Below are 144,179 nucleotides of genomic sequence, written 5' to 3' on the forward strand. Positions count from 1 at the left end.
TACTGTGGGTTCGCGAGCAGTAGTTGGACTCTTTCGACCAATGGGTCCGACTTCTGGGTCCGCACATGTTTGCAAAGGAGGACGGGTCCAGGAGCTGCCAGCCATGTTGGGAGCAAGACCCCGGAGGTGGATTTCCTGGGGAAGGCAAAGAGACGTTCATGGGGGGTTTCATTAGTTGCAGTGCAGAGGAGCGCTTCGGGGAGGACATCCTGCCAGTGGGAGACCAGGAGATTCTTAGACCGTAGGGCCAGCAGGACGACCTTCCAGACCGTCCCGTTCTCCCTCTCCACCTGCCCGCTTCCCCGGGGGTTGTAGCTGGTCGTCCTGCTCGAGGAAATGCCCTTGCTGTGCAGGAACTGACGCAGTTCATCGCTCATAAAGGAGGATCCCTGGTCGCTGTGGACGTAAGCTGGGAAACCGAACGGTGCGAAGATGCTGTTGAGCGCTTTAATGACCGTGGCAGAAGTCATATCGGGGCATGGGATGGCGAAGGGGAACCGGGAGTACTCATCAACCACGTTCAGGAAGTACGTGTTTTGGAGGGGAGGGGCCCTTTGAAGTCCATGCTGAGGCGCTCAAAGGGGCGGGAGGCCTTCACCAGGTGCGCTCGGTCTGGCCGGTAGAAGTGCGGTTTGCACTCCACGCAGACCTGGCAGTCTCGGTGATAGTCCTGACCTCCTCAATGGAGTAGGGCAGGTTGCGGGCCTTTATGAAGTGGAAGAACCGGGTGACGCCCGAGTGACAGAGACCATCGTGTAGAGCCCGGAGTCGGTCCACTTGTGCACTGGCATATGTACCACAGGATAGGGCATCAGGGGGCTCGATGAGCTTCCCGGGGCGATACAAAATCTCATAATTATAGGTGGAGAGCCCGATCCTCCACTTCAAGATCTTATCGTTTTTGCTCTTGCCCAGCTGTGTATTATTGAACATGAAGGCAACCGACCGTTGGTCAGTGAGGAGAGTGAATCTCTTGCTGGCCAGGTAATGCCTCCAATGCCGCACAGCTTCCACAATGGCTTGGGCCTTTTCGATAGAGGAGTGCCAAATTTCGGAGGCATGGAAGGTGCGGGAAAAGAATGCTACGGGCCTGCCTGCCTGGTTGAGGGTGGCAGTCAGAGCTACGTCCGATGCATCGCTCTCGACCTGAAAAGGGAGTGACTCGTCGACCGCGTGCAATGTGGCCTTGGCGATGTCTGCCTTGATGCGGTTAAAGGCCTGGCGGGCCTCAACCGCCAGGGGGAAAACTGTGGACTGAATGAGTGGGCGGGCCTTGTCCGCATAGTTAGGGACCCAATGGACATAATAGGAGAAGAACCCCAGACATCGTTTCAGGGCCTTGGGGCAGTGGGGGAGGGGGGGCGCATGCGATCAGAGTCGGGCCCTAGAACTCCATTTTCCACAACATAGCCGAGGATGGCTAAGCGGTTGGTGCGGAACACGCACTTCTCCTTATTGTACGTGAGATTAAGAAGTTTGGCGGTGTGGAGAAATTTGCGAAGGTTAGCGTTGTGGTCCTGCGGATCGTGGCTGCAGATGGTGACGTTGTCTAGATACGGGAAGGTGGCCCGCAGTCCGTACCGGTCAACCATTCGGTCTATCTCACGTTGGTGACGCCGAAGGGAACGCTAAGGAAGTGATGGAGGCGGCCATCTGCTTTGAACGCAGTGTATTGGCGGTCCTCCTTGATGATGGGGAGCTGGTGGTAGGCAGACTTCAGGTCCACTGTGGAAAAGACCCGGTACTGTGCAATCTGATTCAAGCTGCATGTACTGATTGATGGTCTGACTGTAGTCAATGACTATCCTGTGTTTCTCCCCAGTCTTTACTACTACCACTTGGGCTCTCCAGGGGCTGTTGCTGGCCTCAATGATGCCTTCCCGCAGAAGCCGCCGGACTAATGACCTGATGAAGGTCCTGTCCTGGGCACTGTGCCGTCTGCTCCTGGTGGTGATGGTTTGCAATCCAGGGTGAGGTTTGCAAACAAGGAAGGTGGATCGGCCTTAAGGGTCGTGAGGCCGCATACGGTGAGGGGAGGTAGGGGTCCGCCAAATTTTAAAGTTAAGCTTTGGAGCTGGCACTGGAAGTCCAGGCCGAGTAACAGGGCAGCGCAGAGGTTGGGGAGGACGTAGAGCCGGAAGTTGCTAAACTCTACGCCCTGGACGGTGAGGGTCACGATGCAGTACCCCCGGATTTCCACGGAATGGGATCCGGAGGCCAGGGAGATTTTCTGGGTAATGGGGTGTACCATGAGGGAGCAGCTCCTTACCGTAGTGGGGTGGATGAAGCTTTCCGTGCTTCCGGAGTCAAAAAGGCAGGAAGTCTTGTGCCCATCTGTTGTTTTCACTGTTGTTGTTGCGGTTGCGAGGTTGTGGGGCCGTGACTGGTCGAGGGTGATCGAGGCAAGCTGCAGCTGATGCTGGGAGGCCCCGGGCTGGTCAGCGATGGTGACAGGCAATGAGCGGCCAGACGAGCTTCCTGACGAGCAGGGGTCCTGAGGCGGCGTCCAAAATGGCGCCGAAGATTGCGGCGCCCACGGGCCGCACATGGCCTGCGGAGAAGAAGATGGCGGCACCCACAGGCCGCATGTGCATGGTGTAGGAACGCTGAGCCTAGAAACAGCGGAGACCGACCAGGCCTGGCACACAGCAGCAAAATGTCCCTTCTTACCGCAGCCGTTGCAGGTTGCGCTCCGCGCTGGGCAGCGCTGCCGGGGGTGTTTGTCTGCCCACAGAAGTAGCATTTGGGCCCCCCCGGGGTTGGCTGGCTGCCGCGCAGCGCAGGCTTGCGGTGGGCTGGGGTCGGTAGCTGGTGGGGCCCACGATGCCCATGAGGGTGCCGTGCGGTCGGGGGCGTACGACTGGATGTTACGGGAGGCCACTGTTAACGAGTTCGCGAGCTGCCTGGTTCCCGCAAGATCAAGCGTACCCCTTTCCAATAGGCGCGGGCGGATGTACGCCGATCCCGTGCCCGTAAGAAAAGCGTCTCTGATTAAATGTTCTGTATGCTTGACTGCCGAAACTGCCTGGCAGTCACAGTTCTTCGCCAGGATGTGCAGGGCATGCCAGAAGTCGACTAAGGACTCACCGGGGAGTTGCTGTCTCGTGGACAGGAGGTGCCTGGCGTATAGTTTGTTGACCGGCCAAACGTAATGTCCAGGGGCTGGTTTAGCTCACTGGGCTAAATCACTGGCTTTTAAAGCAGACCAAGGCAGGCCAGCAGCACGGTTCAATTCCCATACCAGCCTCCCCGAACAGGCGCCGGAATGTGGCGACTAGGGGCTTTTCACAGTAACTTCATTGAAGCCGACTTGTGACAATAAGCGATTTTCATTTCATTTTTCATTTCATTCAGGAGCTCCATTACTTCAGAGTAAGTGGGCGCATCCCGGATGAGAGGGAAAATGTCAGGGCTCACCCGTGAGTAAAGGACCTGGAGCTTCTGTGCGTCCGAGGGTTCTTCAGCGGATGTTTGTAGGTAGCTTTCGAAGCAGGCTAGCCAAGTCAAAAGTGGGCGTAGCGCTGGCTGCTTGAGGGCTCAGCTGCAGGCGATCAGGCTTGATGTGAAGTTCCATCATTTTAAAATCATTGCTCAATAAATTGATGCACTATCAATTACTACAAAGACGAGAGTAGTGAATAATCGAGGCTTTATTGAGCAAAGATATGTGGCCTCCTGTAGCTGCTACCAGAATGGGAGCACACACATTTATACGCCGCCTACTGGGCGGAGCCAGCAGGCAGGGATTTACCCATGTTCCTCTAGTACAGGAGCCTTACCGTACTACATCTAATATACATCTAATACAGTTAGTGGTGACTACCACAAGTCCCACCCCCAGACTTGATGGCCACGGAAGGTGCATTCATAACATAGTCAAACAGGTTGAGCACATCAACTTCCAAACCCTTCCAACAAGCCACTGGCTGGCGGTAAGGGCAGGAGAGACTCCTGGTCTACCAGGCTTGGTGTAGAATGGCACCCCTCAAACTTTAAGCCCCTGGTGACAGAGGAGCGACCTGTTCCGGGAATTATTGGCTATGGAAACAGACAAAAGTCTGCCTCAGTGCAGCACTAGTTGAGGGAAGAGAATTGGAATGTTACTCAGAAGTATTCATTCTGCCCAACAAAGGACGGTCAATACAAGTCCACACTGATCATTAAATAATTATTATTGATCACTGGGGGCTTTCATTGGCTACATTTCCAGTTTAGAGATGGTGCAGAGAAACGGCCAAATTCCCTCAGGATTTCCAGTATTCTATCGAAACTTCCCACCGGGTCCAAAATATATAACAGAAGATCATCTGCATGCAACTAAAACCTGTGCTCAACTCCTCCTGGCCCAATCTCTCTCCAACCCTTGGATGCTCTTAGTGCCATTGCCAACGGCCCTATCGCCAGAACAAAAAGCAGTGAGGAGAGCAGGCACCCCTGCCTAGTATCCCAGTTCAAAACAAAGTGTTTCGAGCTCGGCCGGACACTAGCTATCAGCGTCCCAATCCACGAACTCTGCCGCAACCCAAACTGGCCCAGCACCTCCGACAAATATGCCCATTCGACCCGATCAAAAGCCTTCTCCGCATCCATTGCCACCATCACTTCTACCTCCTGCCCCTCCGAGGGCATCATAATAACATTGAGCAACCTGTGCACATTTGTCGACAGCTGCTGCCCCTTCACAAACCCTGTCTGGTCCTCTCCTATCACACCCGGCACATGGTCCTCTATCCATGACGCTAACAACTTTGCATCCACATTTAGCAGCGAATTTGGGCAGTACGTCCCATACTGCTCTTCTTTAAAATCAATTAAATGGGCGCCTGTGACAATGTGGGGGTGGGGGAGTACTCCCCCCTGCCTTACCTGTGACTAATTGGACATCCCCATTAGAACAGGCCTCAAAATCCCATCCACTAGCCTCGTTCTCTCCTCACATTCCATCCTCTCACAGTGTACCCGAATCGATTGGATTGGATTTGTTTCATTGTCATGTGTACCAAGTACAGTTACAGTCCAGACAGATCATATCATACATGCAAAATAAACATAGGTCATACATAAATACACAAAGTAAATACACAGGCACAGACATTGGGTGAAGCATACAGGAGTGCAGTACTACTCCTAGAACATAGAACAGTACAGCACAGTACAGGCTCTTCGGCCCACAGTGTTGTGCCGACCATTTATCCTCATCTAAGATCAGCCTAGTCTACACCCCTTCAATTTACTGCTGTTCATGTGCCTGTCCAAAGTCTCTTAAATGTCTTTAATGAATCTGACTCCACCACTCCCACGGGCAGTGCATTCCACGCACTGATGCACTATCAATTACGAGTGAATAATCGAGGCTTTATTGAGCAAAGATGTGTGGCCTCCTGTAGTTGCTACCAGAATGGGAGCACACACATTTATACACCGCCTACTGCGCGGAGCCAGCAGGCAGGGATTTACCCATGTTCCTCTAGTACAGGAGACTTACCGTACTACATCTAATATACAGGTACTACACCTAATGTACAGTTAGTGGAGACTACCACACTCACCCCCTGTTAAAAAGCAGTTCGGCGGGGTTGATGGAAAAATTTACAGTTCAGGCTAAATTTACTAGTTCAGGCAAAATTTACAGGTTCAGTCTGTGATCACCTCGGTCCCGGTGGTGATGCAGGCACCGACTTGGTCACCTGTGACTCCGGGAGCGCGTTGTCCTCGTCTTTATCGCCTCCGAGTGGAACAGGTTGGAGGACGGATCGTCCTGAGGCAGGGGCTGTAGTGAGGTGCGCTGGGGGGAGGGTGAGTGGCGCCGGGGCAATCGGGTGGGGGGGGGTGGCGGCGGGTGGTGGGCCATGGGTGTGGATCCAGCTGGTGCCAGGTCCCGGAGGGAGACTGTGTCCTGGCACCCGTCGGGGTGTGCCACGTAGGCGTACTGCGGGTTTGTGTGCAGTAGTTGTACCCTTTTGACCAACGGGTCCGCCTTGTGGGTCCGCACGTGTTTGCGGAGGAGGGTGGGTTCAGGAGCTGCCAGCCATGTTGGGAGCGAAACTCCGGAGGTGGACTTCTGTAGTGCGGTGGATGAAGCTTTCCGTGCTCCCGGAGTCAAGAAGGCAGGAAGTCTTGTGCCCATTGATTTTCACCGTTGTCGTTGCGGTTGCGAGGTTGTGGGGCCGGGACAGGTCGAGGGTGATCGAGGCGAGCTGCATCTGATGCTGGTAGGCCCCGGGCTGGTCAGCGGTGGTGGCAGGCAATGAGCGGCCAGACGAGCTTCACGACGAGCAGGGGTCCTGAGGCGCCGTCCAGAATGGCGCCGAAGATGGCGGTGCCCACGGGGCGCACATGGCGGGTGGCGTTAAAGATGGCAGCGCCCCGTGGCCGCACGTGGCCTGCGGGGAAGAAGATAGCAGTGCCCACGGGCCACATGTGGAAGGAGGGGCGAAAATGGCGGCGCCCACGGGTTGCACATGGGGGGTGTTGGATCGCTGGGCCAAGAAATAGCAGCAATCGACCGGGCCTGGCACACAACAGCAAAATGTCCCTTCTTTCTGCAGGCCTTGCAGGATGCGCTCCACGTCGGGCAGCGTTGCTGGGGGTTTTTGGTCTAGCCGCAGAAGTAGCATTTGGGCCCCTGGGGTTGGCTGACTGCCGCGCGGCGCAGGCTTGCGGTGGACTGGGGTCGGTAGCTGGTGGGGCCACAATTTCCACGAGGGTGTCGTGCGGTCGGGGGCGTACGACTGGACGTTACCGGAGGCCATTGTTAGCGAATTTGCGAGCTGCCTGGTTCCTGCAAGGTCAGGTGTACCCACCTCCAATAGGCGCTGGCGGACGTACGCCGACCCCATGCCCGTAACAAAAGCGTCTCTAATTAAAAGTTCTGTATGCTCGGCTGCCGAAACTGCCTGGCAGTCACAGTTCCTCGCCAGGATGTGCAGGGCACACCAGAAATCGTCTAGCGACTCACTGGGGAGTTGCTATCTCGTGGACAGGAGGTGCCTGGCGTAGTGTTTGTTAACCGGCCAAACGTAATGTCCTTTCAGGAGCTCCATTGCTTCATTCAGAGTAAGTGGGCGCATCCCGGATGAGAGGAAAAAATGTCAGGGCTCACCCATGAATAAAGGACCTGGAGCTTCTGTGCGTCCGTGGGTTGTTCAGCCGATGTTCGGAGGTAGCTTTCGAAGCAGGCTAGCCAGTGGTCAAAGGCAGACGTGGCATTGGCTGCTTGAGGGCTCAGCTGTAGGCGATCAGGCTTGATGTGAAGTTCCATCGTTGTAAAATCTTTGCTCAATAGATTGATGCACTATCAATTACTACAAAGACGAGAGTAGTGAATAATCGAACATTTATTGAGCATAGATGTGTGGCCTCCTGTAGCTGCTGCCAGAATGGGAGCGGTTCCGGTGAGAACACACATTTTTATGCAGCCTACTGGGCGGAGCCAGCAGGCAGGGGTTTACCCATGTACCTCTAGTACAGGAGCCTTACCGTACTACAGCTAATATACAGGTACTACATCTAATATACAGTTAGTGGTGACGACCACACGCACCCGCCACTCTTTGTGTGAAGAACCTACCTCTGACATCTCCCCTATACCTTCCTCCAATCACCTTAAAATTATGTCCCCTCGTGGCAACCATTTCCGCCCTGGGGAAAAGTAGAGAAAATGTGTGGAGAGATTTTTCAGTAGAGAAGATGCGTGGAGAGATCAGATCAGTCCATACGAGAGTCATTCAGGAGTCTGGTAACAATGGGGAAGAAGCTGTTTTTGAATCTGTTAGTGCGTGTACTCAGACTTTTGTATTTCCTGCCCGATGGAAGAAGTTGGAGGTTGAATACCCCAGGTGGGAGGGGTCTTTGATTATGCTGCCTGCTTTCCCAAGGCAGCGGGAGGTGTAGACAGAGTCAATGGATGGGAGGCGGGTTCATGTGATGGACTGGGATGTGTTCACGACTCTCTGAAGTTTCCTATGGTCTTGGGCCGAGCAGTTGCCAGACCAGGTTGTGATACAGCCCGATAGGATACTTTCCATGGTGCATCTGTAAAAATTAATAAGAGTCAATGGGATTAATTCTCCCCTTACTACGGTCTTTATGCCACCACAGCATGGAGGCTGTGTCCTCCCCTCTGTTGTTATAAGACCATAAGACATAGAAGCAGAATTAGGCCACTCGGCCCATCGATTCTGCTCCGCCATTCAATCATGGCTGCTATTTTTCTCATCCCCATTCTGCTGCCTTCTTCCCATAACCTCTGATCCCTTTATTAATCAAGACCCTATCTATCTTTGTCTTAGACACTCAGTGATTTGGCCTCCATAGCCTTCTGCGGCAAAGAGTTCCACAGATTCACCACCCTCTGGCTGAAGAAATTCCTCCTCAACTCTGTTTTAAAGGATCGTCCCTTTAGTCTGAGATGGTGTCCTCTGGTTCTAGTTTTTCCTACAAGTGGAAACATCCTCTCCACGTCCACTCTATCCAGGCCTCGCAGTATCCTGTAAGTTTCAATAAGATCCCCCCTCATCCTTCTAAACTCCCAACAACTACAGACCCAGAGCCCTCAACCGTTCCTCATACGACAAGTTCTTCATTCCAGGGATCATTCTTGTGAACCTCCTCTGGACCCTTTCCAAGGCCAGCACATCTTTCCTTAGATACTGGGCCCAAAACTGCTCACAATACTCCAAATGGGGTCTGACCCGAGCCTTATACAGCCTCAGAAGTACAACCCTGCTGCTGCATTCTAGCCCTCTTGACATGAATGCTCACATTGCATTTGCCTTCCTAACTGCCGACTGAACCTGCACCTGCATGTACCGCTCCACACAGCTTTGCATGGCCTCCCTCACCCTCTCACACACACCCTTATCCGCCAACAATCCCACATCCAGCCTCCCCGTGCCACCCGCAAATTATCCCAGTGCGGTGCATGGTCAGAAACCATGATCGCCGAAAACTCCGAATTGGCTACCCCACTAACAGTGCTTTATCCATTGCAAAAATGTCAATTCAGGAACACAACCGGCGCACATGCCTTGGCTTCCCAAACCAAGGCCCGCCCCCCCATAGGGTCCATGAACTCCTTCAACTCTTTCGCCATAGCCAAAACCTTCAAAGACTTGGGACACAGCCAGTCCAGCCTCGGATCCAAAACCATGTTAAAATACCCCCCATTATCAGCCATTGCATGTCCAGGTCCAGAATCTTCCCTAATACCTGCCTCAAAAAATCCACATCGTCCCAATTTGGGGCATAAACGTTCACCAGAACCGTGGGCATCTCCTCCAGCTTCCCACAAACCATCACATATCTGCCCCTGGGGTCAGTTACAATGTTGCCAACTGTCATGTGAGAATACCTTTAAGACATGGATGTTTAAGCAATGTACCTTTAAGAAAACAGTGATGTCAGAGAGTGGGTGGAGCTGGGCTTTAGGTCAGCCATTTTGCAGGTTTTTAGTTTCAGTTTTGAAAAGAGCTGGGTGTGTGTCTGTGTTTTGCAGTGAACTGGATATCTGCCATGAAAGACTATCTCTGGATATTTTGGGTGATGTAAACTTATAATAGTGAAGCCTTTAACCTGATGTGATTTTGTTTAAAGGTGTTAAGTCTCTTGGAAGTTTGAAGGAACATTTTAAGGAGTTATTTACTGTTGCAATATTTTCTGAGTTATCTTTGAAGTAAGGGGTGTTAACTGATCCAATGTCTAACATCTTATCCAAGATTAACATCTTAAATAACGTAACGTTGAGTTCATGGAATAAACAGTGTTTTGTGTTTAAAAACCTACGTGTCCATAATTGTAATCCCACACCGAGGGAAAAAGCCATGTGCTCGGAAAAGCAACAAAAACATTAAAGGGAGAGGTAGGTTGAACTCCATGATACTTTTTGGGGTTCTGAAAATGCCTCACCCATAACACAACCTTGAAGGCCACTTTCTTGTTGACCAGCATCGCCTTCCTCGTCTTCATGTCCAACTTCAAGTGAAACACCTGCCCCACCCATTTCTTCCTCAGCCTCGTCTGATCTCCCAGCTTCAGGTGTGTCTCCTGGTGAATCATGACGTCTGCCTTCAAACTCCTCAAGCGTGCGAAAACACGCAAACATTTAACCAGCCCATTCAATCCCCGCATGCTCCATGTAATCAACCAGGTGGGGGCTCCCCACCCCCTTCCCTGCCGGTCAACCACATCCCTTCTTTAGCCAGCAGCTTCCCACCCCGGTTCCCGTCTCACATTCCTCTGGACCCACCCCAAGATGTCCGCTGCCACCCCTCCCTAACCAACGGCACCACACCAACCACACCCATGTCAGCATCCCTCCCCCCCCCACCCCCTCCCCAAAACCAAACAAAAAACCAACCCATTCCTCCCTCCCCCATGCCTTCCTCCTGACAACCCTCCACTTCACTCCCATTAACTAGCCCGACCAGCAAGCAGGGTGGCTCCCGCCCGGGACCTCTAGCTACCTCTCATCCCCCCCCCAATTCGCCCTCCAACCCCCATCCCTCCAAACAATAAATATACAAGAAAAAACAAAAGGCACACTCCTCCTCTCCACTCCCATCGCCATAACCTTCGCCAATCCATCCACCGTGTGTGCCCACATTGCACATAGAACAACTCCAAAGTTCAATGTCCTCACACTCATCCCAGTCCATGGTCTCTCATGGCAAGTCAAAATAGAACTTTTGGTTCTGGTGCGTGATCCACCGCCGAGCAGGATACAGAACCCCAAACTTCACTCCTTTCTTGTTGAGGGCAGCCTTGATCCAATTGTAACCGGCCCTCCGCTCGGCCAGCTCTGCTCGCAGGTCCTGATAAATAGCAACTCGTTCTCTCCCAAGTGCACTTCTTTGTTTACCTCGCCCACCTCATAATCTTCTCTTTGTCGAGAAAATTATGCAGCCTCACCGCATCGTCCTCACACAGTCCCCCCGCTTGCAGCCTTCTCCTCAGCGCCCTGTGCGCTATATCCTCCATCCACCTCGAGAGGATGGTCAAGGACCTCCTCCCCTATCAGCATCTCCAACATGATCACCACATACTTGGCAGCCTGCATTCCTTCAATACCCTCAGGCATGCCCACAATCAGGAGATTGTGCCTCCTTGAGCGGTTTTCAAGATCCTCCAAGTTCCCCCTCAATATTTTTCGGCTGGACTTCCGGTTGCGGCTATGCAAAGTTAAGTCGTACGTTCGGCAGCTCCTGCTTGGAACGGATTTTGGGCTCTTTTCAGGGCCCCCAACGGCATTTTTTCGACATTTCCCAGTGTGGGAAGTAGACTGCAACATTCCCCCGACAGTGTATGGCTTGGACCAGGAGCGGGCCTACTAAAAAAGTGGTGGTGAAGCCAAAGAAAGTGCGAGGGAAGAAGAACAAGATGGCAGCGGGTGGGGACCAGGCAGTGTGGATGCAGTGGGTGCAGGAGCAGCAGGAGGTTATCCAGCTCTGCTTTAGGGAGCTCAAAGCGGACCTGCTGGAGCCGATGAAGGCTTCTATTGATAAGCTGCTGGAGACCCAGACGGCCCAGGGGGTGGCGATCCGCGAGGTCCGACAAAAGATCTCAGATAACGAGGACGAGATCTTGGGCCTGGCGGTAAAGGTGGAGGCGCACGAGGCGCTCCACAAGAAACGGCAGGAACGGTTCGAGGAGATGGAGAATGGGTCGAGGCGGAAGAATCTGCGGATCCTGGGCTTCCCAGAGGGGGGCTGGAGAGGTCGGACGTGGGGGCCTATGTGGTCACCATGTTAAACTTGCTGATGGGAGGGGGGTCCGTCCAGGGGCCCCTGGAGCTGGAAGGGTCCCATAGAATGCTGGCGAGGAGGCCCAAGGCTAACGAGCCGCCGCGGGCGGTGCTGGTGTGGATTCATCGGTTCGCTGATCGGGAGTGCGTACTCAGGTGGGCCAAGAAAGAGAGGAGCAGCAGGTGGGAGAATGCGGTGGTTCGAGTATATCAGGACTGGAGCGCGGAGGTGGCGAAGAAGAGATCTGGGTACAACCGGGAGTAGGCGGTGCTGCACAGGAAGGGGGTGAAGTTTGGCATGCTGCAGCCGGCGCGTCTGTGGGTCACCTACAAGGACCGGCACCATTATTTTGAGTCCCCGGAGGAGGCGTGGGCCTTTGTTCAGGCCGAGAAGCTGGACACAAACTGAGGGTCGGGATGTGGGGGTCGGACGTGGGGATGGTCGGGGATTGTTGTTGTGTTACATTTTGCGGGGGGCGTTCTTTGTTCTTGTTTAGTTTTGGTTCGGTGTGGGTGGTTAGGGTGGGTTGGGCACTGTTTTGGTTGGGTCTGTCGGGTGGGCTCTTGGAGGGGGGCAAGTAAACGGAGTAGGGGGTGGATGGCCGGTAGGGGGGATGGGGCCCCGCGGGGGAGGGTGAGGCCCGAGTCGGGGCTGAGGGGACTGGGCCTCTAAAAGGAGCTGCGCCAGAGGAGGTGGGGCCGGAGCGGGGAAGCGCGGGATTTTCCCCACGCTTGGGATGGAAGGGGGAGGCGGAGAGCCTGCTGGTGGGTAATGGAGGGGGAGGGGAAGTCCCACAATGGGAGAAGTCGTAGGAGAGGCGGGAGCTGCCAGGGTCAGCAGGAGTCAGCTGACTTGCGGGAGTGCAATGGGGGAAGCAATGCAGCTAGGAGGGTCCTAGCTGGGGGGTGGGGGGACCGGGTTGCTGCTGGTATTGTCAAGGAGGAGCTGGAGCGAGTAGAGGGGGTTGAGACGGGGGTCTGTCGCCGTGGGGAATGGGCCGGGTGTGGGGCGCAGGCGCGTGGCTGGCCGAGGAGAGGTTATGGCTAGTCGGCAGGGGAGGGGGGCGGTTAGCTCCCTGATCCGGCTGATAACCTGGAACGTAAGGGGGCTGAACGGGCCGGTTAAGCGGGCCCGCGTGTTCGCTCACCTGAAGGGGCTGTAGGCGGATGTGGTCATGCTCCAGGAGACACACCTGAAGGTGGCAGACCAGGTAAGATTGAGGAAGATTTGGGGGCAGCACGGTAGCCTTGTGGATAGCACAATTGCTTCACAGCTCCAGGGTCCCAGGTTCGATTCTGGCTTGGGTCACTGTCTGTGCGGAGTCTGCACATCCTCCCCGTGTGTGCGTGGGTTTCCTCCGGGTGCTCCGGTTTCCTCCCACAATCCAAAGATGTGCGGGTTAGGTGGATTGGCCATGATAAATTGCCCTTAGTGTCCAAAATTGCCCTTAGTGTTGGGTGGGGTTACTGGGTCATGGGGATAGGGTGGCGGTGTTGACCTTGGGTAGGGTGCTGTTTCCAAGAGCCGGTGCAGACTCGATGGGCTGAATGGCCTCCTTCTGCACTGTAAATTCTATGAAGGGGTGGGTAGGCCAGGTGTTTCATTCGGGGCTGGATGCCAAAATTTGGGGGGTGGCGATCTTTGTGGGAAAGAGGGTGTCGTTCGAGGCGTCGAGCATTGTGACAGACAATGGCGGCAGGTACGTAATGGTAAGTGGTAAGCTGCAAGGGGAGAGGGTGGTACTGGTCAATGTGTATGCCCCCAACTGGGACGATGCGGGTTTTATGCGGCGCATGTTGGGTCGGACCCCGGACTTGGAAGTGGGGGCCTGATAATGGGGGAGGGACTTTAACACGGTGTTGGATCCAGCACTGGATCGCTCCAGGTCTAGGACGGGTAGGAGGCCGGTAGCGACTAAAGTGCTGAGGGGGTTTATGGACCAGATGTGAGGGGTGGACCCTTGGAGATTTGCAAGGCCGGAGGCTAGGAAATTTTCATTCTTCTCGCACGTTCATAAGGCCTATTCCCGGATCGACTTTTTTGTTATGAGCAGGGCGCTGATTGCGAGAGTAGAGGATACCGAATACTCGGCAATAGCGATTTCGGATCACACCTCGCATTGGGTAGACCCAGAGCTGGGGGAGGAGAGGGACCAGTGCCCGTTGTGGTGCTTGGAGGTGGGGCTGTTGGCGGATGATTAGGTGAGCGAGCGGGTCCGAAGAAGCATAGAGAGATACCTGGAGGCCAACGATAATGGGGAGGTCCGAATAAGGATGGTCTGGGAGGCGCTGAAGGCGGTGGTTAGGAGAGAGCTGATCTCCATTAGGGCCCACAAGGAGAGGAGAGAGCAGAGGGAGAGGGAGAGGCTGGTGGGGGAGATGGTGAGGGTAGACAGGAGGTATGCGGAGGTGCCGGAGGAGGGTCTGTTGAGGGAGAGGTGTAGCCTCCAGGCCGAATTCAACCTGTTGACCACCAGGAAGGCGGAAGCGCAGAGGAGGAAGGCCCAGGGGGCGATTTATGAATATGGGGAAAAGGCAAGTCGGATGCTGGCACATCAGCTTCGGAAACGGGATGCAGCTAGGGAGATCGGGGGAGTTAAGGATAGGGGGGTAGTGTAGTGCGGAGTGGGGTCTTCAGGGACTTTTATGAGGAACTGTATCGGTCCGAGGTCCCACTGGAGGAGGGAGGGACGGGCCGCTTTCTGGACCAACTGAAGTTCCCGAAGGTGGAGGAGGGACTGGTGGCGGGATTAGGGGCCCCGATTGGGTTGGAGGAGCTGGACAAAGGGATAGGGAGCATGCAGGCAGGGAAGGCACCGGGCCCGGATGGTTCCCGGTCGAATTGTACAAAAAAATATGTGGACCTGTTGGGCCCGTTGCTGGTTAGGACCTTCAATGAGGCAAGGGAGAGGGGGGAGGGGGGTTGCCCCCGACGATGTCCCGGGCACTGAGCTCCTTGATCCTGAAGCGGGACAAGGATCCCCTGCCCTGTGGGTCTTACAGGCCGATTTCATTGTTAAATGTAGATGCCAAGGTGCTGGCGAAGGTCTTAGCCACGGAAATTGAGGATTGTGTGCCACAGGTCAGCCACGAAGACCAGACGGGGTTCGTGAAGGGGAGGCAGTTGAACGGGAATGTGCGGAGGCTCCTGAACGTTATTATGATGCCGGCGAGGGAGGGGGAGGCGGAGATAGTGGCGGCGATGGACACTGAGAAGGCCTTCGATAGGGTAGAGTGGGGGTACTTGTGGGAGGTGCTGAAGAGGTTCGGGTTTGGGGAGGGGTTTGTCAGGTGGGTTAGGCTGTTGTATGAGGTCCCGATGGCGAGTGTGGCCACGAACAAGAGGAGGTCTGAGTACTTTCGGTTGCATCGAGGGACGAGGCAGGGGTGTCCCCTGTCCCCCCTGCTCTTCACGCTGGCGATTGAACCCCGGGCAATGGCACTGAGGGAGTAGAGGAACTGGAGGGGGTTGGTGCGGGGTGGGGAGGAGCATAGGGTGTCGCTCTATGCGGACGACCTGCTGCTGTATGTGGCGGACCCGGTGGGAGGAATGCCAGAGGTAATGAGGATCCTTAGGGAATTTGGGGACTTTTCAGGCTACAAGCTCTCAATATGGGGGAAGAGCGAGCTGTTCGTAGTTCAGCTAGGGGACCAGGAGAGGGGGATTGGCGAGCTCCCACTAAAAAGGGCGGAGAGGATCTTCAGGTATTTGGGGGTCCAGGTGCCCAGGAGCTGGGGGGCCCTGCAAAGACTTAATTTCACGAGGCTGGTGGAGCAAACGGAGGAGGAGTTTAAGAGGCGGGATGCGTTGCCGCTGTCCCTGGCGGGTAGGGTGCAGTCAGTCAAGATGACTGTACTCCCAAGGATTTTGTTCCTGTTCCAGTGCCTCCCCATTCTTATCCCGAAGGCCTTCTTTAGGTGGGTCAACAGGAACATAACGGGATTTGTGTGGGCGCGAGGGACTCCAAGGGTGAGAAGGGTGTTCCTGGAGCGGAGTAGAGATTGGGGGGGGGGGGGGGGGGGGGCTGGCGCTGCCCAACCTCTGTGGCCGCCAATGCGACAATGGTGCGCAAGTGGGTGGTGGAGGGGGAGGGGGCTGCATGGAAGAGGCTGGAGACGGCGTCTTGTGAGGGTATGAGTCTGGAGACACTGGCAACGGCGCCGCTGCCATTCCCTCCAATGAGGTATACCACGAGCTCGGTGGTGGCGGCTGCCCTCAAAATTTGGGGGCAATGGAGACGGCACAGGGGGGAAGAGGAGGCCTCGGTGTGGACCCTGATACGGGAGACCCACCGGTTTGTCCCAGGGAGAATAGATGGAGGGTTTTCGGGGTGGCACAGGGCAGGGATAAGAAGGTTGGGGGACCTGTTTGTGGACAGGAGGTTCGCGAGCCTGGGTGAGCTGGAGGAGAAGTACGGGCTCCCCCCCGGGAAACGCCTTTAGGTATCTACAGGTAAGGGCGTTCGCCAGGTGGCAAGTGGTGGAATTCCCGCTGCTGCTGCCACGCACGGTACAGGACTGGGTGCTCTCGGGGGGGTGGGTTGGAGAGGGGAAGATCTCAGCAACATACCAGGTGATACAGGAGGAGGAGGAGGCCTCGGTGGAGGTGCTCAAAGGTAAGTGGGAGGAGGAGTTGGGGGAGGAGATCGAGGAGGGGATGTGGGCAGATGCCCTAGGGAGGGTGAACTCTTCCCCTTCGTGCGCGAGGCTCAGCCTCATACAGCTTAAGGTGTTGCACAGGGCACACATGACCGGGACGAGGATGAGCCGGTTTTTTGTGGGTGAGGACAGGTGTGTTAGGTGCTCAGGGAGCCCAGCAAACTTCACCCATATGTTTGGGCATGCCCAGTGCTGGAGGAATTTTGGAAGGATGTAGCGAGGACGGTGTCGAGGGTGGTAGGATCCAGGGTCAAACCGGGCTGGGGGCTCGCAATATTTGGGGTTGCAGAGGAGCCAGGAGTGCAGGAGGCGAAAGAGGCCGGTATTCTGGCCTTTGCGTCCCTGGTAGCCCGGCGAAGGATTCTTCTTCAGTGGAAAGATGCGAGGCCCCCAAGCGTGGAATCCTGGAACAACGATATGGCGGGGTTTATTAAATTGGAGAGGGTAACATTTGCCTTAAGGGGATCGGTGCAAGGGTTCTTCAGGCGGTGGCAACCATTCTTGGACTTCCTGGCAGAATGGCAGACAATGGTCAGCAACAACCCAGGGGAGGAGGGTGGGGGGTTCTCTTTTATTTTTGTTCGTTTACACTGGGGGATCTGAGGGGGTGTATATATTTGCTATGTTTGCTATGTGTTTCTACGGGTGTTAATATATTATTTATGTATAGTGGGGAGGGGGGCACTTGGTTGTTTTGTTTTGTATTTAATTTTATTGGGTTCCTTTACATTTTGTTCTTGATATTTTGTGAAAACTTTAATAAAAATTATATATTTTTTTTAAAGTATTTTTCGGCTGCTCGTCTCATCCCCATCTCTGCCTCCAGCGAGGTCAATCGATCCTTGTGCTCTCTCATCGACTCCTCCACCTTTTAGATTGGCAGGCCCTGTGCTTACTGCCTCTGCTCCACCTACTCAATAACTATCTAAGCGGCTCCAATACCTTAGCCAGGTCCTCTGAGGCCTCCTTCCTTTGCTGCTGGGACTTGTTATCGAGAAAGTTCAACAGCTGCTCCATAGACCACTGGGCTGCAACACTGCCCCACTCCTCTCCACAAACTATTCCTGTATCCCACCTCTATTAATCTCTCAGTCAAGCTGCTGCCTCTTGTTCGTTACACTCTTCGCCTGGTAGGCCACAAACCAGTCCCACCAGAAAAATATTACATTCCCTCAGTATTCATGCACCTTTTGCCATCAAACACTGTCAGATCGGTTGGGAAAGGACAAAAAAAAAACCATCTCGAATGGGAGCCACCAGATATGAGACCGCTCACTCCATGGTCACCACCGGAAGTCCTCTAAATCATTGATATATATCAGGAAGAGTAAGGATTCTAACTGTTTATTCTCTGTTTCACATCACTCAGTCAATTTAATATCATATTGCTACTTTCCTTTTCATTTCATTTGCTCTAACTTTGCTGACAAGTCAGTTGTGCAGCACTTTATCACATGCCTTTTGGATGTCCATGTGCACCACATCAGCAGCATCACCTTCATCAATCCTCTGTTGTTATCAAAAGATTCATACAAATTAGTTGAACACGATTTGCACTGAACAAATCCCTGCTAACTTTCCTTCATTAACCCACTATTCCCCAAGTGACTTTTAATATGGTCCATAGTCATAATAATAATCTTTTTTGTCACAAGTAGGCTTACACTAACACTGCAATGAAGTTACTGTGAAAAGCTCCTAGTCGCCACATTCTGGCGCCTGTTTGGGTACACAGAGGGAGAATTCAGAATATCCAATTCTGAATATTCTAACAGCACCTAACAGCACGTTTTTCAGGACTTCTGGGAGGAAGCCGGAGCACCCGGAAGAAACCCACGCAGACATGGGGAGAACGTGCAGACTCCGCACAGACAGTGACCCAAGCCGGGAATCGAACCTGTGACCCTGGAGCTGTGAAGCAACAGTGCTACCCACTCTGCTACCATGCCACCCACGTTATCATTTCTTTAAGCTTCACCACCACTGCAGTTAAACTGACTGACCTATAGTTGCTGGGCTTAACTTTACATCATTTTTTGAACAAAGGTACAACATCTGCACCACCCCTGAGTTTAAAGAAAATTGGAACATTTTGGCCTCTGCAATTTCCAGTCTTATTTCCTGCACAATCCTTGGATTTGGATCATCTGGTGCTGGTGCCTTATCAACATTAAGCAGAGACAGCCCATCCAAAAACTTCTATTTATCAATTTTAAACCCTTCAAGACAATGCAAAATATTAATTTAATATATCAGCCACACCCCTGGCCTCCATGCATAAATCCCTTTTAGGTCCCTAATTGACCCCACTCCTCTTTTTACCACCATTTTACTTAAATGTTGCCCTGGGCTTTTCCCCAGGGTAGATGGGTCAATTACTAGGGGGCATAGGTTTAAGGTGAGAGGGGCAAGGTTTAGAGTAGATGTACGAGGCAAGTTTTTTACGCAGAGGGTAGTGGGTGCCTGGAACTCACTACCGGAGGAGGTAGTGGAAGCAGGGACAATAGGGACATTTAAGGGGCATCTTGACAAATATATGAATAGGATGGGAATAGAAGGATACGGACCCAGGAAGTGTAGAAGATTGTAGTTTAGTCGGGCAGTATGGTAGGCACGGGCTAAGAGGGCCGAAGGGCCTGTTCCTGTGCTGTACATTTCTTCGTTCTTTGTTCTTTGTTGTTGGAAAATGTGGCCAGATGGTCAACAGCCTGAGGAACTAGGCCCAACAGAGAATTGGACACTAAATTAAACAATAGCCAACAGTTCACAGCCAGGCCTGGTGGGAACAGCCAGGGCGAGACATGCCAAGGCAAGTCTGGATTTGTCCTGAAAGCTGTCATCGGAGATAATCAACCATATCCAAATAAGGACGATTATTGCGTATTCCCCAGTTCCAGCCAGACTCTCCGGCACCTCCGATTCCCGCCGTTACCTTACATGGAACAGGGTTACATGCAGTCAATGCACCTGAAAATGGGTCCTTGGGGGTTCTTGACATCCTACAGATTTGGAATCGGAAACTTCATTTGTGTTGCGACCTCTACCCAGTGACCTCATTGGCTAAAGGTCAGAGAATCTTCTGGTAGGGCATGGGGCTGGGGGGGGAGGTGATAAGAATCATAGAATCATAGAATTTACAGTGCAGAAGGAGGCCATTCGGCCCATCGAGTCTGCACCGGCTCTTGGAAAGAGCACCCTACCCAAGGTCCACACCTCCACCCTATCCCCATAACCCAGTAACCCCACCCACCACTAAGGGCAATCTTGGACACTATGGGCAATTTAGCATGGCCAATCCACCTAACCTGCACATCTTTGGACTGGAGTGCCTTAAGACCGTACCCAGTGAAGACGTGACATGACCCCTGTCACAATGGAAGATGACGTGTGAGATCAACCTGCGAGAAAAAGACCCAGAGCTCAAGAGCCGGAGTAGCTCAGTGATTTGGACCCGGTGGCTCGATCAAATTCATTGACACGGGTAGTATTTGTAGTCTCAGACAGATAGCCATTCAGAGTTGTTACTTTTTAAGAGTTCTATCGAGAGTTATGTTTTGAGAAGATTAGGAGTTTTTCTATTGAGAGGTAAGAGTTGCTTTATAAAAAGAGTTAAGAGTTTTATACAAGAGAATTGAGAGTTATTTGTGAATGAAATTGGGTTAAACCGCTTCTGTCCTTTCATCTTCTCATAAGTAAGGGCGCATGGGTAAACATTTTAATAATCAGCTGGTCGACGTGTCTGATAATTCACCACACAAGACTTCCGGTGGCGGCCATGGAGGAGTAGGTCGCACATTTGATAGCTCCCGCCTGTAACGGACTTTTGGACCTTTTTCCCCCGGTTTTTCCGGATTTTATGGGATAAATCGGTGAAGAGTGAGACAGTAAGGAGAAATCCCCTCTGGTGTATGGAGAATTGGACCAAAAGTGGCCGTGTGAGAAGACAAAGTCCTATAAGCGAGATGCAAGCAGAGCTGGTAACATGGGACAGCATAGCGGGGCAGCAGGGCCGCGGGGAGACGACACAGTGGTCGACGGAGCAGCTAGTGAAGTTATTCGAGGATTGCTTCGCCAAGCTGAAGAAGGACACGCTGGACCCGATTAAGGCTTCGATTGATCAAGTGGTTCCGAATCAGGAAACCCACGGGAGAGCAATCCAGGAGGTGGAACAAAAGTTGTCCGAACATGAGGAATACACAACTGTGCTGAAAAACAAGGTGGGGATGATGAACGACCGCAAGAAAAGAATGCAGGAGAAGCTGGACGACCTGGAGAACAGGTCCAGGAGGCAGAATCTCAGAATTGTCGGCCTCCCTGAAGGCAGTGAGGGATTAGATGCGAGGGCCAATGTGACGGACATGTTGGAGAAGTTGATGGGGGCTGGGGCATTCCCTCGTCCCCTGGAATTGGACAGAGCGCACAGAGTCCTTGCGAGGAAGCCCCGAGCGAACGAGCCGCCGAGGGCCATGGTGGTACATTTTCACCATTTCATGGACAAGGAACACGTTTTGCGGTGGGCCAAGAAAGAACGGGGCAGCAAGTGGGAGAACTGTGAGTTGCGCATCTATCAGGACCTTGGCGCGGATTTGGCCAAGAGGCGAGCTGGGTTCAATTGGGCAAAAACGACCCTCTTTAAGAAGGGGGTGAAGTTCGGGATGCTGTACCCAGCCCGTCTGTGGGTCACACATGAGGAACGGGACTTCTACTTTGAAACGCCAGACGAAGTATGGACCTTTATTAACGAAATGAAGCTGGAGGTGAATTAAAAGACACTTAAGCCTTGGAGAAGTACTGTGGCAGCCATTTGTGGTGCTGGATTGTATAAATTTAAGTAGCTCTATGTAAAATAATGGGCTGTGTGGATGGTTAAAGGTTGCTTTGTCTTGCAGGGACCTTGTTAGAGGGGGGACGGGCTTTGAATTTGGTTCTGCTTTTTGGCCGACTATTTTTCTAAAGTGATTGTTTCTTCACTATTTTTTCTGATATTTGTTTACTGGGGAATGTGATGCTTTTAAAATGTTTATTCATGTGGGGGGAGAGAGGAGAAAACAAGAGGGAGACAGACTGCTTGGTGCCAGGGGCGGGAGCTACCGAGTCAGCATGGGTCAGCTGACTCTCGGAAGCACAGTGGAGGGTGGACATGTGTAAAGCTGGAGCTTGACTTGGGGGATTGTGTTTCTAATGTTGTTGCTAGGAGGTAGGGAGGTGGGGGGGAGTTGCTTTGCTGACAGGGGAGGAACTGTTACTAGGGGACAAATGGGAGTTCGGGAACGGTGGCAGCCCGAGTGGGGACTCGAGGTAGTGGAGGGAGAGAGCTGGAAGCTGGCCTAAAAAGGGTGGGGGGGGTGGTTGGAAGCCCCCCGTCCAGGCTGATCGCATGGAACGTGAGAGGGCTGGTCAAGAGGGCTCGCGTGTTCGCCTATTTCTGTTTGTCTTTCAGTGCCTCCCCACCTTCATCCCTAAGGCCTTTTTCAAGCGGGTGAATAAGGTTATTTCGGGCTTTGTGTGGGCGGGTAAAACCCCGCGAGTGAAGAAAATGTTGCTGGAGCACAGTCGGGGGAGGGTGGGTTGGCACTGCCGAACTTCTGCAATTACTACTGGGCGGCTAATGTGGCCATGATTAGGAAGTGGATAGTGGGGGAGGGGTCGGCATGGGTGCGGTGCGGATGGAGGCGGCGTCATGTAACTTCACCAGTTTGGGAGCACTGGTAACGGCATCTCTGCCGTTCTCGCCGGCCCGATACTCCACAAGTCTGGTGGTGGTGGCGGCTCGGAGACTCTGGGGGCAACAGAGGAGATATAAGAGAGGGGAGGATTTGAACCCCGATTTATAATAACCGCAGGTTTGTACCGGGTAGACTAGATGGTGGGTTCCAGAGTTGGCAGAGGGCAGGAATTAGAAGGATAGGGGATCTATTTATAGATGGGAGCTTTCCCAGCTTGAAAGCTTTAGAGGTTAAATTTAAATTGCCACCAGGGAATGGGTTTAGGTATTTGCAGGTGCGAGACTTCCTGCAAAACAGGTGCCGGCCTTCCCGCTGCCGCCGCCACGGGGGATACAGGGTAGAGTAGTTTCCAGTACCTGCGTGGGAGATGGCAAGGTATCGAATATTTACCAGGAGCTTTTGAAGGCGGAGGAAACTCCGGTGGAGGAGCTTAAGGGCAAGTGGGAGGATGAGCTAGGAGGAGAGATAGAGGCAGAGCTATGGGCGGATGCCCTAAGCAGGGTTAATACCTCCTCATCATGCGCCAGGCTTAGTCTGATACAATTTAAGGTAGTCCACCGGGCACACATGACAGCGGCTAGGATGAGTAAGTTCTTCGGGGTTGAGGATAGGTGTGCGATGTGCACGGGAAGCCCAGCGAATCATGTCCACATGTTTTGGGCATGCCCGAAGCTTACAGAGTTTTGGCAGGATTTTGCTAAGGCAATGTCCACGGTACTAAAAACACGGATGGTGCCGAGTCCGGAGGTAGCGATCTTTGGAGTGTCGGGAGTTCAGGGGCGAAAGAGGCCGATGTCTTGGCCTTTGCCTCCCTGGTAGCCCGGAGGCGGATCTTGTTAATGTGGAGGGACTCGAAGCCCCTGAGTGTAGAGACCTGGGTTAGTGACATGGCTGGGTTTCTCAGTCTCGAGAAAATAAAGTTCGCCTTAAGAGGGTCAATGTTAGGGTTCTCCCGGAGGTGGCAGCCGTTCGTCGACTTTCTCGGGGAAAATTAAAATGTCAGCAGATGTAGTATTCAGGGGGGGAGAGGGAGCGGATTGCTGTTGTATGGATGAGGTGTGGGAAGATTGGGCTGGGGCGGGGAAATGTTTATTTTACCTGGTGATGTCATTGTTTATGTTACTGTTGTAAAAATTTTCAAATACGACAATAAAATATTATTTTTTTTAAAAATTCACCACACAACAAATACTTTTGTATTCTCTTCTATGTTGGCTGCCAGTCTCTTCTCCGTCTCTCTCTTTGCTTCTCTTGTTTTCTTTTCCAAATCCCCTCTCAACCTTCTGTATTCATTTTGCTTCTCAATTGCTTTATCCACTTGACATCTGTCATACGCACTCTTCCTGCTTTATCTTCCAGCATCCAGGGAGCTTTGGATTTGTTTGCTCTATCTGTCCCTTTCCTGGACCTTATACCTTGAGTATATTTGAGCTATCTCTTCTTTAAGGAAGCCCATTGTTCATTTACAGTTTTGCCTGCTGATATTTGATACCAATTTATCTGAGCCAAATCTATTCTTACCCTGTCGAAGTTGGCTTTCTCCCACTTGATTATTCTTACTCTGGATTGCTTCTTATCCTTTTCCATAGCCAACCTAAACCGTATGGTACAATGATCAATATCCTGAATGTTTCCTTACTTATACTTGGTCCACCTCATTCCCAAGAACCAGGTCCAGCAGTGTCTCCTTTCTCATTGGACTGGAAACTTATTGCTGGTGAAAATTCTCCTGAACACATTCTAGGAACTCTTTCGCCTCTTTGCCCTTTACACCAATTATCTGAATATAGATTGGTATAGCAGTAAAGCCCTCCATTATAACTACTCTATAATTCTTGCACTTCTCTATAATTTCCTTGCTTATTTGTCTCTCGAACACTTTCTCACTAGGGTGGCCTATAGACTACATTGAGCAATGTAACTACACCTGTTTTTTCTTTAGCTCTAGCCAAATAGATTTTGTCCTTGACTCCTCCAGCACAGCACTGTTCTCCTTAATCAATGCCGCCACCCCTCCCCTTTTTTTCTGTTCCATGGAAACTTCCAGGAATATTTATACCTGTTCTTGCCCTTCTTTGTTGTCACAACGTCATATTTCCATATGGTTCTCTGTGCCTTCAACTCACCAACCGTATTTACTACACTCTGCATTTGCATAGATGCACAGTAACCCTAATTGAGACTTTATTACTTTCCCTCTTATGCCAAACTCACCCAATACCTTCCTATTTCCTATTCTAGCACTACCTATATCTCCAAATATTCTTTGCACCTTGGTACCCCTCTCCAGTATGATCTCATGTTTCCCACATCACTGCCAAATTAGTTAAAATCTCCCCAATAGCACTGTCATATTTCCCTGCAAGGGAATTGGTCCTGGCTCCTTTGGATCCAAAATGCCCAGCCTGTGCAGGTCCCATCTTCCCCGGCATTCATCCCAAAGTCCAAAGAATCGAAAGCCCTCCCTCCTGCACCATCTCTCCAGCCATGCATTCACCTCCTCTATCCTTTTATTTCTCTACTCACTTGCACAGAGGTAATCTGAAGGTTAAAAGAATTGAAACGATCCAGATCCTTTATTTTTATTAAATGCGTTTAAAGCATTATAAAATATTAAATAATTCATACTGTATTTATTCTCTAGATTGATAAATTTTGCTTCAATCTGGTTTCTGTCTTTTAATGATAACAGATGAATACTTTGCAGTCTGATTTTCCAACAAGTCCAGAGAGATCAGGATTTTCATTCTGTGGTTTCCTGACTTCTTAGCACCATGTCAGGAAGAGATGCATGACACAATTTTAAAAGAAAAGGCCACTAATTGCCTGAGGACAAGATCGCAAACCAATCAAGTGGGATTTACACAGAGTGGGCCCAATTTAAAGGGTATACAGCAACCACCATAGTGCTGATCCTCACATCCATAGGTGGAAGACAGAACTGATTTAGTTCCTGGTCAGTTTTGGGTCATATCTCCTTATAGTGATGGAGAGAAACATTCTTTTTCCAGAGCGATTCTCTCTCTTCAAGGTCCTCGCCTCTCTGGAGGGCCATGTTATGGATAGCGCTGCAAATCACCACAATGTGTGAATGGGTGTACATGAACTCCAACCAACTGGTCAAGACACCAATTCAGCATCTTCAAAAGTCCTGAATGCATGGTCTTCTGGATGGTGGTCCTTGTGATCAGATTGCAGAGCAACACTAAGGTATCAAAAGTCATCTCTTCAATATTCCCTAGCAGCCAGCCCTGGATTCTCACTGCCGTCATGAGGATGAAGGCATCATGGAAGCTTCCAGAATAGCACCTTCAGAAAGTACTTGTTGCAGACCAGCTGAATGTTTAAAGAGTGGAAGCCCTTCCGATCCACATAGATCTTCACCTGATGCCTTAATGTTTACATGGGTGAAATCAAAACCCCCTGCACCTGAGAGAATCCAGTGATGGAGACAGATCCCACTGCCCTCTGTACTTGCAATGTCCTATGCTGCAAATTCTATGCATCCCTTTGTTTAGAGTAATGTCTTTATCACCTGCCTTCTCCTCGTTTCTCCCCTCTGTGCTCTTTATGCTCTAGGCTCTATATCTGCAGATGCTGCTCCTTACCTCTATTCATCTAACTCTCAGAGTAGTTCATTCTCTATTGTCAGGCTGTTTGCCATTAGCTCAACTGTCACACGTTTCCTGGACCTCTCCCCTCTGGTTCACTATCCACCCAATTGTCCCAGAGCTCGCAGTCCAAATGCTCAGGGAACCTGACTCATGCGATGACAAATATGTGCAATTGCCTTTTTTGAATGGGGTATCTGTGACCTACCTAATACAATTAAGTTCTACTGCCTGAGAAATGCCACCAAGGTCCACTGCTGATCACTGGAAAGAGCCAAAGGTGAAGACATTCAGAGCCATAGTTGTGATATGGTACAAATTAAGTAATGGCATGTTGGGAAAACTGGTCAATGGGAAGACTGGTCAAAAGGTTTGATACAATACCAGATAGACTGAAACTACTCATTCCAGCTCCCCAGGCCCAGGTAAAGAATGCTGCCCTAACCATTTTCAGAGCTGTATGGCCATAGGCCAACTCTGCATAACTTGAAGTCTGAAAAGATCAGCGAAGGTCGAGCCATTCCAAAACACCGGACCTCGGCAACTCCTGATAAAACTAACTCGTCATAATCCAGGGCCGTAGGAATTTAAAACAAAGATAAGTTCAGGAAGAAACAAGTCTATTCTGACCTTTCAATGTTCCCTCCGAGGACAAAATAATGGTATGAGTGATACGACCAAACATGGTCTGGTCTTTGCTTCTGTTTGTATTTCCGATCAAACTCTTGACCATACTGTTGTCACATAATCTTGATAAAGATAATGTATAAATATTGATCTAATTCTCCGTGAAAAGTGCGGAACTTGTGAAAGACTGAGCAGTTTTGTTGACTGCTCTCTTACTTCAAGTTTCAGCCATTACTGCAAGCAGTTGTTTTCGAAAATAAAGCTTGTTATTCTGTCTTAACGAGTGTGTTGAATTTTTCTACCACAGAAGCGGGAAAATATTGACTTTGACATAGTGACTTTGATAATTGGCAGACCCTCTGAGCCTTTTCCTCCTTTATGTGCCATCTCCCACTTGTTGCTTCCTCTTAGTGGATGAGTTTGAGAAACCTCCTATTCCCTCTACCTCTCTTCCAAAACAACAAACTGGCCCTCAACTAGCTTGTTTGCATTCTCAATTGCTTGTCCACCCCATTTCAGGCGGATTGCTTGAAAAACATTGGTATCAAAATTTCCACGGACGGCACTGCATCAGGCAGCCAGTATCCCACTAGGCCACATGAAATTGTGGGCGTGCCCACCTTTGTTCCTACCCCTTCATGTAATGAAAATTCAGTCTCAGGAATGTACAATGGTATCATGTACTATTTCCATTGTATATCGAGAGGTCTACTCTCCGAAGTATCTTTGGTTCAAAGGAAATATATGCTTGGATTCTGATTATTATTGAATAGTCCCTCAGGTATAAATATCCAATCTATTTGTGCTATATTTATTATGCATTCAATTAAAAAGGGGCAGCTCAGCTCAGCTTCTAAATTGATGCTACATTAGTTACAGGATATATGACCTACTCAGTTGTGATAGGAACATTTGAAGCAGAATCAAAAATCATTTCTACAGGTATGTCCACATCATTACCCTTGCTGAAGAGGAGGTTTTTATCTTGAAAGGGCAATCTTGAGGCTGAGTCTTTAACATTCTTGGTTGTTATTGTGATTTTTCTATTCACCTTTAATCTGTGCTACAATTTTCAGGTTTTAATTGTTATATTCTCTTGGGTTTAGTGTCACCAGTAACTCCTGTAAGAGGATTTCAATTCCCCTTAGATCTGCATTGCTTCTTCTTTGGCGATCACTAAAGGCAAGAAAATGGTAAAACACATGCATGTATATTCATGCTTTCAGAAAGTAAGTTTAAACATTTACCATCAGCAGTTTTAAGAGTAACATTTCTCTTGGTGGATAGCTAATATACACTACAAATAATAGAGTGAAGTCTCGTTCAATGTCCGCTGGTTAATATTGAATAAAGAAATGTTGTATATGCGATCATGAGAAAAATGATCAATTGACAATTCTGTTCAGGCAATAATGAAAAAGTTCAAAATGTTTAGGAATTCACAAGTCAATTGAACCATAACGTTGCTTCCTGTACTCTTAACAACAGACATGAGGGTCCATTCATTATGATTGGCCATTTAGTACCCCTGGTAGACTTTCAATGATAGTTAGTAAACGGCAGTACTTAAGACTTTTGATGCCACACTGAAAAATCTCATTTGCTTTGGCACCTGACACAAATGTTTCAGTGATGGATGCTCATTGTCAATTTAGACAACTGCAGGGTAGACTTCCATGGGTTGACTGACAGTGAGAATGCTGAGTTAAATCTCGCAAACAATTTGCGCTGGACTCCAAGGTAAATGCTGATGTTTTTCAGGATGACATTGAAATTCTTTCGTACTGCCTCTTTCACCCAAGTCTGACTAAAAGGTTACTTAGGATGCTACAGGACAAACCATGGCAAGCCGAATGGTTCAGCTTGTTCGTGATCTGCTAATGACCTTTTTTGTGTCAATTGTTATCATGGCGGCACAGCAGCACAGTGGTTAGCACTGTTGCTTCACAGCACCAGGGTACCAGGTTCGATTCCCGGCTTGGGTCTCTGTCTGTGCGGAGTCTACACGTTCCCCCTGTGTCTGCGTGGGTTTCCTCTGGGTGCCCCGGTTTCCTCCCACAAGTCCCGAAAGATGTGCTGTTAGGTAATTTAGACATTTTGAATTCTCCCTCCGTGTACCCAAAAAGTGCCAGAATGTGGCAACTAGGGGCTTTTCACAATAACTTCATTGCAGTGTTAATGTAAGCCTACTTCTGGCAATAAAGATTATTATTATGGCAGGAAAATGACAGCTGAGTAAACTTTTCCTCAATTCTTTTTAGGCAACCAATGCACATTCCCGTGATTACATTAGGATCACAGAAAGGAGATAGAACAGATTGCTCTGCCTCAATAGTGCAACAGGTATAGCATTCTGGTGGATACTGAAATATCAGCAAGAAATCAGGCACCTGCACATGAAGTTACATGCAGAAATCAAAGAGTTGTTGTCAGAGTTCTCCCTGCTCCTTAAGTTTCACTGTATCGTTACCTCACTAAGAAACGCAGCATTCAAAAATATAATGTGAAATTGTGCTACTTGCCCACTAGATGCCCATGAAACATGACAGAAAAAGCTAGTGCTTGTCAATTCAAGTGAATCTTTAATAACTTGATAGGTGTGTGGGGGGTTGGGGGGGGGGGGGGGGGGGGGTGGTCACGAGATGTGAGCACGGGAGCGGCTACATTCTCATGATCTCTGGCTCTGCTCGTCTTTTAATCGTTTTTTTTATCCTACTGCACATTTATAATTGTCTTTTTTGGAGGATATATGTCTTTCACTATGTTCCTGCATGATCCTGATTGGTGTTTTGCAATGAGGAACCAAGTTTAATTGTAGCGAAGCCTTGTGTGACTGTGGCGGTCAGGGTGGCTGGGGTGGGGCCCAGCTTGCAGTGGAGTTGTTGCTGGTGAGCTGACCTTCGTCCGGAGGTGCTGTGCGCATGAGGCTGATAGTCACCATTGAGAAAGTTGTTCTAAAAGAGGATCTTGACCCTGTGGTGCAGGTCTTTGGATCTCACTTTGAAGAACTGTAAGGTATCCTTGGGAGAATGGTGGAGGCGCACAATAGATTCCTTGTATTCGGTAGAGCACTTTCCCTGGTAAGGTCCCGTCTTTGATTTGTTGAGATCCTGCAGAAAAGTGTGTCATCTATCTTGACGGGTTTGGGAGGTAGGGGCCAGGCAACGAGTGTCCATGAGCCCTGTCCCTGGTAAGAAGGAGGAGGCGAGTTCCCGAATTGAGTTTGAGAATTGGTTGCTATGCTTTCGTAATCCTGATCCAGAGGCTGGGTGGATCAGGTTTGATGGGGCACAGTGTAGCCAGTCTTCGACTTGGGGCCCTTGACTACTGGCCCTATATTATCCTGTTTTCAATGCTCATCGAGAGGGGTTGGGGGCAGCCAATTCTGTTGAGTCGTCCTCCTCGCTGTGGTTGGGTTTTCCATATGGAAGCAGTGTTTGTGTCTCTATTCAAGCAGGGCTGTCGTTTCCCTTAGTATCCTTCTTGTAATAGTGTGCCGTGTGGGACGGTGGCTAATATTCATTAGTCAGCTCGGGGATTCTTCTCTTTGGTTTTTTTTTTCTTCTTATCTTCTGGGTGAGCAGTGTGTTGTTAAAAATCCTGGTCCTGTCTGGTAGTCGTGCCCCCCCCCCCCCCCCCACCTCCTGGGGCACCCAATTATTGGGTGTCTTGACAGTTCTTCTTCTCTTCGGTGAGGAGGTCTCCCCATTGGGGCTGCCATGATCTTTTTGTTAGTGTAAATGAGGGTGGTGCGCTGCCTGGGGTGTGGTTGGTGAGGTGCAGGGTCGGCTGGTGTGTAGATTTTGGGATGTGCTGGACGTCATCAGGATGCTGATTCCTGTATATCAGTATGTGCTGCACTAGGCCAAGTCCACTGCTGTGGTTAGTATCCTAATCACAGTGGACCTGGAGGAACCTGGAGCTAAGGTTGTCTCCACTCGAAGGCACTTGTTAGGGACATCCTGAGAGGCTGGCTTTTGCTTCTTCTGTGCCCCGGGGGGGGACGGGGGGGACTGGCATTGAGCCAAGTCCTGTACTATGGTTGATATCCTGTTGCCCCCCCCCCCCCTAATGGTCGTTTGAATGAGCAGCTTGTTCTCCTCTTCATTAATGGATGGTGGGCATGCGTCAGGGGACTCTTTTGTTTCCTGTGATCTGTTACTGGTTGTTCTAATTCTTCTTCCTTTTTGTTTTTTTGGGTACAAGTTACAGGCCCCTATTTTAAGTGTTGGTGGCCTGTGTGTGTGTTCCATGGATCCAGAGCACCCAACACATCATGATACCAGGAGTTGAGGGATATTAGAACTTCTTAGACCTACCTGGAAATGATCTGCCTTCCACCAGCATACAGCCATCCTGCAAAATGGACAGCGTCTGCCCGCCGCCGCCGCTCCGCATCACCGGTAACCTAGGGGCCAACTGGAAGATATTCAAACAACGCTTCCAACTCTACCTTGAAGCCACAGACTGGGAGGATGCTTCGGACACCAAGAAGATCGCTCTCTTCCTATCCACGGCCGGGCACCATGCCATCCACATTTTCAATTCTCTCACCTTTGCGGATGATGAAGATAAAACGAAGTTCAAGACGGTCCTCCTCAAGTTTGACACTCACTGCAGCATAGAGGTGAATGAAAGTTTCGAGCGCTATGTATTTCAACAGCATTTGCAGGGAAAGGATGAACCTTTCTAGTCCTTTCTCACCTACCTCCGCATCCTTGCGCAGTCCAGTAGCAACAGGCCCACCTCCGACTCCATAATACGCGACCAGATCGTTTTCGGTGTTCAGTCGGACCCCCTACGCCAGCAGCTCCTCAAGGTAAAGCAGCTCACCCTAACGACCGCCATCGAGACCTGGGTGCTACACGAAAACGCCACGAGTCGGTATTCCCACATCCAAGCGGCTGAAACGGCACGGCAAGTTCCCCACGAGGCGGAACGGGTCCAAGCAATTGAGCAACTCCAGGGCCTCAGCCTGGATGAGAGCAGCCATTTTGCGCGCTTTTCGCGGACTCCTGCGCTTGTGCGCACCAAACGAGGGGACGGCGACGTCAACGAACGTAATGCGCAGGTGCGCACCACGTACGACTGCACCGCGCATGCGCGGTGGCGCAGCGAACGTACTGACGCTCCGACGTGCAGCAACTGTGGCTCCGCCCATTTAAAGCGGCAATGCCCTGCCAAATCCCGACAATGCCCGAGATGTGGCAAACTTGGACACTATGCTGCCTTATGCAGAGCAGCTCAGCCTGCCAACTCACATCGCTTCAGCCAGCCTCGCAGGAATATCCGGGCCATTCAACCCACGGTCACCGAGTCCGATGCGGACCTACTATCCAACATTGACACCGAGGACCCGAAGGCGCCTTTTCGAGTCAGTATCATTACAAAAAACAGGGTGTCCCTGAAGCAAAGAATCCAGTCTCTATCTGTATACAGCATCGATCCAGACGATGAGTGGTGTGCCACCCTGACGGTCAACCGGTCCCAAATACGATTCCGCCTGGACACTGGTGCCTCCGCCAATCTCATTGTGCGGTCTGACCTCCAAAGCCTTCATGTCAATCAGCCATCCTTCCATCAGCCTGCCAGCTATTGGATTACAATGGCAATGCCATTGATGGCAGCGGCTCGTGCCAACTTGAAGTGACGCACAGGTCACGCAAAGCCATACTTCCTTTTGAAATCGTGGGCTCTTCGAAAGCCTCCCTGCTTGGCGGCAGGCATGCAAGCTGTTGAACCTAGTTCAGAGAGTTCACTTTCTCTCCTGATGACACGTCTGCCTTTCAGGACACCGACTTCAGGGCGCAACTGGACGCCATCATCAACCAGCACCACAACGTCTTCGAAAACATGGGCACGCTCCCATACACCTACAAGATCTTATTGAAACAGAATGCCACGCCTGTGATGCACGCACCTCGCAGGGTCCCAGCACCCCTCAAGGATCGCCTCAAGCAGCGGCTGCAGGACCTCCAGGACCAAGGAGTGATTTCCAAAGTCACGGAACCGACCGACTGGGTCAGTTCCATGGTATGTGTAAAAAAGCCTTCCGGCGAATTGAGAATTTGCATTGATCCCAAGGATCTAAATCGCAATATCATGAGGGAGCATTATCCAATTCCCAAGCGTGAAGAGCTCACATGTGAGATGGCTCGCGCCAAGCTCTTCACCAAACTCGAAGCCTCAAAAGGATTCTGGCAAATCCAGCTCGACAAATCCAGCAGGAAACTTTGCACATTTAATACCCCCTTTGGCAGATATTGTTACAACAGGATGCCGTTTGGGATCATATCTGCTTCAGAAGTGTTCCATAGGATTATGGAACAAATGATGGAAGGCATTGAAGGTTGGTCCACCACCCCGCAGGAGCATGTTAGTCGCCTTCAGCGCGTATTCAAACGTATACGTGAGCATGGCCTCCGCCTCAACAGGGCCAAATGCTCTTTTGGTCAGACGGAACTCAAGTTCCTCGGGGACCACATCTCCCAGTTGGGTGTGCGGCCGGATGCGGACAAGGTGGATGCTATCACAGCTATGAAAGCATCAGAGGACAAGAAGGCAGTCCTTCGATTTCTGGGCATGGTCAATTTTTTAGGGAAGTTCATCCCTAACCTCTCCTCTCATACCACGACTCTCAGGAACCTGGTCAGGAAGACGACAGAATTCCAATGGCTCCCTGCCCACGAGCGAGAATGGAGAGAACTCAAAACAAAACTCACGACGTCTTAGCTTGCTTTGATCCAGCAAAAGAGACCAAAATTTTGACCGATGCCAGCCAATCCGGCATTGGGGCAGTGCTCCTTCAACGTGATGAGGCCTCATCATGGGCCCCCGGTGCATATGCGTCACGCGCCATGACCCCCACGGAGCAGCGCCACGCGCAGATAGAAAAGGAGTGCTTGGGCCTTCTGACCGGTGTGGTTAAGTTTCACGATTATGTCTATGGACTTCCTCAATTCACCGTCGAGACCGACCATCGCCCGCTGGTCAATATAATACAGAAAGACTTGAACGACATGACGCCTCACCTCCAGTGTATTTTTCTCAAGCTCCGGCGATATGACTTCCAGCTGGTATACACCCCAGGCAAAGACCTCATCATTGCTGACGCTCTCTCCAGGGCAGTCAACACTCCATGTGACCCAGCAGGATTTGTCTGCCAGGTTGATGCCCATGCGCCACCTAACAGACGGGTGGCTCAAGGGCCAATGCCCTCAGTTCTATAATGTCAGAGATGATCTGGCGGTAGTAGACGGGGTTCTTCTAAAACTGGACCGCATTGTCATCCCGCATAGCATGCGCCAGCTCGTCCTGGAACAAATACACGAGGGCCATTTTGGTGTGGAAAAGTGCCGCCGACGGGCCCGAGAGGCAGTGTACTGGCCCGGCATTAATGAAGACATAGCCAACACAGTGCTCAACTGCCCCACTTGTCAGCGCTTCCAGCCGGCCCAACCACGTGAGACCCTGCAGCCCCATGAGTTGGTCACGTCACCATGGACCAAGGTGGGCATCGACCTGTTCCCACGCTGGGTAGAGACTATGTCCTGATCGTGGACTACTTTTCGAATAACCCGGAGGTGATACGGTTGCACGACATCGCCTCATCTGCCGTCATTCGTGCCTGTAAGGAAACCTTTGCTCGACACGGCATTCCGCTCATGGTTATGTCGGACAATGGCCCCTGCTTCGCCAGCCAGGAATGGTCCAACTTTGCCAGGCGGTACAATTTTGCCCATGTGACATCCAGTCCCCTGTACCCCCAATCCAACGGCAAAGCGGAGAAGGGAGTATAGTCAAATGGCTCCTCTGCAAGGCTGCCGATGCTGGTCCGATTTCTACCTTGCCTTGCTGGCCTATCGCTCCGCCCCGCTGTCCACAAGCCTGTCGCCAGCCCAGTTGCTCATGGGTCGTACCCTGAGGACGACGGTGCCGTCCATTCATGTCCCAGACCTCGACCACGTTCCAGTCCTTCACCGGATGCAGCTGCCTCGTGCACAGCACAAGGCGGCTCATGACTCCCGTGCAGCTGATCTCCCTGCTCTGGCTCCAGATGACAATGTCCGCATCCATCTTCTGGATGGTGGCTGGTCTGCGACCGCTGTTGTCCTTCGGCAGGTGGCCCCCCGCTCGTTCCTAATTTGTCTACCAGATGGCTCCATTCTGCGCCGCAATCGACGCGCCCTTCGTCTCGTTCCACACTCGCTTTGTGATCCTCCTCTGTCGCCTTGCCCTCCTGCTGACCCTCCCACGGACTATGCCGAAGTCCCTGTCACTCTGCATCCCCCTGACTCTGATGCAGTCCAGCCCGCTCCAGAACCGGCGGCTCTCGACCCACCCTTGAGGCGGTCAACCAGAATTTGTTGTGCACCTTAACATGGCCAATCCCCCTAACCTGCACACCTTTGGGTTGTGGGGGCGAAACCCATGCAGACATGGGGAGAATGTACAAACTCCACACAGTGAACCAGAGCCGGAATTCGAACCGGGGTCCTCAGTGCTGCAGTCCCAGAGTTAAACCATTGTGCCGCGTACCGCCTCAAATCTCGATCATTCTGAAGAAACTGAAGGCTTTTAATTTCCTATACCTATTTATTTTTTAATCCCTTACTAGTTTTAAAGATGTGGCTGCGCGGTAGCACAGTGGGTAGTTCTGTTGCTTCACAGCTCCAGGGTCCCAGGTTGCATCACAATCTGTGTGGAGTCTGCATATGCTCCTCGTGTCTGCATGGGTGCTCCGGTTTCCTCCCACAAGTCCCGAAAGACATGCTGTTAGGTACTTTGGACATTCTGAATTCGCCCTCAGTATACCCGAACAGGTGCCGGAATGTGGCGACTAGGGGATTTTCACAGAAACTTCATTGCAGTGTTAATGTAAGCCTACTTGTGACAATAAAGATTATTCGTAAAAAGATGTGAGCATGCAGTAAGATGGTACAAGATGTATCAGAGTTCAGTGTCCAATATTTATTAATACTGGGAAGTAGAAATGGAGTTCGACTGCACTGAAAACGGTTCTATACTTTGGAAGCACCAAGTGTGTTCCTGGGTTCTGAAAACATTGGTGGGCTGTTGGAGTTTAGCTGTTTGTGTGTGTGTGTGTGTGTGTGTGTGTGTGTGTGGTGGTGGTGGTGGTGGTGGTGGTGGTGGGAGGGGGGTGTTGTGGAGGGAATACATTTATGTCTGACATCACTGTAAAAGGGGAATATGAGTTTTGTAAAACTGGAAGTTCTCATATACTCTGCTACTCAGTAGAAACAATCTACATGCATCTTGCCCGCTCAACTACACGTTCTGAAGTTTATATATAATATTTATACATCAAACTTGAGCTGCAATCAGTATAATGAGTGATTTTTTTTCTATTCCTACAATCAACATAATCAGTAGTTTGATTTTTCATCATATTATATAAAGAGCATCTTTAAAATAAATAAAATTTACTTGGATAAAGCTTTTGAAAGTTTCTCCTCCAGCTTTTTCTCACCAATTATTTTGAAAACCAAACTGGTTGAGAGAAGCATTCTATCATAAATGTCATTGATGAGGGTGGTATGGTTAGCACGGCTGCCTCACAATGCCAGGGACCCAGAGTTCGATTCCAACCTCGGGTTACTGTGTAGAGTTTGCACATTCTTCCCCTGTCTGCGTGAGTTTCCTCCAGGTGCACCGCTTTCCTCCTGCAGTCCAAAGATGTGCAGGTTAGGTGGATTGGCCAAGCTAAATTGCCCCTTAGTGTCCAAAGGTTAGGTGGGGTTACAAGGGCGGGGGATTGGGCCCAGGTAGGGTGCTCTTTTGGAGGATTGGTACAGACTCAATGGGCCGAATGGCCTTCTTCTGCACTGTAGGGATTCTATGGACCCTAACCCCAAGCTGTACAGTCTACACCCATCCTTCAGCTAATAGATTTTTACCTAGCGTGGTGACACTTTCAAGAATAAGGCAAAGATTTTGGGAGAGGCCTTTGAGTAATGAAGGTTTTAAAAATACAATTTATAAATAAAAGTGGATAAATCCAACCATATTATTGAGATATGATTAGCTTTGAATTTGGCTTTAAACCTTACTTTGAACATTAGAAATTTCAATTGAGGACTTCCGGTGGCGACTATGAGGGAGTAAGACGCACATTTGGTGGCTCCTGTTTCGGTCGGACTTTTGGACCTTTTCCCCTGACTTTTTTGCGCTTTTGAGCGCAGAACTGGAAAGCAATAGTACTCAGGCACTGAACCCATACAGAGTTGTATGGCCTTAAGAAGCCGGACGGGCCATAAACAGCAGAAGAAGTGGTCAAACAAGGGTACGGTGGAGGCTGTGAGAGAGACCAATATGGCCGGTGTCCAGGGCAAGGCGCCGACAGCCCAACCTACAATGGAGCAGCTGCTACAGGCCATGCAGGAGGGTTTTTTAGCTCTGAAGCGCGATAATTTGGAGCCGCTCCAGAAGTCGATGGAGCGATTGGAAAAAAGGCTGGATGATCAGGCTGAGAAGCGACGAGCAGGCAGACTTTCAAACGGTGGCGGACGAGGAGGTTCGGAGACTGAGGGATCAGCAAAATATGCTCCTGGAAAGGCTGGAGGACCTGGACAACAGATCTCGCCGGCAGAATGTAAGAATTGTTGGCCTCCCAGAGGGGGCTGAGGGGCTGGATGTCGCCGCGTATGTGGAGGGTATGTTACAGAAGCTGCTGGGGAACGAGGTGTTCCCTCGCCCGCCGGTGGTGGACAAGGCACACAGAGTGCAGGTGAGGCAGCCGCGACGAGGGGGTCCCGCACGAGCGATGGTGGTCCGGTTCCATAGGTACCTGGACAAGGAGCGGGTTCTGCAATGGGTCAAGAGCACATGAAGCTGTACATGGGACAATAGCACCCTGCGTGTTTACCAAGACCTGAGCACTGAGGTGGCCAGGAGGGGAGGCTACAGGCAGGTGAAGGAGATTTTGTACAAGAACAAGGTGAAATTTGGGCTGCTTTTTCCAGCGCGACTGTGGGTTACGTATGAGAGCCAGCACGACTATTTTGAGGAACCTGAGGAGGCGATCGACTTTGTTAAGAAGCAAGGGCTGGCTCTGAGCTGAGGACTCTTGGACTCATGGTAGAGCTTTTTAAGTCTATTTTGTTTCTCTCTCGCTTTGAGAGATGCCTGCATGCTTGGATCCGTTCTGTTCGTATTTTCGACCTTTTTAGGTTGTTGTATTTTGGTTGCGATGTGTTTTTCTTGTTCTTTTTCGTGGTTTCCATAAATGTTTCCTTTTTGGGGTCTCTTGTTGGGTTGGAGGTTTGGTAGGGGGAAAATAAAAAAGAAAATAGCTAAAAAGGTGTGGTTATGATGGGGGTTTCTGGGGAATTTTTTGCATCTTTTTCTGTGTGTGGAGGGGAAGGGCTGAGAGTGCCTGGTACTTCTCATCTCTTGATCTAAATTGCACTATTGTAGGGGATGTGTTTGACTTGTACAGAGTACGTGTTTAAGCAGGGCTGGTTTGGGGAAGTGGTATGGATGGGCTGGGGGGAGGGGAGCCAGGGAACAATGGGTGAGAGACGCGCTGGCGCCGAAGCGGGAGCCACCAGGCTAGCTGGGTGGGCTAGTCAACGGAAGCCAGGTGGGGGGGATTCATGCAGTTAAGACTAGAGCAGGGGTTGGGTGGTAGGATGGTGTTACTGGGGGGGGGGGGGAGTTGATCTGCTAACGAAGATGGAAACTGGACATGGCAACAGTGGGGAGGTCATGGGTGGAGCCGGCCAGGAGACGGGCCAGAGGAAGTGCGACACATGGCTGGGGGCTGGCCAAGGAAAGGGGTTGGCTGATCGGTAAAGGGGGGGGGGGGGGCAAAGTGCCCCCCAACCAGGCTGATCACCTGGAATGTTAGAGGGCTCAATGGGCCAGTGAAGAGGGCGTGTGTGTTCGCGCATTTGCGGGTTCTGAAGGTGGACGTAGTCATGCTGCAGGAGATGCACCTGAAAGTGGCAGACCAGGTTAGGTTGAGGAAGAGCTGGGTTAGTCAGGTCTTTCATTCGGGGCTCGACACTAAGACTAGGGAGGGGTCGCGATCCTGATTAATAAAAGAGTTCAATTTGAGGCGGAGGGTACAGTTGCGGATGGGGGCGGCGGATTCGTTATGGTTTGGGGTAAGCTCGAAGGGGTGAGAGTAGTTTTGGTTAGTGTGTATGCCCCTAATTGGGACGATGTTGATTTTATCAGGAGGTTTTTAGGGAAGATCCCTGACTTGGACTCACGCAAACTGATCATGGGTGGGGACTTTAAAACAGTCCTGGACCCGAGCCTGGATCGGTCGTCTTCAAGAACGGGCAGGTTGCCAGCAATGGCAAAGGAACTGAGGATTCATGGAGCAAATGGGGGGAGCTGATCCATGGAGATTTAGCCGGCCGTCGGCGAGGGAGTTTTCGTACTACTCCCACGTCCATAAGGTGTATTCCCGAATTGATTTCTTTGTCATGAGTAGGGACTTGCTGTCCGGGATGGTGGGGGTAGAATATTTGACAATTACCATATCGGACCATGTAAGGATAGTTTCCAGCGCCCACAATGGAGGCTAGAAGTTGGATTGCTAGCGGACGAGGCGGTGTGTGAGAGACTCAGCAGATGCATGCAGAATTACCTGCAGGTAAATGATACCAGAGAAGTCTCAGCAGCAGTGCTCTGGGAGGCGCTGAAGGCAGTGGTGAGAGTGGAGCTGATCTCAATCCGGGCCCATTGGGACAGGACAGGGCAGAAACGGACCGACTGGTTCAGGAAATTTTATGGACGGACAGGAGCTACGCGGAGTCCATGAGGCCAGAGTTACTCAGGAAACGACAGAGGCTGCAGGCCGAGTTCGGGGTGCTGACGACAGGCAAGGCTGTAGAGCAGCTTAGAAAGGCAAAAGGCACGATATATGAGCATGGAGAGGCGGCCAGCAGAATGCTCGCACAACAACTAAGGAAGAGAGAAGCGGCTGGGGAGATAGGAAAGATATCGGATGGGGAGAGGAATCTGGTGGGGGACCCGGCAGGGCTGAACAAGGTGTTTAGGGACTTTTATAGTAAGCTATACACTTCTGAACCCCCCCAGGGGACAGGAGGGGATGAGAGATTCCTGGACGGACTGACCTTCCCAAGAGTGGGTAGGGGATTGGTAGACGGACTGGGGGCCCTGGTTGGGATCAAAGAGGTACTGGGGGGCCTGAAGGTCATGCAGTCGGGTAAAGTCCCGGGGCCGGATGGGTATCCGCTGGAGTTTTACAAAAAGTTTGCCGAGATAGTGGGGCCGGTGCTGGTCAGGGTTTTTAACGAGGCAAGAGACAGAGGGGTCCTGCCCCCGACGATGTCGCAGGCCAGTATTTCGCTTATTCTGAAACGGGATAAAGACCCGGAAGCCTGTGGGTCTTATAGGCCGATCTCTTTGAACAACGCAGACGCTAAGTTACTGGCCAAGATCTTGGCGACTAGAATTGAGGACTGTGTACCGGACGTAATTCCGGAGGACCAAACTGGGTTCATAAAGGGTAGGCAACTGGCGGCCAATCTAAGAAGGCTGCTGAATGTGATCATGATGCCCCCGGAGAGCAGGGAGGCAGAGGTAGTGGTAGCTATGGAAGCGGAAAAGGCTTTCGACCGAGTCGAGTGGGACTATCTGTGGGAGGGGTTCATTGACTGGGTTAGGCTGTTATACCAGGCCCCAGAGGCTAGTGTCAGGACGAACAGGACAACATCAGATTACTTCAGACTACTCCGCGGGACAAGACAGGGTTGCCTCCTCTCCCCACTGCTGTTCGCGCTGGCCATAGAGCCGTTGGCAATTGCTCTGAGAGCTTCAAAGGACTGGAAAGGGCTGGTCTGGGGGAGTGGAACATAAAGTCTCGTTATACACGGATGACCTGTTGTTATACGTAGCGGACCAATGGCGGGGATGGACGGCATCATGGAAATCCTGAGGGAATTTAGCCGGTTTTCAGGATATAAATTGAACATGGCTAAGAGTGAGCTGTTCGTAATTCAGACGAGGGGGCAGGACAGTAGGCTGAGGGGATTGCCGTTCGGGCTGGTAGGGGAAAGCTTTAGATACTTGGGGATACAGGTGGCACGGGACTGGGGCAGGTTGCAGAAGCTCAACCTGTCCCGATTGGTGGAACGAGTGAGGGAGGAGGTTCGGAGTTGGGATGCGCTCCCGCTGTCACTAGCGGGGAGGGTGCAGACTGTCAAGATGACGATTCTCCCAAGATTCTTGTTCATATTTCAGTGTCTCCCCATTTTCATCCCGAGGTCCTTCTTCAAGAGGCTGAATAAAATTATCCTGGGATTTGTCTGGGCGGGGATTTCCCCATGGGTGATGAAGGTGATGCTCAAAAGGAACAGAGGGGAGGGGGGCTGGCGCTCCAAACTTTAGCAACTACTACTGGGCGGCCAACATAGCGATGATAAGGAAATGGATGGTGGGCACGGGGTCGGTCAGGGAGCGGATGGAGGCTGCTTCGTGTGGGGGCACCAGTTTGGTGGCCCTGGTTACTGCGCCTCTGCCACTCCCGCTGGCGCGGTACTCCACCAGCCCTATAGTGGTGGCGGCTTTGCGGATCTGGGGCCAGTCGAGGAGGCATATAGGGGAAGTGAGAGCATCAGTGTGGACCCCAATCTGCGGCAATCACCGATTTGCCCCGGGGAACATGGACGGTGGGTGTCGACTATGGCGGAGTGCGGGGATTGTGAGGGTGGGTGATCCGTTCCTGGAAGGGAGCTTTTCCGAGCACGAGGGCGTTGGAGGTGAAGTTTAGGCTGGCGGGAGGGAATGACTTTAGATACTGACAGGTGCGGGATTTTGTGCACAGACTGGTGCCGTCCTTCCCATGCCTCCCGCCAAAGGGGAGGCAGAACAGGGTAGTTTCTAGGGGAGAGGTGAGGGTAGAGTCTCAGATATTTACAAAGAATTATTTGGAGCAGAGAATACACAGACTGATGACCTGAAGCTTAAGTGGGAGGAGGAGCTCGGGGGGGGGGGGGGGGGGGAGATGGAGGACGGTATTTGGGCAGAAGCTTTGGGCAGAGTAAACACGACCGCAACGTGTGCCACGCTCAGTCTGATCCAGTTTAAGATCAGGCACCGGGCCCACGTGACGGTGGCCCGGATGAGTAAATTTTTCGGCCAGATGCGCCGGTGGGCCGGCTAATCACGTGCACATGTTCTGGTCGTGCCCTAGACTCGGGGTGCACTGGCAGGGATCCGCGGACATCATGTCACAGGTTTTGAAAACTGCGGTGGTAATGAGTCCTGAGGTGGCAATCTTTGGGGTGTCGGAGGACCCGGGAGTCCAGGAGGGGAAGGAGGCCGATGTCTTGGCCTTTGCTTCCCTGGTAGCCCGGCGACGAATACTGTTGGCATGGAGGGACTCAAAGCCCCCGAAGACCGAAGCATGACTATCGGACATGGCGAGCTTTCTCGGTCTAGAAAAGGTTAAGTTCGCTTTGAGAGGTTCACTATCGGGGTTCGCTCGGAGGTGGCAGCCATTCATTGACTTCTTCGCAGAGAATTAATCATCAGCAAAGGGGGACGGGGGACGGAATGGAGCTGGGTTGTGTAGAGTAGGGGGTGGTTTAGGCAGGTCCTTGCGCGAATGGAGTCGTGGTTTGCACTATGTGTTACTTGCTTTTCCTTTTGTACGGTACAATACAATGTCATTGTTTTATATGTCAAAAATACCTCAATAAAATTGTTTATTAAAAAAAAAGAAATTTCAATTGATGAAAAAAGGCAATTTACCTCTACAAAAACATACTAAATGATTTAATTGGTTCATTAAAAACCTTAGTGGTTAAATGTTTATTGTAAACGTTCATTATAAAATTGATACATAGATGTTTATTTACAGAATCCCACTAATGGCTATATAGTAAGGTTCCCGTATAATTATCTAGATTTAATTTCTATCTGCACGAACTCTGTCTTAGTACCCTGTTTTAGTATATATTCATTTGGTAATATTTATTACAAAAACTTGTTAGATTATAATTAAATTCCAGTCCCCTCCCAACACCCACTCAATGAAGGCACTACAGCATCACCACTGGTGAAAGGGTGTAATTACAGCATGATAAGTTTACATTATAAATATAGATATTAAAGACATAAAAATATACAGAATGCATGGTGTTAAAATGGTGACATCTGGTCCAATTATCATACAGTCCGAAAGAGATTAGAGAAAGGCCACATTTGATTAAGTGTGCATTGCCAAACAAAATCAACTTGTAACACATGAAAAGCCTTGATATTTTTTCTTCCTAAATTCTAATGTTTACATTTTTATAAGCATTTTCAATATAAATGTCACTGTCTCTAATGAACCAACCCATCTCCCCCACAGGCGAGGCATTACAGCGGGTAGGAGGGTGTAATTGCAGGACACGTTTTGATTAATTCTTCTATTATAAATGTACATGTAAGGTTTTATGATGGAAATTGGTGAAATAATTATATGACTTTAAAATGGGAACTGAATTATGGCTGCATGCTTTAGCCTAATTAGCTCCCGTCTTGTAACACTACTTCACCTAAAGACTCTTGGTCTTAACCCCCAATGACAGAGATCAACTAGTTCATAATAAGTGTTAGAACAGATAGGATTTGTGGACAGCAAATGCAAAGTATATATCTGTTTTTTAAAAGATATATATTACATGTTAAGTGCCCCGCTGCAAGCAACACCATATGAGATCTGTTAATATATCCTAAAGCAATTATAGATTTAAGAAATTATGCATGCGGCTGACATCGATTGCAATTCCAGATTGATCATCCCTCTGAATATGAAGCCTCAGAGATCTTCCCAACATATACGTCTTAGTCCCACAAAAAGTCATTTGTCACTAATTAAGTTATTTTTGACAAGTGCACAAAAATGTAAAAGTAATGTTGATGCTCAGAGGTGTGTAAAGAAGGGGTTAAACAAAACAAGTTACGAATATGTACTTCAAGAATAGTTTGTATAATTACCACAACAGGTTAAACATAAAATTCAAGCAGTCTTTAGGCCTGTAAATTATCTTTTTTATTTCTGTAAGACAAAAACATAATTAAACAACAGGCCATCTCAATTAACCCTTTAAATACACCTAAAAATCAGTATCAAAAGTGCAATTTATAATTTAGAGTAATTTTTCAATATATATACATACAATATTAAGCTATCAAAGAACATACTTTTATCTGTAGAAATTTCTGACCCAATATACAAAATATTCAGCTGCTGTGTCCCAAAGAGCTTCTCGACAAAGACATAAATCAGTTGCATTATTTACTGGTTACTTTTTCCCCCAATCGCCCTGATTTCTGATGGCTAAAATGCAATTTTCTAGTATTTAAAATATCCAAAATCAAATTCTGCACCATTTGACAGCTGCACAATAGTCGATAATGAACCAATTCCTAATGTTCGTTAACATCCACAACCAAAAACATTTCTCTATTTTCTTTTTACAAATCCCAAGCATAATACAGGAACAAATGCAGAATGCTGCAATAGTCTAACAAATCTCAATTAATCACTGATTTATTTTATTTTTTAATATGATTGAAGTATTCTTTTTTGAAACTATATGTAGCAACCGTTAAGCATATAATCTTCCAAACACGAAAATGGGGAGGTGGAGAGGAAGGGAAAAAATTCAACTGAATGCACATGGCTTCTTTATTCTTGAATCCTAAAGTGAGCTTTAATGCAGAAAATACAAGGGAATTGATTAAAGCACTATAAAGAATGCCTAACAGGCTTCAATTAAAAAATACAATTTTGGAAAAAATATTTTGGGCATTTCAGCTATCCATTTAGAAATAATCATCTGAATGCCTGCCCCCACAAGTTTACATCTTGCCCTAATAACATGATACTATTCTCCTTTTCAAAAATACCTAAAGGTAAATGCTAAGGGTTAAATGGCATCAAATGTTAAGACCACAGCATTTCCTGAGCCAACAGGTCAAAAAAGCATTATTCTAAAAGCTACAGAATGTTCTCTGATGAATTAAAGTTCAGTTTAGCAGCAGATAGACATTCTTCACAGGATTTCAAAGTTTTGATATTAAGTACTGTACAAGAGAAAGGTGGTAAATTTCTCCACCTGATATATTTAGAACAGTGATTCTGGTCTTAAATCCTACTTTAACGTTTATACAGGCCACTTTAAAATTAATTTTGTCAGTCTTCAATATTCATCTATGTCATCAGCCAGAATGAGTGCTCAGATTCTATAAAATTTGAACTGCAATTAATCTACCTCCATTTACACATCATTCCTGCCTTAAATCAGTACAATTAGTCAGACTGTCAAACCAACTGTCAGAGGCATGGGCTGGTGTGCACCACAGGAGGAGCGAAGAAAGAATTCATAAAATTACATCGGTTTGGTTCAAATTCATGACCAGATTTTAAATTAATATGGGAGGTAGGATTTTTAACATAAAATTTACAAATGTATAGGTACCATACGAACAGTGTACTCTGATTCCCATAAAGAAATGCAAAACAGATCTGAATGTACACATGGTGTCTAAACAGGGCCTTGAGATATTACATTCATCTGTGACTGTGAGTTCAATTAAGTGCTTGGGAACACAGACCATATTTTTCAGGCAAACAAATTGATTACTTCAATTGCTACATTGAAGTGTGCTTGATCAGGTTAGCAATGCAAACAACTAATGCAGGAGAAATTATAAGATGTTACAATGAAGAATAATTATACTGTACATAATAGTAAATAATCAAAGATTTATAGAAACTGAAATGATTTATAAAGAAACTAATGGATCTTAAACATGTAATCACATTATCTACATACTATATACAACAGAATATAATTAGTGCACACTCCAATATGGCAGAACAGAAGGGTGTTTCACTTCAGGTGAGACATTTAAAATAGGGTCTATTTACTTTTTCGTGATGTTATATGCATTGAGTCAAAAAGCAAATTGGAATTACTTTTATAACACTGTCACTTTACAGTTTCTCTGGGATAACAAAAATACTTTACAAAACGCATTTAATTATTTGACACTAACAAATTATTTCACTGCAGTATTTACAAGGCTCTACAACTCTTTGCCTGCCATTGCCTCTGCCCTGCATCTACTCATAGTTAATGCTTCTTGTGCATTAGATCACTATCCAGCAATCAGCCCCAGATTATGTTGTGAATAGTGTCAAGGTGTGAACAGGTGGTAAAACAAAAGAAATAATTGAATTTAACGCAAGTTGACACCAAGTCTGCAGATATATTATGTATTTACCTTGTGTAAATTGAAAGTAGATACAATTGCAAGGCTAGATGTCAGTCAAATATGTTTAAGAGATGTAAACACCTTACATAATCCACAATATCATATTCATCTTTGGTGGGAAATTTTGCCCAAATTTGTTAATATCAACTGTCATTGTTTTTGGTAATTTATTTTAAAAGGGAAAAAAATCTAATCTCAGTAGTTCCCAAATTTAAGAATGTAAAAATTATATAAATTAAAAAGCCAACAGGATGAAGCCAGAGAGAGATCAATCTGATAGAACATCAGTTCACTTTGGTTTCATACGTATGCATTTAGCATGCATTGCTTTCTCTAATGTCGATTTGAGCTCTGGAACTGGCATCACAGCATCAGTTCAGTGTCACTTATACAGCGTTCCTTATACACAGCTGCTAATGCTTTATTTCAATGTGCTTTCACAATGAGTAAAACTGTTTTGTTTACATGGATATTTTTGCTTTACCATCACAATCAGTATTACTCCAGTGTGACCCAAGCTTTGCAAACAAGACTCAAAAGTTCTCTCATCCTCTTTCATTTGCATGGTCTCAATGCCTCGTTTCTGCAAGGGTGAGCATTGGTAAGTGAATGAGGTGGAACTGTTCTCCTGCACTCGGCATCCATTTAATCCCTGGACTGGTAGAAAAGGATATAACCAGACTCCGAGTTCTTTGAGATATCGGATGTCAACCCATAGAACTCTTCGATGGCTTGTGCATCTATTTTCTGTGCAGTAGACAACATAAGCATTGTTAACAATTTTTAAAAAGAGCTACAGAGTTTAATTCAATTATAATAGCTGCCTAACAAACAAATTTAGTGCAATTATGTTCCCAAATATCTCACAGGAAAGTTAGGGCTTTTGCCCAAGTAGTAAACATACTACACATGAAATAGAGAATAAAGATTAATAAATAAAGACTACCTGTGTACCTGTCTCGCTTACTGTCAAAAGCCCTTACTTACTCCAGCTGAATAATAACCTTCACTGTCAGCTGGGGCAACCCTCTACTTGACAAGTCAACAGGGATGAAATTTGTCTTCAGCGGCAATGTAAAAAGGTGATAGCAAATCAGAAGCCTGTTTTACATTGATTGGACAGCATAATAGGTCACCTGTTTTGCCTTATTATCCAAGGAGAATTTTACTGCCAATGTTTGGCTATGTTTACATTGACCACAATGTTATTGTCATCCTATTTCTAATTCTTGCACTGCTGGATAAACTTTTCAATGTTAGCAAGTCATCTGTTGTGCTTAGTGCTTCATGAGTTCATTCACCAATGTTTAACAGCTAAGCCACTTCTTTAGAGTTCTAAAGACATCCCACCAAATTGTTGGCAAGAGAATGGCAGAACCACAATGGAAACTTGGGGTCAAATATTCTGAAAGAAGTAAAAGCAATATGCATTGAATAAAAAGGATTATTTTAATTGATGGAATCATCACTTAAGTGTAGTTGCAAATAATGTGCACAATGCAGATTATTGGGAATAACAGAGTTACTGGATGGGCCATTCAGCCCCTTGTGCCTATTGCGTTATTCAATTAGATAATGTCTGATCAACATTTCAACACTATTTAACCAACTCAGACTTCTATTCTTTGATATCCTTGACTTAAGCAAATCACTCCTAGTGATTTACAACAAAGATAGATGCAATACTTGAACAAGGCCTCCATCTCAAAATCAGCAGTGATCTTCAAAGGTAATTGATTAATAGTAATTTTAAGCAACAGAATTGCAAGAGGAGTACGGTGTACAGAAATGAAATGCACCATTGCTCCAAAATGTTGTTTGAAAAGGTAAAGTTACCCTTTCTTTTGTGCCGTAATCTTGCTTTGATGCAATGCTGTATGTTACTGAATCGCTGACGAGAAGCAATTTAGGATCAGAACTTCCTCACCATTTGACATCATGAAACTCCACTGGGTATTCTGCCTCTACCCAGTTCTAAAGCATAACAATGGCCAGAGTAAGAAGGGACAATTAAGATACCAGTCAAGATAAGTTTAACATTTAATTATGAAGTAGTTCAGCAGAGTATTTCAAAACAGCCACCTACATTTTTTTCTTCATCTCTCACTTTAGAATTTAAAAAAAGATTCTAACACAAAGGATCACTTCCAAATGTACTATGTATGGATTTCTGCCAGAGATGGGAAATTCTGTCTGTTTACTGTCCAAATTTAACCTTGAAGTGCGGTTAGAACTATGCTTTGAAGGTTTGCCAAACAAAAGAAAAACCACTCCTTCAGTTGAGCTGCTTATCTCAGCACAGTTAATATCACAAAAAGGTGTGTCTTAGATCTGCAGAGGCACAGTGATTCATGTAGGAAACCATTCAGCCCTTCATGCCTGCCCTGGCACTCTGAAAGAGCTATTAATTAGGCCCACTTCCTGGTTCTTTGCCGTAGCTCTGCAAATCCTTCCTTTTTGTGTATACATCCAACTTTCTTTGGAAGGTTATTAATTAATCTACTTCCACCACCTTGTTTAATATTTTAAAGTCTTAATTTAAACAATGATGTCCTGAAGGGTAAGATAACAAAGTTTATAAATTTTTCAGTTGCAATGCAATTACATTTCCCCCCCCCCCCAGAATATTCGAGCCTAACATGCCCGAACACAAGATCTAAGGAAGGAGCTATGTTGAGTATTTCACAGTATATATATTTATATATATTTACATATATTTTTTGAAACTAAACATTGATAATCTTGAAATCCAGAATTCTCACCCCCAAAAGGCGGTAGTTGTTGGGAGAATTAGCACTTTCAAAACTGAGATTGTTATTTTTGATAGATATGGGTATCAACGGATATGAAGCTAATGAGGATAACTGGAGTGCAGGTACAGGTCAGCCACGATCTCATTGAATGTAGAGAGTGGTGAATGGAGAGAGTCGACTCACTGAGCCGAACAGCTAATAATAATAATCTTTATTGTCACAAGAAGGCTTACATTGCAATGAAGTTACTTTGAAGTTGCCACATTCCAGCACCTCTTCGGGTACAGAGGGAGAATTCAGAATGCCCAAATTACCTAACAGCACATCTTTTGGGACTTGTGGGAGGAAACCGGAACACCCGGAGGAAACCCACACAGGCATGGGGAGAACGTGTAGACTCTGCACAGTCAGTGACCCAGCCGGGACTCGAACTTGGGACCTGGAGCTGTGAAGCCACAGTGCTGACCACTGTGCTACCGTGCTGCCCAACAGAGTGTTCTTAAGAGAATATCGCTAAGTGGTCAGGGTCTATGTTCCGAAAGGTTAAAATAGTACTGGCGTTTGAGATAAGACTGATGAATATCGAAAATAAAAGAAATAACTGAATAAAATAGTTAATTAAAGCTCATAAGCATGGCAGGACAGGTAATGCGTCAAGACTGCAGCATATGGGAGCTCATGGATGCCACAGTGATCCAGGACAAGCATGTCTGCAGTAAGTGTCTGCAGCTTGAGGAACTTTGGCCCAGTCACACAGAAACATACATAGAAAATAGAAGCAGGAGAAGGCCATTGGTCCTTCGAGCCTGCACCACCATTCATTATGACCATGGCTGATCATTGAATTGCAGGTTGAGCTTTGGACACTGTGGCACATCAGGAGGGGTGAGAGTTATCTGGACTCATTGTTTCAGGAGGAGATCACATCTCTTAACGTAGAATCTTCTGGTTTGGAAAGTGGTCAGGGACAGAAGGGGTGTGGCTGCAGCTGAGGCAGGAAAGGGGACCCTAGGGCAGGAGTGTCATCCTCTGCATTATCCAACAGGCTTGGAGGTTCTTTCAGCTGGTTTAGATGAGACTGGGGCATGTGGTACAGAAAGTCATTCAAGTGAGGGGGACATATACGAATGTAGTGGTAGATGGGACAGCATAGTGAGGGGGAATGACACTGTTCTCTGTAGCAAGGAACGAGAGCCCAGGCAGCCGTGTTGCCTGCATGGTGCCAGTATTTGGGACACCTGCTCTGGGCTGGTGAGGAATCTGCAGTGGAAGGGGATAATTCATTTACGTACTCCATTTAGGTACCAGTGACATAGGGAGAACGAGGAAAGAGACTCTGCACAGAGAATGTGAGGAGCTAAACACTAAATTAGACAACGCAAACCCCCAGGGTTATAATCTTTGGATTAGTACCCGAGCCATGTATAAACTTCCATAGGGTATATAAAATTAGAGAGATGAATACGTTGCTCAAAGAGTGGGCTTTGGTTCGTGGGGCATTGGCATCCGCACTGAGGATGACTGCTGTACCATTGGGATGTTCTACATCTGAACCTTGCTGGGACCAGTGTTCTTGCACATCGCATGAGAGGGCTTTAAACTAACTATAGGGGGGGGGGGGAAGTTCTGGAGAAGCGATACAAAGCAAAAGGATATGGCAGCATTGTATGGCATCTAATCAGGTAACGATACCCACAAATGTGACAGGAGGAACACCAACAATGTGATAGGAGGGACAGAGTGCACAAACATAGAAAAAAGTCTGGAGTGATTCTCCAGTTTTAAGAGGGACAGCAGGGCCCCGGCGTGCGCCGTGCAGCTCCTGCTTCCGATACGGGGCCCTGCACTTCCAGCCGCAGGTCCAAGCATGCGCCAGTGGCCGTATTCGCGCAGCCCCTGCGCAACATTGCGGAGCCACACACCGGGCCAGCGCGGAAGAAGATGGCCCCCCCCCCCCGGATCGCGCGCACCCGCCGATAGGTAGCCCCCGAACGTGGACCTGTCCATCGTGGAGGCCCCCCCCCCCCCCAAGAGTCTGATCCCCCCGCCCCCCCACAAGGACAGCCAGTGCGACCGCGAGTCCGAGCTCCCGCTGGGTGGAACCAGGTTGGAACCACGGCGGCGGAACTCGGCCGGTCGATTGCAGAGAATCGCTGCAGGGGCTTCTTTCAACTGCCCCCGACCGGCGCCGCGTCGACCACGAGGCTTGAGGCTCCACAGAGAATCACACCCCTGCGCCGCGGGTCTGAGACCCCCATTCTCCGCCCCCGCGCCGAGCGCGGTTTTGGCACGGTGGCTCAGAGAAACCCGGCCATAGAATCCATACAGGTGGACTTCAGAAAAAATAAGGGAAAAAGACACTGGTGGGAGTAATTTATAGGCCCTCTAACAGTAGCTAGAAGGTAGAACGAAAAATATAAAAGGCAGCACATTAATCATGGGTGACTTCAATCTTCATGTGGATTGAGAAAATGAAATTGGTAGAGGTAGCCAAGAGGAAGAATTAATAGAGTATATTTGGGACTATTTCTTAGAACAATATGTTGTGGATCCAACCTGAGATCATGCTATTTTGGATCTCGTAATGTAAAATGAGGCAGGATTAATAAATAATTTCAGAGTAAAAGATCCCCTAGGAAGCAGTGACCATAACATGGTAGAATTTAGCATTCAGTTTGAGAGTGAGCAACTTGTGTCAGAAACAACTGTGCTAAACTTAAATAGGGTAATTACAAAGGAATGAGGGCAGAGTTGGCAGGAGTGGACTGAGAAAGGAGTTGGGCAGAAAAGATGGTTGATCAGCAATGGCAGACGTTTATGAAAATAGTTCACAACTCACAACAAAATTATATCCCAGTGAGGAAGGAGGATTTTAGGAAGGGGATAAACCTAGGAAGTGAAGGATAGTATTAAACTGAAAGAAAAAAACATATGTGGCAATGTGGTAAACCATAGGATTGGGGAAGTTTTAAAAACCAACAAAAGATGACCAAAAATAATAAAGAGGGAGAAGATAAACTATGAGGACAAACTAGCAAGTAATATAAAAATGGGAGAGGCCAAAATGAACATAGGCCCCTTAGTGAATGAGACTGGGGAAATAATAATGGGGAACCAAGAAATGGCAGAGGAGTTAGACAAATACCACAGTAGAAGACACTAATAGCATTCCATAAAACTCCCTTATTCAAAAAGGGAGACATAAAACAAGTAACTATTGGGCAGTTAGCTTAACATCTGACATTTGGGAAAATGTTACGAGTCATTATAAAGGATGTAATAGCAGAGCATTTAGAAATGCATAATATAATCAAGCAGAGTCAGCATGACTTCATGAAGAGGAAATCATTCCCGACAAGTTTATTAGAATTCTTTGGGGTAGTACCGAGCAGGATAGATAAAGGGAAACCAGTAGATGTAATATACTTGGGATTTCCAAAAAGCATTCAATAAAGGTACCACACGAAAGGCTACTTAATAAAAGCCCATGATTTTGAGGATAGTATATTGACATGGATAGAAGATTGGCTAACTAATAGAAGAGTTGGGATGAAAAGGGTATTTTCAGGTTGGCAACCAATAACTAATGGAGTGCCACAAAGATCAGTGCTGGGGCAATGACTTGGTGAGGGAAGTGAATGTACTACTGTCAAGTTTACAGATGTCACCAACATAAGTGGGAAGGCAGTGGTGAGGATGACACAGATAGTATGCAGAGGGATATAGACAGGTTAGGTGAGTCGGCAAAAATTTGGCAGATGGAATATAATGAAGGAAAATGTGACGTTTTGCACTTTGGTAGGAAGAACTTTGGCACAGTGGCTAGCACTGCTGCCTCACAGTGCCAGGGACCAAGGTTCAATTCCAGCATTGAGTGACTGTGTGGAGTTTGCACCTCTCCCCGTGTCTGCATGGATTTCCTCCGAGTGCTCAAGATTCCTCCCACAGTCCAAAGATGTGTAGGTTAGGTGGATTGGCCATGCTAAATTGTCCCTTAGTGTCCAAGGATGTGTATGTTGGATGGAGTTATGGGGTTGCAGGGATAGGGCTCCAGGGTGCTCTTTCAGAGAGTCGGTGCAGACTCTATGGGCTGAATGGCCTCCTTCTGCACTGTAGGGATTCCATGAATAAAGACGCTGAATATTATTTCAAAGAAAGATGCAGCACAGAGGCGATTTGGGGGTCCTCATGCATAAATCACAAAAAGTGAGTATGCAAGTTCAGCAGGTAATGGGGAATGTTAGCCTTTATTTTAAAGGGTGTGTAAAATAGGGAAGTACTATACTTATAGTATAGTAAAAATAGGAAATACTAGGCACTAGTTAGACCATACTTGGAATACTGTTAACGGTTTTGGTTCCCTTATCTAAGGAAACATACACTGGCATTGGAGGCAGTCCGGAAAAGGTTCACGAAGTTGATCCCTGGTTAGGAGGGATTTTGTTATAAGAGGCTGAGTTTGTTTCTTACTCATTGGAGTTAAGAAGATTGAGAGGCAACCTTATTAAGACATATAGGATTCTCAGGGAACTTGGACAGGGTGACAAGGTAGATGCTGATAGGTTGTTCACCTTATGGGAGAGTCGAGGACCAGAGACATAATCTCAGTAAGACAGAGATAGAACATAGAACAATACAGCGCAGTACAGGCCCTTCGGCCCACGATGTTGCACCGAAACAAAAGCCATCTAACCTACACTATGCCATTATCATCCATATGTTTATCCAATAAACTTTTAAATGCCCTCAATGTTGGCGAGTTCACTACTGTAGCAGGTAGGGCATTCCACGGCCTCACTACTCTTTGCGTAAAGAACCTACCTCTGACCTCTGTCCTATATCTATTACCCCTCAGTTTAAAGTTATGTCCCCTCGTGCCAGCCATTTCCATCCGCGGGAGAAGGCTCTCACTGTCCACCCTATCCAACCCCCTGATCATTTTGTATGTCTCTATTAAGTCTCCTCTTAACCTTCTTCTCTCCAACGAAAACAACCTCAAGTCCATCAGCCTTTCCTCATAAGATTTTCCCTCCATACCAGGCAACATCCTGGTAAATCTCCTCTGCACCCGCTCCAAAGCCTCCACGTCCTTCCTATAATGCGGTGACCAGAACTGTACGCAATACTCCAAATGCGGCCGTACCAGAGTTCTGTACAGCTGCAACATGACCTCCCGACTCCGGAACTCAATCCCTCTACCAATAAAGGCCAACACTCCATAGGCCTTCTTCACAACCCTATCAACCTGGGTGGCAACTTTCAGGGATCTATGTACATGGACACCTAGATCCCTCTGCTCATCCACACTTTCAAGAACTTTACCATTAGCCAAATATTCCGCATTCCTGTTATTCCTTCCAAAGTGAATCACCTCACACTTCTCTACATTAAACTCCATTTGCCACCTCTCAGCCCAGCTCTGCAGCTTATCTATATCCCTCTGTAACCTGCTACATCCTTCCACACTATCGACAACACCACCGACTTTAGTATCGTCTGCAAATTTACTCACCCACCCTTCTGCGCCTTCCTCTAGGTCATTGATAAAAATGACAAACAGCAACGGCCCCAGAACAGATCCTTGTGGTACTCCACTTGTGACTGTACTCCATTCTGAACATTTCCCATCAACCACCACCCTCTGTCTTCTTTCAGCTAGCCAATTTCTGATCCACATCTCTAAATCACCCTCAATCCCCAGCCTCCGTATTTTCTGCAATAGCCTACCGTGGGGAACCTTATCAAACGCTTTGCTGAAATCCATATACACCACATCAACTGCTCTACCCTCATCTACCTGTTCAGTCACCTTCTCAAAGAACTCAATAAGGTTTGTGAGGCATGACCTACCCTTCACAAAGCCATGCTGACTATCCCTGATCATATTATTCCTATCTAGATGATTATAAATCTTGTCTCTTATAATCCCCTCCAAGACTTTACCCACTACAGACGTGAGGCTCACCAGTCTATAGTTGCCGGGGTTGTCTCTGCTCCCCTTTTTGAACAAAGGGACCACATTTGCTGTCCTCTGGCATTATTCCTGTAGCCAATGATGACATAAAAATCAAAGCCAAAGGTCCAGCAATCTCTTCCCTGGCCTCCCAGAGAATCCTAGGATAAATCCCATCAGGTCCCGGGGACTTATCTATTTTAAGCCTGTCCAGAATTGCCAACACCTCTTCCCTACGTACCTCAATGCCATCTATTCTATTAGCCTGGGGCTCAGCGTTCTCCTCCACAACATTATCTTTTTTCTGAGTGAATACTGACGAAAAATATTCATTTAGTATCTCGCCTATCTCTTCAGACTCCACACACAATTTCCCATCCCTGTCCTTGACTGGTCCCACTCTTTCCCTAGTCATTCGCTTATTCCTGACATACCTATAGAAAGCTTTTGGGTTTTCCTTGATCCTTCCTGCCAAATACTTTCATGTCCCCTCCTTGCTCGTCTTAGCTCTCTCTTTAGATCCTTCCTCGCTACCTTGTAACTATCCATCGCCCCAACTGAAACTTCACACCTCATCTTCACATAGGCCTCCTTCTTCCTCTTAACAAGAGATTCCACTTCCTTGGTAAGCCACGGTTCCCTCGCTCGACACCTTTCTCCCTGCCTGACCAGTACATACTTATCAAGAACACGCAGCAGCTGATCCTTGAACAAGCCCCACTTATCCAGTGTGCCCAACACTTGCAGCCTACTTCTCCACCTTATGCCCCCCAAGTCACATCTAATGGCATCATAATTGCCCTTCCCCCAGCTATAACTCTTGCCCTGCGGTGTATACTTATCCCTTTCCATCATTAACGTAAACGTCACCGAATTATGGTCACTGTCCCCAAAGTGCTCTCCTACCTCCAAATCCAACACCTGGCCTGGTTCATTACCCAAAACCAAATCCAACGTGGCCTCGCCTCTTGTTGGCCTGTCAACATATTGTTTCAGGAAACCCTCCTGCACACACTGTACAAAAAACGACCCATCTATTGTACTCAAACTATATCTTTTCCAGTCAATATTTGGAAAGTTAAAGTCTCCCATAATAACTACCCTGTTACTTTCGCTCTTATCCAGAATCATCTTCGCCATCCTTTCCTCTACATCCCTAGAACTATTAGGAGGCCTATAAAAAACTCCCAACAGGGTGACCTCTCCTTTCCTGTTTCTAACTTCAGCCCATACTACCTCGGAAGAAGAGTGCCCATCTAGCATCCTCTCCGCCACCGTAATACTGCTCTTGACTAGCAGCGCCGCACCTCCCCCTCTTTTGCCTCCTTCTCTGAGCTTACTAAAACACCTAAACCCCGGAACCTGCAACATCCATTCCTGTCCCTGCTCTATCCATGTCTCCGAAATGGCCACAACATCGAAGTCCCAAGTACCAACCCATGCTGCCAGTTCCCCTACCTGGCATTGAAGTAGACACACTTCAAACCACCTACCTGAACACTGGCCCCCTCCTGCGACGTCAAATCTGTGCTCCTGACCTCTATACTCTCATTCTCCCTTACCCTAAAACTACAATCCAGGTTCCCATGCCCCTGCTGCATTAGTTTAAACCCCCCTATGAGGAGGAATTTCCTCTTTCAGAGGGTAGTGAATATGTGGAATTTTTTTACCACAGAAGGCCGTAGAGGCTGGGTTAAGTATGCTCAAGGCTGAAACAGACATATTTTTAATCAGTAAGGGAATCAAGGGTTATGGGGTTAAGACAGGAAAGTGGAGTTGAGGATTATCACATCAATTCAGTCATAGAATCCCTACAGTGCAGAAGGAGACCATTAGGCCATTCCAGCCTACACCGACCCTCTGAAAGAGCACCCAATCTCCCGCCCTATCCACGTAACTCCACACAACCTTTAGACACTAAGAGGCAATTTAGAATGGCCAATCCAGCTAAACTGCACATATTTAGACTGTGGGAGTAAAGCGGAGGACACAGAGAAACCCACTCAGACACAGGGAGAATGTGCAAAGTCCACAAAGTCACCCGTGTCGGAATCAAAACTGGGTCCCTGGAGCTGTGAGCAGAAGTGCTAATCGCTGTACCACCGTGCCGCCCAGTCATGATTCCATTAAATAGCAAAGCAGACGTGTCAGGCCAAACAGCCTATTTCTGTTCGTACTTCTTATGGCTTTATGGAATATTAAGATTTCATCATTCAAGAGTAATCTGGAGAACCTTCAGTTTTAAAAATGAACCATATTTTTGTAAAATTGGAACATAAACTGTGAATTGGGAGGGTATATAACTCGGTTTTTCAGATTATTTTTTCTTTTCAGTTTGTTAGGAAAACAAAGGTAGTTTTAAGGGATTTATATTTGTATTGATAAACATTAGAAATACGGTTTGTTTTGAGTGGATTTAAATTAATATTTCTGAGTCAGGAAGGGTAAAACCTATGGGTAGATTCTTGCTGGACAAGGTGTTTGTATGTGTGGGTGTTGGTTAATTCCCAACTGTGTTTCTATTATGCTTAGAGAGGGCTACAGCGTGAAAAACAAATAGTAGCAGCAGGGATCGCTTAGCGACTGGAGACCCTTGTAAGGATAGAAATGCTTTTAAGTTTTAGCTGTGTATATATTGCAGTTGGAGACAGGACACTGGGGAGTGAACATCTCTCAACTTTGCCAGGAGATGCTGGACAGGACAAGGGAGTTACAGAGCTGCAGATTTGCCAAGGAACAAGTGGCAGTCCTGGGAATTGGGACAGAAAGAATGATTAAGATAACTGGAGTTAAGGGAAAAGAGACCAGGGTATTGTTCAGAAGAATTCAAGGAAAGTAATCAAAGTGTTCTGAGTTAAATAGACAATTGTAGTACCAGATTTAAAGTGGGACAGCAGGCCCCAGAGGTTACTCAAACATTTGAGTAATAAAAGTCAGGGAATCGACAGTTAAAGCATTTGTCAACAGTTCGCACAGCATTCAAGACAAAGAAATCCTAAAGGGAGGGTTGAAAATCTTGGACTGGATTCGCTGTTAAAAGTGGAGCGGAAGCTTCGTTTAAAAGAGTAATTTGTAAAACCTGGACTAGTTTTCGGAATGAAAATCGATAAGGGAAAGGATTATTATGAGAGAAGATTTTAAAGTGTGTTTTTGGGAGTGGAGCTTTGAAACTCTCATGTGACAATCATTTGGGGTTTCGGAGAAGAAATCCACAGACACTAACTTGGGTTCAGAGCGGAGTGTATTTGACCACAGCCAATCTGTGTGCTTAAAAAGGAGTGTGTGTTAATGGGACCATTGTAGTTTAAGATGTACACTGTAATTCGTATTAATCTTAACATCAGTGTAATCGTGAAACCAACGGGGGGGTAAAAGAATATTGTGTCATAATCTAATATTTTCATGTTTAATAAATGTTTTCTTATTGTTGTTCAAACTAATTAGTGGCCCCATGACTCTTCCTCTGTGTTTTATTAAAAAAGTTAATGTTACAGTCTTTTGAGCCAGAGCTCCATTCTGGGATCCTCCTGCCCAGTTTTAATACCAACTGGGATCATAACACCATTTTTCAGGTTTCTGTAGATTAGACAACAATAGTTGGGAAAAATTCACCAGATCTGCTATCAGCCTAACATTGTTAAGGTCCCAGATATATTAGTTAATAACTACATCAATATGGTTTAACACAGTTGTAGACATGGTAATAGAGCCATACAAACTTCCATGTTCCTTTTAAATTCAAGTTTCAAGTATATAATAAAATTTTCTTAAATAGCTGCAATATTTGACATCGCACAGCATAATCAAATCATACTTAATGCAAGTCAAAACATAAAAGGTGCTTTTCAAAATTGTATGCTAATTATACTAAATATTTAAAATTCAGTATTAACTTTAAATAAACATACCTCTACTATATCATCATCAAACAGCAACCAAAAGTCATGGCTCTTTACTATTGCAATGTAGTGACCTCGATTAGGACCACTAAAGAAAAGAAACAACTAGCATTAGTACAAAATCTCTTTTTAATGTTTTCGTAGCATCAGATAAATTTTATACTAACAAGAGTTGAAAACAAGAGTTGCAGTAAAATTCTAGCCGTTAAAGATGAAATTGCCTATCCATCATTTTCTCCTCTCTGCTCATATTAGACTTTACCAGAAAATCTGGCAAGGAGCCAGGGTATAATGATTAATTTACATTTTACAAGTTTAATCAGCTTTGCACAAAAAAAAGGCTACAAGGGATATTTTTAAGTCTCAAAGGTTGCTGCTGGCCATTTAATATACGGACAACCTGCATTGTAGTTAACAAAATATTAGATACAGACTGTCATAAAGGATGGCTCCAATAGGTTTTGATCCAGTCCTCAGATAATTTACAGTATTGCTGCAAAGCTCATTTTGTAAACTAGTACCAATATACTATAAGGGCAAGATTCTTAAAAGCAGTTTCAAAATGCTTTGTAATATTTTTAACTCATCAGCTAAACGTGCTCAAACCTCTATCAGCTTCAATCACCTGTGTGTTACATTGCTGAAAATGTTCCCTTTAGACACAACAAACGCTAATAAAGATATTACCTACAACTACTATTGGCTGCTTTTCAAACTTAGAATGAATATAGTGCAAACGTTTCTCATCCAGCATTACACTTTACAGATGTATCGGCAGGGTGCAGTGGGGCAGATAACACAGGGACTGGTTTAGCACAGGGCTAAATAGCTAGCTTTTAAAGCAGATCAAGGCAGGCCAGCAGCACGGTTCAATTCCCGTACCAGCCTCCCTGTACAGGCGCCGGAATGTGGCGACTAGGGGCTTTTCACAGTAACTTCATTTGAAGCCTACATGTGACAATAGGCGATTTTCATTTCATATCATCTACAGTACTCCCACAGGAAAACATCACAAATTTCATATACCCAACATTGCATTATATTGAAAAGTGCAATTTCTAAACACACTTTCTCCATACACTAATTTGAAAAGATTTAAAACAAAAAAAAATGGTTCACTAGACTGCTCCATACCATAATAGTTCATTTCAATTAAGAAAACACCTCAGCATTTTTCCCCCAACAACAATGGACCATAACTTACGACTAGCGTTGGAAAGAGATGTCCCACAGGAATTAGAAGAATTGAATGCACACTAACCTGGTCTTGAAAATTGCGCTGATACTTCTGGTGGCCAGAGCTTGGGGCCTGCATCAAAACACTCCCCACAGGCCCTAGCGGATTTGAGGTAGGCAATGTCTCCTTTTTTACAGCACTAACTGCAGTAAAGCAGGCAAGTTTGAAGGGCCCAGTGAAATTGGCAGGTCAGGGAGAAGGGCAGTGTCTACAGTAAGTGGATAAAATTGGGGTGGCCTGAGGATGGGGTGGGTCCCGTGGATGTTGGTCTGAGTGTTTACAGTAGTTATCCTGAATTTAGAAAGGTTTTAATTCTTTTAACTTCTGGGTAAGCATTGGTGCAACCCTGGTGGAATCATTTGAAGTTAGTGATTTAAATTGAATTTTCGGATGGTTCCTTGCGCAGGGCAATTGTCTAGAAGAATTGCCACTTCTGGGCAATTGTCGTGCAAACCCTTACCGTTAAAGTTCCGAGAAGAATTCCCCAGTACTTCTTGGGGTACCCCCATATCTAATGCTGGGGAGTTTGGAAGTTACAGCCCTTAAAGCAAATTGCAAACAAGTGACACAGATTTTATTGAATTTTCTTTTGAAAAACCTTCCAAAACTACAAGATAACATACTTTCAATTACTTTAGACTACGTTAGACCTGATCGAGAAGGTTCTGGACCATCTACACTGGTTCACAATTTTGCCAGGGAAATCCTGAATCCACTGCTCATTTGTCCTGTCTGCTTCCACAGGTGATCTAAAAACTTCATGAATGACTTGCAACAGATCAATAGTATTTATTACAATTACTTGTATGTATGAGTTTACAAACATGTTCCTTAAAATAAATGCATCAAAAAATTATTTGTATACTGCATTAATTGTAAAAATCATACTTTATTGATGCACTTTATCCAAATGCCCTCTCTTGCTCAAAACGCATATTTGCAAACTCATATTTATGCACAAAAGTATGGATCTCATACTTGTATATACTGCCTGGGAACTTCTTGCCATTTTAAATTGCTCTGTTTGATTTTGTGATAGAAATGTCTCTGTAAACGTTCCACTCTGTAATTGCATCCGCCTCCACTGCAACGAGATGCTGCATCAAGACTGCAGCACGGTGGCACAGTGGTTAGCACTGCTGCTTCATGGCGCGGGGACCCAGGTTCGATCTCTGCCCCGGGTCACTGTCAGTGTGGAATATACACATTCTCCCTTGTCTGGGTGGGTCTCACCCCCACAACCCAAAAAGATGTGCCGGTTAGGTGAACTGGCCATGCTAAATTGCCCTTAATTATGGGCAGCACAGTGGTTAGCAGTGCTTCCTAACAGCTCCAGGGACCCAGGTTCAATTCCGGTCTCGGGCGACTGTGTTTGGAGTTTTTACTTTCTCCCTGTGTCTGCGTGGGTTTCCTCCGGGAGCTCCATTTTCCTCCCACAGTCCAAAGATGTGAGGTCAGGTGGATTGCTCCTGACCACATAATGACTAAATTAACCCAGAAAAGTGCGAGGTGATGCACTTTGGAAGGAAAAACAAGACAAGGGAGTACTCAATGAATGGCAGGACACTAGGAAGCTCAGAGGAACAGAGGGATCTTGGGGCTCTTGTCCACAGATCCATGAAGGTGGCAGGATAGGTTAATAGGGTAGTTAAGGCGGCAGACAGGACACTTGCCATTGGCAGTTGTGGCACAGATTCTAAGAGTAGAGAGGTTATGTTGGAGCTATACAGGACTTTGTTTAGGCCACAGCTAGAGTACGGTGTGCAGCTCTGGTTACCTCACTAATAATAATAATAATCTTTATTGTCACAAGTAGGCCTACATTAACACTGCAATGAAGTTACTGTGAAAGTTACTATAGGAAGAACGTGATTACACTGGAAAAGGTGCAGAGGAAATTCACAAGGCTGGTGCCTGGGATAGAGCATTTCAGCTATGAAGAGAGGCTGGTTAGGCTCTGGTTGTTTTCTTTAGAGTAGAGAAAGCCAAGGGGGGACCGGATTGAGGTGTATAAAACTATGAGGGGTATGGACAGGGTGGATAGGAAACAGCTGTTCCCCTTAGTTGAAGGGTCAATAACTAAGGGTCAATGAGGAGGAGGCATAATTTTAAGGTGTAGGGTAAGTGTAAAGGGGATTTGAGGAAAAACCTGCTCACCTAGAGGGTGGTGGCAGTCTGGAATGCACTGCCTGGGAGGGTACTAGAGTCGAGAAACCTCGCAACCTTTAAAAATAGATGAGCACTTGAAATGCCATAACATTTTAGGCTATGGGCCAAATGCTGAAAAGTGGGACTAGCGTAGATTTAATGTCGTTTTGATCGGTGCAGGCTTAATGGACTGAAGGGCCTCTTATATACTATATGACTCCAGAGCCAACACTAAACAACCTAATTCCCTCACTGTAATATCACCTGTTCTCCCCGCCTTAGCTCATCTGCTACTGAAACCCTCGTTTACGCCTCTGTTATCTCCAGACTTGATTAACCTGACGCAGTCCTGGCTGGCCTCCGATGTTCTACCTTCTATTAGTCCAAGGTCATCCAAAACTCTGATACCCATGTTCTTACTCACACCAAGTCCTGTTCACCAATCATCCTTGTGCTTACTGACTTACATTGGCTCCCAGTCAAGCAAAACCTCAATTTTAAAATTCTCATCTTTATTTTCATAGTCTTTTCTTCTCCCCATCTAGCCCCGAGCTTCTGGAACGCTCTTACTAAATCTCCCCAAAGCAAATTAGACTTATCCTTCTTCCATTAACGTACTTCTCAAAACCTATACCGTTGACCAAGCTTTTGGTCATCTAAATATTTCCTTGTGGTCGAACATTACTTTTTAATGGTCCTCTTGAATACCTTTTGCCATTTTATTACATTAAATGGCACTAGAAATTGCTGTTACTGCAGTATTCATTATGCATCAGTCACAATATTTTTTGTATCTTGGGCCAGAAGAAAATTCATTAATACTGAAGACTACAACGAATCAATCCATTAATCCCTCTCTCTCTCTTGCATTTCATCAGCTTCTATCATTCTATGTCCCAATCTCTTCCTATTATTCTATCCTACTGCACCGTAAATTCCTCTCTTCCCAGCCCTTTCCCCCCCGCATCCTTGCCATTCCATTACTATCTCCCCTCCCATCCTACTGCCCTGCTCTTCTCCCTCTCTGCTAGTCTTTTCTCTCTCCTTATTCCTTTGTTCTATTCTCTTCACCTCGCACTTTCCAGCTCTGCTCTTTTCTACAGTCCAACTCCACTGCTGTATTAACATCCTGTGCTGGGTTGCTGCTATTCAGGCATTTCCTCTGAACTCCAAACCCACTTTGGCAGCTTTCATTTCATAGAACATAACAGCACAGTACAGGCCCTTCGGTCCACGATGTTGCGCCGAACTAGTCTGAAACTAAGATCAAATTAACCTATTCCCAATCATTCTAGTGCACTCCATATGCCTATCCAATAACCGCTTGAAAGTTCCGAAAGTGTCCGACTCCACTACCATAGCTGGGAGTACATTCCACACCCCAAGCACTCTCGGAGTAAATAACCTACCTCTGACATCCCTCCTATATCTTCCACCATGAACCTTATAGTTATGCCCCCCTTGTAATAGCTACATCCACCCGAGGAAAAAGGTGCTGAACGTCCACTCTATCTATCCCTCTCATCATCTTATACACCTCAATTAAGTCACCTCTCATCCCCCTCCTTCGCTCCAATGAGAAAAGCACTAGCTCCCTCAACCTTTCCTCATAAGACCTACCCTCCAATCCAGGCAGCATCCTGGTAAATCTACTTTGCACCCTTTCCAATGCTTCCACATCCTTCCTATGTGACCAGAATTGCACACAATACTCCAAATGTGGTCTAACCAAGGTCTTGTACAGTTGTAGCATAACCACACGGCTCTTAAACTCAATCCCCCTGTTAATAAATGCTAACACACTATTGGCTTTCTTCACGGCTCTATCCACTTGGGTGGCAACTTTCAGAGATCTATGGACATGGACTCCAAGATCGCTCTGCTCCTCCACATTCTTCAGAACCCTGCCGTTAACCCTGTAATCCGCATTCAAATTTGTCCTACCAAAATGAATCACCTCACACTTATCAGGGTTAAACTCCATCTGCCACTTTTCAGCCCAGCTCTGCATCCTATCAATGTCTCTTTGCAGCCTACAACAGCTCTCCACATTATCCACTACTCCACCAATCTTGGTGTCATCAGCAAATTTACTAACCCAACCTTCAACTCCACCATCCAAGTGATTGATAAAAATCACAAATAGCAGAGGACCCAGCGCTGATCCCCGTGGTACACTGCTGGTGACTGGGCTCCAGGATGAAAATTTACCATCTACCACCACCCTCTGTCTTCTATGTGATAGCCAGTTACTGCTCCAATCGGCCAAATTTCCCTCTATGCCATGCCTCCTTACTTTCTACATGAGCCGACCATGGGGCACCTTATCAAATGCCTTACTAAAATCCATATATACAACATCAACTGCTCTACCTTCATCTATTTACTTAGTTACCTCCACAAAGAACACAATCAAACTTGTGAGGCAAGATTTACCCCTCACAAATCAGTGCTGACTATACTGGATTAAGCTGTATCTTTCCAAATGATCATAAATCCTATCCCTCAGGACCCTTTCCAATAATTTACCTATGACCGAAGTGAGACTAACCAGCCTATAATTCCCAGGGTTATACCTATTCCCTTTCGTGAACAAGGGGACAACATTCGCCTCTCTCCAGTCTTCTGGCACTATTCCTGTAGACAGTGAGGACATAAAGATCAAAGCCAGAGGCTCTGCAATCTCATCCCTCGTCTCCCAAAGAATCATAGGATATATCCCATCAGACCCAGGAGACTTATCTATTCCCAGGCTTCTCAAAATTTCTAACACATCTTCCTTCCGAATATCTACCTCCTCCAGCCTACCAGCCTGTACAACAACATACGGCCTCGCCTTTGTGAATCACTAAAGAAAAGTATTCATTTAGGGCCTCTCCTATATCTTCAGACTTCAGGCACACGTTCCCACTACTGTCCTTGAACGGCCCTAACTTTACCTTGGCCATTCTTTTATTCCTCACATAAGTGTAAAAAGCCTTGGGATTTTCCTTGATCCTACCTGCCAAGGACTTCTCAGGCCCCCTCCTAGCTCTCCTAAGCCCTTTCTTGAGCTCCTTCCTAGCTATCTTGTATCCCTCAACTGCCCTAACTGAACCTTGTATTCTCATCCTTACATAAGTCCCATTCTTCCTCTTGATATGACATTCAACCTCTTTTGTAAACCATGGTTCCTCACTCGACCATTTCCTCCCTGCCTGACAGGGACATACATACCCACTTCCAAGATTCTAACTCCCCTCTGGCTTCATACCATGATTTACCTTCCTCTTCTCTTAACTTTTAACCCTAGCCTACGTTTTAAGGCCCCCTCCTTCTAATTCTCATCTGACCACTACACTATCCCCAAATATAACCCTGTGTTACGCTGCACCTTATCCTCTTCTGTTCTTGCTCTTCCTTCCCCTCAAGCTTCCAGCACTAGTTTTTTCATAGCCCTGGTCTAATTTTTCTATGCCCACTAACTCAATTTGACCTGAAAATTCCACTTGCTCTTGATCTTCCATGTGCAACCTGATGGGAGATATGCTGTGAGTGCGCACCTCCTCACTGTTCAGAATTACTGATCATAAATTATTTTACTGAAGAACAATACACATACAATGCAGTGCAATTAGCAAACCATATTAACATTTTTTTCTTCATTCTCACACTGAAGGGCAACACATCGGTATACTCATATAATCCTAAATACATGGTTTGATTTTTATCTCAACTATCTTATAAAATGTAGAAAGGAAAATTGAGCAGAGCGGAATACACACTTATTAATGGAACCTGCTTAAGTTTTCTTCAATTCATTTAAATGAAAGAAAATGAGAGAGTGTTTTCAGCCACCAGGCCGCATTCCTCCCTGCATTTCCCAACTGGTAGGACGAACAAGGAGAGGCAATATAAATTAGAAGGATTCAATTCTAATGGGGAGCTGGAACAGAGGGATCTGGGGTATACGTGTACAAATCGCTGACGTTGGCAGGGAAGTTTAGAAAGTGATTAATACGGTACACAGGATCCAAGGCATAAATAGGGACATAGCGTATAAAAGCAAGGAGGTTATGATGAACTTTTATGAAACATTGGTTTGGCCACAGCTGAGTATTGTATCCAATTCACGGGAATACATTTTAGGAAGGATGTAGAACCAAAACGAGGGTGTAGAAAAGATTTACTAGAATGCTTCTCGGGTTGAGGGACTTCAGTTATTTAGATAGATTGAAGAAACTGCAGCTATTCTCTTTGGAGAAGAGAGGTTGGGAAGAGATTTGATGGTGGGTTCAAAATTTGAGTGATTTAGCAGAGTACATAGGGGGAAGCTGTTTCATTGGCAGAAAAGTCAAGAAGCAACAGACACAAACTTAAGGTGACTGGAAAAAGAAGCAATGGGGACATGATGAAAATCTTTTACACAGTGAACGTTTAGGATAGGTAACGCACTTTCTGAAGAGTGTAATGGAGGCAGATTCAATCATGCCTTTCAAAGGGGAACTGGCTAATTACCTCAAGCAAAAGGATTTACAGGACTATGGGGAAAGGCGGGGGAGTGAACTAGCAGAGTTGCGCTTACAGAGACCTGGTATGGACATGACAAACTACAGTCACTTTCTGTGGTGTAACCATTCTATGATTCAATCTAGCCATTACTTTATGCCCAGATGAGACAGACAAAAGTCTAGCCCTTGTAGTTTGGCAGTGACAATAATGCTGTGGTACAATTCCACCATAGCAAATTGCCTTCACACTAAAGCTTAACTATTGAGATACTGCAGAAGCTGTGCCTATCATATTCTTATCTTACATTTATGAATGTGCATTTTCCAGCAGAGGTTGGTGAATGGTGGATTGTGATAAGAAACAAAAGGGTGGGGGGGGGGGTACATTTCTGGCCCTTGAGGAGAGTCCAAGATATAACTGAGTATATGTGCCCAAAAAGGAATGCTTTTGAAGGGTTTTTCTTGTTCTATGCTTTTTTTGTATTCTTAAATGCAAAGAAGATTTAGTGCTTACCTTCCACAGTGCACCACCACAGCAACCAGGTCATACATTCTGTCTGGATTGGTGGCATCACCTGATGTGTTGAATAGTCGGAGTTCTAGAGGAAAGACTACTCTGTAGGATAACTTTGTGTATCGATGCAATTGATCCATATATTTGAATCTCTTCAGGTGAAGGGCTAAAATCATAGGCAGTTTTTTAACTTTCATCCTGCAAAATGACATCAAAGGTCATGTGACAAATGTTATAATAAAGTTTTATTTTGATAATATATCTAAAAAGTGCTATAGTTTAGAGCTAGCAGATTAGAATTGAGCTTTTTTAATTTGCATGTTATTTATAGAGCTACATTTTCCATCTATTGATTAAATTAGGATTATTTTGTTTACTCTTCTACGGTCCCTGCCTTCTTCCTCTCCAAATCTTAATTCATCCAAGTAATATCTGTTATTATGATGTGATGTGGTTGTTCAAGTGTGTTTGCTACCAGCCTATATCTGTGGTTTAATGATTTCTTTTGGACAGATGAAACATAGACTCATATACTTCTTTCTACTGTCTACCAGATAAACATTGTCCTGAAGTTTAATTGGTTCCAATAAAGCTACGTCCCACTCAAAAGCTATTTAGTACATTGGACGTTTAAGTAAATGATTCCTCACCTATCATACAACGAGCAGGATGGCATGTTTTTATGTGCTTAGCAACTACTTACACATCTTGATACAAAGTATGCTGCAGCATAAAATCTGTTAGATAAAAAAATTTAATTTTGATATTTATGATAATAGTCAGCTTAGAAATACTTGCACATTTCAGGAAAACAATTAAATTTGTACTGGGCAGACTAAGACCAAATCAATTTGTCTGAGTTCATTGCTTTAAGAGCACCACAGAACTGAGAAAATTATACTTGATCCTTCACTCGAGTCCCTGATCTTATCTGTGCAGCTGTACTCAACTGTCTCTCTTGCAAAGAGGAGGGGGGAGATCAGAGAAAACACTGTGACGTCCCTAAAATCTCAGTATTTGTAACATATGCCCTTGGCTGATTAGTTTCTTTAGTGTGTGCAGCTAGCTGAAAGAATCTCTGCCTTTGAGATTAGGTAAACTCCTGCATCTATCCTCCCAAACTCCTATCCTCCTCAGGAGAATAGCTGATCAAGAGCATAATCTTAAACAAATGTAATCTAAATTTGAAAAAAAATTCAACCTGTTTAACTACTAAGCTGCACTAATTGTTCACATTTTCATTTATATAGAAGTCCATTGTGCACCATTCAGGTGATATTAGATCCCTGACAACACAAACAAGACAAGCCATTTGATCAAATACTTCTGTATTTGGAAACTTGGAAATCACTAGGTATTGGGATAGCCATCATGTTAAAGGCTTAGATGGAGTAGAGTTCTTAAAATGAATGCAGGAGAACCTTTTAGCTCAATTTGTAGAGGATCCAACAAGGCATGGTGCAATCCTGGACCGAGTTCTGGGGAATTTGTTATGGACAAACAAATAGACAAATTGCAAAAAATAGGTTTTGGATTGGGGGAAGAGTAGATTTTAACAAAATAAGGCAGGATCTGGGTAGACTGGAAGGAGTTACTTGTGATGAAATCTACAGAAGAACATTGGGGAATTCTCAAAATTGAAACGGAGAGGGTATAGGCCCAATATATCCCGTCTGATAATAATAATCTTTATTAGTGTCACAAGTAGGCTTACAATAGCACTGCAAGGAAGTTACTGTGAAAATCCGCTAGTTGCCACACTCCGGCGCCTGTTCAGGTACACTGAGGGAGAATTCAGAATGCTCAATTCACCTCGGGTAATAGGAAGTGTAACAAACCCAGCAGAGAACCATGGATGACCAGAGACATTCAGGATATGATGAGAAGGAAAAGAGAGGCTTTTTAGCAAGTATAAGGGGAGCAAGACTGCAGAGTCATTAGTGGAGCACTGAAAGTGCAGGATGGAGCTTAAGAAATCAATTACGAGAGCAAAGAGTGGATATGAGAAAGTTCTGGCTGGTAAAAGTAGGGGAAAATCTCAAGATATTCTATGAGTATATCAATGGGAAGAGGATAACCAGGAAAAGCATAGGGCCCATTAAGGACCAACGGGGAGATCTGTGGGTGGGACATGTTTTATTAAAATAAATTTGGAGTGCTCAATTCTTTTTTTTCCAATTAAGGGACAATTCACCTACCCTGCACATTGTTTTGGGCTGCGGGGGTGACACCCATGCAGACATGGGGAGTGTGTGCAAACTCCACATGAACAGTGACCTGGGGCTCGAATTGAACCCAGGTCCTCGACGCTGTGAGGCAGCAGTGATAACCACTACGAAATCATGCTGCCCAGCCAGAGGACATTGATAGGGTGTTCACCCATCTGTCTTCACCCAAGAGACTGAGGAAGTAGTTAGAGACCTCGGGAAGAGATATTGTGAGGGTCTTGAGCAATTTTTTGTAGGGAGTGACAACGTACTGGAGGTATTGGCCGGCTTAAAAGTGGACACATTTTCTGGTCCGGATGAACTGTGTCCTAGGCTGCAGTGGGAGGCGAGGGAGGAGATGGCCGGGGCTCTGACACAAATTTTTAATTCCTCTCTGGCCACAAGGGATATGCCAGAGGACTGGAGAGCAGCTAATGTGGTCCCACTATTTAAGAAAGATTGTAGAGACAAGCCAGGGAACTACAGACCAGTGAACCTCACGTCAGTGGTTGGGAAACCACTGGAGAAGATTCTGAAGGATATAATCTATCTTCACTTGGAGAGGCAAGGTTTGATCAGGGATAGTCAGCATGGCTTTGTCAGAGGGAGGTCATGCCTAACAAACTTGGTTGAATTTTTTGAGCATGTCACCGAGTGTGTAGATGAGGTGAGTGCAGTTGATGTCGTTTACATGGATTTCAGCAAAGCCTTTGACAAGGTATTAAGAAGGCAAATACACATGGGATACAGGGTGATTTGATACGGTGGATTCATAATTGGTATAGTGGTGGGAGACAGAGGGTGATGATAGATGACTGCTTTAGTGTCTGGCAGCCAGTGACCAGTGGCATACCACAGGGATCCGTGCTGGGTACCCTATTGTTTGTCATTTACATAAATGACATAGATGACAATGTGGGGAGTAGGATCAGTAAGTTTGTGGATGACACAAAGATTGGCCGGGTGGTTAACAGTGATTGAGTGTCTTGGTTTACAGGAAGATATAGTCGGGATGGTCAAATGGTCAGATAAGTGGCAGATAGAAATTAACCCTGAAACGTGTGAGGTGATACACTTTGGAAGGAGTAATTTGACAAGGAAATATACTATGAAAGGTCTGACACTGGGAAGTTCCGAAGAATAAAGGGACCTTGGCGTGTTTGTCCACAGATCTCTGAAGGTTAGCAGGTTAATAGGGTGGTGAAAATGGCATATGGGACACTAGTTCTTATCAATCGGGGCATAGATTACAAATGCAGGGAGATCATGATGGAGCGGTATATAACTTTGGTGAGGCCACAGCTGGAGTACTGTGTGCAATTCTGGTCGCCACATTATAGGAAGGATGTAATTGCACAAGAGAAGGTGCAGAGAAGATTCACCAGAATGTTGCTTGGGATGGAACATTTAAGTTATAAAGAGGATTGGAATGGCATGGTGGCGCAGTGGTTAGCACTGCTGCATCACGGCGCTTAAGGGCCCAGGTTCGATCCTGGCCCCGGGTCACTGTCCATGTGGAGTTTGCACATTCTCCCAGTGTTTGCGTGGGTCTCACCCCCACAACCCAAAGATGTGCAGGCTAGGTAAATTAGCCAAGCTAAATTGCCCCTTAATTGGAAAAAAAAAGTATTAGGTACTCTAAATTATTTTTTTAGTTATAAAGAGAGGTTGGATAGGCATGGTTTGTTTTCTCTGGAGCAGAGAAGACTGATGGGTGATATGATTGAGATGCATAAGATTGAGGGGCATGGACAGGCTGGATAGGGAGCAGCTGTTCTCCTTAGTTGAAGAATCAGGTGCGAGAGAACACAAGTTCAAAGTGAGGGGTGGGAGGTTTAGGGGATATTTGAGGAAAACCATTTTTACCCAGACAGTGGTGACGGTCTGGAATGTACTGTCTGGGAGGGTGGTAGAGGCGGGATGTCTCACATCCTTTAATACTTGGCACGCCATAACATTCAAAACTATAGGCCAAGTGCTGGCAAGTGGGATTAGGTGGGCACGTCAGAGCCTTTCAAGCATCAGTGCAGACCTGATGGGCCGAAGGACCTCTTCTGCACTGTAGTACTCTGAAAAGGTCTCACAGGGATTGATTTTTTTTTTTAAGAGCTAGTTTTCAGTCAGTCAATGTTTGCCTCAGGTGAGTTTTCAAAGACAAAAGTAGATGGAGAGAAAATGGAGAACAAGGGGAAAAGGGAACGGTGTGGTGAGCTAAACTAACTAAAAATGTTTATTTACTTGCATGTGGTTAATACTACAGTAAGGATTAATAATCAAAACAGCAAGCCTAAAAAGGTTGGAATGTCCCACAGCTTAATGTTGCAGAATCAGGTGGTTTATTCCTGATAATTCAGCTATATTTTTGCATTAAGAATTGAATTATCCAATAATTGGAGTTAAGCAATGTAAATACCCGAACAGGCGCCAGAGTGTGGCAACTAGAAGATTTTCGCAGTAACTTCATTGCAGTGTAATGTAAGCTTACTTGTGACACTAATAAAGATTATAAAAGTATAGTGGGAATTTAATGCTTAAAATTACATTATGAGATCATTTGAATTAAACCACTTTGTATTAAGATAAGAACGTACAATACGTTTTTCAGTATCTTCGGTAATAACAATTGATCCTTAAGACAACTCAAAATGATTGAAATTGCAACCACAGTAATCACTTTCTCGACAGGATTTCTAGGAAAATCTTGCAAAGGAACTAAGTTGTGACATCTGAAGTAAGTAATGAATATTTAACACAGTATGGTTTTGTTAGTCACAGTGTATCTGTTCCTCATTAGCAATGTTTGATGACAAAAGGTCAAATAGTCTGCAGCAAGCAATGGTGCAGAACTTTCTTGGTTGAATGGAGTGAAAATTCTTCCCAGCAATTGCACAAAACTAAAACATTGGGAATTAATGGGATGAACATTTAGCATTGCACCAATTCATGAGCAGCCACAATTCCTTACTATCATTTACAGATTTGTTAATCTCAGTTACATTGAAATCAGAAGCTATTTCTGACAGGCAAAACTGACAGGGCAGTTTTGTCTGAAGACTCAGTCAAAGAGAACACTGGTCTGGACAAGCAAAAGCAGATCTTAAGGAACAAATGTATGCATTATACAGTTAGACATTTTTTTGTGATGCAAAAATTCAACAAGAAAAGCAGCCCAACCATGGCTTACAAAAATAAATTAAGGATATTATATTCAAAGAGGAGTCATATAAAGTTGCAAGAAAAAGTAGCAAGCCTGAGGATTTGTAGCAGTGCAGAATGCAGTAAAGAGGTCCAAGAGATTGGTTAAGAGGGGGAAAATAAGAATGAGTAAACGCGCAAGTAACATAAAAGCAGACTGTAAAAGCTTCTATAAAGTATGTAAATGGAAAAAAAAGATTAGTGAAGACAAATGTAGGTCCTGTACAGTCCAAAACAGGAGAATTTATAATAGAGAACAAGGAAATGGCAGAGCAATTAAACAACTACCTTCATGGAGGAAGACACAAATAACTTACAGAAACGCAAAGGAACTAAAGGCCTAGTGAGAAGGAGGAATTGACGGAAATTGGCATTACTAAAAAAAGGTTAGGAAAATTTAATGGGACTGAAAGCAGATAAATTCCATGACCTGATAATCTACGTCCCAGGGTACTAAAAGGAGGTGGCCATGGAAATAGTGGATGGGTCGGCAGTCCTGGTAGATTGGAGGGGCGCAAGTGTAACCCTACTATTTAAAAGTCAACATGGATTTATGAAAGAGAAATATTGTTTGACAAATAATTGGAGTTTTTTTGAGGAAGTAACTAGTAGAATAGTTAAGGGACAACCAATGGATTTGGTAGATTTGGATTTTCAGAAAGCTTTGATAAAGTCCCAAGTAAGAGGTTAGTGTGCAAAATTAAAGTACATGGGATTTGGGTAATATATTGACATGGATTGAGAATTGGTTAGCAGACACGAATAGGAATAAAATGGTCTTTTCAAAGTGGCAGGCATTGCCTCGTGCTTGGGATGCAGCTATTCACAATATGCATTTGGAGGAGGAAACCAAATGTCATGTTTCCAAGTTTGTTGATGACCCCCGAGCTTGGTGGGAAGATGAGTGGTGAGGTGAATTTAGGTGATTTAGGCAAGTTGAGCGAGTGGGCCGATACAGGGCAGATGCAGTATAACATAGATAAATGTGAAGTTATCCACTTTGGATGGAGGAACAAAACAGCAGAGTATTTTTTAAACAATGATAGATTGCAGAATGTTGACATACAAAGTGACTTGGGTGGCCCAGTACATAAGTCACTGAAAAAAAGCATGCAGGTATAGCAAGCAGTTAGGAAGGCAACTGGTTTGTTTGCCTTCATTGCTAGAGGAATTGAATACAGGAGCAAAGATGTCTTACTACAGCTGTACAGGGCCTTGGTGAGACCACACCTGGAGTACTGTGAGCAGTTTTAGTCTCCTTATCTAAGAAAGGATATACTTTCCACAGAGGGCGTGCAGCCACGTTTCACCAGATTTATTCCTAGGATGGCAGGATTGTTCTATGAGCAGGGATTGGGTCGGCAGGGCCTGTATCATAGAATTTACAGTGCAGAAGGAGGCCATTCGGCCCAGCGTGTCTGCACCGGCTCTTGGAAAGAGCACCCTACCCAAGGTCAACACCTCCACCCTATCCCCATAACCCAGTAACCCCACCCAACACGAAGGACAATTTTGTACACTAAGGACAATTTATCATGGCCAATCCACCTAACCTGCACATCTTTGGACTGTGGGAGGAAACCGGAGCACCCGGAGGAAACCCACGCACACACGGGGAGGACGTGCAGACTCCGCACAGACAGTGACCCATGCCGGAATCGAACCTGGGACCCTGGAGCTGTGAAGCAATTGTGCTATCCACAATGCTACCGTGCTGCCCTGTATCCACTGCAACTTAGAAGAATGAGGGGGAATTGAATTGAAGCGTTTAAAATTCTGTCAAGACTGGGGGAGGGGGGGGCCGTACAACAAAGAGTCACACTCTCAGGATACGGGTTGGCCATTTAGGACTGAGATGAGGAGAAACATCTTCACTCAGAGGGCGGTGAACCTATGGAATTCTCTACCACAGAAGGCCGTGGAGGCCAAGACATTGAATATATTTAAGAAAAAATAGATGATTTCTATACTCTATAGGTGTCAAGGGGCATGGGGAGAGTGTGTTGAGATAGAGGTTCAGCCATGATCATACTTACTGGCGGAGCAGGCTTGAAGGGCTGACTCACCTACTTCTGCTCCCATTTTCTACACATTTCTATATTTGTTGTACCCAAAACCAAAGACAGAGAGCCCGTACCAGCCTCCCCGAACAGGCGCCGGAATGTGGCGACGAGGGGCTTTTCACAGTAACTTCATTTGAAGCCTACTTGTGACAATAAGTGATTTTCATTTCACATATTCAAGTTAAGCATCCTAAAACATCAGTTCCTCAACTCAATTCCCTTTAGAGTCATTCCATTGCAGAAATGACATTTAATCTCCCCTTTTCATTCACACATCATTTGATTTTTACTAATTTGGAACAACTGGCTAATATAAAAGCAACCCTGAAGGAATGTAAAGAATCATGAAGCAATTCAGTTTTATTTTTCAGAAAATACTGCAACAATACATTTCCCTTTTTGATACAGAAAGGGATTTTCAATTAATTTAATCAATTAACTTCTTTAATCAGAATAATAAACTCCGACAGTCATTACATCCATTGTATAATGGATCAAAACATGTTTGTTGAAACATTATAGATTCTTACCTTTTCTGAGCTTCTTGCTTACTGCAGCACACTTCACAATAATATTTATATTCGCTACACAGCGTCTCTGTATTACTAAACCCCCTGTGCAAAAAAAGGCAGATCTTGTATTTATTTCTGATACTTAACAATAAATTCAAGTTTAAAGAGATGAAAATTGACCACATAGCTTAAAAGACACCTATAAATCATAAGTCTGATCATTTAACGTGATAAAAACAGATTTCTAAAAAGAATTACAAAGTTGGATATTGTTTCACATTTTACTCCGCATACCTCAAGCAATGCGTAATTGAAGTATTCTGCTCCACATCAACAGAAAGGTCTAAAAAGTCTTCATCTTTGCTACTTACCTGCGAAGTAGAGAAAATTTAAAGTTACTATCAATAGTAATACAATAATCTGAAAGCAATTTTTCCTGAAATGCAGCATGCAATCCTTTCTGGGACACTTGTGGATAGCTAAATGAAGGGAAACGTAGTTCTGTTTTCAAAGCAAAAACTAGATCCAAATGTGGTCATTCAAATTGAGTCACCCACACAGGAATTTCTTTTTTTTTATTAAATATTTTATTGAAAATTTTTGGTCAACCAACACAGTACATTGTGCATCCTTTACACAATATTATAACAACACAAATAACAATGACCTATTTTATAAACAAAAAATGAATAAATAATAAATAACAAAAATGAAAACTAGCCCTAATTGGCAACTGCCTTGTCACAAGTAACACTCTCCAAAAATATAATTTAACAGTCCAATATATAATTATCTGTAGCAACGACGTATACATACTATACAGTATATATTAACAACCCTGAGAGTCCTTCTGGTTCCTCCTCTCCCCCCCCCCCGATCCTGGGCTGCTGCTGCTGCCTTCTTTTTCCCATTCCGTCTATCTTTCTGCGAGGTATTCGACGAACGGTTGCCACCGCCTGGTGAACCCTTGAGCCGACCCCCTTAGGACGAACTTAATCCGCTCTAGCTTTATAAACCCCGCCATGTCATTTATCCAGGTCTCCACCCCCGGGGGCTTGGCTTCTTTCCACATTAGCAATATCCTGCGCCGGGCTACTAGGGACGCCAAGGCCAAAACATCGGCCTCTCTCGCCTCCTGCACTCCCGGCTCTTGTGCAACCCCAAATATAGCCAACCCCCAGCTTGGTTCGACCCGGACTCCTACTACTTTTGAAAGCACCTTTGTCACCCCCATCCAAAACCCCTGTAGCGCCGGGCGTGACCAAAACATATGGGTATGATTCGCTGGGCTTCTCGAGCACCTCGCACACCTATCCTCCACCCCAAAAAATTTACTGAGCCGTGCTCCGGTCACATGTGCCCTGTGTAATACCTTAAACTGAATCAGGCTTAGCCTGGCACACGAGGACGACGAGTTTACCCTGCTTAGGGCATCTGCCCACAGCCCCTCCTCGATCTCCTCCCCCAGCTCTTCTTCCCATTTCCCTTTTAGTTCATCTACCATAGTCTCCCCTTCGTCCCTCATTTCCCTATATATATATCTGACACCTTACCATCCCCCACCCATGTCTTTGAGATCACTCTGTCCTGCACCTCTTGTGTCGGGAGCTGCGGGAATTCCCTCACCTGTTGCCTCGCAAAAGCCCTCAGTTGCATATACCTGAATGCATTCCCTTGGGGCAACCCATATTTCTCGGTCAGCGCTCCCAGACTCGCGAACTTCCCATCCACAAACAGATCTTTCAGTTGCGTTATTCCTGCTCTTTGCCACATTCCATATCCCCCATCCATTCCCCCCGGGGCAAACCTATGGTTGTTTCTTATCAGGGACCCCCACAAGGCTCCAGTCTTTCCCCTATGCCGTCTCCACTGTCCCCAAATCTTCAGTGTAGCCACCACCACCGGGCTTGTGGTGTAGTTCCTCGGTGAGAACAGCAATGGGGCTGTCACCATAGCCTGTAGGCTAGTCCCCCTACAGGACGCCCTCTCTAATCTCTTCCACGCCGCTCCCTCCTCCTCTCCCATCCACTTACTCACCATTGAAATATTAGCGGCCCAATAATACTCACTTAGGCTCGGTAGTGCCAGCCCCCCCCTTATCCCTGCTACGCTGTAAGAATCCCTTCCTCACTCTCGGGGTCTTCCCGGCCCACACAAAACCCATGATGCTCTTTTCAATCCTTTTAAAAAAAGCGTTCGTGATCACCACCGGGAGGCACTGAAACACAAAGAGGAATCTCGGGAGGACCACCATCTCAAACGCCTGCACCCTCCCTGCCATTGACAGGGATACCATATCCCATCTCTTGAAATCCTCCTCCATCTGTTCCACCAACCGCGTTAAATTTAACCTATGCAATGTGCCCCAATTCTTAGCTATCTGGATCCCCAGGTAACGAAAGTCCCTTGTTACCTTCCTCAACGGTAGGTCCTCTATTTCTCTACTCTGCTCCCCTGGATGCACCACAAACAACTCACTTTTCCCCATGTTCAATTTATACCCTGAAAAATCCCCAAACTCCCCAAGTATCCGCATTATTTCTGGCATCCCCTCCGCCGGGTCCGCCACGTATAGTAGCAAATCGTCCGCATACAAAGATACCCGGTGCTCTTCTCCTCCCCTAAGTACTCCCCTCCACTTCTTGGAACCCCTCAACGCTATCGCCAGGGGCTCAATCGCCAGTGCAAACAATAATGGGGGCAGAGGGCATCCCTGCCTTGTCCCTCTATGGAGCCGAAAATATGCAGATCCCCGTCCATTCGTGACCACGCTCGCCACTGGGGCCCTATACAACAGCTGCACCCATCTAACATACCCCTCTCCAAAACCAAATCTCCTCAACACCTCCCACAAATAATCCCACTCCACTCTATCAAATGCTTTCTCGGCATCCATCGCCACTACTATCTCCGTTTCTCCCTCTGGTGGGGCCATCATCATTACCCCTAACAACCTCCGTATATTCGTGTTCAGCTGTCTCCCCTTCACAAACCCAGTTTGGTCCTCGTGGACCACCCCCGGGACACATTCCTCTATTCTCATTGCCATTACCTTGGCCAGGACCTTGGCATCTACATTTAGGAGGGAAATAGGTCTATAGGACCCGCATTGTAGCGGGTCCTTTTCCTTCTTTAAGAGAAGCGATATCGTTGCTTCAGACATAGTCGGGGGCAGTTGTCCCCTTTCCTTTGCCTCATTAAAGGTCCTCGTCAGCACCGGGGCGAGCAAGTCCACATATTTTCTATAGAATTCGACTAGGAATCCATCCGGTCCCGGGGCCTTTCCCGCCTGCATGCTCCTAATTCCTTTCACCACTTCTTCTACCTCGATCTGTGCTCCCAGTCCCACCCTTTCCTGCTCTTCCACCTTGGGAAATTCCAGCCGATCCAAGAAGCCCATCATTCTCTCCCTCCCATCCGGGGGTTGAGCTTCATATAATTTTTTATAAAATGTCTTGAACACTCCATTCACTCTCTCCGCTCCCCGCTCCATCTCTCCTTCCTCATCCCTCACTCCCCCTATTTCCCTCGCTGCTCCCCTTTTCCTCAATTGGTGTGCCAGCAACCTGCTCCCCTTCTCCCCATATTCGTACTGTACACCCTGTGCCTTCCTCCATTGTGCCTCTGCAGTGCCTGTAGTCAGCAAGTCAAATTCTACATGTAGCCTTTGCCTTTCCCTGTACAGTCCCTCTTCCGGTGCTTCCGCATATTGTCTGTCCACCCTCAAAAGTTCTTGCAGCAACCGCTCCCGTTCCTTACTCTCCTGCTTCCCTTTATGTGCCCTTATTGATATCAGCTCCCCTCTAACCACCGCCTTCAGTGCCTCCCAGACCACGCCCACCTGGACCTCCCCATTATCATTGAGTTCCAAGTACTTTTCAATGCACCCCCTCACCCTTAGACACACCCCCTCATCTGCCATTAGTCCCATGTCCATTCTCCAGGGTGGGCGCCCTCCTGTTTCCTCCCCTATCTCCAAGTCCACCCAGTGTGGAGCGTGATCCGAAATGGCTATAGCCGTATACTCCGTTCCCCTCACCTTCGGGATCAATGCCCTACCCAGCACAAAAAAAGTCTATTTGCGAGTAGACTTTATGGACATAGGAGAAAAACGAGAACTCCTTACTCCTAGGTCTGCTAAATCTCCACGGGTCTACACCTCCCATCTGCTCCATAAAATCTTTAAGTACCTTGGCTGCTGCCGGCCTCCTTCCAGTCCTGGACTTCGACCTATCCAGCCCTGGTTCCAACACCGTATTAAAATCTCCCCCCATTATCAGCTTTCCCATCTCTAGGTCCGGAATGCGTCCTAGCATCCGCCTCATAAAATTGGCATCATCCCAGTTCGGGGCATATACGTTTACCAAAACCACCGTCTCCCCCTGTAGTTTGCCACTCACCATCACGTATCTGCCCCCGTTATCCGCCACTATAGTCTTTGCCTCGAACATTTCCCGCTTCCCCACTAATATAGCCACCCCCCTGTTTTTCGCATCTAGCCCCGAATGGAACACCTGCCCCACCCATCCTTTGCATAGCCTAACCTGGTCTATCAGTTTCAGGTGCGTTTCCTGTAACATAACCACATCTGCCTTAAGTTTCTTAAGGTGTGCGAGTACCCGTGCCCTCTTTATCGGCCCGTTCAGCCCTCTCACGTTCCACGTGATCAGCCGAGTTGGGGGGCTTCCTGCCCCCCCCTTGTCGATTAGCCATCACCTTTTTCCAGCTCCTCACCCGGTTCCCACGCAGCTGTAGCTCCCCCAGGCGGTGCCCCCCCGCCCATCCTCTCCCATACCAGCTCCCCCCTCTCCCCAGCAGCAGCAACCCAGTAATTCCCCCCTCCCACCCCCCCCGCTAGATCCCCCGCTAGCGTAATTACTCCCCCCATGTTGCTCCCAGAAGTCAGCAAACTCTGGCTGACCTCGGCTTCCCCCCGTGACCTCGGCTCGCACCGTGCGACGCCCCCTCCTTCCTGCTTCTCTATTCCCGCCATGATTATCATAGCGCGGGAACCAAGCCCGCGCTTCTCCCTTGGCCCCGCCCCTAATGGCCAACGCCTCATCTCCTCCACCTCACCTCCTCCCCCCATCACCACCTGTGGGAGAGAGAAAAGTTACCACATCGCAGGATTAGTACATAAAACCCCTCTTTGCCCCCCACGTTCGCCCCACCACTTTGTTCGAACGTTCTTTTTAATAACCCGCTCATTCCAGTTTTTCTTCCACAATAAAAGTCCACGCTTCATCCGCCGTCTCAAAGTAGTGGTGCCTCCCTCGATATGTGACCCACAGTCTTGCCGGTTGCAGCATTCCAAATTTTATCTTCTTTTTATGAAGCACCGCCTTGGCCCGATTAAAGCTCGCCCTCCTTCACCTCCGCACTCCAGTCTTGATAAACGCGGATCACCGCGTTCTCTCATTTACTGCTCCGAGTTTTCTTCGCCCATCTAAGGACCATTTCTCTATCCTTAAAACGGAGGAATCTCACCACTATGGCTCTGGGAATTTCTCCTGCTCTCGGTCCTCGCGCCATCACTCGGTATGCTCCCTCCACCTCCAACGGACCCGCCGGGGCCTCCGCTCCCATTAACGAGTGCAGCATCGTGCTCACATATGCCCCGACGTCCGCTCCCTCCACACCTTCAGGAAGACCAAGAATCCTCAGGTTGTTCCTCCTTGCGTTGTTTTCCAGTGCCTCCAACCTTTCCACACATCGTTTCTGATGTGCCTCCTGCGTCTCCGTCTTCACCACCAGGCCCTGTATATCGTCCTCATTCTCGGCTGCCTTTGCCTTCACGACCCGAAGCTCCCGCTCCTGGGTCTTTTGTTCCTCCTTTAGCCCTTCGATCGCCTGTAGTATCGGGGCCAACAGCTCTTTCTTCATTTCCTTTTTGATCTCTTCCACACAGCATTTCAAGAACTCTTGTTGTTCAGGGCCCCATGTTAAACTGCCACCTTCCGACGCCATCTTGGTTTTTGCTTGCCTTCCTTGCCGCTGTTCTAAAGGATCCACAGCAATCTGGCCACTCTCTCCTCCTTTTTCCATCCGTATCCAGGGGGATTCCCTTCTGGTTTACCGCACAGTGTTTTTAGCCGTCAAAATTGCCGTTGGGGCTCCTATCAAGAGCCCAAAAGTCCGTTTCACAGGGAGCTGCCGAAACGTGCGACTCAGCTGGTCATCGCCGCACCCGGAAGCCCCACACAGGAATTTCAAGCAAAACATTAAAGAAGGTGGGGAAAAGTGGCAAAACAGCATTAGGGTAGATATCCTGATATGGGGTTAGCACTAACACAACAGCTCAACTGACATCCACTGTATTTCAAGTAGCCACAGGCAATGAAAGGAGTGAAAAATAAAAGTTATTATTACTGTTACCCCCAAATTTTCTTATGAATAATAAAATTGACAAGTTCAGAAATCATGAATTTTTGAATGCTAAACTTACAGTTTCACAGTTAAGACAACGGGTTTCATTAGTCAATGTTCCTTGAAACATTTCATGCACCCAAGTTGGTTCTGGTACGTCATTGCTATTGCCATTGTCATCATTAATACAGCCATTATGTAGCTGTCCATTCTGTTTTTCCTGCTTTTTCTCTTCCTGCAGGATATCGGCAATGGTGTTTAGCAAGTAGTTCAAGAACTCATGAGCATCTTGTTGCATGTAATTATCAAAAAGTTCTGAAACAAAAAAAAAGAGTGAACAATTTTATCTATATTGATAGGGAGCAAACTATGTGCTGCAATATATTTCTAATTGGAACAAGTATTCAATTTAACTTCCTAATTGTGAGCTTCACCCTAGTATCAGAGTCAAAAAGAGCAGAACAAAGCAAACTGTGCGGCAACGATGTAATGCCTTTCATGAAAAATCTAACAGTGCTACGTTCTGGAAGCACCATTAGGTGGCAATTTTGCTTTTAGTCAGTGTTTGGCACAGGGGAGCAATGATTTCAACAAATGGAGAGAAAGAATGTTTTGGAGGAAGAATGTGATGCAGGAGCACATGGAGGATAGCTGGGTGAATATTCTGGAGCATTGAAGTTCAGAATTTTCCTTCAAGAAATTAAATGGCCAGAATTACAGAGTGCAGATATCTGAGGGTTGTGGGGCTGAAAGAGATTAGAAATGGGGAGAGGCAAGGCCATGAGGGGATCTGAAAACAAGAATGAGCATATGAACGGACTAATATCATAATTTTCCTAATCTGCATACTTCTCTTGCATGTACCCTGTGCCTTTTCCAAAGACCAGAGCAAGATGGCATCCAGCTCAGCCTGCAACAATGTGATTTGATGCAGACACAATTCTGGAACAAGAATGGCCCATGTAGCACATGTTTTACTATTAAAGAATTACAGTGTTGGTATTCTTCAATATTCAGATAATCTGTAAATCTTGTGGTCAATTTTCCAATTATTGTGTCATTCAAAAAATAAAATTGATCCAAGATACCACAAGGCCAAAATGGTAAAATTGTTGGCTTTTTCCCATGTTGATTTCCCCAACATTATCTTACAATGATCAACCACCACCACTCATTTTGTGAGTAGCACCCAAGTGCCAGCATTTAAAAATCACTGAGGTGTTGTCAGACTGATGGGGTGGAATCTTCCAGCCCTTCCTGCCTGCAGGGCTGAGTCAACCCCAAATCGCCAGAGACTTCGGCAGGACTGGAAGATCCTGCCATCAACCAATGGCAAGCCACCTCCACCATGGGATAGCACGCTGCAATGGGGGGCTGGAGAATTCCAACCATTATATCTTTACATTCGTTCACAAGGAAGACTGACCTTGCCTCCCTTGAATAAGAATCTTACCATTTTCTTTCCGTAGTCTTGTTATAAACTTTTTGGGAGGTATTACACCAACTTTCTTCTTTTGTGTGGCTATGTTGTGGAAGAGATCTGCCAAGCACGTGAGTAGGTTTTCCTTTCTCCTGGGTTGATTCTTGTAGGCTAGAACTTTCTCGCGAAATGGAGGGCAAAAATAAAGTGCCTGAAGGACTGAATTACAGTAGCAGGTATTCCCAAACTAATAGCACAAGAGAGGACAAACAAGCTGAAATCAGTCACAAGGTAAATCCAAAAAGTTCAGAAAAATAAAACTCTTCACATAGTTGTATGAATAAATGCTTATAATTTCCTAGCCATTCTGTAAGTGTTGCCAACTTGAATATTTACTTTTACCTATTGTTAACCAAAATGTTACCTTGCAGTTTTTGTATTTTCCAACCCAGGTAGTACATTACAGTACAAAAGCTACTACTTGTTTTACAAAAAATATAAGGAGAAAGTTACATATTACTATGTGCACATGCACAAGAAATAAATAAATGTTTTTTCAATTTTGCAAGTTGCAGGATTATTTTAACATATTAAAACATTGGGCCACATTTTCCTGAACCTAACATGCAGAAATTAATTATAGTGTAGGCTTCAGCACAGATCTTTTACTTTTAGAAGATTGATTAGAAAATTGTTATCAAACTCAAAAAACCTAATTTATGCTGATGTCTGTGATCGTGGGCTATTCTGCATCTAAAGGCTTGCATAGAAATCTACACCAACACATGATTTGTCTAAACCCAAGAACCTTGCATGAGCTATTCTTTGCACGGGAATAGAACTTTATAAATGAAGGCAGAGTATGGGGTAGTTGTATTTTGGAGGCAGTGTAAATGATTGTGGACATTTCATCATAACTTACTTTGGTATAAAACTGGTGTACATTTAATATATGCAAGGATGACACGGTAGCACAGTGGTTAGCACAATTGCTTCACAACGCCAGGGACCTAGGTTTGATTCCCGGCTTGGGTCACTGTGCGGAGTCTGCATGTTCTCCCTGTGTCTGTGTGGGTTTCCTCCGGGTGCTCCGATTTCCTCCCACAAGTCCCGAAAGATGTGCTTGCTAGGTGAATTGGACATCCTGAATTCTCCCTCGGTGTACCTGAACAGACGCCGGAGTGTGGCGAGTAGGGGATTTTCACAGTAACTTCATTGAAATGTTAATATGAGCCTACTTGTGACACTAATAAAGATTATTAAAATTTCCTCCAAACAGATGGTGCAACTTCATTATCCTGGTCATTCAATACAACTATTAATTTCCCAATTTGGAACTATGTGAAATCAAAATCAGCACTACAGGTAAATTAACGTACTTATCATAAACTACTTGATATATTAAAATTTCCTCCAAACAAATGGTGCAACTTCACTATCCTGGTTATTCAATACAACTATTAATTTCCCAATTTGGAACTATGTGAAATCAAAATCAGCACTGCAGGTAAATTAACGTACTTATCATAATCTACTTGATCCATTTGGGGGGGAAAAAAAAGATTACTTTGAATGTTCGCATAATTCTCATTTACAGTTACGGTGCAATGCGGATACTTTGATAATGGAAACCAGCGATGGCTTATCCCAGTGCTTCTATTCTTCTTCATTATCAATTGAACTGATTATTTTTGAGACAGACCGTGAATCACCACCAATCCTAGTCTCCAGAATGTTTGTAATATTTTAGTAAACAATCAGCAATGACTGTGATTATCCAATAGTAGTTGAGGAACATCTCTTTCAGATGGATATTAAGGACCTTAAGCAAATATGGAGTAGCTGATACTCAACTTGATTCTTAGATAGATGAGAGTGCACCAAAATATATAATTAACACAAATATGGCTATCTTACTCAGATCAACAAGGGTGGATATGGTAAAAATTGCCATTCCATTCAAGTGGGTCGAAAGAGGAGGAATGTGGTAGTGATGGGAGACAGTATAGTTAGGGGCATAGATACTGTTCTCTGCAGCCACAACCGGGAGTTCTGAAGGTTGCCTGCCTGGTGCCTGTAGGAGGGTTAAGGACATCTCCTCATGATTGGAGAGGAACTTGAATTGGGAAGGGGAGGTTTCAGTTGTTGTAGTCCACGTGAGAATCAACGACAAAACAAAACATAATTCCTGGTTCTACCAAGAGAATTTGAGGAATTAGGCTCCAAATTAAAAAGCAGAACATCAAAGGTAATCATCTCAAAATTGTTACCGGAGGCACCCGCCAATTAGCAAAAGGTGGGGAGAAAGCGTTTCAATTCATGGGGTTTTGATTCATAAGACACTGGCACCGGGGAAGAGTGAACTGGGGGGGGGGGGGGGGAATTGGGTGAATTGAGGTTTGGAAATCCAAAGAGAAAAGTTGAAGCATCAGAACAGTATAGCACAGTGGGTAAAGACAAGAAAAATGAAATGAAAATTGCTTATCGTCACAAGTAGGCTTCAAATGAAGTTTCTGTGAAAAGCCCCTAGTCGCCACATTCCGGCACCTTTCGGGGAGGCTGGTACGGGAATTGAACCGTGTTGCTGGCCTGCCTTGGTCTGCTTTAAAAGCCAGCTCTTTAGCCCTGTGCTAAACCAGCCCCAGTGTGGCAGGAACGGACAGATTGCATAACGACGAATAAGGTAATTGCAGGGAACATAAGTAAAAAGAACAGTAGCAAGTCTGAGCTTTAGCAGTGTATTAGAAATCAGCAGAGGACCACCAAAATGTTGATGAAAGAGGGAAACAAACTAGGAAATGAGATTAAACTAGTCCAAATATAAAACCAGACTGTAAGAGCGTTTCCAAGTATATAAAAAGGAAGAGTAGATAAATTAAACGCTGGTCTCTTAGAAGCAGAGACAGGAGAAATTATCATGGCGATTGAGCAAATGGCAGAGGCTTTGAACAAAATTATTTTGTGTTCTGAGAGATAGCTGTAGAGATAGTGATGTGCTGGCTAGATTTTTCAAAATTCCGTAGATTCTGAATGGTCCCATTCAACTGAAAGTTGGTGAACATTACACTGATATCCAAGAGGAGAGAAAAAACAGTGAACTACAGATCAGTTAGCCTAACATTAGTGGTTTAGAAAATGCTTAAATCTATTATCAAGGAAGTCTGAACAATGCACTTAGTGTGATTAGAACAAGTCAATATGATTTTACTAAAGGAAAGTTTATTAGAGCAGGTTAAATAGTAGGGTAAAGGGGAACATGGATTTCTAAAAGGCATTTGATAAGGTGCCATATAAAAGGTTAATAGGCAAGATAAGGGCTCAAGGAGGTAGGGTAATATTTTAGCATGGATAGAGGGCAATTTAACAGATACAAAGTAGAGAGTGGGTATACAGGGCTTTTTCCAGGTTACAGTGAATAGTGAAGTGCTACAAGGATCAGTGCTGGGGCCTCAGCTATTTAATGACTTAGATGAAGGGACAGAGTAATGTATAATAGTTTGCTGATGATGCAAAGCTGGGTGGGTAGGTAAGCTATTGGGAGGAGACAAATAGGATGCAAAGAGATTTAGACAGGTTAAATGAGTAGCCAACATTATGGCAGGTGGAGTAAAATGTAAGGAAGCATGAAGTTATTTGCTTTGCTCATACGAATAGAAGAGCAGAATATTTAAAAAGGTGTGACACTGTAAATGTTCATGTTCAAAGAGGCTTGGGTGTGCTCGTACAAAGAATGCAGAAAGTTAGCATGCAGGTGCAGCAGGCAATTAAGAAGGCAAATTGCATGTTGGTCTTTATTACAAGAGGATTGGAGTGTAGGAATAAAGATGTTGTGTACAATCGTACAGGGTTTTGGCAAGGCCACATCTGAGTATTATGTGCAGTTTGGTCTCCACGTTTAAGAAAGAATATGTTTGTATTGGAGGCGGTACAGAGAAGGTTCACTAAATTGGGCCCTGGGCTGAGGAGAGTGTCCTATGATGAGATTCAGTAAATTGGGCTTATATTCTCTGGAGTTTAGAAAATGAGACAATCCCATTGAAGCCTACAAAGTTCTGAAGGGGTTTCATAGGGTAGACTTTGAGAAATGTTTCTGCTGGTTGGGAAATCTAAAAGACGGGTGTACAGGCTCTGGATAAGGGGCTGATCATAGATTAGGAGAAATGACTCCACTCAAAGGGTTGTAAATGTTTTGAATTTCCTACCCAAGCGGGTTGAGGAAGCTCCGTCATTCAATATATTTAAGCCTGGGATAGACAGATTTTTGGTCTCTCAGGAAATTAAGGGTAGGAAAATGGAATTGAAGCCCGAGATCAGTTATGATTGTATTGAATGACGGAACAGGCTCCTGTGTATTCCTGCTCCTTTTTGTGTTCTTGAGAAATTTAGTATTTTTGTTGAGAATAAAATATTAGTCAAAACAAGATAAACGAGTTCCACATCTCTTGTATCTCATCCAACTAATCTGGATTTGCTAAGTGTAGTCATTGTTTGATTAGAGGTAAATATTTAACCCCCCCCCCCCCCCCCGCCCGCAATGCCAACACCATTAACTCTCACCATTATGTACACAAATATACATTAAAAATGCCTTTAGCGATTAGTCCCTTTTGGAGATATTTATTAAATCAGTCTTCTCCACTTACATTGACTAAGCCAAAATAATGTTCATTGACTGGAAACTGTTCTGGCCCAATCTCTTTCTCCAAAGCAGAGGCATTGATGCCCTGTTAAAAAGGAAGGGAAAATTGTTAATGATTTGTGCTCATCTCCTGTAAACAAATGTTGAGTTGAAAGTGGAGAATGGGAAGACAATGTTTCACGTGCAAAACTGAATTGTTAACACAGGGTTTATAACCCCTTGCTGATATCTTCACAACATCTGAAGCCCGGGTTCAGTCTGGGCAGGACTTTTAGGTCTCTGCTGTACTATTAAAGAGCCATGCTGGCCCTCTAAATTGCTAATGTGTGCACTTCCTTGTGAACTTTATTTTTATCATTACTGCACGGGACTTTATCCTAAGACTTAAATATGTGGTAGAGCTGCTTAGAGCTTACAAGGAGGATAAAGTAGCCAGTGGTTGCTTATTGACACAACTGTAAAATTCAGCCTTAAAAGATCATGAATAATTAAATATTAACTATTTTAAGCATTATCTGGCAAGTACAATGGCCAAAGCAGATATGACCTAGCTTAAATATCAATGATTTTGAATACCACCAGAAGAAATTATATATTTCATTTTCATTTACAGAGTACTTCATCCTTGCCTTTCTTAACTCTCTACTTGATTATTCCAATGATCTACTGGCTGACCTCCCATCTTCCACTTGAGCTCATCCAAAACTCTACATGCTCATATCCTAAGTATCATTCATTCACCTATCGCCCCTGTACTCGCTGACCTAATTGGCCTCCGATGGGAGTCCAGCAACACCTCCATTTTAAAATTTTTGTTCTCGTTCGCAAATCTCTCCATCCCCTTGCCCTTCCCTATCTCTGTAATCTTCTCATCACTTCTGGCCTCTTGCATATTTCCAATTTTAATCGTTCCACCACTGACAGCTTTGCCTTCTGCTGCCTGGATCTTGTGCTCTGGAATTCCCTCAAAGCTTCTCCACCTCACCCTCCTCATTTAAGATGCTTCTTAAAACCTTTTTGACCAAGCTGTAGTCATCTGCCCCAATACCTCCTATGTGAATCAATGTCAAATTTTATTTGATAAGACTCCTGCAAAGTGCCCCGAGACATCTTGTTATGTTAAAGGCACTATTTAAATGCAAGTCGCTGATTTTGTAGTAACTGATCACCATTTTCAACCATATTTCATACAAACTGTTCTGGAAGCATTTTAGAGAAAGTCCTTTTTCTTTGGGGATTATGCTACCAGCTGTGTACATTTTGTTCCAACACTTCAGCCGTGCAAAACAAGTTGTTGTTTAAAGTGAAGCAACGTTTATTTCCCAAAAGGGAGCAAAGATACAAGTAGTATTAGCAGTGAAATGCTGGGATCTTTTCCAAAATTCATGGTAATCTTTTGTCCCTTACATATTTTTTTTAAAAACCCATCACAAGTTATGCATCTAATATTTCTGCGCATGGCTCTCGTTATACTATTATTGATTTTTCTTCCTCCAGTTCCTTCTGTACCCGAATTCTCCCAGCACTTTCTGCATGTTCTTCCAATTGTTACAGTCATATACTGGAGATAACCAGAGTCACCAAATTCTATGACCATGTTGGTCACAAAAACAGAACAGAATGACCACAGAGGTTAACTTCAGGTGGCAGCATTTTGTAACAGACAATCATGGGTTGGGTTAGAAGCAGCCATCTGTATATTTGGTTGCCAATCAAATAAAAACTTGCAGTTAAAATGCATATATTTTATTTTGTGCAAAATTAAAATCTGACATGTTTTCTCATGTAATTCAAAATCTCCATATCTCACTCCACCCTGGTCTTTGTTTTTACCTGCCATGCTCTACTCCATATAGGCTCCAACTGCGCTTTTTCTTTGCATCTCAATGCTCTTTCCATTCCTTAATCTTGTATGTCAGGTTCTATCTTGCTCATGTTTAACCACTAACCATTTAAAATTACTACAGTATTTGTTTATCGGTTCAAATCCTTTTCTTGCTCAATTGATATGGCCCTGTACGTCCCAGCAGCAACATAATTTCACAGAAATGTCATAGCTGCTATCCTGCCCCCCCCCCCCCCCCCCCCCCCCACAATTCATTTTTAAAGCTCTAATGGATACTGATCAACCATTGGTTCTGGTGGGGCATTCCATATCCTAATGGGTTTCTGCAAAACAAAATTCTTTGTTTCTTGTGTTAAGAACCCCGCTGCCATTTTCTGAGTGTCTCAAAACCCTGAAGGATGACTTGTTTTTAAAATTTGTTTTAATTCAAAATTTTTCAATCATTTTTACAAACCCCCCCCCCCCTCTGGTTTGCTGCTGCTGCTGACCTCCACTTAACGTTCCGCAAGAAAGTCATGGAACGGTTGCCACCGCCTGGAGAACCCCTGCATGGACCCTCGCAAGGCAAACTTTATCCTCTCCAACCTGAGAAATCCAGCCATGTCACTTACCCAAGCCTCTACACTTGGGGGTTTCACGTCCCTCCACATTAACAAGAGCCGCCTCCGGGCTACCAAGGAGGCAAAGGCCAGAACTCCGGCCTCTTTCGACTCCTGCACTCCCGGATCATCCTATACCCCAAATATCGCTATCCCCCAGATCGGTTTTACCAGAGTGCCCAAGACCTTGGACATAGCCTTTGCAAAGCCGTTCCAAAATTCTGTAAGTGCTGGGCATGCCCAGAACATATGGACATGGTTTGCTGGGCCCCCTGGACACCTCACGCACCTGTCTTCCACCCCAAAGAACTTACTCATTCTCGCCACTGTCGGGGCACCACCTCAACTGAATCAGGCTAAGTCTGGCGCAAGATGAGGAGGAATTGACCCTGCCCAGGGCGTCAGCCCACAGGCCCTCATCCAGCTCCTCACCCAGCTCCTCCTCCCACTTGCCCTTCAGCTCTTCCACCGAGGCCTCCTGCAGCTCCTGGTATATGTCCAATACCTTGCCATTCCCTACCCACAGCCCCAAGACCACTCTAACCGCCAGCCCCAAAATCTCATCCTCATTATCAAAGGCCTTCTACTGCACCTCCTTTATCGCCGCCCCCTGCATCTTCTGGGTCTCCACCCACCTCTCAATCGACGCCTTCATAGGGGCCAACATCTCCGCATTTAACTCCACCAAGCAGCCTCTCAAAAACACCTGCTGCTCCCGTGACCACTGGGCCCATGCTGCCTGATCCCCGCCAGCCGCCATCTTGTTTTTTCAAGCCCGTTCTCCTCTCTTCTCCAAAGCCGCTTTTTTGATCGCCCCACTCCTGGTCCACTCCATACAGCACTGGGGGACCCTCACTGTTTCCTTCCCACACCGGGAATCGACGTCAAAGTGCCGCTGGAGCTCCATGAAAGGGCCTAAAAGTCCGTTATCGGCGGGAGCTGCCGACCGTGCGACCTACCTAGGCATAGCCGCAACCAGAAGTCCCCTGAAGGATAACTTGAAACACTGGTTCTTAGTGGCGTATTTTTGTTTGGAATAATGTGAGGAACTAGTCCAGTCATTTCATAAACAGTAGCTGGAACTGCCTGGCTGTTAGACGGAGAACAAACCTCCTTCCCCAACGAGGGTAGTAGCAGATATACTTATCAGTCTCTTTGATACTCCCCTCTGTGGATTCTGCTGTCTACCTCAAATTCCTTGCCTTTAAAAGTTACCATTTGAATAGCTTCGGGTGCTCCAGTTTCCTCCCACAGTCCAAAGATGTGCCGGTCAGGCGGATTGGCCATGCTAAAGTACCCTCAGTGTCCAAAAAGGTTAAGTGGGGTTACGGGGATAGGGTGGAGGTGTGGGCTTGGGTAGGGTGCTCTTTCTAAGGGACGGTGCAGACTCGATGGGCCGAATGGCCTCCTTCAGCACTGTAAATTCTATGATTTTAGAAAGAGCTTGTTCAAGTGCTGGTCCTCAACTCAGGCTATTTAAAGTCCAGGATGGAGGAGGTCCTTCCTGCCACCCTGGCAACGCCAAGATGGGACTCCAACCAAGACAGGGCGAAATTATCTTTACATTTTCAGGTGACTGGGAGGAGTTTCCATATAATCGGTTTCCTCCATGCCTATGCATAAGCTCAAAGGACCCGCTACAGCTTTGCAGAAAGAACTGATTTCAGCGACAATATTTTCCTGACAAGTTTAAGTAAACCATTGTGCCAGTTGTTTGGGGGGGGGGGGGGGCGGGGGGCCTCAACGTGCCAGTGCGACAATCTAATCTTCAGCAGAGGAAACAGCAATTAGGCCAGTACCCTTCCATAAGTCAAATAGTCTACAATGGGTGGCACAGGATGAGGAACACATTATTGAAGAGGAAAGGGAGGCTGAAGCAGCTGTGGGGAGTCCCCTTGACGGGTCGAGAACAGATACAGCTTGCTGAACTGGGCAAAGGTGCAGAACCTCTGGAATCGCACACACTATGGGTCTTCCTGAAGCAGTAATAGGTGCGCGCAAATGTCAACATTCCCTGAGGCAGTACCTATTCAGGGTCAGAGAACAGAGGGGTCATTCATGATATAATCAGAGCACATGTGTATGCAGGAGCTCAACCGTTGCCTCATGGAGAACCAATGGCAACAATGGCTGAATGGATACAGGAACAGCATGCCACATTCCGCAGCACTAACATGTTGCACTGATGGCACAAACATTTAGAGTGGGTGTCAGGTATGCCCCAGCTGGCAATTTCCTCTGACATCCATGCTATCATGATAAAGCTGACAGTAGGCAGCAATCATGTTGAGGAGCGAAACCCTCAGGAAGAATTGTCCTCATCATCATCCACTGCTTTGGTTCCCCGGGCTAAGGCCATGATCAAGGCTGCCTTGCATCAATATGGATCGGGCAGCCTATGGTGTAGCCCCCCAATAGCCGACTGTATGCACAAATACATGAACAGACTGCTTCCACCTCATTCTCATCTCACAGGAGGAAGCTCTCCATAGGAGCAGCAAGAACAGAAGGAACTGCCTTGGTAGTCACTTAGTGGCATATTTGGGTGACTTTTGTGCTGGCTGCATTCATTCATAAAGGACTCTAATGAAACGAAGATGCTGATGATTGGATCAGACTTGTGCAATTCCAATGTTTGATAGTAATGCAGAAGAATGAAGTGAAGGAGGAGAGGGAGACAAGGGATACACCAGTGTGTTTGTGGCAATTGCATTGGAGGCCTTTCTCCCAGGCAATGTGGAGACCAATGGAAAGGCTATGTGTCATGTGAATCTTGGATGTGATCCCTCTCTCTGGGAGATGCGAGTTTCTAAGCTGTGTGCCTTACAGGTGTCCTCACAAGAAATGTGCTTGAATTAGTGCAACCCAAGCTTCCTTCCATCCTGGTCAATGCTTTTGAGTCCTCAGCCAAATTTGGTTGACCCTACTCCACCACTACTTCGTCCTCTGAAGAGGTGTGCCCCTCCGCTACATCTCGCTCTTCAAGGTCCACAAGTCTCTGGTGGACAGATCAACTTAATCCTACAGGTCATTGAGGGAGTGTACTGGACTGTGCCCCAGGACCAGTTAAGGCCGGAGTGTCATCCTCAGGAGTTAAATGGGTTTGCTCTATAGTGGCCCTTGTGCTAAGATGTCAGCATTTAGAGCTGCTCTGTGCAAGGAGTTTCATACTGATGTCAGCAGCCTCCTCAATGGAAAGCCATCGTCTCCTAGCAACCATCTACATATTACCTCCAGTGCCACAAACAGTTGTAACATCTGCAAATACCTAAAGATGGAGGTGCCATGGCAGAGCTGTAAGGATACAATGCACACCTGCAAAACACACTTATGGTGGTTACAAGCCAGCTGAACATTGAAGGAGTAGAATCCCTTCCTATTCATGAATACTTCCTCATCAGCCGGTATCTTAATGGCCACATGAATGCAATCGATAACACGCTGCACCTGAGGAAGTCCCATGATGAGGGCAAATGCCACTGCCCACTGAGCACGTGTGACTCAATTAGGGGTGAATTCAATGTAATCAGAAACCCTCTTGAATAGAATAACCACTATCTGACTTATGCTGCGATAGGCAGCCACTTGCAAGATGCCCGTCAGTTCCACTGCCTCCCCTTATAATGCCCACAGGCAAAAGAGGTCCAATGTCACTGCCACTTAAACTACTACCAGGATATTCCTACTGACCAACAAGGAATGAGGTACTCCTCGGCAAAGCCAGACAATTCTGTCACCATCTGCTTGGAAGTCGCGTCCCCATGATGTTCAGCAAGCTCATTATCAGAACAATATCGCCTAAGGGTATCATTTTTGTGCCCTCCCTGCTCCTCATTTATCACCTTACATGCTTCCCAACATGCATTTGCTGTTGCAGCACCTGCACAACATTGTTGTTCATCTCCAAAATAGAGTAGCTCAGCCCTCTTCCTCGCTAGCAGATGCACAACAATGGTTGCCTGGATCCCCTCACACTGCAGCCCCCCTTCCACTCCCAAACACTCTCAAATTGGTCCAGCACTCCCATCCACTCTCAAATTGGTCCGGTGCCCATAGATCAAAGTGTTTGCAAACTCTAGACTCTCAATATCCCCAGTGTGCAGCTGAATAAAGAGCTCACTGATCCTTCCCTTTTAACACCGCTCTTAAACACATCCATCTCAATGACTGCCCGCCCCCCCTATTTCAAATCAGCCTCCTGTTCATGGTTCTAGTTGTGACCCTACATGTTCCCCATGACTCCCCCTCCAAAAATGCTTTCGAAATTCAACAAGCTCAAAACTGGCTCACTTGTAAGGTGAATTAATGACCCATCACTTTGGGGAAGGCTACTCCTCCACAAAACCCAATGTCACCACCAAAAGTATCGGGAGGCAGGACCACATCGAGAAGCTGGCATGCCATTCTTTCTCACTTAGATTTTGCTCAAGTCCCATGCGTGACAATGGGCAGCAGGACACCACCACTAGCTCCAGTCCATCAAAATCTCTTTACTCCAGCCCAGGTGGTGTCCCACTCTTAAAGGTCCTCAAGCAGTACTCCTCAGCCTTTGGCCAGCCCAGGCTCCTTTTTCCATCTAGTGATGTCCATTCTATTGCCAATCTGGTGGGGGGTACGTGTGGGAGGCCTAATAAGTGTCCAGCCAGTCTCAGTTCTCTCTCCGTCACAATGTTCTGCAGGCGCTTCCGATCAATTCTCTGTAGTATTTCATTGGTGCTGCAGTCTCTCCATGTGTCTGCTGGTGGAAACATTCATGATATCAAAAAATTTAACAAGTGGCATCTGATACTCTAGACTCCGATGTTCCGGAGCATAAAGATCAGCTTACAGATGATGTGTCACTGGAAACCTGCCTGTTTTCACAAAAGGTGTCATCTACTTTTGCTTTCAAATCTGTGAGCATTATGCTCAAGACCTTGCCAGGTACTGATTGGATTGGATTTGTTTACTGTCACCTGTACCGAGGTACAGTGAAAAGAATTGTTCTGCACATAGTTCAGACAGATCATTCCGTACAAGAAAATACATAGGGCAAATATAAAATACACACTGTAAATATACAGACACAGGCATCGGGTGAAACATACAGGAGTGTAGTACTACGCAGTAGAGAAGATGAGTGAAGAGATCAGATCAGTCCATAAGAGGGTCGTTTAGGAGTCTGGTAACAGCGGGGAACAAGCTGTTTTTGAGTCGGTTAGTGCGTGTTCTCAGCCTTTTTGTATCTCCTGCCCGATGGAAGAAGTTGGAAGGGTGAATAAGCCGGGTGGGAGGGGTCCTTGATTATGCAGCCCGCTTTCCCAAAGCAGCGGAAGGTGTAGACAGATTCAATGGATGGGAGGTGGGTTCGTGTGATGGACTGGGTGATGTTCACGACTCTCTGTAGTTTCTTACAGTCTTGGGCAGAGCAGTTGCCATACCAGGCTGTTATGCAGCCAGATAGGATGCTTTCTATGGTGCATCTGTAAAAGTCAATGTGGACATGCTGGATTTCCTTAGTTTCCAGAGAAACTAAAGGCGCTGTTGTGCTTTCTTGGTCATAACGTCGACATGGGTGGACCAGGACAGATTGTTGGTGATGCGCACACCTAGGAATTTGAAGCTGTCAACCATTTCCACCTCGACCCCGTTGATGCAGACAGGGGTGTGTACAATATTTTGCTTCCTGAAGTCAGTGACCAGTTCTTTAGTGTTGCTGACATTGAGGGAGAGATTGTTGTCATTACACCACGCCACTAGGTTCTCCATCTCCCTTCTGTATTCTGACGCATCATTGTTTGAGATCCGGCCCACTACAGTCATGTCGTCAGCAAAGTTGTAGATGGAGTTGGAGCCAAATTTTGCCACACAGTCATATGTGCATAGGAAGTATAGCAGGGGGCTGAGTCCACAGCCTTGTGGGGCCCCGGTACGATGCCAGCAGTGTTATTCCCCTCCAGTTGTTGCAATTGCTGAGTGGTCTGACTTAATAATAATCTTTATTAGTGTCACAAGTAGGCTTACATTAACACTGCAATGATGTTACTGTGAAAAGCCCCAGTCGCCACACTCCGGCGCCTGTTCGGGTACACCGAGGGAGAATTCAGAATGTCCGAACTCGGAGCTGGGCTGATTGAAGATCTTCCGAAAGTATTCCATCCGCCTCACTTTCTGGTTCTCATCTGTCAATCGTGTCCTGCCATCCTTGCCCAGTGGAATGTGGAATTGCTTCTTGCACCATCAGTTCCCATACAACCCTGCACAGCATCTTGGAGTCATTCCAATTTGCTGCTTCTTGTGCCTCCTGTTTTTTAAACTTTATCCATCCACGTTTGGCACGTCCTTTGGTGATCCAAAATTGCCTGCTTGCCCACTTCAGTTTCCTCCTTCTCAGCTCAATCCAGCCTGATTGAGAACCTCTAAAGCATTATAAATTTGTCTTGTACTTTTAAAGAACTATGTAGCTGAACACCTCAGTCTCTCTACTCTCTTCCATACAAATATGTCTTCCCGCTTTCCCCTCCCTCAGTTAAGGTTCTTCACCCATTTTGAATTCTTCTTTGCAGCATTTTTTTTTAAAGGGAACACAATTTGTATATAATTAAGTTGGCTTTGAAGCACCAGTTCTTATGGCCTACCATCTACTTTGGATATTTATAGCACAAGCTCTGGAAAATTAGGGGAAAAAAACTAGCAAAGCAACCTACTTGTGTTTGATTAATGCACTAAGTAACAGCAGAACTTTAAGCCTACTACACTGTTAGTAAAACAAATTTAAATTCAGATAAGGAGTCAATTACACCAGAGATAAAAGACAGCATTCCACCTTATTGTACAGAGAAGTATTGTTAGGCATAAAGAAGAACATAAATGTGCTCAATACGTACGGAAATAGTTACCACCTGATGTAGGATATTATCATCCTTAATCATGATGTTTGGATTGTATTAAATAAGCAACTGCTTCAATTTATTTATGCCCCCTTCAGGATATATGCAGCACACATCATTCCACAATGGACAGTTGAAGCCATTAGTGGGTGCACAAAAAGGAGATAACCCAGCAAATTACCCAAAGGAATAAAAGTCCATCTATTTCCACAATCTTCAGCCATCTGGTCTTGAAATTAACTTCAACAACTTCAAATCACCTCTCCCGTTTTCTTTGACGATGCGGAGGTGCCGGCGTTGGACTGGGTGGGCACAGTAAGTAGTCTTACAACACAAGGTTTGCTTCGAATCATTGGCTTTCGGAGCGCACCTGATGAAGAAGTTGCGCACCGAAAGCTAGTGATTCTAAACAAACCTGTTGGATTTTCTTTGATGTAGGAGCTTGTAATGTGGGATGGGTATACTCATGCTTCGGAGGTTGGAGGGGGGAACGGGTCGGTGCTTGGGATGTGGATTCTTATTTGGGTTTTGACTGCAGGATGGCCTGAACCCCATTTGTTGATCTGCCTTGCTCTCCCACCAGACTCCTGAGCTACTGAGACTTCTTTATTGCACCAGTTTTTGATATTCCCAATCTCTAATTTCTCACAACTTCACTATTAGTTCTCTCATTTAATCATCTCCTGTTCTCCAAATAATCATTTATAATAATAATCTTTGTCACAAGTAGGCTTACATTAACACTGCAATGAAGTTAGTGAAAAGCCTCAAGTCGCCACATTCCAGCGCCTGTTCGGGTACACAGTGGGAGAATGTTCAAATTATCTAACATCACGGCCGAGATTCTCCGAGGCCTCGCCGGCTCGGAGAATTGGAAATGACACCGGTCCAACGCCTGGACACGATTCTTTGGAGAATCGTCGCCAGCCGTGCGCACGGTCAACGGGGCGCCAGTCGGGGTCCGATGAAAGAGGCCCCCGCGGTGATTCTCCACAGTCGACTGGCCGAGTTCCCGCCGACGTGGTTCTAACATGGTTCCACCCGGCGGTAGCTCGGACCTGCGGCCGCGGTGGCCATCCTGGTTGGGGGGGGGCAGGGAGATGAGACTCCGGGGGGGCCTCCACGACGGCCAAGCCCGCAATCAGGGAGAGGGGGGCCTACCTTCTTCCACGCCGGCCCGCTGTGCAGATCCGCCATGTTGCGCAGGCCCGGCGCAGAATCGGCTGGCGTGCGCATGTGCGGACCCGCGGTTAGCCGCTGCACGCATGCGCGGACCTGCGGCTAACCGCCGCACGCATGCGCGGACCTGCGGCTAGCCGCCGCACGCATGCGCGGACCCGTTGCCGGCAGTGCAGGGCCGCGTAGCAGCGCCGGCGCTATGTGCAGCACTCCGACGCCGTGCTGGCCCCCTGTGGGCCACGGATTTGCTGGGCTAGGAGACCCGTTGACGCCGCGTCACACTTAGCCGCGATTTTCGAGACTTGTGGGAGGAAATCGGAGCACCCAGAGGAAACTCACGCAGACACAGGGAGAACATGCAGACTCCGCACAGACAGTGACCCAGCGGGGAATTGAACCTGGGACCCTGGTGCTGTGAAGCAACAGTGCTAACCACTGTGCAGCAGTGCCGCCCATGCTACCGTGTCTTTCTTTTTCTTTTCTTGTATTTCCCATCACCGTTTTCCCTTGCTGTGCTCCATTTTATAAGCTGATCATCTGCAATATCATCCAGTTCTGATAAAGGGTTGTCTCGAATATCAACAGCTCGCCTTTCTTTACACATTCAGCCTAAATTTGCAGCATTTTCTGTTTTAGCTTCCCCCTCACCATATGAAGATCTGGCTCATGATCTCCCATCCCCAAAATCAGGCGAGCACAGGCGAAAATAAACCGTGTGGAACCATTCATAGACAGTATACTTCATTTCTTCTAACTTCTATTTTGTTTTTATTCACGCCCTAGTGTGAGCATTGCTGGATAGGCAGGCATTTATTGCCTTTCATTAGTTGCTTTTGAGGTGGTGATGATCTTCTTCAATTGTTGCATTGTAGAGGTTTGATACTCAGAAGCTTGCGAGGTCACCTCAGAGTCAACTAGGTTGGTGTGGAATTGAAGTCTCCTATTGGATAGACTTGGGAAAGACAATTGGTTTCCTTTCCTAAAGAAGATTAGTGAACCAATTTTTATGACAATACAACAGTTTAAATAGTCACTTTTACTAGTACCAGCTTTTATTTCCAGATTTTTGAGTTGTCATTACCTCTCTCCTCAAAGAAAATGTGTAATATTACTTAAACAGCAGACTAAATGAAAAATGCTGCTCTATTTCACCTTGATCTCTTTTTGCTTAACTGATGTTGAATAAGCTAGCTTTTTTACTTTCTGTTGAAACAAAATATTCATGCAAAGCTTAAGATTTAAAACGTGGGATTCTTCTGATTGGAGCCATTGCGCTAGATCAACTGCTTTTTCATGTGGAGAAGAGACAGAGAGAAAGTGAATCAGTCCAGCCCACTTTTACACACCTCCTAGGCACCAGTATTCATACAGAGGTCATACTGCATACCTTAGGGAAACCTTAAATATGGGAAAAGGTAGATAACTAGAGAAACTGTTCCACTTTACAGAAGATTGCAAAACCAGAAGACATGGGGTGCGATCTGCCAGCCATGCTGCACCCAAAAAGCAGCAGGCCGCAGCGAAAACGTGACCGATAGAAGCCGCAAGACCCCGCTCCCGGGATCTACCCAGCTCGCAAAGCCTCGCGAGATCTAACACGATCTCACGCGACGTTGTGACAATCACTTTTTTGGCAAATCTGTATATTAGTGCGAGACAGCTAGTCTCACTCTAATATGCAATTTCCCGAGGCACCGGGAACTACCCCCTTCGCCTCAGATCTCGGGCGAGTGCTATTCAGTTCTGGTCTCCACAAGTGGATCCAGGCAGAACAGCACTCGTGGGGGTCTCCCAGGGGTTCGGACTGGGTGCCAGGTTGGCATTTTTCAAATGGTGCCATTCAGACTGGGGGGGGTTCCTTTTGCGGGTGTTGGGAAGGGGGGGGGGGGGGGGCGGACCTGGGGACCCCCTCACAGGGACTGGGTGAGGTCAGGGGTCACGCCGGGTCTCCAGAGATTGGGATGCCATTTTGACATCTCAATCTCGTGTTACACTGAGGAGTACCCAAAAACATTTTATCCCCTTCATGCTTAGCCGTAAACAAGTTACGATTTCCTCAAATAAGTTTAGGTGTTCTGAATCTTGCAAACGCCATGTATATAATAGATGTTCAGTATTCCGTGAACTATCTTTACAGTGCTAATGATCATTTTTAAAGTCAAATACGGTATGCTTCATAATGTGATATGGGCAATGCCATCTCTACCATTGTACCTTGAAACAGATACTGGGATTGTATAAATCAAGAGGTTATAACTTCTACTTCTATTTGCAGCACTGAACTTTGCACTTTAGAACATATTTGTGAAACTATATTCAGCAAATAACTGGAGTAAATGCAGATGTGAAGACGGAATACATGATAAATATCACCTAAATTCAGAGATACGATCACTGCTTTTAACACATTACAAAATTTGGTATTTTAAATAATTTCAGAAACAAGGCATATAATATACATTATATATAGAAGGAATGCTGTTGAAAGAGATGTTTTTCTAAAATGGGTATGTGAGGTGCTATTCCACTCAAGAAAACAGTATGAATCCACCTCTTGCCACTTTACTTGGGCCCACCCCTGAAGATGATACAGGCAATCAATCTTATTGTGGCTTATTGTAGCACAAGGCAAAGGAATATGTGATGCCTCTGCAGAGTTGACAGCTGGGGCAGTATCTCATTGTAACTGCTATCTTTACTCCTTCTTTTCCTCATACAGCTGGGGCAGTATCTCATTGTAACTATTATCTTTACCCATTCCTTTCCTCATACAGCTGGGGCAGTATCTCATTGGAACTGTTATCTTTACCCCTTCCTTTCCTCATACAGCTGGGGCAGTATCCCATTGGAACTGTTATCTTTACCCCCTTCCTTTCCTCATACAGCTGGGGCAATATCTCATTGTAACTGTTATCTTTACCCCTTCCTTTCCTCATACAGCTGGGGCAGTATCTCATTGGAACTATTATCTTTACCCCTTCCTTTCCTCACACCTGGAAGGAAAAATATGATTTCAGACAGAGATGGCACATCATTTGTTTCATCTTACTGGTGTGTAATATCAATTTACAGAAAGGAAAATACCACCATTATAATAAAAGCAAAATACTGCAGATGCTGGAAATCTGAAATAAAAATAGAAAATGCTATATAAACTCAGCAGGTCTGGCAGCATTTGTGGAGAGAGAAGCAGAGTCCATAAGACATCGACAGAACTGAAACGGGATCTGGAAAACGGGGTAAGAATAGAAAGTCAGGAATAAGTCAGAGCTAAGGAGAGATTGGTAAAGATGTCATGGGCATAAGGCAAAGAGAGGCTTAATAGTGGCATTAAGGACTAAACTGCTAATAGTGGCATAAAAGCAAGATAGCACAATGTGTCAACAGGAGAAGGTCAAAGACCCCTCCCACCCGGGTTACTCACTCTTCCAACTTCTTCCATCGGGCAGGAGATACAAAAGTCTGAGAACACGCACGAACAGACTCAAAAACAGCTTCTTCCCCACTGTCACCAGACTCCTAAATGACCCTCTTATTTACTGACCTCTTTAACACTACACCCCTGTATGCTTCACCCGTGCCAGTGTTTATGTAGTTACATTGTGTACCTTGTGTTGCCCTATTATGTATTTTCTTTTCATGTACTTAATGATCTGTTGAGCTGCACGCAGCAAAATACTTTTCACTGTACCTCGGTACACGTGACAATAAACAAAATCCAATCCAGCGCTCAGTGAAAACAAAACTGAGAAACAAGGGGCAGATGGGGAGGGAGGTTTGCGTTGGGATAAACTAAGGAAACCAAGAAAAAGGGGGCAGAGCTCAAGATGGACAGGAAAGTTCAGTCTAAAGCTGTTGAACTTAGGGCAGCACGGTGGCAGTGGCTAGCACTGCTGCCTCACAGCGCAGGAACCCGGGTTTGATTCCAGCCTTGGGTGACTGTGTGGATTTTGCATGTTCTCCCAGTGTCTATGGGAGTTTCTGCCGGGTGCTCTGGTTTCCTCCCACAGTCCAAAGATATGCAGATTAGTGATGTTATGGGGTTGCGGGAATAGGGCGACAGAGTGGACCAAGGGCTCTATAGAAGTGCCGGTGGGCTAAACGGCCTCCTTCTGCACTGTAGGGATTCCATGAAATGTTGAGCCCTGACGGCTGAAACATACCTATTCAAAAGATGAAGTGTTCTTCCAGTTTGCGTTGGCCATCACTGGAGCATTGTAGCAGGTCAAGGAAGGACATGTAGGCATGACGGCACGGTAGCATAGTGGTTAGCACAATGGCTTCACAGAGCCAGGTTTCCAGGTTCGATTCCCGGCTTGGGTCACTGTCTGTGTGAAGTCTGCACGTTCTCCCTGTGCCTGCGTGGGTTTCCTCCGGGTGCTCCGGTTTCCTCCCATTGTCCAAAGATGTGCAGGGGTAGGTGGACTGGCTATGCTAAATTGCCCTTAAGTGTCCAAAAAAAGTAGGGTACGGTGGGGTTACGGGAATAGGGTGGAAGCGTGGGGTTAGGGTCGAGGTGTAGACTTAGGTAGGGTGCTCTTTCCAAGGGCCGGTGCAGACTCGATGGGCTGAATGGCCTCCTTCTGCATTGTAAATTCTGTGACTCAGTGACAGCAAGATGCCGAGTTGAAATGACAAGGGACCAGAAGGCAGGGGTCACACTTGCGAACTGAGTGAAGTGCTCCACATGGCAGTCACCCAGTCTGCGTTTAGACGCTCCAAATTAGAGGAGACTGCATTCATAGTCATAGAATTTACAGTGCGGCGGCTATTCGGCCCATCAAGTCTGAAAGGTCCTTGGAAAGAGCACCCTACTTAAGCCCACACCTCCACCCTAACCCAGTAACCCCACCTAACGTTTTGTCGACATGAAGGGCAATTTAGCATGGCTAATCCACCTTACCTGCACGTCTTTGGACTGTGGGAGAAAACTGGAGCACCCAGAGGAAGCCCACGCAGACACAATATAGATGACAATATCCAGGCTTGGACTGACAAGTGGCAAGTTACATTTGTGCCACATAAACGCCAGGCAACGACCATCTCCTACAAGAGATAATCTAACCAACGCCCATGACATTCAATGGCATTACCAACACTGAATCCGCTACAAACGACATCCTGGGGGTTACTATTGATCAGAAGCTGAACTGGACTAGCCATATTAATATTGAGGCGACCAGGGCAGGTCAAAGGCTAGGAATCCTACAGAAAGTAACTCACCTCCTGATCCCCCAAAGCCTGTCCACCATCTATAAGGTGCAAGTCAGGAGTGTAATGGAATACTCTCCACTTGCTTGGATGAGTGCAGCTCCAACAACACTGAAGCTCCACACCATCCAGGACAAAGCAGCCCGCTTGATTGCTCCTCCTTCCACAAACATTCAAACTCTCCATTACCGATGAACAGTGACAGCCGCATGTACGATCTAAAAGATGCATTGCAGTAATCCACCAAGATTTCTTAGACAGCACCTTCCAAACCCACAGCCTTCTCGAAGGGCAAGAGCAGCAGATACCTGGGAATCCCACCACCTGGAGGTTCCCCTCCAAGTCACTCACCACACTGACTTGGAAATATATCGCTGTCCTTTCACTGTTGCTGGGGCAAAATCGTGGAACTCCCTCCCTAACAGCACAGTGGGTGTATCTATACCTTAAGGACTGCAGCGGTTCAAGAAGACAACTCACCGCTACCTTCTGAAGGGCAACTAGGGATGAGCTATAAATGCTGGCCTAATTAGCGACGCCCACATCCCGTAAATAAAGAAAATAAGCTGAAGCATATTCAGCATTGCCTCAAGTAAAGCGGCAGTGTAAGAGTTGAACTGTTGTTCAGATTTCCTTTTTCTCTATTCCAGATAAATGCTCTGATCCTTTCACAATATACTGAAATGTTCAATGGCTACAGAATTGACAGCACCAACCTTGCTGTGGCAATGTGAATTCAGCACTGAAATATTGTGGAGGAAATAAGCCCACCATCAAAACCTGTAACAACAGCACATGTGCAAAAAAAGGTGCCATTCAGCTGCAACGCATATTTGGACTGCATGTGGACTCTGCATGTATTAGCAGGCAATTAGTTTGAAGCTAATTTATGTGCCAAGTTACTGAAAGCATTTGAAATTGTAAGATTTTTATACAAAACTAGAAAATAATTTAATGATAAACCACCTGCATTTCTTCTGGCAAACATTCCCCAACAAATGTACATGGTTATCTGTGCAGGAAAATTCCAAATGAGATTACTGCTTTGAGGGCATGAAGGCATTGTTATAAAGGAACCAAATCCCAAAGTAAAATGTGTATTTTTAGCAGTCAATTGCATTTATAATATATATTTATTTCATTTGTTAAAGCTGCAATAAAGTTTGATCTTCATTTTAGCAGATGGCTGCATGGCAACGATTACAGGCCATGTCCCGAATGTTAGGAAGTGGTTGAAGGTTTGAGAGTACAGAACTGTTAAGTGATGTGAGAACGGGGGATGACGGTTGTGAAGAGTTTAAAAAGTAAGAAAACATCATCTGAGCAATGCTGGAGGAAAAGAATTTAAAGTTCCGGTAGAGATAGGAAGAGGTCAACGAGATCAGAAAGTGCTGGGTGTAGCAGTGATTGGAGGGGGCTTGGGTATGGCGCAGCACTGGGATGTGTAGGAGTATTGGTCAGGGGAAATAGCAAGACATGGGGACACTGGGAAGGGGACTGCAGAGGATTATTGATAGAAGTGTTTACTGTCAACAGGAAAAAGAACTGGTGCTCAGCAATTAATGGGAGGTGGATTGGTGGGAAATGGCACATCTGTGGGGTACAACATTCACTGTCAGTGGGATTTCTTAAATGTGACCTGCTGATGGCTATATTATTGGAAATTTAGCTGAGTAATTATTTTAAAGATATTGCAAGTTATGCCACATTACTGGTGAAGAAAACTTAAATTCCCCTCCCCAACAGTGACCGGTAACTCCTCCTGCGGCTGCAAATATCCTCTCCTTCAATTTCCACATACATTCTCAAATGTGGGCATCAGAAAATTGGCTTACGTTTCTGAAGTGTTTTCTCAACACTTTTAAAATTTAAAATGGCTGACGACGCATTTCAAGAACTTCAAACCAATTCTCAATAATAACCAAAAAGCAGCTTTAGGAAGGATAGATGAAGACATAGGTCCAGTCATGATAGTTCTGTAGATGTGGAACTGGAGATGTGGGGGATCAGGGAAAATTGGAGTGCCAAGGAGGAAATGGTGGCCAAAAAGGCAACAGCAAGGCGGATGTTGCCAGTATCACTTCTCTGGCCAACAAAGCAGTACTAATTAACTGGAGGACATAAATAGAAATTTCGCATGATAAGTAACAATGCCACCTTAGGATTCAGAGATTAGAGGTGAGTTTAATGGTGATACAAAAGTTTGACAAGTGTGACAGAAATAAGCACAGCAGGAGGTGCAATATTGCAGAAAGTGTACACATATAGTTAAATAAAACTGTCAGCTTGGTGTAGCGATGTCACTTTTGTCAGAGTAAGAGGATTATGGGTTCAAACTCTGATCTAGCACAATCTAGGATGACATTTTAGTATAGTACTGAGGGAGTGCTGTGTTATCTTTCAGCACTAATCGAAATAGAACATGGAGTTCTCAGTGTGGCCTGGCCATTAGTTTATTTACTCTTTATGGGATCTTGCAATGCCCAAAATGATTGCAGTGTTTTTCTCTGTGCCAACTCTACTTGGTCACCAACATACATAAAAGGGTTACATAAATGGAAATTCTTTTCAATAATAACTTATATAAAAATTCACACACAAAGTACTGAGTTGTGAAAAACTCTGTGTGCTTTGAAGATGATTGAGGTGACCACAAGAGCATCAATTTGATAAAACTTCTTATATTTTCCCAACCCATCCCTGCACTCCCAATTTCACTATTACTCGCATTTTATTTTAGGTTTCAAATGTTGCACATCTTTTTATAGCCAAGTGCATTAAAACCAACCAGTTACAAACCTTTTAAAAATACTAATTTATACTTGTCCACTAGGATATGAATGGTAGCACAGTGGTTAGCACTGTCGCTTCACAGCGCCAGGGACCCGGGATCGATACCCAGCTTGGGTACTGACTGTGCGGAGTCTGCACATTCTTCCCGTGTCTGCATCTCCTCTGGGTGCTCCATTTCCTCCCACAAGTCCCGAAAAGCGTGCTTGTTAGGTGAATTGGACATTCTGAATTCTCCCTCAGTGTACCCGAACAGGTGCCGGAATGTGGTGACTAGGGGATTTTCACAGTAACTTCATTGAAGTGTTAATGTAAGCCTACTTGTGACACTAATAAAGATTATGATTATTATATGTACACAGTAGATGGTGGCAACTGGCATGACCATTTTACTGCTGGGTCAAAAACCTGGAAATCCCTACCTACACCGGGCAGACTGCAGCAGTTTAAGGCGGCAGCTCACCCACCCAAATGCATTTAAGGATGGGCAACAAATGTTGGCCTTGCCAGCAACACTCATATCCCATGACAGAATAAAAAATATTAAAGCAGTCATACTCAAATAAATTCGGAACCCATCATGAAGACACATCCTACTCAGTAACTAGATAAGTGACTGAGCATCGCAAAATTACAGAAAATTACAAAGCTGCTACAGGAAAAATGTTTTGAATTGCAAGCAGCAGTTATACGAAGAATACTGTGCTTGCATAGTCAAATTTTCCATTATATTGGATTTTAATTAGCATCATGTCTGAAATCATTAATGTTCCCCTGCTCCCTCCACCTTTAGGAGTGCAGCGAGTTTCCTGCTGGTTATTCTTAACAGCTACTTGTGCGTCCACTAGCACTCAGCTCAAAAACCACTTTAAAAATCTGAGTTTGAATTAGTGTGCTAATATGAGAAACGTGTGTCAAATACACAATTTGCTATTATAACCAACTAGAAATTGCTTCACTTTTTAGACGTGCTAAAACTCGATGATTTTTTTTTTTTTAAAACATGCTGATTAAGTGTCATTGAATAGAGAAATTAATTTTAAAAATGTTTCACTGTGTGAAATTCTCAGATGTATCCTGAATGTCAAACTAGAGCGAACCACTTGCCCACCCATGACAATACAGTGGTAATACCACCCCCACATATCTAGTCTTGACACCACACCTCCTACTCACTCTGGCCACTTTATTATTTTTTTTAAAAAATCTATTTTACAAGAGGAGTTTACCACACACTCGACTTACAATACCAAAATTGAAGAGGGCTGCACTACCACAGATCAATAAATGAAAAGTAATCTTCGGACAAGACGATAATATATACAGCACCATGTAAGGTGATGGGCCAAATGGCCTATATGATCTTCTGACATCCGTCAAATGAATCGCAAATTTAAATTGCAAATCCTAAGAAACACTATGTTGCGCTAGCTTAATCTTATGTGAAAGCACAAAATCTATCACAGGTAGTTTCCAATTAAATCTCAATGTTTTATTAAACTCAATACAAAGTCAAGAGCTCAATTGGGGCTTGACTTGGGGTGGTTCCTTGAACAAAGTGACACACGGTGGGCTTTACTAATCCCGGAGAGGAATTTCGTGGCCTTTTTATACGCCCCTTTCAAAGATCCCTCGAATGAATCACAGCAAAACTAAATACACGAAATGCACCATAGTGGAGTTCAAATCTAGTGAGAAACAGAAGGAGCAGCCAGACTCTCGACACAGGATTCTGCGGGTTTGCAGCGCTCAGCTCTTCCTCCCGATCCCTGCACCTGCCTCCCGGCCTCGGGGGACGCTGCAGCCGCCGCCCGGCAGAGGGAAAGCCCGTTCCAGCCGCCACTCCAGCACCGGCTGGCCGGGTTGCGGAAGAGGAGAGAGGACCCCGGCTCCAAGAGGCGGAGGCCTCGCTCCTTCACTAATTTTAATGGATGTTTTCACTTCATTTTCCCTGGGTCTGACAGCAGCAGGCCGAAGAAGAGCCTGGGACTGGGAGTCAAGCGGCGGCCCAGAGGCCGGATGGGGAAGAGAACGGGCGCCTCAGCCCCGCTCTCCACACCGGCAAAGCCGCAGCTGTTTGCAAAACGAGAAGCGAGTGACTCCCCTCCCCTCTGGCCACCTACCATGGTACAAATGGAAGCGAGTTTCCCGACTGTCATTAGTATTTCCATCCGTCCAGCGCCATGTTTCATCCGCTCATTCAGCACCGACTGGGGGCGGGGGCGGAGGCGGAGGAGGACACGGCGGCCGCGCGGTCCTAGCGCCCGCAAAACATCAGCACGGCACCACAGCACACATTCACTTAAGAGACATTCGTACATGCCCTTATCGATGGAAAAAATAACATTTTTAGAACTGTGGAGCACATTTCTCGGCATCAGTAAACAAAAGCGGCGAAAAGTACAGAAGCAGGGAAAGGGGGGAAATAGAACAAAGGGAAAGGCGTGTGATAGGCATGTGAAATTAAACGACAAAGGGATGATGTTGCACAGCAAAAATGAAAGACAATAGGACATGTGAAAAACAATATAGGTCCAGAGGAGATATAAATGTAATAGCAGAATCATTACCAACAGCTGCTGTTCAAAGAAATAGGACAAGTGGTTATGATCCGAATTTGTTGAACTCAGAAGTGGAGTCCAGAAGACTGTAGAATGCCTAACTGAAAGAAGGGGTGCTGTTCCTGGAGTTTCTTTTGAGCTTATTTAAGGCAGTGTGGGAGGCAGAAAAATCAGAAAGATTTCCAATTAAATCTGGAATCTGGCAGGGCTGCCCTCCCGCCCTGTTCGGGTGTTGTGTAGAACCCTTTTGCTTAGTCCATCAGGAAGGATTTATGCATAGGAGGGTGACAATCCCAGATTTGACTTGAGCAGAGTCACACAAGTCAAAGCCTCCCTGTGCATGGACATCATCAGTCTTCTGCTTGGATCCGCCGTCAGTGTGCAGACGGATCAACATCTGCAACCAGTTCGAACTGGCCTCAGGTGCCAAGGTACATCATAACAAAAGCGTGGTCACGTGTTTTGAGAACTGGGCTGACCGATCCCTTGTCCCGTTCATTGTCAGGCCAGACGGCCTGGAGGTACTGGGGATATGGTTCGGCGGGTTGAGGGCATGTGTTAGAAACTGGAAGGAGCACGTAAGTATAATGAATCAAAGGCTGGGTATGTGGGAGCAACACTCCCTCTCCACTGCAGGTAAGAACCTGGTCACCAGGTGCAAGGCACTCTCAGTGTTGCTGTACGTGGCGCAGGTCTGGCCCATTCCTCAGTCCTGCACCATGGCAATCACCCAAGCCATTTTCCACGTCATCTGGGGGTCAAAAATAGACTATGTTTGAAGGAACACAATGTGCAAACCTCTAGATAAAGGAGGAATAAACGTTCCCAGCATCCTGATGGCCACCTTTTGTTTGTGGCTGCATCAAGCTGTGTGTAGATTTTTGATACGCAAACACCAAGTGTCATTATGTACTGAGGTTCTACCTCTCCACGGTGTTGTGAAGGATGGGTCTGGCCACGTTGTCGCGAAAGTTCCATGTAGTTGGACCATACTACTTGTCCCTCGTGGAAAAAATTATGCAAAGAAACACATTTTTAAAAAATAAATTTAGAGTATCCAATTATTTTTTTTCCAATTGAGGGGCAATTTAGGTTGCCCAATCCATCTATCCTGCACATCTTTGGGTTTGTGGAAGTGAGACCCACGTAGACACGGGGAGAATGTGCAAACTCCACACGGACAGTGACCCAGGGCCAGGATCGAATCTGGGACCTCAGTGCCGCGAGGCAGCAGTGCTAACCACTGCACCAGCATGCTGCCCTCAGAGAAACACCTTTGACCACAAGTCCATCAGACAGTGTTCTGCACGTAATATTCAGGACACCCTACGGGAAAAGAAGATGTTTGAAGTTTCCTGAGCAGACTGTCAATGTCATTTGATAAATGCCACATCACCAGAACTTTCAAACAAGCACCAAGACCTTGCTTGGTTGGTAGTGTGGCAAGCCCTCCTCATCAGATTTCTCATACATGCCCGGAGTCTCACCTCTTCTGCATATCGCCCTCGAGGTGACTGTGGTGGGGAAGAGACTGTTGCCCAGCTCCTTGTGGAATGTGCCTTTGCAAAGAAGGTATGGAGAGAGGTTCGTCCCAAGACAAACATCAAAGAGTTGGCACTGACTGAGTATTACAGACAGGTACATTCCAAAGCCCAGGTCTATGTGCTGAGGGATGCACTAAACCGTGGTGCAGCCATTGCAGAAGCGCAAATGGGCAAAAGTCGCTATCCAAAACCTTTCAGCCGTTGTGCAGCAAGGGCTGGGAACTGTATAAAACACCTTGGACTGTATGATTCACATTGAACGTATTTGGTGAATGCTACATCTATCACAATTGTATTCAGGCACCTCAGAGTGCAACATGAACTATGTATGAAACCTGAATATTATTGCACATTCTGTAATGGCCATTTTGAAATGTTTGTAATGTTAGTTTATATTTTACGAATAAAGTATATATCTGCGAAAGAAAATCAGGAATTAAAATCACAGGCAATCAGAAGGACAGTGTTAAGCTTGTTGTATGGACGTGTTGAGCAAACCTGTATTTGGTTTCCCCAATGGAAGAACCACATCAGGAACAGTAAATACTGTATTTTAAACTGAAAAAAGTACAGGTAAATCAGTGTTTCACTTGTAAGTGTTTGGGCCATGGACAGTGATTAAGGAATGGACCAGGGTGTCAGAGAGGCAATGGTGCTTTCAGAAAGATGAAAGGGGAGGGGAAGATATTTGGTGGTTGTTGACAGAAATGATAGATATCCATTAAATGTGGATCCCGTTCTGAAGTTGCCACCATCTATACCAGTGCTTCCAATACATTTTCTTTTTGCTCAATTGAGGATTCCTCAGGCGGCATGGTGGCGCAGTGGTTAGCACTGCTGCCTACGGCGCTGAGGAACCGAGTTCGATCCTGGCCCTGGGTCACTGTGTGGAGTTTGCACATTCTCCCCGTGTCTGCGTGAGTTTCACCCCCACAACCCAAAGATGTGCAGGTTAGTGGATTGGCCACGCTAAATTGCCCCTTAAATGGAAAAAAATAATTGGGTACTCTAATTTCTTTTTTGTAAATTAAGGATTCCTCTCCACTGTGGTTGGGAAGACCCTTGACCATGGCCATACCATTTCCACTTTTCCGCTCTCACCTCTTCCTATCCAAAAACCACAATAGGGTTCCCCTTAGCCTCTCCAGCCTCTATATTATTTTCTATTTTAATTACTGATAGTAACATTTATTTAGCTTGGTGAGTCAATCGAGAACCAGTTCCCATTTACAATAACAACTTGGCCAATCGGCTAACACCACAGCAACAGAACGTAAATAACAATGTAATTCATTTATACACTAAAATAATAAAAATACAAATTAGCAGTGAAAGTGAATTGATTGTTTAGCAAGTACATGTATCAATTGACAAAGCCTTAACCCTTTGGCGTAAGGCATCCTATAATAAAATCAATTAGCTTCAGCTTTAGTTGTTCCTCATTCCAGTCGTTGGCAGCCACAAACTGAAATTAATTATGACCAAAGACATGGTGTGACCAATTTGATAATATACTGTGTGATTCCACTTCTAAAGTAACATTCTGAGAGCATGGCTAGCAGTGATTCATCTGGTGGAAAACCATCACCTTTAAATTCTCCTCTAAGTCGCACAACATCCTGACTTAGATATATTACTATTCCTTCATCACTGCTGGATCAAAGTCCTGGAAAAGTACCTAACAGAACACTGGAAGTCGTATCAACACACAACTGTAACGGTTCAAGAAAGTGGCTCACCACATCCTTCTCAAGGGGTATGAGGGATTAGTAATAAATGCTTGCCTTGCCAGTGATACCCTTATCTGAATAATTCATTTTTAAAAGTATAAGCATGTCCATATGGGTAGCTGCAAGGGCATACTTGAACAGATCTTGCAAATGCTAGTGTGCCCATTAGGTGGATTTACAATTGTACTTTTACAGCTCAAAGTTGAGCTGATAATATTGTAGTGGGGACAGCAAAGCTTTTGGAATGTTTGGTGAACTCCAAGCAAACAGTAATTTGTTAAGATATATAAATTATTGATAAATAAACAGAGGAAGGACTGAGGTGGACAGGCATGGAGTGGATCAATTCAATGTCAAATCAGGTAGAAAGAAAAAGGAAAAAAAGGAAAACAAGATTGGATTAAGAAAGTGAGATAGTAAAGAGACAGCATGAAAAATAAAATACAAAAATGTGTAATTTTTTCTTTAATGACATTTTCATAATCTAAAAAATTCACAATGTAAATGAGTCTCACATTTATAATTATTTACTTTCTTGGTAAGAGAGATTCATTGGCAATAATTGCTAAATATCACATGATTTAAAGGGTACTTGCACTATTAATTACTGGACTTAACTTTCTGCATTCTGAGAGTTTTGTGAGGGCCACGAAGAATCCAGCACGAGTTTTAAGGATACAAAATAATAACATTTATTTACAATAACATATTACATATATAGAACAGCAGCAACTTCCCCTGCTGCACACTTCTTCCTGCTGGTTCCAAACTGGCCAGCTTTATTTATACTTGGAGTTTACTAATGGTTTCTCCGCCCCCCTCATTGGGGAAGCTCATACTCCCACAGGATTGTGGGATTGTCATTAGTCCCCAGCCAATGGTAAGCAGGCAGGTTATAACATCCCTCCCCTCCCCCCCCCCCAAAGTCCAAGGAATCCAGCGAAGACCCTGGCGAAGGAGGGCGTCGGACTCGTTTTGCCGCAGGCCGGACACCATTTGCACGCGGCGAGCAGGTGGCGTGTAACAAGACGGAGACCGGCGCTTCCGTGATGAACGGCGCAACGGTTGTACATCCACGGCCTGTGGACCCGAGGATTCCCCCTCTGGTGCATCCTGTGTCTCCATCTCGGAGTCAGAGTCTGCTGCCTCCGTCATGTCAGCGTCTCTATCTCCATTCGGTTCTGTAACGACCTGCGCAGGCTTCGAGTGAGGCACCAGTGGAAGATTGTGAGGACTACCTTCCCTGGTCTCTGGTCTCTGCGGCTGTAGAAATGAGCTCCGGGGGCGGGGAATCTTTTGAGGGGGATAGTCTTCTGGACCGAACGTGGTCTACATGTTTGCGCTGGAGACGTCCCTGGGCTTGCACCTGGTAAGATATAGGGCCCGTTTGGCAAACGATTACGCCAGGAACCCACTGGGCACCACCAGCAAAATTCCGAACAAACACTGGGTCACCGGGCGCAAACTGCCGAATCGGCCGATGCCGAGAAAATCCCTGTCCCTGCCGTTCTTCTGTGCGGCGTACTTTTGCGCCAATGTCCGGGAAAACCATGCTAAGGCGGGTGCGAAGTCTCCGGCCCATTAGGACTTCTGCGGGAGCTACCCCAGTCACTGCATGGGGGGTGGTCCTATACGTAAACAAAAAGCGAGCCAGTCTCGTGTCCATTGATCCGGAAGACTGCTTCTTTAGGCCTCTTTTGAATGTCTGCACTGCGCGCTCTGCCAACCCATTTGAAGCCGGGTAGTAAGGGGCAGTGCGGATTCGGCGTATGCCGTTCATCTTCGTGAACCTCGCAAACTCCTCACTCGTGAATGGAGTGCCGTTATCCTTGACCAGCACCTCGGGGAGGCCATGCGTACTGAAAGACAAACGCATCTTCTCAATTGTTGCGCAGGACGTTGTGCCTACCATCTTATGCACCTCTAGCCATTTAGACTGGGCGTCAATTAATAGAAGGAACATGGATCCTTGAAAAGGGCCTGCGAAATCTGCATGCAAGTGTGCCCAAGGCCGCCCTGGCCATTCCCAGTGATGTAGGGGCGCGGCCGGCGGAAGCTTCTGATGCTCCTGGCAAATGGAGCAGTTTTGGGCCACCTTCTCAATGTCGGTGTCGAGGCCTGGCCACCAGACATAACTCCGGGCCAACATTTTCATTTTGGTCACACCTGGATGCCCATTGTGCAAGTCTCTTAGTATCAGCTCCTGGCCTTTTTCCGGGACAATCAGAAGCGTCCCCCACAAGAGGATGCCATCTTCCACGCTGAATTCTGACAGCTTGGAGGAAAATGCCTGCAACACGCCTGGGAGCTGTCTATGCTGCCCACCATACAGGACTATGTACCAAACCTTTGACAGGACTGGCTCCGTCTGGGTCCACTCACGGATCTGTAATGTTGTGACAGGCAAGGTGTCCATAAAATTTAGGGTTGCAACCACCTCACCGGTCGTGGGGGTCGACATGGGGCCGGTCGATAAAGGCAATCGGCTCAGTGCGTCGGCATTTGCTATCTGCGTTCCTGGTTTGTGCTCCAGAGAATACTCGTATGCAGCAAGCAACAAAGCCCAGCGCTGGATCCATGCGGAGGCAATGGGCGGTATTGGCTTATCCTCTCTGAAAAGTCCCAGCAGAGGCTTATGATCAGTCACGATAGTGAAATGGCGGCCATACACATACTGGTGGAAGCGTTTCACCGCAAAAACCACTGCCAGGCCCTCCTTCTCGATCTGTGCGTACTTTTTCTCCGCTGCAGTCAATGTGCGGGAGGCGAAAGCTATCGGTCGCTCGGCCCCCTTCTCCTTCTTGTGGGACAGGACGGCCCCAATACCATACGGGGATGCATCACATGTGACGAGCAAAGGCTTTCCAGGGTCATAGTGGGTTAGTAACCCAGACAACAACAATTGTTGCTTTACCCGCCGGAAAGCGGTTTCTTGCGGCTGACCCCAAACCCAGGTGTGATTTTTCTTTAGCAGAAGGTGCAAAGGGGCCAGCGTAGTTGCCAGATTGGGGAGGAACTTCCCGTAATAGTTTGCGAGACCGAGAAAAGAACGAAGATGCGAAGTGTCAGTCGGGGCGGGGGCCTGTTGAATCGCACGCACCTTCTCTGCGACGGGGTGCAAACCTTCGCGGTCCACCCGATAACCTAGGTAGACTACTTCCTTTGCCTGAAATACGCACTTTGTGCGACGTAAACGGATTCCAGCCTCCGAAAAGCGTCTAAGGACAGCCTCCAGATTTTCCAAATGTTCCTGCTCCAACGTCCCTGTAATCAAAACGTCATCCAAGTAGACACCAACACGTGGTAAACCTCTCAAAATGCCCTCCATAACACGTTGAAAAATTGCGCAGGCAGAGGATACTCCAAAGGGCAACCGTGTATATTCATACAGGCTCCGGTGTGTATTAATCGTTACATAGGGTCGGGAGGCAGGGTCCAGCTCCAACTGCAGGTAGGCGTGACTCATATCTAATTTTGTGAACGAGAGTCCACCTGCAAGCTTCGCGTAGAGATCTTCTATGCGAGGCATTGGATATCGGTCGAGTCGGGAAGCCGTATTCACTGTAGGTGTATAGTCGCCACACAAGCGAACTGTGACATCTGGCTTCATTAAAGGTACAATTGGTGCTGCGCAGTCAGCAAAACGGACGGGCCTGATAATACCCAAACTCTCCAAACGAGTGAGCCCCCCTTCTACCTTCTCAAGCAAGGCGTAAGGCACCGGGCACGCCCGGAAATAGCGCAGCGTGGCTCCTGGTTCGACTTGGATACGGGCTACGGCCCCTTTTATTTCCCCCAAACCAGGCTGGAATACATCTGGGTATCGTCCTAGCACCTCAGTCAACCCTTCAGAAACTGTTTGGAGGATGTGCTGCCATTGCAACCGCAAATGGCGCAACCAGTCCCGATCCAACAGGCTGGGCCCATGGCCGCGCACCACGATAAGTGGGAAACGCCCCTCCTGGTGTCCATAAACAACAGGGGTCATTGTAGTTCCTGCAATGTCCAGTGGTTCCCCCATGTAGGTGGCCAACCTGGCCTGTGAGTCGGTTCATGTAAGGGTCTGTATACCCTGCTTGATGCGGTCAAATGTCCTCTGGGCGATCACGGAGACCGCTGCGCCAGTGTCCAACTCCATCTCAAGCGGGTGGCCATTGACCCGTACTGTCACCTTAATGGGGGCCACACGGGGAGCTGCCACACAATGCAGCTGCAGGCAGTCGTCCTCCGTCTCCACGTCCTCAGGAGTAGTCGCCGCAGGTTCATCCACATGGAAGGTACGGCCCCTGGGCTGATCCCAGTTTCGGTCGGAACGACGGCGCCCCCAGGACCGCCGTCCACGACGGGGTCGGCGCCTACAAGTCTGACACGGACATGGCTCCTCATCCATTGGTTCTGGAGAAGGCTCCCTTCAGGGAGGAATGTCCGACGGCCACTGGCGTCGGTCCGGACGTTGCCTCGCCCAAGGTACCGCAGGAGTGCGGTGGGACGTTTTCGGACGGAAGGGGTTGCGCCCCAAGGCATGCACTTCCATTCCCTGTAGCTCCTGCACTCCTCGTTCTGCGCTCTCTCGGGACAATACTATTTGAATGGCCTGTTGAAAAGTCAATGTTGGCTCAGCTACCAACTTTCTCTGGGTGGCCGCATTGTTAATACCGCAAACCAAACGATCGTGTAACATTTCTGACAAGGTCTCACCATAGTCACAGTACTCCGCAATCCTGCGTAGCTTTGATAGAAAATCGGCAAGGGATTCTCCAGGGGTCCTCTCAGCGGTATTAAACTGGTAACGCTGGACTATCGTGGACGGGGTTGGGTTAAAATGTTGCCCCACTATATTCACAAGTTCATCAAACGTTTTGGTGTCCGGCGCAGCTGGGTACGTAAGGCTCCTAATCACCCCAAACGTATGCGGGCCGCAGGCGGTGAGCAATATGACCACCTGGCGCTCGTTTTCGGTGATATTGTTTGCCCGGAAATAGTAACACATCCGTTGTGTGTACTGGTTCCAGCTTTCCAGCGCAGCATCAAAAACATCCAAACGTCCGTATAGAGGCATGGTATAATAGAAAACAACTTCCAACCTGTATCCAACAAAAATCCAGGGTTGTGGCTTCAGCAGTGTAGACAGCTATTCACTTTAACCCTCGTCGCCAGTTTTGTGAGGGCCACGAAGAATCCAGCACGAGTTTTAAGGATACAAAATAATAACATTTATTTACAATAACATATATATATATATAACAGCAACAGCAGCAGCAGCAGCAGCAACTTCCCCTGCTGCACACTCCTTCCTGCTGGTTCCAAACTGGCCAGCTTTATTTATACTTGGAGTTTACTAATGGTTTCTCCGCCCCCCTCATTGGGGAAGCTCATACTCCCACAGGATTGTGGGATTGTCATTAGTTCCCAGCCAATGGTAAGCAGGCAGGTTATAACAGAGAGCCAGTTTGATTTGATTTGATTTATTGTCACATGTACCGAAGTACAGTGAAAAGTACTTTTCTGCAGCCGAGGGAACGTACACAGTATGTACATAGTAGACAAAAGAATAATCAACAGAGAACATTGACAAACAAATGGTCCATCGACAAGCAGTGATTGGTTCCGAGGGAGAGTCGTTGAGGCGTCTTGTAGCTGTGGGGCAGAAGCTGTGCCTATGTCTGGATGTGCGAGTCTTCAGACTTCAGAAGGCTCTGGAAGAAGGCAATGCCTGGAATAGGGCAATGCCTGGGTGGGAGGGGTCTCTGATAATGCTGTCTGCCTTCCTGAGGCAGCGGGAGGTGTAGACAGAATCTATGTGGGAGTGGCAAGCTTGTGTGATGCGTTGGGCTGAGTTCACCACACTCTGCAGTTTCTTGCAATCTTGGACCGAGCAGTTGCCATACCAGGCTATGATGCAGCCGTATAGAACGCTCTTTATCCACATCTGTAGAAGTTTGTGAGAGTCGATGCAGACATGCCAAATTTCTTTAGCTTCCGTAGGAAGTAGAGACATTGTTGGGCTTCCTTGACTGTTGCATCAACATGAGGGAACCAGGCCAGACTGTTGGTGATGGTGACCCTCCAGGAACTTAAAGCTATCGACCATCTCCACTTCAGAGCCATTGGTGCAGAGTGGAGTGTGTGACGTGCTACGCTTCTTGAAGTTGACAATCTGTTCCTTGGTCTTTCCAACATTTAGAGAGGTTGTTTTCGGTACACCATGCAACCAAGTGATTTATCTCCCACCTGTAGTCTGATTCGTCATTGTTTTGAGATATGGCCCACCACAGCTGTATCATCGGCAAACTTATAGATTGAGTTGAAGTTAAATCTTGCCACACAGTCATGTATGTATAGGGAGTACAGTAGAGGACTGAGCATACAACCTTGCGGGGCTCCGGTGTTGAGGACTATTGTGGAGGAGGTGCTGTTGCCTATCCTGACAGATTGTGGTCTGTTAGTGAGGAAGTCGAGGATCCAGCTGCACAGGGAGGGGTCAAGTCCAAGATTGCAGAGTTTGGAGTGCAGACTTGATGGGCCGAATGGCCTCCTCCTCCACTGTAACAATTCTGTGATTCAGTGAGTTTAATGGGCAAGCAAATACAGCAACTTCAAGAAAATCACAGAGATTAAAGCACCAGATGCTGTCATTGCAACATTAACAAATTGGCTGGAAACTAGTGGCAATTCACAATTCACAGGGTACCTCTTTCCTTGCTACAAGTTACCATCCAATTTTTCAATTAATAATGGCTGTACCATTAACATGACTTGTTGTTTTACTGTGATTGTCTTCATACTTCAGCAGAAAATTCAACTGTGCGTGCTCAGTTGGAATTCTCTGCTGAACCTTGAAGATAGTCACGTCGCTAAGGTGAGGAAGTTCAAAGAAAGAGCTGTTTGTCAAAGCCACTGTAATTTTGTTATGAATTTAAAACTGATGTTCTAACATTTATATTTGTCAAAGTTTTTTTTCATTTCTTAAATTTAGAGTACGCAATTATTTTTTTTTCCAATTAAGGGGCAGTTTAGCGTGGCCAATCTACCAGCCTGCGCATCTTTGGGTTTTGGGGGTGAGACCCACGCAGACATAGAGAGAAAGTGTAAACTCCGCACGGACGTGACCTGGAGTTGGGATCGAAGCCGGGTCCTTGGGGCTGTGAGGACATTCATATTTGTACAAACGTTACATAAATTTCTTGCGTATATTAGTTAAATGTTGCCTCATCAATTAAAAAATAGCATCATCTTTCAAAAAAGCAAGAATGTTAATTGTATATCAATTGAGAGTTAATTGTATTCAGATAGTGGGTATTAATTGGGGATGATATATGTATGTGTGCGTACTATAAATAATAGAAGCAGCTGAAAAGGAGTGGTCTTGTTTTGGGGGGTTTACGGAATGCAATGTGTGTCTTTGCAAAGAAAAGCTTGCACGTGAATAAAGATTAGACTCTAGTATCCTTCACAATCTGCCTATCACAGTTTCATACAGAATGGCAATATATATATCTCCAGCAGCACTTTTCACAGTAAATCAGATGATACACACAGTGATAGGATGATACCATTCAATATATAATTGAAATGAAATGAAATGAAAATCGCTTATTGTCACAAGTAGGCTTCAAATGAAGTTACTGTGAAAAGCCCCTAGTTGCCACATTCCAGCGCCTGTTCGGGGAGGCTGGTACAGGAATTGAACCGTGCTGCTGGCCTGCCTTGCTCTGCTTTAAAAGCCAGCGATTTAGCCCAGTGTGCTAAACCAGCCCCAGATTCTGCTGTTAGTGATGTGTTTGAACTAGCCTTTCACTTTAAGACCAAGAAATATCACTGCAATCCATTCCAGGTCACTGGTGCTACTGAGGGATGCAAACATTTTTGAGTAACATGTCCAGGTCAGAAGAAGAAAACACAATGAGCAGCCCCTGAAAAGCTAAACCTAAAGATGCAAAAAATGCGGATGAAAAGTTTCAGGTGAACGGTGAGAAAGGGGCAAAGGCTGGAAATGTTAGGCAAATGTGAATCAATGTGACGTGAGATTTGATTTTCAACTTAGAGTCAAACAGAGGTTGCACTAGATGGAACAGGAAGAAGCTGGAAAAATCGTTGCTCCAATCACTATTGATTTCAGACAAACAATTGGACAACCTTCTGCACTGTAAATTCAATGATAATCTATGATTAATCTAGGGCAAAGGTTCGGCACAACATCGTGGGCCGAAGGGCCTGTTCTGTGCTGTATTTTCTATGTTCTATGTTCTATTAACACAGCACTGTTGTACAGCCAAATGTTGTGGCACAGAGGAACATTTTGATATCATCGATCAGCAGAGATATGGAAAGAAAATGTAGTTTCTTGCAGTGTCCACTGGATAAAAATCAGGATCAAGAGCTCTGGTAGTGTATTCTCATTCTAGCCCTGGGAATCTTAACCAATTGCAACGTGAGGTGAGAGTGACTCTCCTTGACATCAAGTCAGCATTTTCCACATCAAGGAGCCCCACCAAAACTGGAGTCAATGGGAATCAAGGGGAAAATGTTTCACTGGCTGGAGTCATACCTAGCACAAAGGAAAATGGCTATGGATGTCAATAATCTCAGTTCCAGAACATCGCTGCAGGAGTTCCTCAAGGTGGTGTCCTAGGCCCAACTATCTTCAGCTGCCTCATTATTACCTTTCCTCAATCATAAAGTCAGAAGTGGGAATGTTCACTGGCGATTGCACAATGTTCAGCACTATTTGCAACTCCTCAGATACTGAAGCAGTACGTGTTCATGTGCAGCAAGACCTGGACAAGATTGAGGCAAGTAACATTCACGTCATCCAAGTGCCAGGCAAGGCTCATCTCCGACATAAGAGAATCTAGCCATCTCCTCTTGACAGTCATATAACAGAATCTCTACAGTACAGAAGGAGGCCATTCGGCCCATCGAGTCAGCACCAAGCCTCTGAAAGAGTATCCTACCTAGGCCCACTCCCTCGCCCTATCCCTGTCACCCAACCTAACCTACATTCAAAGACATTACCATCATCAACATATAGATGGTTACCATTGATCTGAAACTGAACTGGACCAGTCATATAAATACTGTGGCAACAAGGTCAGCTCCCGACTCCCCAAAGCCTGTCCACTATCTACCAGGCTAAAGTCAGGAGTGTAATGGAATATTCTCCATTTGCCTAGATGAGTGCAACTCCAACAACACTCAATAAGATCAACCCTATCCAGGACATAGCAACCCGCTTGATTAGCACCCCATCCATTACCTTAAACATTCACTCCCTCCACCACCAAAGCACCGTGGCAGCAGTGTATACCATCCACAAGATAAACTGCAGCAACTGGAGTATTCCTTCAACAGCACCGTCCAAATCTGGGACCTCAAACACATTGACAACAGATGCATGGGGATAGCATCACCTACAAATTCCCCTCCAAGCCACACACCATTCTGACTTGGCGATTCTTCTCTGGCGCTGGCAGACTTTTCATCTGCTCCCATAGCGAAGTTTTCCTGAACAGGTCACTAGCCCAGCTTATAACTGGAGGGGCACCACACTGTATCAAGCATGGCTGACCATGAATCTCTCCCACTATTAGCACCTGCCATCGAAAGGCTTTTGCAAGTTGATACTCAAACTGCTGGTTGCATTATAAACACACCTTCCTTGACCATCAAGTCCAGGGGTGGGACTCAAACGCAAAGCTTCTGGCTAAGAGGCCGAGACGCTTTCTACTGGGCAACAAGACCTTCTCACAGGTGTGCTTTGACCTATTTACATTGTTATTATTGAATTATAAAGGCATTTACTTGTTTTCTTAGGTTGTACAAGCTACTTTACAAGTTATATGGGGCCTGAATAAGTTGAAAACTTGCGCCAATATGGCAAAGGCAGTTATTATATTACAGAAATTGGAGCACCTTATGACACAATGATTTATGTTATTAAATATATCATACTTTAATTTACTGGGACTTTAGCATTTCTCTACACTTTCACCGACAAAATTGAACAGCTTAGATCAGCACCCATTAAAATCAATGGCAACAGCAGGTTTGCTGCATTAACTTTATTGTGGTCACTGCAGCCACTCAGAATATTATAGAATGAACTGGAGGACTCAAACTACAAACTGTTCAATGGTTCAGCAATATTCCTGACGGTAACATTTTATTGACTTGCTCCAAGAACATCATTGAAATATAAAATCTCAATTAAGTAATAAAGTAAGAGTTTTGACAACCAGGCATGTTCTGATATCCCCAACTAATATTTTTATATGAATGTTTATTGAGCTTGTGCAGAGTGTAGACCTCAACCGATATTACACATGACTAGGGATCACATGCAGTTCAGAAGCCAACTTTATACATACTAACCCATTCATAATATCGATTTACATCTCAATACTGTTCCAGTACAAATACATCAAGCAAATTACACACAAGCCGGACATTGTCCATCTATACTGCATCTCATCCCCACAATATCAGATTATTATTAAAAATTATTATTATAGAGCCATTCATCCTAAATGAATCCCAATTTAGCTAATGTTTAATTCTGTGTCAGACCCTTTACCTTTGATGTGCATTCTACATCGGGCACGATTTTCCTGATCTGCTTCAAATTTCTCTGCGGTGCACTCCAATTGTTTCTATGTTCTATGTGTTTATCACTAGAGGATCAGGAACTATGATTCACTAATGTGTGGCGTCAGTACTGTCACAGTAGCACATTCTAGGCCATTTAGAGCCGGAATTTGTTGGAGCAAAGCATCTCATGATTATTGGTTGTTTTCCAGCATCCATTCAGCTCACAAAACAGTGCAGTCTTAACATGCTGGAGAGACAAGTGGAAGAAAGGTCTCCTGTACGCCACATTTCCTACACCCATCAGGCGAGCAGGGATTTGGCACTGGGTTCTTCCCTCTTCACTCGCAGTTACTAGGGGAATCCTTGTTAGTTTCTTTTCCTCCGCCTAGTAATATGCTTAAATTCAGTGGATTGCCATGTTTGATCTGAGGTCATGGGGCAAGTGGAAGATGGCATGGTAGGGGCAACAGGATATCTGGAGCCTTAATTAACAACTGGGCTTTACCACTGAGATTAAGGGTTGAGAAAGCAACATGCAAGAACAATCAAGACAGATGAATTGGAGTGTATACTTTAAGAGTTAAAACATGTACAGAAAATCTCCAACAACAATTGATTACATGCAGGAATGAGATTGAACACTACGACTGATCGGATTCTGTGCCAGCAAAGTTTTTTACTTATTTATAAATTTAGAGTACCCAATAATTCTTTCCAATTAAGGGGCAATTCACCTACGCTGCACATCTTTTTGGGTTCTGGGGGTGAGACCCTGAGCTGCACAGGGAGAATGTGCAAACTCCACACGGACAATGACCCGGTGCCGGGATTGAACCCGGGTCCTTGGCGCTGTGATGCAGCAGTGCTAACCACTGCTGTGCTGGCTAAGTTGATTGACATTGAATTAATAAATATGACATTGGATTAATAAATATCACATTGTTAAAAAAGTACTTACATTCTTAATTACCAAATTTAACATGCAATTATGTGTTTAATGGGCAATTAATTTGTGGAAGCAGTAGTCATATAATTAGTGGTTATTTACTCTTTAAAATAAAAGGCATTTTAGCTGCAATATGTTTGAAATGAACTCAACTTCAGGACTAACTCTAAAACAGATCCCGATTATTTTCTTTGACCTTATTAGAAAAATGCAGAATGGACCTACCCGGATATTAGTATGTCAACTGATCGGAGATAATATCTACAGCAGATCTGAAATTTGTACTAATAAAGTTGTGGCATTGCTTGATTCCATTTCCATTCTGATGCTTGGAGTGATAGCCTCATTCCAGGCAGCAATTCCCAATGGGTATTGTCCAATAATAGTGTCACAGATTTAGGATGCTCAATGTACCCTTCCTCTTAAGGGAATTTTAAAAAAGCAAAAATTCTGCAGATGCAAGAAATCTGTGGGAAAAAAAATCACAACATGCTGGAAACATCGGCATTGTCAGCAGGTCAAGCAGCATCTGCGTAAAGAACAGACATTAGTGTTTCTGATGCTACGAACTTGGTAGGGACCAATAATATATTTTTTAAAGAAATTGGCAACCCCAATTATTCACTAAAAGCATGAAGCCGTAAGATTCCAAGGTTTTAAACAAAATAGTCATTGCAAGAGTCAAACAAAGCAAATACAAAATATTCCCTTAGCTATCCACCTAAACTTTTAACACCCAGAGTTAAACTGATGACATGAATTAACAGGAAAATTGCAACAATTGTAAATTATACATTACACATTAAATGGAAGGCACAATGAAGACAGATCTTACGAATTGGCTTAGCAGTCCTCATAGCTAACAGGTCATCAAACTCAGTCATAAAGTCCTTCAAAGCTCTAGACGGGATTTACCGAGCAACCCACCGTGGAAAGGCAAGCTGCCATTGGCCAACGGCAGAATGTTCCAGTTCCACCGTTGTCAAAGGGATTGCCCGTTGAATGCACCACTTGCCGTCAGGAAACCCGCTGTGGGGATGCGCTGTCGGCCCGACTGGACAATCCCGCCCGCCTGAATGGCCGAAAAATCTATCCCTCTGTCTTTCTTACAAAAAATTGCAGTAATTTCCTTCTAAGAGCTAGCCAGATCTCAGCCAAGAATAGCGCAGAACCAACCAGAGTCCAATGGGCATGGTCTTCACTAAAAATAGCACACGCCTGCAGACATCATCAAGAATATCAAATGTAAAGGGAACAATAATTATACTTCATGTGAAGGGGGTGCTGATTGGTTAAAAGTTGAATCTTATTTGTAGAGGCCTTGCCATGGAGAATACACCCATTGATGACTGACAGTTAATTGCCAAGCTTTGGTAAATTCAAACCAGGTTGGTTGGTTCAGATTTGTCACGGCTTTGCCCTAGAGAATTGTTATAATCCGCACAGAGGTCACGGGGTCTGGATCATTAGATTTCCCCCATGGCCTCACCCAAATACGATCTTATCCAATGAGGGAATGGGGCTATACCCTTAACAGGGAAGCTCTGTGGACATAAAAACCTTGTCCCAAGTGTGGGTTGGTGCAGGAGACCCTTTGGGGAGTGGTGAGTGTAACTTGTTATTTGTGTATTAAATCCTTTTGTTGCATATCCAATATTTCTTCCGCGTGGTTGCTTACCTGGATCCTACACTGGCAACGAGGATCAAGTGGAGATGTTGGAAGCATCATTTCATTAGAACTTGGTCCACTTCAAAAAGGCCTCAGGAGGCCTCTGGCCAAGCAACAGGTCTGACATATAGGGAAGTTAGAGGCATTTGGTGCTGATGGGGGTGGTTGGAACCAGTACATCGAGTGGATGCAGTATTTTTTCTGTTTCAATACAATCATTGGAAATAAGAGGCAGACGATTACCCTCCTCACAGTTTGCGGGCCCATAACATACAGCATCGTAAAGAGCTTAACCTACCCAGGTGCACCTGATACGCGGTCATTTGCGGACCTGGTCACACTGGTGGGTGACCACTTTAATCCAAAGCCACCCATTATAGTAAGCTGTTTTTGATTTCGCACCGCCACCCAATGCCAAGGGGAATAGGTGACTGATTTTTGGCCCGCCTGAAAGAAAACGTGCCCAATTTTGCGACTTTGGAATGGCACTATCCCAGACACAAAGGAACAGGTTGATTTGTTGGCCAAGACCCACCTAGATTTTCAAAAGGCAGCCGAAATTGCTTTTGCAAAGGGGTGCAAGAACTGCAAGGGATGGCGGTCCTCAGCCTAGGCACCCAATGGAGTGCAGAACGCCAAACTCCTGGACCGAAGTTTCCGAATCCCGCTACAGGGGGCATGGTTCCCGAGACCCTGACCATTGTCGACGGGCCCAGAGTATTGGCGACCATGGTACCCTGATTCAGAGGACCCAAATCAGAGGAGTCAACACACCAGTGACCGGAATGACTGGACAGAGGGGCACTGGAAAAAAGCCCTTCGCCCACCCCCCACCCTACCGGGTGCGGCCGCCCACGACAGCATTTCGTAGATGATTTCGATGACCGCCAATATTTGCACTTCATCGCGGCACAGAGGGGCGCCAATTCGTGTCACTATCCAGGTGAATGTTTCCTAATTCTAATGGAACTAGATACTGGGGCCACCGTTTCCGTAGTGACCAGTGCACGCTCGACCCCATCCAGTCCAGAGTCCAGCAGTTGGAGCTACGAGACACGGACACACATTTGGCGACTTGTATAGGGAAACCGTTGGTGATCGTCGATACCTCGGTGGTCCCTGTGGAGTACGAGCAACCGTCTATGAATTTACCACTGGTAATAGTCTGAGGGACTGGGGCTAGCTTGCTGGGCCGCGATTGTTTAAAGTGCCTCCATCTGGATTAGCAGCACGTTTGCCAGATGTGACCTGATGGTCCAGATGCAGTGCTGGCGCAGTTTCCAGAGGTACTTAAGAAAGGGCAGGGGACTATCCGGGGAACCACCACCAAGATATTCATAGACCCATCGGCACAAACGCGGTATTTCTGCTCCCACCCCGTTCCCTACACCCAGAAACCTAAAGTATGCAGACCTAGATCGATCCGCCCGGTACAGTTGGTGGATTGGGCAGCACCGATAGTGCCAGTCTTGAAACCCGATGGCATAGTCACGTTATGCCGGGCTTACAAGATGACAGTAAACCGCGCCTCCCATTTAGTCTGTGACCCGGTATCCCAGATAGACCTCTACGCATGGTTCAGTGGTGGGCGTACCTTCACAAAGCTTGACATGAGTCACGCATAATTGCAGTTTTGGACCTGGATTCGCAGAAGTTCGGGATGTTTCAACCGATTGAAGACAAGGTGAGAGCGATCAGACAAGCCTCCATACCAAAGGATACAATGGAGCTCCGCTCCTTTTTGGGGATAATCAATCATTATGGAAAGTTCATTACGAACGTGGCGACACAGTTGGCCCCTTTGGACCGGCTATTGAAGAAGGGCCAGACATGGTTCTGCGACCCGCTGCAACAGGCTGCAAACAGTAGCTTTCACCCTCACAGCTTCTGACACATTTTAACCCATCAAAACCCCTTCTGCTAATTTGCAACGCCTCGTCGTATGGTATTGGGGCTGTTTTGGCCCACAGAATGAATGATGGGACAGAACAGCCCATCATGTTCGCCCTCAGACCCTCGCAAGGGCAGAAAGGAATTACCCAAAATGCGGAGGAGCGGTTGGCAGTGGATTTTGTGGCGAAGCGTATACAAACACACTTTTACAGTCCATATAGATCACACACTCTTATTGGGGTTATTCAAGGAGGACAAGGCAATTCCACATCGGCACGGATTCAGCGTTGGGCATTACTATTGGTGGCCTACGAATACGTCCTGGAGCACAGATCGGGGGAAGATTCTCCACGTGGAAGCAGTCAGACGACGTCTGTTGGTGACCAGGCCCCGACGACACTCTGCCTGTTACGGCAGCTCAAATCAAGGCAAGGACTTTTGACGGACCTAGTGTTAGCCAGAGTCCGTCATATTGTATTGTATGGGGTTCAGCATCACACGCTGCTGAATGACCCGAGGGCATTTGTAACAAGTGGTGGACTCAGTGTTGACAGTATTCTGCTGTGGGGTTCGCTTGTGGTGCTGCTGGAGAAAGGTCGTGTGCCCATTCTGAAGGACCTTCACGGTGGCCACGCAGCAGTTTCAAAGATGAAAATGCTGGCCTGCTGCTACGTATGGTGGCCTGGCACCGATGCGAACATTGGGCAAAATGAGTGCAGTGCCAGGAACCCCAAAAGCTGCTGACGGTTGCACCCCGCCATGCCTGGGAGTGTCAGGGCAGCCCATGGTCGAGGCTGCACGTCCAGGGCTCTTTCAGAGCTCATGTTCCTACTCATCATGGATGCCCAAAGTGGTTGGATGTCCAACGCATAGCATCCACTACGTCGCGGGCCACGATCGAGAAGCTCCGCCAAACATTCAGCATCCACGGAATCCCGGAGGTTTTGGTCTCAGACAACGGGACAGTTTTCACCAGCACGGAATTTGGTGACTTCTTACGGGCAAACTGGTCACATGTGGACCGCGCCATATCATCCGGCAACGAATGGGTTGGCCTAACGGGCAGTGCGGAAGCAGACCACGGGTTCTCTGGAGACCTGCTTGGCCTGTTTTTTGTTGTACTACAGGATCACGCCACATGACACCACTGGGGTAGTGCCGTCCGAACTACTGATGGGGTGATGATTGCGCACTTGATTGGGTCGCGTGTTGCCAATATTGGAGGGAAGATCCACAGTGGCAAGAACACTCAAGCAGGCACAAGCCTGCTGGAGAATTTTCCGCGGCCCCACCTGAATATGATCTTCCCTGATGAGGGGGCGAGGCGAAATCCTTAATCAGGAAGCTCTGTGGACACAAAAACCTTATCCCAAGTGCAGGTTGGCACGGGCGACCCTTCGAGGAGTGGTGAGTGTAATTGGTGATTAGTTAATTAAACTCTTTGTACCATATCTAAGATTGCTTCCCCGTGGTCACTTGCCTGGCTCCTACAGGAATGAACCAGAGAATGACTGTTGCCTATTTTCTTTTAGTTGACTAACAAAGGCTTCAGAAGGTAGAATTAAGATAAAGGTATCAGACACATTCTCCCCGTGTCTGTGTGGGTCCCCCACAAACCCAAAGATGTGCAGAGTAGGTAGACCTGGCCACGCTAAATTGCCCCTTAATTGGAAAAAAAAATAAGAATTGGGTCCTCTTAAATTTTTGAAACAAAAAGATAAAGGGTATCACATACTAATCAATTGCATTTCTGGTTATTCATTGTCATTTCCATCTAGGGATCTGAAATCTACAGAATAGACATTTCTATTCTTCATCTGTAACTTCACATTGTGAACTAAGGTTTAAGAAAGTCTACTTTTAAGAAAGTCTGGTTCATCCAAGGATCCTGCCACTTCACAATTTGTGCAAGGTATCAATTCTCGAAGGAATATTTTAACCCTCTGTGGATTGATTGCACTTTTAAATGATTTGCTGCATTTCACTCCTTTTGTGTAATTTTATAGTTTTAACCTATGTTATGGTTTGATAGTGAGGTGCTTTCCCCATTTGAGGAGTAAGAAGAGATTGATGGATATTCTATCTGATCCCTAACTGCTGATGTATCAAAGAGTAATTAGCAATTCTGGGCATGCTATTTCAGTCATAGCATGCATAAGGGATGTTTAGGGACTTAGTATTCACAGCGAAAGGACAAACGTGTACCCAATTGTAATAAAACAGCTGTCACACATCAAAATCACACTTGAAGATTCACATGTGCAAATGTAATATTTATATCACATGAATACGAAATTAGAGCTGAACAGCAACAAAACACAACTGAAGAGAAAGTAAAACTATGAATGAACAAAATGCATCTTGAAAAGAATTCTTGTGCAGACTGTTATTTCTAGGTAATCAAGGGACCCAGCACGAGGAAGGAGGGCCCATTGAGAACTCTTGCTGTCAGAGTAGCACGGTGGCACTGTGCTTGGCACTGCTGCCTCATGGCGCCAAGGTCCCAGGTTCAATCCCGGCTCTGGGTCACTGTCCGTGTGGAGTTTGCACATTCTCCCAGTGTTTGCGTGGGTTTCGCGCCCACAACCCACAGATGTGCAGGGTAGGTGGATTGGCCATGCTAAGTTGCCCCTTAATTGGAAAAAATGAATTGGGTACTATAAATATATTTTTTAATTTTTTTTTAAAAAGAGAACTCTTGCTGTCCACCACCCTCTTCCTGACCTGAGACACTCCTCCTACCAATCACTTGTGGCCAGGGATCCAGCAACAATACCAAGCTTTGGGCGAGTGGTGGTGATCCAGCAGCAGTTACCACTTCTGCAGTGGAGCTGCCATTCAATAGAGCAGCTGGCCTCTGATTGTCTGGCAGCTCAGACGGGATCTCTGATTGGGATCCTTGATCCCAGGGAAGGCCCGCAACTGTCCAGTTACTTTGGGGGAACCTTGCTTAAAAGAGGTGTTGCAGGGCTCTCGCCTGCTCTCTAGCTGGCCCGTTGCCTCCATTAAATATTGTCCAGTTTAACATGCATAAAATCATATATTAGTGTGTTCATCAAGGTAAAGGAAATCAAGTGACAGGTCATTAGGTGGGTTCAGAACAAGAGGGAAAAGTAATAAATTCTAAAATACTGTTAGCATGCACGAATGTTAATTCACGGAGAGTATTTAATAAGATTATAGTGAGTTACAGGCGCAGATTGTCATGTGGAAATATGGGGCGCGATTCTCCGCTTCCGCGACTAAGTGCACACGCCGTCGTGAACGCCGTCGAGGTTCACGACGGCGCAAAACGGCCCCGGTCATGACCGATTCAGGGCCCGACAATGGGCTAGGATCGGGGCCGCGAGAAACCCGGGGAGCGTGTCGCTAAAGCAGCGTCATCAGCGCGCGCCGAGCATTGGCGCCGCATAAAAGCGGCGCCGCGTCATCCGACGCCTAACTGGCGTCACCCCGCGCATGCGTGTTTGCCGTCCTCCCCGAGGCCGCCCCGCAAGAAGATGTCCGATGGATCTTGCGGGGCACGGAGGAAAGGAGGTCCTCCTTCAGAGAGGCCGGCCCACCAATCGGTGGGCACCGATCGCGGGCCAGACCCCTTTTGAGTCCTACCCCGGCGAAAGAACCCCCCTCGCCCCCCCACAGGCCACACCCCCAGCTTTCCCGCGCTGTTCCCGCCGGCAGCGACCAGGTGTGGATGGCGCCGGCAGGAAGCCATCGTTTTGGGCAGGCCCCTCGGCCCATCCGGGCCTGAGAATAGCGGGGGTGGCGGAGAATCGGCATTTTGGGTGTCTTGGGCGATTCACCGGACTGTGCCACGCAGAACTAGATAGTGCCGATCTCGCCGCTTGGGTGCATCGCGGGAGGGCGTCGGACCGGCGTCGCGTGAAACAATGGCGCCCCAGGTGATTCTCCCAAATGGCACGGCATCAGAGAATCGCGCCCATGCTGTGGCAGCTATAATGGAGACCTAGCTCAAAGAAGGGCAAGGCTTGAGTGTTAAATATTCCTGGATACAAGATGTTCAGGAAATAGAGGAAAGGAAGAAAAGAGGGGGGGGGGGAGATGGTGGATTTAATTAAGGATACTATTGCCGTGCTGGAGAAAGAGGTTGCTGGGGAATCAAGGGAGAATCTATTTGGCTAGAGCCAAGGAACAAAATAAGTACAATTACACCAATAGGTGTAGTCTATAGGCCACCAACTAATGGGAAGGATGTAGGTGAGCAAATTGCAAGGAAATTACAAAGAGCTGCAAGAATTATAGAATATTTATAATGGGGGAATTTAGTTATCCAAATATAAACTGGAAAAAGAGTAGGGTAAAAGGCAGAGAGGGACAACAGTTCACAGAGCCTGTTCAGGAAAGATTTCTACAGCAGTATGTTTCCAGTCCAACGAGAGAGGAGGCACTTCTGCACCTGGTTCCTGGGAATGAGGTGGGCCAAGTGAATCAGTGTCAGTCGGGGAACAATTAGGGGACAACGATCATTGTGTCATAAGGTTTAGGGTTCGCTATGAAAAAAGACAAAGGTTAAACTAAAAGAAAAATAATTAACTGGGATAAGTCAACTTCGGTAAGAATGGATCTGGGCTCAATAAATTGGAATCAAAGATTGGCAGGAAAAATCGTAACTGAAGTTGGGCTACCTTCAAAGCAGAGATAGTTTGGGCACAGTCAAGGTATATTCCCTCGAAAGGGAAAGGTGGAATTTAAAAATCCAGAGCTCCCTGGTGATAAAAGAGAAAGAAATTAACATGAAGAAGAAAAAGTGTATTTATGACTGTTGAGTAATATAACCAAGAACCAGGCTGAATCTAGAAAGCACCAGGAACAGATGAAATGCATCCATTTTTTTTTTCTTTTATAAATTTAGAGTACCCAATTCATTTTTTCCAATTAAGGGGGCAATTTAGCTTGGCCAATCCACCTACCCTGCACTTCTTTGGGTTGTGGGGGCGAAACCCACACAAACACGGGAAGAATGTGCAAACTCCACACGGACAGTGACCCAGAGCCGGGATTGAACCTGGGACCTCGGCACCATGAGGCATGAAATGCATCCAAGAATACTGCGCAAAGTGAGAGTAAAAATCAAAGAGGCACTGGCCATAATTTTCCCATCCTTGGTAGTTTCAGGAATGGTGCCAGAGGACTGGTTAATTGCAACTTTTGCACCCTTGTTCAAAAAAGGGTGCAAAGATAAGCCTAGCAGCTACACGCAAGTTGGTTTACCTTTGGTGATGGTGAAACTTCTAGAAACAATAGTTCAGGCCAAAATTACTGGTCACATGAAAAAATGTGTGTTAATTAAGAAAAACCAGCACAAATCTGGGGGAAATATGTTTTTTTTTAAACAAATTTTTTTAAAATAATAAATTTAGAGTACCCAATTCATTTTTTCCAATGAAGAGACAATTTAGCATGTTCAATCCACCTACCTTGCACATCTTTGGGTTGTGGGGGCGAAACCCACGCAAACACAGGGAGAATGTGCAAACTCCACACGAATAGTGACCCAGAGCCAGGATTGAACCTGGGACCTCGGCGCTGTGAGACTGCAGTGCTACCACTGCGCCACCGTGCTGCCCTGGGAAAATATGTTCAACTAACCTCCTGGGGATTTTGGAAGCAGAGGTAACAGAGAGGGTTGATAAGGGTAATGTGGTTGATGTTGTGTACATAGAATTCCAAAAGGCATTTGATACAATACCACACAACAGACATTTGAGCAAAGTTATAGCTCATGGAATAAAAGGGACAATAGCAACATGGAGTCGCTGAGGGCCTCCCACTTTTAAGGCCCCCCCCCGCATCATCAAATGGATTTCGATGCTAACGCCCATGATGCACAGCACGATTTGGATCATGCCCTTGCTGGGTGTGAACCAGACTCGCACATTTAAATGAGTCGTAAAACTCACTTAAATATGCGCAGCCTATTCAAGGCCTGAGTCTCCCAGCCTACGCGATTCACAGGCCCAATTAGCACAGAGCGAGGAAGACGTGAATCAGTACTTGTCCCCATCAACAAGAACCAGACGTGATGACCACGCCAGGGGGCTTGGAGGCCATTGGAGCACTCGGGTAGTCCGGGCGGGCAATGCCAGGCACCTCGTCAGTAATAACCTGGCACTGCCAGGTTGACATTGCAGGGGAGCCAGGTTGATGCTGCCCGGGTGCCGGGGCAATGTAGGGTGCCAATGGACACGGCCAAGGGGCGGAGCCTGATAAGGGCCATGACCATGAAAGGGGGGTAAACAGGGGGCATAAGGGGGTAGGCCCAAAGGGGGGCATGAAGGGTGAGGTGTTGAATATAGACAGATGGCGAGAAGAGAAACTAGTGCTGTTAAATTAACCCCCCTCCTGTCCAAAATATTAATTGGGAGCTCAAATCTAGGATCACCCATTTGAATTTCAAAGAATCATAGAATCCCTACAACGCAGACAGAGGCCACTTGGCCCACCATGTCTGCACCGACCCTCCAAAAGAGCACCCGACAGAGGCTCCTCCACCCTATCCCTGTAACCCCACCTGACCTTCACAACTTTAGACACTAGGGGGCAATTTAGCGGGATTTAATCCACCTACCCTGCGCATCATTCTCCCTCCGTGTACCCGAACAGGCGTCGGAATGTGGGGACTTGGGACTTTTCACAGTAACTTTATTGCAGTGTTAATGTAAGCCTACTTGTGACAATAAAGATTACTAAATTGGCCAGAGTTCTTTAAGACGAGCCACATCTGATATAAAAAAAGTCAATTGGAAGCCAAAAGTAAAAACGTAGTGGCTGCAACAAATTTTAAAACATATGTAACTTACCGCAGCAAATTCCTTTTCCCAAATACAGGAAAATGGCAACTTCTGATGCCCAGATGTGGGTCAGGCAAGGATGTTTGAATGGTGAAACTTTTGCCGTCCTTAGCACAGAGCAACTGAAAGCTGGAGCTAGGGAGGCAGTTAAAATTGTCTCAGAAAGTGAAGAGAAGTGAACTGATCCAGTTGTTGGTAGACCACCTCGTTAACGATAAGAGCATTTATATGTAGAGCTCAACCATGACTCTGAATGCCCTCCATTAGCCAATTCGAGCTGGAAAAGCTTAGAATGCAGCGAGACTTTCTGGAGAGGGAAAGAGAAGCACAGGAGAGAGAAAGTCTTAGGGAAGAATTCCAGCTCCAAAAATTGAAAATAGAGCTAGCAGATCAAAGGGAGAGAGAGACCAGATAGCTGGAAGCTGCAAGGGAAAAATCTGTCTCTACCTGGTAGCACCGCTTATCGCCCTAACCCAGAGCTAGGCCCTCATGTATGCTAGACTCATTCCCAAATTCGAAGAGAGCGATGTGGAGTCACTTTTTGCCACTTTTGAGAAAGTAGTCGGACAGCTAAAATAGCCATCGGAGGGAGATCTGGACATTTTAAAATCCAGAGCAGCTATCAGGGAGAGCCCAAGAGGTCTAGTCCATGTTGACCCCTGATGTGACCATGGATTATGAGCAGACCAAGGTTGCCATCTTAAGTGCTTGAGTTAGTCCCAGAGGCATATCGCCAGCAATTCCAGAATGCTTGTAAAAAAGCTCACACAAGCTTACATTGAGTTCTAACAGCTGAAGCAAATAGTATTTGACAAATGAGTAAGATCCCTAAGAATCCCCTGCAGCGGAGGGATTGTGCGAGTTGGTATTGTTAGTGGAATTTAAAAATTGATTGTCCCCAACCTGTGAATACACTTAAGAGAATGTTCACAGCCATGGATGCTGCACTCGCAGCAGGCAGCTACGGTCTCACCCAAAGGCCTGGAAACTCAGGCAGACCTTTCCAAGCCATTCCCATAAACATTGGAAAGATAAACAAAGTGATCCCTGTACCTCCCACATCTAGAAAAGAAAACACAAGGAGGGTGCAAGAAGTCCTCTGGCAGTCAGAAAGGGAAACCCCTGACACTGGTGTCTTCCCATTCTAATAAAATAGGCTATTCCAGACCTGAGTTATGGAGATTATGAGGGAAGCACATAGGTCACAAAAGCAAAATGGGGAAACATTTTTTCATGTGATGAGTGCTAAGGTCTGGAATGCAATGAGATTCAATAGAGACATTTAAAAAAGAGAATTAGACTGTTGTCTACAGCAACACTCAAAAAGCTCGACACTATTCAGGTCAAAACAGCTCGCTTGATTGGCATTGATCCACAACCATTCACTCCATCCACTACCAATGCATAATGGCAGCACTGTATACCATCTATAAGCTGCCCTGCAGGAACTCACCAAGGCTACTTCGCACCATTTAAACCTCGATCATACCATCTAAAAGGACGAGGGCAGCAGATACAAGGGAACACCACCTGGAAGTTCCCCTCTGAGCCACCCACCATCCTGACTTGGAAATATATTGTCATTCCTTCACAATTACTGGGTCAAGATCCAGGAACTCCCTCCCAACAGCACTGCGGGTGTACCTACACCACAGGAACTACAATGGTTTAAGAAGGCAGCTCACCACCACCTTCTCAAGGGCAATTAGGGACAGGCAATAAATGCTGGCCTATCCAATGTGCCCACATCCCAAGAATTATTTTTTTTTAATGCAAAGGAAGAATGTGCACGGTAAAAATGGAGAAGGTAGGAGGATGGCATTAGATGAATTACTCATTTGGAGAAGCTGGTGTAGAGACCAAATGACCTCCTTTTGTGCCTTAACAATTCTGTGATTCTGTGACACGTTTCACTCTCTTAGGATCTGATGCGACCATCAATTCACACGAAACGATTAGCAGAAGTGAACAGTGGTTTTAATAAGCTAGATCTGTGCCTGCCTGCGACTGCTCTGTATTGAGTGCCGCCTACAGGCTGCAGGTTTATATACCACCCCCAAGGGGGCGGAGCCCACAGGGGCATCAACATAGTACAGTACAATACAGTGGTGAATTGCAGTAGCAATACATTCACCCCCTGTTAAAAATTGAAGTCCGGCGGGGTGAAGTGGGCTCACATATCGAGTCTGTCCAGAGCCTTAATCGTTTTCTGTGATAGCCTCAGCTCCGGCTTCGCTGCGGGCACGGGTGTTGGACTCGTTGATTCCGGGAGCGTGTCATCTGGAGCTTCATCATGATGTGTCGGCGATGGGGGAAGGGGGGGGGGTGTAGGCCTTGTAGGGGCAGGGGCGGTGTTCAGGATCCCCAGGGGGGGGCAGCAGGTAACCCGCTGTGAGAGATTCGGTTGGTGGTGATAGGCGGTGTGAGGGGGGGGGGGGGCGTTGGTGATAGTCGCTGGGGAACCGGCGGGTACCAAATCCCGGAGGGAGGCTGTATCCTGTCGTCCGTTGCGGTGCGCCACGTAGGCATACTGAGGGTTGGCATGTAGGAACTGGACCCTGTCGACCAGCGGGTCGGACTTATAGCTCCTCACGTGCTTCCGGAGGAGGACAGGCCCAGGTGTCGTCAGCCAGGACGGAAGCAAGACCCCGGAGATGGACTTCCTGGGGAAAACAAATAGACGTTCGTGAGGGGTCTAGTTCGTGGCTGTGCAGAGGAGCGCCCGAATGGAGTGGAGCGCATCGCGGAGGACCTCCTGCCAGCGGGAAACCGGGAGACTTCTAGACTGTAGGGCCAGAAGGACGGCCTTCCATACCGTTGCGTTCTCCCTCTCCACCTGTCCGCTTCCCCGGGGGCTGTAGCTGGTGGTCCTGCTCAAGGCAATGCCTTTACCGAGCAGGTACTGACGCAGCTCATCGCTCATAAAAGAGGAGCCCCGGTCACTGTGGACGTAAGTGGGGAAACTTAACAGGGTGAAGATGCTGTGCAGGGCCTTAATGACAATGGCCGCGGTCATGTCAGGACATGGGACGGCGAAGGGGAAACGGGAGTACTCGTCAACGACGTTGAGAAAGTACATGTTGCGGTCAGTGGAGGGATGGGGCCCTTTGAAATCTATGCTGAGGCGCTCAAATGGGCGGGAGGCCTTCACCAGGTGGGCCTTGTCTGGTCGATAGAAGTGCGGCTTGCACTCCGCGCAGACTTGGCAGTCCCTGGTCATGTGGAGTAGGGCAGGTTGCGGGCCTTGATGAAGTGGAGAAGCCGGGTGACCCCCGGGTGACAGAGGTCATTGTGGATGGCCCGAAGTAGGTCATCATGCGCGCTAGCGCATGTGCAGCGGGACAGGGCATCTGGGGGCTCATTGAGCTTCCCGGGACAATACACAATATCGTAATTATAGGTGGAGAGTTTGATTCTCCACCTCAAGATCTTATCATTCTTGATCTTGCCCCGCTGTGTGTTGTTGAACATAAAGGCTACCGACTGTTGGTCGGTGACGAGGGTGAACCCCCTACCGGCCCGGTACTGCCTCCAATGCCGCACAGCTTCCACAATGGCTTGAGCTTCCTTTTCGACAGAGGAGTGTCGAATCTCGGAGGCGTTGAGGGTACGGGAAAAGAAGGTCACGGGCCTGCCTGCCTGGTTAAGGGTAGCGGCCAGAGCGACGTCTGACGCATCGCTCTCCACCTGGAAGGGGATGGATTCGTCCACCCATGCATCGCGGCCTTGGTAATGTCTGCCTTGATGCGGCTGAAGGCCAGATGGGCCTCAGTCGTCAGGGGAAAGATGGTGGCTTTCATAAGTGGGCGGGCTTTGTCCGCATAGTTGGAGACCCACTGGGCATAATATGAGAAGAACCCCAGGCATCTCTTCAGTGCCTTGGGGCAGTGGGGAAGGGGGATTTGCAAGAGGGGCCGCACGCGGTCGGGGTCGGGCCCTAGGCTCCGTTTTCCATGACATAGCCGAGGATGGCTATTCGGGTTGTGCGGAAAACGCATTTCTCCTTGTTGTAGGTGAGATTAAGGGATTGGGCGGTTTGGAGGAACTTCTGAAGGTTAGCGTTGTGGTCCTGCTGATCAATGCCGCAGATGGTGACATTATCCAAGTACGGGAACATGGCCCGCAGCCCGTGCCGGTCAACCATTCGGTCCATCGTTCTTTGGAAGACCGAGACCTCATTGGTGACGTTGAAAGGGACTCTTAGGAAGTGGAAGAGGCGGTCGTCTGGCTCAAAGGCAGTGTAGTGGCGATCTTCCGGGCGGATCGGAAGCTGGTGGTATGCGGACTTCAGATCTACCGTGGAGAAAACCCGGTAGTGTGCAATCTGATTAACCATATCTGCTATGCGGGGAAGGGGATACGCATAGAGTTGCGCGTACCGATTTATGGTCTGGCTGCAGTCTACAACCATCCGGTTCTTTTCCCCGGTCCTGACTACCACCACTTGGGCTCTCCAGGGGCTATTACTGGCCTCGATGATCCCCTCCCTCAAGAGCCGCTGGACCTCCGACTTGATAAAAGTCCTGGCCTGAGCACTGTACCGCCTGCTCCTGGTGGCGACGGGTTTACAGTCGGAGGGGAGGTTCGTGAAGAGCAAGGGACGGGCGACCTTAAGGGTCGCGAGGCTACATACGGTGAGGGGGGTAGGGGTCTGCCGAACTTCAGGGTCAGGCTTCTGAGGTTGCACTGGAAATCCAGTCCTAACAAGAGAGGAGCGCAGAGATGGGGAAGGACATAGAGTTTAAAACAGGTGTACTCGGCGCCCTGTATCGCGAGGTTCGTGACACAGTACCCCCGGATCTGCACTGAATGTGATCCGGAAGCATGGGAGATTGTTTGAAACATGGGGGAAATCTGGATGGAGCAGCGCCTTACCGTGTCCAGATGGAGGAAGCTCTCCGTGCTCGCGGAGTCGAACAGACAGAGCGTTTCGTGCCCATCGACCCGGATGGTCATCATGGAGTTCTTGGGGTGCTTGGGCCGTGACTGGCCGAGAGTGACCGCGCCAAGCTGCGGCTAGCCGGCGTGGCCGGTGGTAGCGAGGGCGTCCCATGATGGTGGCACCCATCGGTCGCATGTGTCGGGCGGCATTGAAGATGGCAGCCAAGATGGCGGCCCCATAAGTCGCACGTGTCGAGCGGAGTTAAAGATGGCAGCCCCCATGGATAGCACGAGGCGGATGACGTGTCAGAAGGGGGCGTTACTGGCAGGCACGCAGCGGGGTCTGCGGGCCTGCGATTTTGGAACTTTGGGTCGTGCCAAGCAGACTTTGGCAAAATGTCCTTTCTTGCTGCAGGTCGCGTTCCGAGCTGGGCAACGCTGCCTGGGGTGCTGGTTCTGACTGCAGAAATAGCAAGACGGCCCCCCGGGTTGGGCGGGCAGCTGCGCGGCACAGGCCTGGGATACCCTCAGGTCGGGTGATGGTCGCGCTTCCGGCGCCCACAAGGAAATTGCGTGGTCGGAGCGGAACGCATTTAGGCTCTGGAAGGCTACCTCTAATGAGGTGGATAGTTTTACCGTCTCTTCTGGGTTGAGGGCACCCTTTTCGAGCAGGCGCTGTCTGACATAGCTGGACCGGACCCCAGCCACATAGGTGTCCCGGATGGCGAGTTCCAGGTGCTGCGAGGCTGTGACGTCCTTGTAGTTACAGTTCCGAGCGAGTACCCTCAGGTCACGTAGATATTCCTCCAGCGATTCCCCGGGGCATTGACGACGTGTGGTGAGGAGATGCCGCGCGAACACTTCGTTCATCGGCCTCACGTAATGTCTTTTCAGGATCCCGACCGCGTCTGCATACTTGGTCGTATCCTCGATTAGTAAAAAGATTCTGTGGCTCATCCGGGTGTTGAGGAGACTCAGCTTGTGTGCCTCGGTGACGGCGGGCGAGGAGGAGGTGGCGAGGTAGGCCTCAAAGCAGCGGAGCCAATGTGAGAAGATTCCTTTGGCTTCAGCTGCCTGTGGGTCGAGTTCCAGTCGATCAGATTTGAGGGCGGCTTCCATTGCGATATCTTAGCTTATCAAATTGATGCAACCATCAATCCACACAAGACGATTAGTAGAAGTGAACAATGGTTTTAATAAGCTAGATCTGTGCTTGCCTGCGACTGCTCTGCACTGAGTGCCGCCTACAGGCTGCAGGTTTATATACCACCCCCGAGGTTCGGCACAACATCGTGGGCCGAAGGGCCTGTTCTATGCTGTATTTTTCTATGTTCTATCTTCTATGAGGGGGCAAAGCCACAGGCAGAGCCCACAGGGGCATCAACATAGTACAGTACAATACAGTGGTGAATTGCAGTAGCAATACGTTCACCACATGATCTTCATTAGTAACTGCAGTTTGGAAGAGCCTCCAATAGCAGCTGGAGTATCTGTGCATCATGTTGCGAGGTGAAGAACTCAATGAGGTTGAAGTTGCTGCTTCTTTTTATATTTCCAACTACTTTTGTGCTGAGTGTGTGCAGATGGTGATGTGCCCGAGTATAAGATTCTGTTAACTTAAATTATACAATTTAAACGAGTATGACATTGTGTGATAACATACACTAGGTTGTTGCCAAGGACTTCTCAAACAGCCGTATGCATATTTAAATGTTCAGCGTTTTTCATCTCCCTCTTGGGAAAATCATTAAATTCCTTTTGGCTTCTTTTGCATTCCTAAAACAGGGCACCACTCTTTCTTACTTCTGGCAGCAGCTGCTCAGTCACATCATTAAAAGCAAGGTGCCATTTTCTGCCCAGCATTCCTGGCTGACATGGCAACTGATTATAATAAAGCTAAAAAAACTCTCATTGGCAATTCAACTTTAAAAATAATCGATTGGCAAAACGATTTCTCTGCAGCACTTCAAGAAACTTGGCTGTCGCAGGCTTTTAAGATTTTTAATGTTTCTTGGGCTACAATGTTTTCTTCACAGGCTTTTCCAGTGCCTATTCAACAAAGAAAAGTAACACTAACAAAAGGAAGAAGTCGGTGGTGTCGGTCAGCTGAGAAAAAGGAGAACTGGCTTTTTCCCCCCAAAAATATACTTCATTCGTAACATTTCTAAAAGTACTGTTCAAATTTGACAATACATAAAGTGCAATACAGATCAGTTTATTTCAAGTACATGAGGTGTCTTATGCATTGTAAATATACCCTGTAACGGCAATTAATTTAATCTCAAGCACTCTCTAGCACATACAGCTGGTGAGCCTCTTGGTGTACTATGGTTGGAGGCCTTAGACGGTGACCTTTGCCAATCAAGTCTACAGCAGCTGCCCCAAGCTTCAATGTGTCCCTCAGTAAGTAGTCCTGGACCTTGGGATGTGCCAGACTGCAATACTGTCATCGACAGCTTTGATTTGGAAGACCAGTAAATTTCAGGCAGACCAAAAAGCATCTTTCACAGAGCTGATGCTCCTCAGCAGCAGTTGATGTTTATCAGGGTGTTCATCCCTGGGGTCAGCCCATAGGGCACCGAGTCCTGCGTAATTGTGCTGCTTAAGATGAACTGAACAAAACTTCTATATTTCTTTCCGGACCTGCTTTGCAAAGGCACATTCCAGTGGATCTCTTCCCCACTAAAGATGCCTCAAGGGTAGCAAGTGAAAGCAGTGAGACTCTGAACATGCAGAAAGGAAATGACACGGATGGCCCTTCTCATTACCTACCAAGTTAGATCCTTGTGCTTGTTTGAAAGTTTTTGTGGAGGGTTAACCCTCATGACTCTGATAATCGTTCAGGAAATCATTTGACAGGATCCACAATATCCTTTTTCTGCAGGGCCTCGAGGCCATTAAGTACAGACCACTGCTTGATGTACTAGTGGTCAAGTGCGGACCCCTACCTGATGTACTAGTGGTCAAAGGTGTTTTTATGTACTGTCATGACAACCTGGGCTAATGCGCGGTTAATTCCAGCCCCAATTTTCCTGGAGTCGAAACACAAGTGAAATTAGAAATCAATTGTCATTTCAATTCTCCACTGGCTCCCACTGCGTTTGCTGTCCATAGAATCCATATAGTGCAGGAAGCCATTCAGCCTCTAAAAGAGCACTACACCTAGACCCATTCCCACCCCACTCCTCAATCTCCATAACCCCATGCACTGATCGCAGCCAATCCACCTAACCTGCACAACTTTGGACATGAAGCGGCAATTTGGCATGGTTAATCCCCGAACCAGCACATCTTTGGACTGTGGGAGGAAATCAGAATACCCGGAGTAAACCAACGCAGACACAGAGAGAATGTGCAAACTCCACAGTCACCCAAGGCCGTAATTGATCCCGGGGTTCTTGGCATATCAGTGTTCCAGTGAAACTCAATGCAAGCTTCAGGAACATCTCTTTCGACTTTATACCTAGAGCCTTCTGGGCCAACATTGAAATCAACAATTTTAAATCATGACCTCTGCCTCCATTTCTTTTTGCTGGTTTGGTTTACTTATTCCTTCACTTTAAATTCAGACAGTTGCTATCCAGCCATTCATTCACACCTCATCTGGACACTTTGTTTCTTTCTTACTTTACCCGTTACCACAAAAACGCTTTGTCATTTAATCTCTCCTACCCTCCAAGCTACTAGACTTTCCCGATTGTTGTTCCTCCCCTTTTACTTGTTCAAAGTCCATTACATTTCTATCTTTCCTCAGTTATGATGATGGGTCATAGTGACCCAAAATGTTGGGAACGAACTACTAGCCACGTCGCACCCCAGTGGAAGCATGATGTGGCTGATAGATCCCAGGTGAAGCTTTCTCCAGGCTTCCCGACAGCCACGACACCTCATGGGATCTACCCAAGTCCCGCGCGGTGTCAAGATCACCACCCACAATCAGCGGGACCAAGCCGTGCTCGCATAAGTAGGCTTTAAACATATTTAAGGCCTACTTACCCCATATCTACTGGCCTCCTGGGATTCACCTCCCAAGGGAGGCCGCAGCTGGACGCTGTTCAGTACTGGTCCACACAAACGGGCCTAAAGAGGTGGAACCCCATAGCGGGGTGTCCTCACTTGGGGGGATGTGGGGTGTAATGCCCATGTGTGTGGGGTGTGACATTGCCCATGGGTGGGGGGTGTGAGGGACCCACAAGCTCACTTAAGAGATTAGGGAATTCTTTCAAAATGGCAGCCCGATGTCTGAGTTCAGGTCCACAATGATGAAAATAATTCTAAGTGTAGGCTGAACCGGTGAGAAACTCCTCGGGGCCCAAAAAAGTGACTAAGTGTCATAGATGATGGTGGGGAACTCGCCGACTGAAAACTCCCAGCAAATCTCATCACAAATGAGAGACTTTTCCATTAAATCGCACCCCCAACTCTGACCGTTGGGGATATCTAGCATTTTCTGTTTTTATTTCAGATTTCAAGCATCTACTTTCGTACCAATCTAAAAAATATTTGCTGCTGCACTCCCTCTCTAAGGCAAGTATGTCCTTCCTTATGCAAGATCAAAATTGCACACACTGCTCCAGGTATGGCCTCACCAATGCCTTGTCATAAGACTCCTTTTCTAACATTTGCCTCCCTTATCGCTTCCTGTGCCTGCATGTTAACTTTCTGTGATTCGTGTAGAAGTATACCCAGTTCCTTCTGAATGCAACCACTTCAGTCTCATTATTCAAAAAAGTGGATAATTTTACATTATATCCTCGGTCATGTTCCTGCCCACTCAACCAACTAGTTCATATCCTTTTGTCCCATTTTTGAGTCCTGCACAATTTTACCATCATCACACAGCAAACGAAAGGGAAAGGTTATGCAGGTCCAGAAGGAAGGCAAATACCCTACACAAAGCAGAAATGCAGTTCAAACAATTTATTACCCCAACAGTTTGGTATGCCGTAAATTTATTTTTACTACTTGGTGCTTCACTTCTGATTATGTAGGATAGGATTCCCTAGATGCTACTCTAGTGGAGAAAGGAAAGGAACTGGCTAGCTAGGAAGTGTCTTTGAAGATTCCTGGAATAAAAGGTGGCTCTTTATCTTTATTAAATGAAGAATAGAAAACAGAGCACAATGCCACCAGGTGTAGCAGCATGGTTGGGTGACCTGTACAACTTCCTGCGGTTAGAGAAGATAAAGTATGAGTTATGGCAGCCTTCTTCGAGGCAATGTCCAAAGTGGTGGGGATGAGGGTGGAGCCATGCCCGAAAGTGGCAGTCTTCGGGGTATCAGACCAGCCAGATTTATTCCTGGGAGGAGGGCGGACGCCCTTGCTTTTGCCTCCCTGATCGCCCACCGTAGAATCCTGTTCGCTGGCGGTCAGCAGCACCACCCAAAGCTGCAGACTGGCTGTCTGACCCCTTAGAATCGCTCCAAATGGAGAAAATCAAATTCGCCATCCGACGGTCAGATGGCGGCTTCCACAGAATGTGGGAGCCATTCACCCAATTGTTCTGGGACCTGTTTGTGGCCAACGAACAAGCAGAAGAATAGCCAGGTAGCCAAGAATCAGGGGAAAGTAGCTTAACCCAAGAGAAAAGGCGAACCACAGGAGAGGGGGGGGGAAAGAAGGTAAGGGAATGACAGCCAGAAGGAGGGCACGGGAAACAATAACAAACTTGGCACCTACAGGAGCAGGGAACAAGGAAAATCCAGGCGAAAGACGGGACGAACGGCTGAAGCGGCGGTGATCGCGAGACGACAACGAAAACCGTCTGGGAGAAGCAAGCGACAACACCAACACCAGATCCATTCGCGTATTGCCCTCTTTAATTGTTCTGGATTTGTTTCCCCGGCACCCAAATGTATATGTACCCCCCCCGCCCGCCCGCCCCCCACAGATGCCTACTTAGGTGCTAAAAACAATACTGCCAATTGGACAGAGCTGCTGTCGTTGAGCTAGCACATAATACCCTACCAGTTATTTTATTCTAACTTTTTTGTTGTTTGTTTTGTTTTTTTGTGCATTTCCCTTCTCTTCTATG

General features: G+C 46.7%; 1 protein-coding gene across 1 annotated transcript; it reads right to left on the bottom strand.

The window, feature by feature from the left end:
- Nucleotides 1-43,378: 43,378 nt before the first annotated feature.
- On the bottom strand, nt 43,379-107,751 carry usp12a (ubiquitin specific peptidase 12a). Its single transcript, XM_072476919.1, has 9 exons — nt 107,646-107,751; nt 87,033-87,113; nt 82,423-82,636; nt 81,049-81,284; nt 74,898-74,974; nt 74,622-74,705; nt 66,627-66,824; nt 58,247-58,325; nt 43,379-46,379 (listed from the first exon to the last, which is right to left on the bottom strand). The coding sequence occupies exons 1-9, from the start codon at nt 107,712-107,714 to the stop codon at nt 46,278-46,280; spliced, it is 1,140 nt and encodes a 379-aa protein (XP_072333020.1). The 5' UTR covers nt 107,715-107,751; the 3' UTR covers nt 43,379-46,277.
- Between the last annotated feature and the right edge of the window lie 36,428 nt (nt 107,752-144,179).

This window comes from Scyliorhinus torazame, chromosome 15, assembly GCF_047496885.1.
Source record: "Scyliorhinus torazame isolate Kashiwa2021f chromosome 15, sScyTor2.1, whole genome shotgun sequence".
Classification (NCBI taxonomy): domain Eukaryota; kingdom Metazoa; phylum Chordata; class Chondrichthyes; order Carcharhiniformes; family Scyliorhinidae; genus Scyliorhinus; species Scyliorhinus torazame.

Excerpts from the sequence above, each read along its gene's own strand:
- usp12a (XM_072476919.1), bottom strand. The coding sequence starts at position 107,714 with ATGAAACATGGCGCTGGACGGATGGAAATACTAATGACAGTCGGGAAA. Across the intron at positions 66,825-74,621 it reads AAGCAAGAAGCTCAGAAAAG|GATGAAAGTTAAAAAACTGC; the intron begins GTAAGAATCTAT and ends GTCATTTTGCAG. Across the intron at positions 58,326-66,626 it reads GTGGTGGTGCACTGTGGAAG|TGGTCCTAATCGAGGTCACT; the intron begins GTAAGCACTAAA and ends TCTTTTCTTTAG.